At 34.3% G+C, this 144,179-nt stretch overlaps 3 protein-coding genes across 5 annotated transcripts in view; 2 read left to right on the top strand and 1 right to left on the bottom strand.

The window, feature by feature from the left end:
• LOC111046683 (F-box only protein 25-like) overlaps positions 1–35,139 on the bottom strand; it is a 114,651-nt gene extending 79,512 nt beyond the window's left edge. For both annotated transcript variants that reach the window (XM_039428301.1, XM_039428300.1), the window contains exons 1-2: positions 34,718–35,139; positions 118–186 (exon numbers count right to left, since the gene is read on the bottom strand). In XM_039428301.1, coding sequence (XP_039284235.1) covers positions 118–186; positions 34,718–34,851 — 203 coding nt within the window. In that variant the 5' untranslated portion in view covers positions 34,852–35,139. The remainder of the gene's footprint in view (positions 1–117; positions 187–34,717) is intronic.
• A 38,827-nt stretch (positions 35,140–73,966) lies between these two features.
• Positions 73,967–139,502, top strand: LOC111057851 (threonylcarbamoyladenosine tRNA methylthiotransferase). Of its 2 annotated transcripts, none has more exons than XM_022345319.2 (10): positions 73,967–74,165; positions 78,621–78,911; positions 96,941–97,013; positions 97,990–98,147; positions 98,807–98,995; positions 99,220–99,422; positions 121,719–121,864; positions 122,419–122,599; positions 124,271–124,417; positions 139,186–139,502. In XM_022345319.2, the coding sequence occupies exons 2-10, from the start codon at positions 78,623–78,625 to the stop codon at positions 139,414–139,416; spliced, it is 1,617 nt and encodes a 538-aa protein (XP_022201011.1). In that variant the 5' UTR covers positions 73,967–74,165; positions 78,621–78,622; the 3' UTR covers positions 139,417–139,502. The 2 variants fall into 2 exon arrangements, with proteins under 2 accessions (XP_022201011.1, XP_022201012.1); XM_022345320.2 differs by having other exon boundaries at positions 73,974–74,165; positions 78,621–78,863.
• LOC120351353 lies at positions 130,128–131,821 on the top strand. The gene is made up of 2 exons (XM_039428299.1): positions 130,128–130,168; positions 131,445–131,821. Exons 1-2 carry the CDS (start codon positions 130,145–130,147, stop codon positions 131,736–131,738), a joined length of 318 nt encoding a protein of 105 aa, XP_039284233.1. The 5' UTR covers positions 130,128–130,144; the 3' UTR covers positions 131,739–131,821.
• Positions 139,503–144,179: the final 4,677 nt, after the last annotated feature.

Raw genomic sequence — 144,179 nt, 5'->3', positions numbered from 1 at the left:
AAAAAATAAAACAATATTGAAAATACCACATATTCTATCAAGTTGTTCTTGAATTTGAAAATCAAATCTGAATCACAGAAAAAGAATAAACTTCAAAAGTCAAGGATAAAAACTCACCATCTACTATCGTTCATTGTTGATCCAAAATTTGTGTTCATATCTGATGTGAAAGAATCGCCGGTGCATCTGGAAAGTGAATACAATCAACTATTAATGTACACCAATATTAGCTATCATTGGAAATTGATAAAACAATGTGAGGAATCAACTGAAAAATGCTGAGTTTCATAAAAACAAGGAATTGAGTAGAGTGATGTAATTAAAATGTTGAAAAAACAATTTCATAGAAATAAATAATAATAATTATGTAATACTACAAATACTAGCATTTGTAATGCAATATCGACCCAAATTCTTCAAGTGCTTCAGCAATCATAACGCTTCATGTAAAGAATACCCTACTTCAACTTGGCATGATGAGAATTTGAAACCATTTCTTTACATTTTATATTGCTGATTTGATGATAAAATTAATGTAAAACATTATTGAGACGAAACTGATATCAATGTTTTCGATCCATTTCATGAGTTATGAACCTTAAAAGAAACCTTACAGCTTATAAAAGCATTGGCTTTTGTTATCGGTCAAGTTCAATTTAATTATGTTTAATTAATTCCTTAGTATACAATCATTCTGTTTCCCTGTTTATCTCCCGTTCATTTCTTTGTTTTTCGATGAAAAAGCTCATCTGAAAAGCTTATTTAACTTTCAATTGGCCGGCGAGAATTTTATTTTCAAATACTATATAATGTTCTTAACAAGCTTATTCTCAAATAGATAACACCAGTGCCATCAATACTAGCTTTCAGGAATTGAAAATCCGCAGGTTGGAGCTATTCCTGGCCACTCGCCGCCCTTTCACATAATTTGAAAAGGTGATGGCGACTATTTATTCTAGATAAGATTACTAGTTCAGATACGAATATACTCGTTTTAAAAACGTCAGCGATCAATTCCAGAAGTAAACCTTAATTTTGTAATATATATATATATATATATATATATATATATATATATATAATATATATATATATATATATATTGTCACAAAGTGAATTTTTGTGACGGACGTAGAGCCGTCGTCTAGTGAAAAATTAGCGAATTTATTCTGTTTTAGAATAGGAATAGGATCGACTGCCGGATATATTTTGTTAGATTTGCAGTTGTGTATATGCATTATCACCATCGCCGTCAACCCCTTTAAATCATCAGCAGCGGATTCATCTAACCAGATATTTCCAGATCTTGTTTACCACTCGGCTACCGAGTTGAGTCGGTATCGCTCTTCATGAAATTTCTGGAATAGAAATATTGTTTACCGGCCTAATCTACTATATGAATCAGCAGTATTGTCATCATTTGCTGCACCCTTAGCATCAGGAGCAGCTGAGTCAAAACCCCGTCACATGACCAGTGGCGTGATCATCTTTTCAGACTCTCATTGGTCAGGAAGCTCTTTTCCCCCGGCCTCCTAATTTTCAGCGACCCGGTGCAGCTCCAAGAAGACCAGGGAGAGAGCAGTTGTTCGGTGAACGGGTTCATGTACGGCTGCGTTCCGAGCGGCGCTCCTAATAGTGGTGTACTAGAGGGTTAATATTCTATTCTGTATTTTAGTGAATGGAATATTGTATGTCGAATTGCCGACTGTATTTGAAGATAGAACTTCCTGGGGGATTTTCTTTCTTGTTGGTTATTTTTCCTAAATTCGTATCACTGGGGGTGAACGAGTTATCCTGGTTTTGAAACCGGTAAGGGATCTCAAGTTTGTGTTACAAATAGTTGAGTGGGGAAATTTAGCTAGGCCCTTATAGCGGGTTATTTTGAGTACTTAATTTATAAGTCTCGACTCTGTCGCTTCACGACGTTTTTAATTAACTTATAATACGGGAAGTGGGAATCGGTTCGCTATTCTCCGTATCAGTATCCACGTCATTTCAGGTAATTGTATGTCAGGACTGGTAGTCCGTATATTTTTCCTTCTCTGTAGTAAGGTGGCCTTTAGTTTAAAGAGTAATTTTCTCCATTGAATTTTATTCTTGTAGGGAATCCCTGTCCTTTTTAAGAATAGTTTTTCTCAATAAATTTTTATTCTTGTGGGTAAATCCCTGTTCCTTTTGAGAAAAGTTTTCTCGATTAATTTTTATCCTTGTAGAGAGATTATTATCATTTATGGTAAATTTTCCTTGCTTGGTTTTCATACTATAGAGTGGCCCTGTATTTTAAATTCGCTTAGCAGTTTCAGACTTGCTGTAATTCCAAGTAGGGAAATTCCAATCATTTCCTTGAGAACTCAGGTACAGCTTGAGTTCGTCCTTGTCGAAGTTGGTAGACTGCGACGTCCTTTCTCTTTCTTTCTCTTCACTTTCCCTATTCTAAAATCCTTCTAGCTCTCAGGTACAGCTTGAGGACTTCCTCGCCGAAGTTTCTAGACTGCGGCATCCTTTCTCTTTCTTTCTCTTAATTCTTCCTGTGTTAAAATCCTTCCTGATCTCAGTTCCAGATTCGAGATCGTCCTAGTCGCGGGTTTTCAGACCCGCAAATCCTTTCTAAAATTCTTAGAAACCTGTCTTCTTTAATAGCAAATATTATTTGCTGGTTTTCCTGTGGAAAATTCACGAATTTTCCCGTGATCTCAGTTGCAAATTAGAGATCGATCTTGTGGTAGTCCTTAGACTGGCAATTACTTGGAAAAGTCTATTGAAATCTTTTCCTGAATTAGGAGTCTCTGACTCGATATTTTCCTTGTGGAAAATCCTGGAAAAATCCTTTCCTACCCTGACAACGACAGACTGTTGTCTTCCCGATATTATTCTACAGACTGTGTCTGTGAAAAATCTTTTCTATCCTCTCATAATAGTCGACATACTGACTCTTAATATAAAAGCGTTTCGGACGATTGAGAGTGATTCCCATACCCTTAAGGGCAGTCACAGATTGACCCTTAATAACCGGCGCGCAGTCATCAGATTAGCGCGGAAATCCTGTTTAGCAGTTTCAGAATTGCTGAAAATCCCTTCGCAGCTGCAGGCTCGCGATTCAGAAATCCAACACCCGAAACCTTATCCTCTAAACTTTAATTACCACATAATTGAAACTGATATACTGTATTTAGCTAGCAGGTCCAGCTTGCTGAGAGCTAGAGCGCAATTCTCAGATTGCGGATTATTGAGCAGATATTTATTTGCTGTAGAGAATAATAATCTTATTATTGATTCTCTGTTCCCTATACCCTATACCGTATACCTCACACCCTGCACCCTATTCTCTATAGCTTACACCCTATACCTTGCCCTATTTAATTATACCTTGAATACTACTAATAACTCCATAGTTCCGTCATACCTTTACCCCATAGCTCTCACCTCAAACCCCATAGAAAAACCACATCCCGGGCTTGCAGGTACAGCTTGCTCGCCGTCAATTCGCAGTTGGTTCAGATTGCGTACTACCTTATAAATAGAATTATTGGTAGGGATCTGATAGTCAGATCCGTCTCCTTGTATAGGGTTATCTTAATCTCCCTTAACACCCACCCTGTATTCCAAAGGCCGAGGGCCGAATCGGCCAGCAACGGCACGGGCAAACACTCTTCCTCTGAAAGTAAAAATCTCGCGAAAGAAGCAGAGGGTAAAGAATCAGGATAGAGGGAGAAGTGTAGGTCCGGTATCTCCACCAGTCAATACGGTCACCGACCCCGACCCATACCCGACTGTAGCTAGTCTGCGTCGTAGCAATACTTCGCAATTATTAGGAAACCTAGAGGGTGGAATAGGTCATACTAATAATATATATATATATTTACGTTTTTGTGCCTGTTGTGGGTCCAGTAAAATTTCAACTCTTATGTAGTTCCCGGGACCCCCCATTTTAAATTTGATCAGATAGTCACAAAATAAAACTATTATGTTATACCTGAAGAACTTGACTTGCTGAATGGTTATATTCCACTCAATTTATGATATATTCATCCATAATTAATCTAGATCCTTGTGAAGTTATTCACCTCATGATGGTCCTTTCTAACCTCCAAAGTGCTTATATAATTCTGCTATATAAAATCTACTCCTATGTTGGGTCTTGAGTGATTTGGCGCCAACATTGGAGTTGCATCCAAATTTTACTCCTCAAGAAGGTCCTTCAATATTATAATTGCTGCGTGAAATGTGCTCCTATGTTTGGTCCGCTGAGCTGTGTTGCCAATTCTCATATATAGTAAATAAATTCCACTCCTCATGAAGGTCCATCAAACGTTGCCATACTTCGTCTTTGTAATAATGATTCGAGATTTGTTTGAATCAACCAGCAACCGGCTCCATGAACTTGTATTGCACATAACTCAAAACATTCTGTAGAGCATTGTCAATAGACTAAGATTTTCATGTTGTCAGAATATGTAAAGGAAAAAATTGTACAAGCACCGTTTTTTTATGCATTTAAAGTTGATTAATAAAGTTGATTTATTTATTTATTTGAGGTTGCATAATAAGTCAAGCATGCTCAATAAATGTAGAAATCTAGGAGATTACCCTGAAAACCCCAATGAGCTGTATCAGTTGAAAGGGAATTACTGAATTAAGAGCCATTTGCACAGTCAAAGCTTAAACTGAATTTAATCAGCTGGTGGCTTAAACTCAAAATGTAACACATTATAACAAACAAGACTTGATATGGATTTAATCCAGTTTAAGATGGAATTTTCGTTTAAACTGTCACTGTGCAAATGGCCCTTCTATCAATTATTGGAAATTAAAAAAAATGTTTTTGACTTTCTCATCAGAAATTAACCACACTAATCTTAAGGTATGAACATCTGAATAAAATTGGGGAATGGCCATGAAATTCAAACTTATTTGCTGGAATAATATCAAGGTTTCGATTGTTAAAACTGAATGAAGACTTTTGGGCAGCATGCCAGGTCTTTGAATGAATTTTAATCACAATACCATCTTTACCGAACACTGCCTATTGTTATATTGATTTTAGAATTATTTCGTGTATCAATAAATTCAGTTTATTGCAGTGACATACACAAGAAAGTACAATAATGAAGGACTACTGGAATCATTAAAACATCGAATGCTACAAACTGTTACTACATTTACATTATAATGAGCAATGTTCTCCAACATCTTCCAAGTATGACAATTATTCCTTATAGAATATTAGTGAGTCTAACTCCAATCTCTAGAATATTATCAAATTATCTGATATTAATTGATTTGTATACGAAGTATTCATCCATAGAAGTGTAGGTTCATTCCTTAACACAAGGTGGGTCTTTTGTTTAAATCTCTACAATTCGTGTTGGTCTGTTCAATGGTAAGAATATACTCAAGTATGTATTTATATAATGTATATATTCATTAATTTATATATGTAATGTATGTATTTATGTAATAGAAATCTTAATTACTACATCACTGTATATTATATAAATTGTACCTGATTGGATAAAGATATGAAGAAACATTTGAAAAATATGATTCCAAGCTCAGAAATGCTAAAAATGCATTCATTTTTCCATAGAATAAAATGAGAACTCAAAGTTCAGCTGAATGTCTGGTAGGGAATACGGATATTACTCTATTTTTATTCTTAACCAGCATCACATTTGAAAATGCTTATAACTTTGTTAAATTTGGACAGATTGATTTAAAAATTTAGAAGAATCTCAAATATATGAAAAAAACGTTCACGACTTTTTGTAGAATTTTCCCATGACTCCTTCACCTTCCTAAGCCGAAAAAACATAATTATTATGAGAGTTGTGACGCTAGGCAAAAATTTTCAAAAGTCGCGCTTCGTTCAGCTGTCGCCCGCCAAGGAACTGAATTGGATAACTTTTCCCGCGTAACAACGCTACAACGCTATTAGGTAGTTGAACTTGAACCGGCAAGTTCAAACGATATGCATTCATTTTATCTCTATAAAAGTGGAAGCTGTAGATAACACCAAGTTACTTGGAATACAAGGTACTGGCCACGTGCATCTCGATCTTTTAATGATCAGAGTCGGATGATCAGTGTGACATCATTGGTACTCTAAATATCTATTCTTCCTATATTTCCAATGTTAAATTTAGCAGCTTTGTAAGTCTTTTTCTCAAAAAGTAAATAACTTTCAAGTCCCATCGACATCTCCTACGACTCATACAATATTTATCTTTAATTTTTTTTAGAAATTCAATACTTTTGGACGACTGGATCTTTCAGAATGATTGATTTTGTAAGAGCCTACATCGAATACCTGTTGCTCTCTTATTGAAAATTAACATGCTTTTCCTGGCTCTTTTGTAATTCAATTACTTAATGCTAATGAATTCGATAAATCGATCATTGAATAAGGTATTAAGAACATGAAACATTGATTGTACTATTATTTCTTTCACAATCCTTTATCTTGTCTGTGTACTGTATATCATATGTAGAATCAATAGAACTTCTTGCCTAATCCCTTAGGAGGAACTCTTTTTTCAGGAAAATTATGGCTTTCACATACTTGATGAGGAAATAGTTTTCTGGTTGAATCTTTCTAATTGAAAACTATAACAAAAAATATAAGGGCGAATATTATATTAAAGCATGGATTGCGCGTGAGGAATTCTCAATAATTGTATTGAATACTTGATCTCGTATTCTGAAACACATATTTCTAATTTAATTATTTGTAAGAGGAATTCTCAATTGGTACTTATTGTAGAACTCTCATTCTTTATTTATTTGTGAAAGGGAAAATCAACTCTTCATGATTCAATAATAATGAATTTAATGAAAATGAATCATACATTGAAAAGTATGCGTATGAATATGAATTCATACTATAAGTATCCTACAATATATTCATTCTAATAAACTTGATAATTCTATAAGGCAAGTGATCGGTTGAATTCCTGTTTGAAAGATTAGAAAGGATGAAAATCTCTTTAATCAACTCGGAGGGCATTTCAATTCTAGAAATTGAACTCTCATAAACTTAAAACAGGATAATGTGCGTGGTAAATTCCAATTATTTTCAATCTCCACATTATTTTCCTATACCGGAAAGATAATATAGTTGGGCATATTTTAAGATATTTTTTCAAATAGCAAATTATTCAGTTTATAATGCATTTATGAATTTGAGTGTTATACTATCACCCCATACTTTCTTTTGTTCCATATATTGGGGCTTTCTACCACATAGAGTGTGAGTGATGTATATGTGATAAAAATTATGTTACTAGATTGTGCCTTGGTCACTGAGTGTAAATAATTTTGAAACCAATAAAGTTCTTTATCGAAAATAAAATTGGAATTTAATTGTTGATCAATCCAATTGATTGGTAATAACAAACGAAATCATCAAATATCATAATATAATATCATAAGGGAGGAAAGTGGTGCGCTTATCATCTTCATCCGTTGATCATCCACATTCTCATTTCAAATCACTGATGGAATGCCCTGCACTAACAACCTTTATTCTCTGCAACCGCTCTTGATTTTACTTTAATCTAATTAATATTAGCTTTTCCTTTATATGTCTTCTGCATTGAGATTGGTATTAGAATCAATTTTGAAAGGATAGATATTGGTTGAGTTTGCAGAAGAATATCACAATGAACAAAGGAAACAGCTCGAATGTGTACAACGTAATAAATAACGAGAAAGCTCGAAATAACTATAAAGTATTCAAGCCAAGCCTAATTATTATGCTGATAAAAACAGTGATTGAAGAAGTATAGGTCTATATTATCACTCAAAGTATTACTAGGAGAAATAGGCTACATTCAGTACCTTTTTTCAACTTTATAATTGTTGGGGTATTAAAACTTTGAATAGAAAACCTCCAGTAGAAAACCTTTGAAGCCATTCATATTTTCAATAATGTTGACAAATAAAATCTATTCATTCATTCTACGAGTATCCCTTCTCGTAGTAACAAATGAGAGTTCTCTATCTCCAAACCGGTATGCCCTTACATTATCGAGAATTCTGGAAGATCTAGGAGTTCAAAGGTGATGAATTTCTAAAAAAATTGAAGATAAATATTGTATAAATCGTAGGAGATGTCGATGGGACTTGAAAGTTATATACTTTTTAGAAAAAGACTTACAAAGCTGCTCAAGAAAAAAGATAAATATTGTATGTGACCGTAACACACAACTATCACCTGGTTAAAGTATGTGTATATCATTTTTTCCTGAATTAAGAGTGCACTCCTAAAGGATTAAAGATGTTGAACCGGCAAGATGTTCTACTGATTCTATGTAATATACAGACAAGATATGAAGGATGTTGAGAGAAATAATATTATACTAATCCACGCAGAGAATCTGCGTTTTATAACTAATCTCTTAATAAATTTATTACCCACTGTAGGCACAAGAAAAGGTTCAAAATACTGTAACAGAAAAAACAGCAAGTTTGAACTGAATATTTCATTTGTGCATAGAAGACTTGATGATATTTTCAAATATTTGTCAACTCAGGCGTGTTTTCCAATTATGATTAATATTGAATAAAAAAAATGGAAGAAACTGAATCTAATATGGGCAAAGTGGGTCGCAGTAGGGCAAACACCCGCACGATACACACCAAAAGGCTCAGCTGATATCAATGTAGGGGTAAATATGGGTGGTGAAGGAGGGTAGAGCCGGGCCCGATTATCTGCAGTAGATAGCTCCAGGTCCCGTCCTCGTAACCGACTGACTAGAGCCTCTCATTTTTTCCATAATTTTACTTGTCATGAATTTTCACCGTCGTCAACAATTTATCTATTCATTGTGAAAATTCATGACAAATAATAAAAATTATGTAGTTCTATTACACAAGTTTGTACAAATTAGTGCCGTACCTACTTATAACATCAGGCCCCACAACCAAAATAAACATATATGGTAACTAGCAGGGCACCCGTGCTTCGCTACGGTAATTAAAAGATAAGATTATTTCTGTGAAACATTTATAATCTAAATTCTACCAAAATTGTTATAATCGTTTTTGATATTAGGCCACAACTTGGCATGACAATTATTGGGTCAAATAATTTGAATAATTAATTGATGTGTTGGAACTGCTCCGTAGAATAGTAGTCCAATTGCAGAGAATTTTGTAGAATATTGGGCGGGGCATAAGAGTCGACCTCGACTCTATTCATTGGCAATTAATATTTCCCGTTGACAGTTATCAAATTAGCAGTGATAATGTTATTTTTGCTCTTGCTCCATGCAATTGAAGATTAAATTCCAAATTAAGTTGATTCGGAGTTCTATGACTCTGGTATCCACGGATCTCTTGCTTATTCTGAAATTTTTGGCATAGCATGATGCTTAATTTTCATTTCACTTATTCAAAAGTGTGAAAGCAGCCAATCCACTGATTCTTTCTTCCATGGAAGTCCATTCATACAAAAGAGTCTATTCATAATAGTATAACATTTATTGTGGCTGATTCCTCATGTCCTAAACTTTACTATCATAAATATTGAAGTGGGATGAATTTGCATAAATCTGAATAGAGTTAATTCAATCACTTTGATTATTGACTACCATTATATGATTTAGCTTGGAACCAAAAGCTTAGAGATGAAAATTTGGATGTAAACTAACATATTACTCAATTTAATTTCTATCTAAAATATTGGGGCACCGAGCTTCGGTTGTTTATTTATTGATAAAACAGAATACAATTATTTTAAATGATTGGGGAAGGACTAACAGGCACAGCCCAAAACTGTTTCTTCCCCGAATTTTGATTTATACACTATAAATAGTCCAAAAAGTAGGTTATGTTCCATACACTTGAATTCAGATCCAATTTTAATCCAAACATTTGAAAACAGAAAAGTTCTGATTTAGATTGTTTACAGACCAAATTGAATAACAAAAAACACTCACTAATCACTTAAAACTGTAAAATAATGATTAACTTTGAAAATTATGATATACTCTAATTTAGGATGATATACTACCATGTCATGTCAAATCAGATTATTTTGATCAAGTCGATTAAAATTTCTAGATGCAACAGCTGGACATAATTCTATCTCTCTCCTACACAGGCATCTGTTATCGACAGATGACGAAATTATCATCTGTTTTTCCAAGAATGAATAATTATTATCCTTTTCATGTCCTTCAGCAAGTTTCCCAGAGATGAGACCTAGTGCAATCGATTTTTTATATCATGAACCTACTATGTTCCGAATTTCGTGAAAATTGTTAGAGCTGTTTTCGAGATCCGTTGGACATACATAACCATATACAAAAATTGCTCTCTCAATATACGGTAATAGGATTGACAACTTTAGTATTGTGATCTATCAATATCAATAGGTTTGTCTTGTGTCATGTAATGACATCATTAAAGGAAATAGGAGCAGCTGATGGAATATTATGTTTTATTTCGATTCAGTTTTTAGCTGATATTGAAACATGAAAATATCAGGCCCAGTAGCACAAAAGCCTGTTAAATTTCCATCAGGATTGAATTTCATGAGAATTAATCTGAGCAGAGTTTTTTTTAATAGAAGGCTTCTCTTATTGGTTCTCGTGGTATTAAGTCCGGATAATGAATTAACAGACAGTGCAACTAGTTCTCTCAAGGCCATGGCTGCGTACAAACATGAAGCAACAGAGGAACCAATACAACAGAAGCTGAAGATATTAGTCGCATTTCTATCACCTCACAATAAACATTACATTCAACTACCATATGTTTGGAGAGATCGATTTTAAATTTCTTTTGCTATAATCCGGTCACTTTCTGAATCCATGTTTCCAGATGTCCCATGAATACTGTAATGTTTTAAATTAATTAGGTCGCCAAATTTGTTGACTCAACTACAGATATTGAAATATTTTTCATTTGCACACACCCTCTCACGTTTTCAACAGATTATGGAAACTTTTTTCTGATCAGCTGCTACTTGAGGGACCAATAATCCTCCTCAAGGAACTTCAGCGAATTTTCCCAGAGTTGAGACCTGTTCCAAAATAATGTTTTTTGTCGCAAACCCACTATATTCCTTTTTTTTTCTTGATTTTTATAGCACCTAGTTAAAGACTAATAAGCTATTCTATTTTGACATAAATTGATAAGAATATTGTTTCTGAAGGTAAAACCCATTGGTTAAGCCTTCTATATTGGTCAAGGATTAAATAAAGATTATTTTTAGCATAAAAGGATACAGTATTCTGCCTTTGCACTTCCAATTGAACACTTTAGCACTAAACTAATTCGTGTGGCTTTCTGCGTTGCAGTCTTCTTACTCCATGCACATTGAGCAGCTGGATTGCTTCCACGTTCACATGTTGATGAAGTCTTTTCTCATGTTTTTCTGCAAATCTTTGGATTTCACTGATGACTGTCGCCACTCCCAGGTCGCGGTGGAGATCAGAGTTCCTGATGTACCAAGGAGTGTCTACACAACTTCTGAGTACTTTGTTCTGGAAGCGCTGGATGATGTCGATATTGGATGGTCGGGTGCAGCCCCAGAGTTGAATTCCGTAGGTCCACACCGGCTTGAGAATCTGCTTGTAGAGAAGCAATTTGTTATAATTTGACAACTTTGATGTCCTCCCAAGTAGCCAGTACATTTTCTTGAATTTTATGCCAAGTTGTTCTCTTTTCTTCTTCACATGCTCCTTCCATCTAAGCTTGGCATCCAGCGTCATGCCTAGATACTTTGCAGTGTTGGAGTAGGGTACAATATTCCCATTGAGTGTTAAGGGGATATATTGAACTCTTCTGTTTGTAAAGTTGACTTGAACTGATTTTGCTTCATTCAATTTTATAAGCCAGTGTTTTGTCCAAACATTGATTCTGTTGACTGCCACCTGCAATTTCTCTGTAGAAACTTCAACAGTTGCACCAACTGATAAAACTGCTGTGTCATCAGCAAATGTTGCTACTGTTACGTTTTCGGGTTGAGGTATATCAGATGTGTATAGGAGGTACAAGAGGGGACCCAGCACACTTCCTTGAGGAACTCCAGCCCTGATTTCTCTGAGAGATGAAAAAGCATCATCTTGTTTTATCCTGGAATAACGGTCTTGAAGATATGATTTCAGTATTAGACTGTATTCTGTTGGTAAGAACTAGTTCATTTTGTAGCACAATCCTGAATGCCATACTTTGTCGAAAGCCTGTGCTACATCAAGGAAAATTGCAGAGCAAATTTTCTTTTCCTCCAATGTATTTTCAATAATATTTGTTATTCTGTGCACCTGATCTATTGTACTATGTTTATCTCGAAATCCGAATTGATGGGTTGGTATTAATCCATTATCGTCCAGATAAGGCTTTAATCTTTTCAGTAGAAGTTTCTCAAATAATTTTGATATTACTGGCAGTAGTGAAATTGGCCTATACGAGGTTACATCATGTGGTGGCTTTCCAGGTTTTGGTATCATGATGACATCGGCTACCTTCCAGAAACTTGGCACATATTTCAATCGGAATGAAGCGTTGAAGAGATGGCATAGCTTCACAATTGCTTTTCTTGGGAGCTCCTGTAGAATCTCTCCAGTTATTAAGTCGAAACCTGGCGTTTTCTTTCTGCTCAAATTTTTAATCTCATATTCTACCTCCCTTGGCGATGTTGGAGTGATAACTCCTGCTCCAAGATAATGAGGATTCTCATCTATAATTGTTTCCTCATGAGGTGAGAAAACCTTTTCCAGGTGATCAGCGAACAAATCGGCTTTCTCTTTATTGCTCCTTGCCCAGCAATCTTGATTCTTCCTTATCGGTGTAACTTGTTCAAGAGGTCTCTTCAGTTTCCTGGTTGATCTCCATAATGAAAAATTTGTAGTAGACTCATTGGTTAACTCTTCTAAGTATTTATTGATATCATGTTGTTTTACATCCTGTATCATCTTTCTCAGTTCATTAGTAATTCTATTAAGTTCTGTTTTAATTCTTGGATTTCTTGTTGATTGCCATGATCTTCTTGTTCTTCTTCTTTTTTCTATCAACTCTCTTACCGCTACAGGATAGCAATTACCTTTGAAAATCCTGCTTTGAAGTAGTGGTGTATTTTCCCAGGCACATTGTTGGATATTGATTACAAACTCCTGGACTTCAGTTTCTAGTTCATCTATAGTTTGCAGAGATGTGTTCAAGTCTATTCTAGAGTCTATCATATTTTTAAAAGTTTATAAATCTGTGTACCTGTTGATGAGTCTAGGTGGCATTTCTTTTTTAACAGCTGCACTGTGCATTGTCAAAACTATTGGCAAATGGTCAGAGTTGAGATCAAATTTTTCTTCAACTTCAACACAGTTTGGTGAAATATTTTTTGTGATGAAAAAATCTATCAGGTCTGGAATTTTTGTTTTGTCTGTTGGCCAGTAAGTTGGTTTCCTTGTTGAGTGAACATCGCAGTGGTATTCATTAACAGCCAGTAATAGCTCCTTTCCTTTAGTTGTGGTCAGTCGGGACCCCCATTGTGTATTCTTTGAATTGAAGTCTCCTCCGATGATAAATTTCCCTGTGAAGTTGCTTAGGAAATCAATATATTCTATCTTCTTCAAATTAAATCGTGGTGGATAGTAGACGGCTCCAATTGTGATCGTACCAGATGGTCTACCGATAAGTTTGACTTTGATTGAAATCGACTGGAACTCCTGCAATTCTATCTTCTTGAACTCGTGATGGTTTAGCTCTTCTCTTACAATAACCGCACTTCCGCCTCTAGCGCTGTTGTTGGGATGTATGGCATGGTACGTTTTGTACCCTCTAATTTTAAAGTAGGATTCTTTGGTGAAATGAGTTTCGGAAATGAGACAGGCATCTATTTTATGCTCAATTAGAATTGCTAATAGATCATCTTTGTGCTGTAGTAATCCATTAGCATTCCAAGTCATAATTTTGAATCTATTTTCCATGCTTCTTGTGAATGACTTCTGGAACTGAAATATTTTCCAGTTTTTCTAACCTACTTAAAATTGATTTATTGAGGCCTTCTTGCACAACTAGTTTCTCAAGAATCAATTTAAGTTGAGTTGTAATGCTCAGTTCCAAATCTTTACTCAAGTTGTAATCTTGAAGACTTGACTTTTCGTTACTGTTGATAGGTACTTTATTTTTCAGCTTATCAGCATAACTCTGGTTCTCCTTAACTCTACTGTCATTTATTACAGCTCTCTGTGGCACAATAGGATCGTTTCTTTTGTTGACTGACGAAATAGATTTTATTGCTTTTTTCTTATTTCGAAGTGCCTGCAACTCTTGTGCTACAACACATCCTCTATAATTAGCAGGGTGCTCCATCCCACAATTGTAGCATTTAGGCTTAACTTCTTTAGGTACTCTTAGTACAGCTGATAGTGATGTGGGGACCAGCGCATTTCACGCACCTAGGCTCCTTCTGGCAGTATTTTTTAGTGTGTCCCCAGGTTTGACAATTTTTACATTGCGATAGAAATTTCGATTTTTTCAGGGGGACTACTTCAACCTTCATACCCATAATTACACATATTTCATAAATTCTATTTATGCTCTCTGTGTTTTCAAAAGTTAACATGAATATTGGGAGTGGTTCTTTTGTTTTCCATTTAAGAATGTTTACCACGTCCAAAATTTTAAATCCTTTTTCCTGAAGTTCCTCTTTTATTTCCTGTGGATTGCAAGTGCTGTGCAACTTCTTCACTATTACTCTAATGAGTCTCGTTTGCTTGTTTTCAAACGAAGACCAATTCATTTTTTTGTCATTCAGCAATGATGTAGCTAGTCTATAATTATCCTCAGATTCAACGTTGAGTTTTAAGCTACCATTATTCAATAGTGTGATCTTATAAGAGTCTTTTATTTTTTCATTCAAAATCTTATACACTACTTGATAGTCTTGGATGTTGTAGAGTATTATTGGAGGAGGTCTCTTAACTTGTTTGATACTAGGAGTTTTTTTTGGTTCAGCATTCTCTTTTAGTTCAGTTTTTCTACGTGAACTACCTTTCTGCTCATTGGACGAATGTGTTGGAGGTGAGTCAGATTGTTCTCTCTTCCTCTTTCTTTGCTTTTGACGAATCCATTCTGTTTCAGTAGATAATTCTTCTTCATCGGTATGATAATTGTCCGTATTTTTTTCTTCATTCTTAGATTTAGTCTCTAACGCTGATTTTTAAAATTAAAACTGACTAACTTATTTTTTCTGATTGCTGGAATTTCGTATTAGCTTCGTTCCAAGCTTTAAATAAAAATTTTTCGCATTCTGATTGAATTTTATCAGTTCGAACCTTGTAGGAGACAGGTTTATTTTCTTCAGTTATAGTAATAATAGTCGTATTATTGTCACCGTTCATAGTTACGATAGTTCAGTTCTCACAATAGAATTACCGATTCAGCACTCACCGAAGCAGCAATATCCGAACTCGGCTACAGTCATAGTTGCTGCCAACGCGCGCGCGCGCACGCACACACACACTCACTCACAATTCGGCAATGCCGTTTTCACTGACACAACAGTTTGATGGTATACTTTTAGAATAATTACATGAATTTCACAGAACACGTCTACTCGCTTCGGCTTCTGAAAGCTGACTGAAACCACTATATTCCTGATTTAATAAAAATTGTTAGAGCCGTTTCGAGATCCATCCGACATACATACATATCCACAAACACACATAATTATTTAAACAGAAATTGCTTTCTTAGTATAATTGACTTCAATGATTATGATTTCATCAATGAGAGCTTATTTCACATAAGCAAAAATGTCAAACATGATTAAAATTGAAACAGTTCATCAACATTATTATCTTCATCTGATCTAAAGTAACCAAATTATAGTAAGATTCACATCAATGTGTCAGCATTGTTTGAATGGGGAGCATTGATGCTATTAATGAGGGATACTGACAGTCAACGAACTATTATGCATATTCTCTAATATTTTTAGAACAAACAATCATGAGATAATTGATTCATGATTGCGGTTGAAGTTGCCAAGTGACCTGAAACTTTGTTGAAGAGACTGGCCGAACCTACGTTTGTCCTCCTTGTGATTTTGTTCATGATGATTAAAATGGTCTTTGTCAGTTTTCTTACCATCATTTTCATTGGATTCTCCACTTCTGCCTTGATGATTCACAAAATTATCTGGAGCAGTGGGGAATTTTATTCACTAAATTGTATTGTTTGATTTGGAAGATTGTTGCTGGCTGGATTTTTGTTATTTATGGCTTGAATCCTATGAAGACAATTTTCCAGTTCTTTAAAGGTGGTGATAGTACCTGTTACAAGAGATAGTTGGACATGATAAGGCAATTTCTTGAGGACCATGTTGGCAAGATTTGACTCTTGTATAGGTAGAGATTTCTTATATCTGATCTCAGCTGCAAAAGATGAAAATGAATAATAATTTCTGCTATCATACTAGGAGCATATTATTTTCAGAAAGTAGATTTTGTTGTCTATCAACTGACCAGAATTGACCTAAAAAGGCTTCTATTAATTCATTCAAATCAGTGAATTTATTGGCTCTTCCTTTTAGAAACAGTAGTGGCTCATAACGCAGATGAGTTGCCAGTTTCAATTTCCAAACAGCCCGTGGAATCGCCACTAGTTCATCAATAGCTATCAACTGATTTGAAAATTCTCTTGGCAATTAGCACGGCAAAACACATGGCAAAACACGGCAATTAGCCATGTTATCAAAAGTTGAGAGGTTGGAGAACAAATTTGATACACTTACCAGTTCATTGGTGGCACAAGAATTACTGTTGCCATATGGATTAGATAAACGATTTTTTAACTGGACTATTTCATTGTTGGCAGACTTGATCTGTGATTGTAGAGCACTTTTAGTAGTGATCAAGTCTTCTTCAACTTTCTTAAGATCAAATTTATTGGAACTAATAGATTCTTTCAACTTAGTTTGACCTAACACAACATCAGCAAGCTTTGATTGAAGATTAGTTTTTTGCTCATCCAATTTGGAAATGTTGGCTTGAGTTTCAACAACAGCTTGTTCCCATTTTCCATTTAAGGAGGTGCAAACTTCATTGATTTTGATATCCCATTGTTGGCTATGGACTTTTAATCTACCTTCAACATTGGCTTCTTGAGTACCTAGAGACTCATTCATTATTTTGGTGAAAGTGTTTTGTTTTTCATCAAGTCCATTTTAGAGTTGAGTTAAACCAGTCTCAAGTTGGAGTTGGAGATTTACTTTGGTTTGTTTAATCTGTTCTGTTGTACTAACTTCGATTTGATCCACCCTATTATTTACTTGAACTAGTAAGTCATCAAGTTGTTTTTTAATAGAACTGACTTCTCCTTTCATTATGGTTACATTACCATTAATGACCTGTGATGATTGCTGAAGACCTTCGATTTTCAGCTTTAAATCAGTCTGCATTCCAGTGAAGAGGTTTTGAAGTATTTGGAATTGAGACTGTGAAGCATCTTTTACAGGATCAGTTTTTGATAAATCAGAGACAAGTGACATTTCCAGTTCAGTATTAGTAGATTCTATGGTGTATAAATTGGATGAATGCGGGCCTAAATTTTCAGGGTTGAAATTAACAGAACTCATACTACCATTATCACGATTTCGTGGAACACAATCATCATCTGATATTTTGTCAGGAGTACTGGTTATCTTTTCATGTGCTTGTTCCTCCTTTCCTCCATTTTTAAACGTTCAAGATTATTAATAAGACAATAAAATGTTTCAAATAGTTGAGTAATAGTAGAGCTCACCTTAACTACATTGGATCTACAATTATACTCAGAATTATGAGAAAAAATAATTTGAAACCATTGAATAGTTCAAGCATTTCCTTTGCAGTTACACATTAAAACATAGAAATTAATCACATTCAACATATAGTGCTTGGCAGTGACTATAATTTTATAAGAGAATATTATAGTATGCTGTAGGCTAGGAATAATTTGAAGTGCTATAAATTTTATCATGCAATAAATATTGCTATAATTTTGTTTTTAATAATGAAGTACCCAATAGGTTAGCTATAATTTGAAATTCTATAAATTCAATTATTCAATGAAAGCAGAATAAATGCAACAGCTCACTACTATTAACCATTCAATTTACCATCATTCAACAAAATAATAATATTGGCTAGAGTTTTATTTTTAGGTTATGTAATTTCAAGAACAACAAAAAATAATGATAAATTATCTGATTTCTGATAAATTACCGTTTATTTTAAAAGCTTTTAATTTTAATCTCAATATGGGAAGTAATACAGCAGAGCCTAAGCTATGATATTTATTGAAAGAGCATATTGCTAGTTAATTGAGAAACAAATTCACTTTATAAATTATTGTAAAATGATAATAGAATTGGCTGCACTTTAGTATATGGGCCGCGGAATCTAGCATTGAGACCTGCATAGATCGATAGAGGAGGTCAAGACGAGTTCAACCATGTCACATTGTTGTCGATTTCCAAGCATTAGCTGAACAAACATGGTGGAAAGCTGAAATTTTTATTTTTTATAACTTTTGTATGGCTACAATACGTTTCAGAATAGTGCAATTTTATGTTAAATTTGACGAGGAATCCACTGGAACCGGTTTTAGGTTCGTAACTTCAGTAGTTTTTGAGATATTGCAAAAATGTGCAGAAAAGTGCAAATTTTTGCTTTATAAGATGTTAACTTGTTTTCATGATGATTGATAGGTATTTTGAACTATTGGATTTAGTAGAATCATATATTCTAAAGGAAAAATGTTCAGTCACTTGATAGCCTAAACTCAAAACTGTTCGAGATATTTGGGGAAAAAAATGCACACTCAATACTCTACAATTCTCATATTTAATTTTTTTACTACTTTTAGTGACTACTAAATTGGCTGTTTTCATGGTGATTGATAGGTATTTAAAGCTATTGGATTTAGTCGAATGATAAATTCTAAAAAAAAGTGTTCAAACACTTGATAGCCAAAACTCAAAATTGTTCAAGATATTTGGTCAAATAAAAATATTGCTACTCCATTTTTTGCTACCTAGGGATAGCTAATGTTAGGAGAAGCTTAGATTAAGGAAAGCTTAGGTTAGGAAAAGCTTAGATTAGGAAAAAGCTTAGGTTATAGAAATCTTAGGTTAGGAAAAGCTTAAATTAGGAAAAGGTTAGGTTAGGAGAAGCTCAGGTCAGGAAATACTTGTGTTAGGGAAAACTTAGGTTAGGGAAAGTTTTGTTTGGGGAAATGCTTAGGTTAGGAAAGTTTAGGTTGGGAAAAGCTTGGGTTAGGAAAAGCATAGTTCAGGAGAAGCTTAGGTCAGGAAAAAGCTTGGGTTAGGTAAAGGTTAGGTTAGGAAAAAATTATATTAGGAGAATTTATGTTAGAAAAAGCTTAGGTTAGGGAAAAAGTTTTAGTTTGAGGAAAGCTTAGGTTTGGGAAACTTGGGTTAGGAAAAGCTTAGGTAGGGTAAATCTTAGGTTTGGAGAAACTTTGGTTAGGAAACCTTAGGTAGGAAAAGTTCAGGTTAGAGGGAGCTTAGGTTAGGAAATCTTAGGTTATTAGAGTTTGAGTTGGGAAAAACTTAGGTTTGGGTAAGCTCAGGTTAGGAAAAGCTTAGACCAGGAAAAGCTTAGGTTAAGAGAGCTTAGGTTGGAAAAGCTTAGATTAGGAAAAGCTTAGGTTGGGAGAGATAAGGTTAGGAAAAGCTTAGGCTAGAAAAAACCTAGGTAAGGGAAAGCTTAGGTAGGGTTGAGCTTGGGTTGGGAAAGCTTAGGTTAGGAAAAACTTTGGTTAGGAAGAGCTTAGGATAGGTAGAGCTTAGGTTAGGGAAAGCTTAGATTGAGTAAAGCTTAAGTTTGGAAAAAATTTGATTAGGAAAACATAGGTTAGGAAAAGTTCAGGTTAGGGGAAACTTAGGTTAGGAAATCTATGATTATTAGAGTTTAGGTTGGGAAAAACCTAGGTTAGGGAAAGCTCAGGTTAGGAAAAGCTTAGGTTAGGGAAAGCTTGTGTCAGGAAAAGCTTGGGTTAGGGGAGGGTTAGGTTGGGTGAAGGTTAGGTTAAGAAAAGCTTGGATTAGGAGAATTTAGGTTAGAGAAAGCTTCAGTTAGGAAAAAAGTTTTAGTTCGAGGAAAGCTTAGGTTTGGAAAACTTGGGTTAGGAAAACTAATATTCAAAAATCGACTTATCTCAAGCTCATCAACAAGTTGAGTAAGAAGAAGATTCTAAAAATATTGTGACAATTTCTACTCATAAAGGTTTATTCAGATATAACCGTTTACTATACGGTGTTTCCCCTGCTCCAGGATTGTTTCAAAGAGAAATGAAAAAATTAATTCTAGGTATTGATGGTGTTTTATGCTTCCTAGATGATATTTTTGTAACAGGAATGAATGATGAACAACATTTTTCACGGCTTGACAAAGTAATTTCTAGACTAAGTGATGCTGGATTAGCAGTACAAGAGAGATGTGCATTCTTTCAAGATAGTATTAGTTTTTTATTGATAAAATCTCCTTATGGAGTAGGTTGTATTTTATCTAATGTTATGCAGGATAAGCCTCTAGGTTATGCTTCACGAACGCTTTCTAAAGCTGAATCTGGTTATAGACAAGTAGATAAGGAAGCTCTTACGATTATCTTTGGTATAAAAAAATTCTATCAATTTTCATACTGTCGTAAATTCATTTTGGCTACTGATTGCAAACCCTAACTTCTATTTTTGGTTGTAAAAGCGGTCCTGTAATGGTAGTTAGTAGGTTACAGCGTTGGTGTTTATTTTTATCATCTTATGATTATGAAATCCAGTTCATTAATGGATATAAAAATTGTGTAGCTGACGCATTGTCTAGACTACCACTCAAAGTTAATAATGAAAACTATTCTGATGGTTTTACATATCTGAACTTGATAGAAGATACCGTATCTATATTCAATAAAATCGATGTCACTAAGCAAACTCAAAAAGACTATTATGTAAAGACTATATAATTTGATTTCAAATGGATGGATTCAAATACCATCAAACGTGGAATATTTAAAACCCTATATTACTAGAAAAGATTAATTGTATATTGAGAAAAATTGCATTATGTTGGGTTATAGAGTAGTTGTACCACAAAATCTTAGAAACTATGTTTTACATGAGTTACATAGTAGTCATATAGGTGTTGTAAAAATGAAATCTATTGCAAGATCTTATGTTTGGTGGCTGAAAATAGATCATGATATTGAAGAGATCTGTAAAAGTTGTATATTATGTTTGAGTGTGAAAAGTAATCCTCCAAAGGCAGTTTTACATAATTGGGACTGGCCTAGTGGCCCAGGACACCGTATTCATGCAGATTTTTTAGGAACATTTGTTGGTAAAATGTATTTAGTCATTATAGATGCTAATTATAAGTGGCCAGAAATTGTAGAAATGAAGAACATCACTACTGAATTGACTATTCAAGCTTTTAGAGACTATTTTGCTAGATGGGGCATTTGCTATAAACTTGTAACAGATAATGGTCCAACTTTCACTTCGAAAGAGTTTGAAACTTTTATGAATAATAATGGTATTGTTCATATGGAAACTGCACCTTATCAACCTGCAACAAACTGTGTATTTTGTAAAAATTCTGTAAAAACTTTTACAAGAGGTATTGAAGTACTGTTAAAATCAGGTTTACCTATCAAAGAATCTATCAGTGGATATACTCTATTATAGAAATGCACCTCATTGTACTACTGGTAGAACACCTGCTGAATTGCATATTGGCAGAAAATTACATATGCGTTTAGATAGAATTAGACCAAATACTTCTATGGATGTAGATAAACAACTAGAATGTCATTTTTCTAGAGGGAAACTGACATCATTCTTCAAGACATTTTTCTAGAGGGAAACGTAATGTAAAATTTTCAAAAGGGGAAAGTGTTATGATAAAAGATTACAAATCAGGTCAGTGGATTAAAGGAAAAATTTTAAATGTGATAAGTCCAGTTACTTATAAAATTGAAACTGATAGTGGATTTATTTGGAAGAGACATCTTGATCAATTTTACCTTTATTAGAAAGAAATTTAATGGATGAAAATCATTCATCTTTATGTGTATCTGAATTGGAAAAGAGTAAAGATAATATTCCTATTGCTCCTTTGTCAAGTATACCAATCGAACCAACTGTTATGGACTCTGTATCCTCTGCTAGTAACTTGATACCAGATACTAATATTGCAGTTTCTAATAATGATGTTCCTATTGAGAAAAATGATGTTGACATTCCAATGTTGAGACGTTCTGGTCATACTGTAAAACCAAGAACTGTTCTAGACTTATAATTTTCAAACTTGGAATAATTATATCTCCATTGTATTTTTGAAATGTTATTATGAAAATGTACTTACTGGATTTGAATATACTTACCGAATTGTGACTTACTGGCTATGACAAAACTTTTAAGGGGAGGAAAGTGTAATGCATTATTTTATATTATATCATTATGAATTATTATAAGTTGAGATACTTTGTACTTATAAGTTGGTAGCACTGACTACCAGCTGACAGCATTATTTTTGTGCGTAATTACGTCTGTGCTCTGTATGATGTCGATAATAAAATGGTGTATGGGAAATTGTGTTTTAATTACCAAAACCAACAAATATTACAGTTATCTCAGTTATTATTGAAGATATCGACTCAATTTTTTTTAAATGAAAGAGGAAGTCAAAATAAAGCGCGCTATAGTGAGGTTCACGTTATAATGGCAGTGATGAAAGATAGGAGAAAAACGTTGCCAAGTCTCTCCATTTTGCCACTGTTACTAAATTACAGTGACAAAGCTGTTACTCAATTCATCCCATTAAATTTAATCCAATAATAATTATCACTTCCTTGATAAAATAATCAATTTAATGCCAAATTAATCAAGAGAATATATTTTTTTCATAATTCCATTCAAAAATTTGCTTTTATAACTGAGATCAGATTTCTATTTTTATACAAACCTGGAATGGCCGCTATTTTAAAAAGCTGTGATACAACAATCTGAATTTCAAAACAACAGAGATTAAGTTATTTGGTAGGTATTCTATTCCAATTTCTTTTAAAAATAATAGAAAAATAGAAATCCCATTTAAAAATAAGTAATTTAAATGGATTAGTTCTGAAATAACTTATCAATATTATTTATACCGGTATGAGTAGCTCTAACCTATACTTGTAGGCTAACTGAAGTATGGATGAAGTCTATGATGGTTAGTTATCAACTTTTAAAATGTCATTTCAGGTATTTTAATTTGTGTTTCTCATACGGTAATGTTAAAAAATTATTTCATGGTTTCAAAAATACATTTTAAATCAATTATACGACTTGTATACTCAAGTATTTTGATAGAATGAAGGAAAAAAATGGCGGGTGAGAATTGTTTGTTCACTTTTGTACAGTATGTACAGTCACTGTCAAAAGTAACAATAAAATATTCTGGCAAATATACAACATTGCAAAGCAAGAGAGAGATAGTGCTATCTGTTTTGTTGTTTGATAGAAAAGGACAGCAACAGTATTGTCAATCATACACTGCCATTATAACGTGGACCTCACTATAGAATATTTTTATACCATTTGATTCAATTTTAATATTAGAAATAGCTGTTTTAAAACTAACCTTATTTTGAAGGGAGGACAATACTAAATTATAATTTTTTGTATCAACTATTATTGAAGATATTATTGGGCTCAATTTTTTTTCAATGAAAAGAGAAGAAAAAATATGTGTTGGTAGCTAAATAACAATTTTAATTGCTGAAATTTAATATTAATAGCAAATATTGAATTCTGTCTAACCTATAATCCTATCATGTTTTTACTAGCACCATAGAGTTGTAGAGTTATAGAGTTGCTGCTCTATTCTCTAAAGGTCACAAATTTGAAGCATGCTAAATAGAGTTGTCATCAGTTTTTAATATTGCTCGAAAAGAAAGATTCCAATTTCAACTTGTTCGATTATTGATTCAAGAGTTCAATATCCATTTTATTGTTTTTTTATTATTATTGTTTTACAAACTTCAATTTGATATATTTGAATTATAATTCAATCTACATTTTTTCCCATAATTGGAATACTTTTTTGAAAAAAATTGGTAATCCCAATGGGTACTAAATTTGTGAAGTCTCATTTAGGTATTAATAATTGAAGTTCATTTATTTATTCAATCATTCAGAATTATACAACTTACTGAAAAGTACCACAGGCTAACTTACTCTTAAAACGGTTCCAATTATAATTTTCATTATCTTCAATTTTTTCAAAAAAATTCCAATTATGGGAAAAAGCTATTTTGAATTAGAATTCAAATATATCAAATTTGTAAAAAAATTATTCTAATTCCATCAAAGAGCTAACCATTACTGCTGACTACATTTTCTCCTGTAATTAATGCTATTGATGAAGTTGATAGGAAATCTGGAAAATATCAAAAATGTGCCGGTTTTCGCCTGAAAAATGTTGAGAATATTTTTATATGGAGCTAACCATTACTGCTGACCACATTTTCTCATGTATCTAATGCTATTGATGAAACCCTACCTACCAATGTTTGATGTGACTATCAAACCTTGAGTGATGAAGACTGAGCAAGCCTGAGGGTTGCTCTGTCTTTATCTGGTAGGCTTTTTTATATTAGGTTGGGCTATGCTTGGTTTGAGGAAAGTTTAATGGTTGGGCTGAACTGCATTTGTTAGTATGAGTTAGGCCTTGTTGAGTTGGGGATAACGAGAGACTTGGGTTTTAAAGTTTTGGGTTGAAAAAGGTAAGGTTAGGAGAACTTTGGTTAGTGGAGGTTAGGTTGGGAAAATTTTGCATAGAAAGGATTTGGTTAGGAAGACTTAGCTTAGAAACAATAAGGTTAGGAAAATCTTAGGTTAGGAAAAGCTTAGGTTGGGAAAAGCTTTGGATAGGGAAAGCTTAGGTTAGGAAGAGCTTTGGTTAGGGGAAGCTTCAATTAGGGAATGCTTAGGTTAAGAAAAGCACAAGTAAGGGGAAGCTTAGGTTGGGAAAGAATTGGGTTCTGAAAAGCTAAGGTTAGGAGAATCTAAGGTTGGGAAAAGCTTATGTAAGGAGAAGATAAGGTTAGGAAAAGCTTAGGTTGAGAAAAGCTTAGGTTAGGAAAAAGCTTAGGTTGGGGAAAGATTTGGTTAGGAAAAGTTTAGGTTAGGAAAAGCTTCAGTTGGGAGAAGCTAAGGTTAGGAGAAGCTAAGGTTGGGCAAAGCTTAGGTTAGGAAAAGCTTTGGTTAGGGAAAGCTTTGGTTAGTGAAAGCTTAGTTTAGAAAAAGCTTTGAGTTGGGAAAAACTTAGGTTAGGAGAAGCTAAGGTTAGGAAAAGATTTGGTTAAGAAAAGTTAAAGTTAAAGAAAGCTTAGGTTAGGTAAAGCTTTGGTTAGGGAAAGCTTTGGTTAGTTAGAGCTTATGTTAGGAAAAGCTTTGGGTTTGGAAAAACTTAAGTTAGGAGGAGCTAAGGTTAGGAAAAGCTTAGGTTAGAAAAATCTCAGATTAGAAAAAGCTTAGTTTAGGAAAGATTTGGTCTTTGCCCAGGCTCAGTAAGCTTTGGTCGGACTTGTTCAGGTTAGTAATTATTTGACTTGATCAAAGAGTTCATTCAATTAAAATTCATCATTGTCATAGGAAAATGTGATCAAAAGTAAAGGTTTGTACATTGTTCACCACTTCTTCAACTTTTAGTTCTGAACTTTAAAGTTCTTCCTATACTCCAAGTGTTCTTATCTCCTTTTGAAAAATCTCTTCATCTCAACTCTTGAATCCTATCTCAATGTTTAATTATTCTATTCAATCATCTTAATTACTATAAATGTGAATGACTTGAACCTGACATAAATTGGCCTGAACATAATTGTTTTTTAAATGTTTAAATTAGTCTTTTAGGATAAAATTACCAACACCTATATTTTCTTCCTCTTCAATTTTGAATGATAAAAAAATTGAATGATATCTTCAAAAATAGTTGAGATACAATTGTGCAATACAGTATTGTAAGATATAATAGTTAGTCACATATACCAAAAATTACCAATTTCTGTTGTGTTTCAGGGTCAGATTTAGAAACTCTAATGTTAAATTAATGAAAACTCCCCAGAATAATATATAATTTCTATTTGATTCATCGATTAATCAATTATATTGTATTTCAATGTCCATGCTTGCCTGCAGTTACCGGTACTCTTCAATCACTTTCGAAGAAGTTGAATTGATGCCAACATTCATTCGAGCAATTGCTTATTTTGAAATCTTGAATTCGGCCATATCTGAGTCAGCTGTTCTATTGGCTTCATACACATCATTCACAGTTAATTCTTCATTGTTAGCATAACCTCATTCTTCATTGTTGAGTCTTACTTCAGAAATTCAAACCTTTTTTTTAATGTTTTAATTAGTCTTTCAAAATAAAATTCATAGAAGAAACACCTATTTTTCCTTATCTCATCAGAAAAAAATTGAGTTGATACCTTAAAAAATAGTTGAGATACTGATATATTTAGAATTGTCCTTCCTTCAAAATAAGGTTCGTTTTGGAACAGCTATTTCTAATATTAAAATTGAACTAAATTGTATAAAAATAGGCTAGCATGCTTGGGGGCAATTTAGTATATGGACCGCGGAATCTAGCATTACGACCTACATAATATCGATAGAGGAGGTCAAGACAAGATCAACCATGTATAACATTGTTGTCGATTTCCAAGGATTAGCTGAAAAAACATGGCCGAAAGTTCAAAATTTTTATATCAAATTTTATTTTTTATAATTTTTTATGGCTACAATATGTTTTAAAATGGTGCAATCTTATGTAAAATTTGACGAGGAATCCAATGAAATTTCAGAGCTGTAACTGTAGTAGTTTTTGAGATATTGCACAAAATGTGCAGAAAAGTGCAATATTTTTTTTGCTTTAAAACTTGTTTTCATGATGATTAATAGGTATTTTGAACTATTGGATTTAGTAGAATCATATATTCTAAAGGAAAAATGTTCAGTCACTTGATAGCCTAAACTCAAAACTGTTTGAGATATTTGGAAAAAAAATTGCACACTCAATACTCTACAATTCTCATATTTAATTTTTTTTACTACTTTTAGTGACTACTAAATTGGCTAAATCTCATTGGGATTTTTGCAGGGAATTCATTAAAATATATTTGAGGTTAGAAACTTTAATAGATTATTAGAATATTTGGAAAAAAATACAAGAAAATGTAGTATTTTAGCTTTAGAAGAGTACAATATCTTTGCATAGGCATAGTGCAGACCGATATTGAGTATCACATTTTATTCAGCTTCCAATGCAATTCAGAAGCTTTAAAAGATTGTCAAAATTATTGAATCGAATCAAGCTTTTCCTAACCTAAGCTTTTTCCCAATCCAAGCTTTTCCTAACCCAAGCTTTTCCTAAACCTAGTTTTTCCTAAACTAAGCTTACCCTAATCCAAGCTTTACCTAACCTGAGATTTTCCTAACCTAAGCTTTTTCCAAGCTAAACTTTCACTAACCTAAGTTTATCCCAGACCCAGCCTCCTCATACCTAAACTTTTCCTAACCTAAGCTTTACCTAACCCGAGCTTCCCCCAACCTAGGCTTTTCTTAAAACTAGCTTCCCCTAACCTAAGCTTTCCCAATCTTAGCTTTTTCCTAATCTAAGCTTTTCCTAACCTCAGATTTTTCCTAATCAAAGCTTTTCCTAACCTAAGCTTTTTTTCTAACGTGAGCCTTTCCTAACCTAAGCTTTTTCTAATCCAAGTTTTCCTAACCAAAGCTCCGGCAACCTAAGATTTCTCAGACCCAGCTTCCCCAAACCCAAGCTTTTACTAATCTAAGCTTTACTTAATGTTACATTTTCCTAATCTAATCTCTCCCTAACCTAAGCTTTCTCCTAATCTAAACTTTTCCCAATCTAAGAGTTTCCTAACCTAAGCTTTTTCCAATCTAAGCTTTTCCAACCTAAGTTTATCCCAGACCCAGCCTCCTCTAACCTAAGCTTTTCCTAACCTAAACTTTTTCTAATCTAACCTTCTCCTAACCCAAGGTTTCCCTAACCTTAGTTTTCCTCAAACCCAGCTTCCACTAACCTAAGCTTTTCACAACCTCAGATTCCTAACCTTAGTTTTTTCCTAATCTAAGCTTTTTTCCTAACCCAAGCTTTTTTCTAACCTGAGCTTTTCATAACCTAAGCTTTTCCTTATCTATGTTTTTCTAACCCATGCTTTCCCCAACCTAAGCTTTTATCAGACCCAGCTTCCCCTAACCCAAGCTTTTCCAAACCTAAGCTTTTTCTAATCTGAACTTTTCATAACCCAAACTTTCCCCAGACCCAGCTTCCCCTAACATAAGCTTTTCCTAACCTTAGCTCTTTCCTAACCTATGCTTTTCTTAACCTAAGCTTTTTTCCAACCTAAGCTTTTCCTAACCTCAGCTTTTCCTAACCCAATATTTTTCTAATCTAAGTTTTCCTAACCCAAGCTTCCCCTAACCTAAGCTTTTCTCAGACCCAGCTCCCCCTAATCTAAGCTTTTCCCAGCCTTAGCTTTTTTCCAACCTGAGCTTCTTCCTGACCTAAGGTTTTTCTAACCTAAGCTTTTCCTAACCTAAGCTTCTCCTTATCTACATTTTTTCTAACCCAAGCTTTCCCCAACCCACGCTTTTCTCAGACCCAGCTTCCCCCAACCTAAGCTTTTCCAAACCTAAGCTTTTTCTAATCTAAACTTTTCCTAACTCAAGCTTTCCCTAGACCCAGCTTCCCCTAACCTAAGCTTTTCCTAACCTTAGCTTTTTCCTAACCTATGCTTTTCCTAGCCTTAGTTTTTTCCTAATCTAAGCTTTTCTCAACCTAAGCTTTTTTCATAAACCAAGATTTCTCTAATCTAAGCTTTTCCTGACCCTAGCTTCTCCTAACCTAATCTTTCCCTAATCTAAGCTTTTCCTAACCTTAGCATCTCCTAACCTGAGCTTTTCCTAACCTTATCTTCTCCTTGAGAAGATAAAAAAATGGAGTTACAATATTTTTATTTGCCCAAATTTCTCAAACAATTTTAAGTTTAGGCAAACAAAAGACTGGTTCATTTTTTCTTCAGAATTTATCATTCTACTAAATCCAATAGTTTAAAATACCTATCAATCACCATGAAAACAGGTTCACCTCTTTTAAACCAAAAATTTGCACTTTTTCGCACATTTTTTGCAAATATCTCAAAAACTACTGAAGTTACGAACCTGAAATTAGTTACATTGGATTCCTCGTCAAATTTTACATAATATTGCACTAGTTTAAAACATTTATTGTACAGTAACCATAAAAAAAATTATAAAGAATAAAAATTGATATAAAAATTTTTAACTTTCCACCATGTTTTTTTCAGCTAATCCTTGGAAATCGACAACAATGTTATACATGGTTGATCTCGTCTTGATCTCCTCTATCGATCCATGTAGGTCTCAATGCTAGATTCCGCGGCCCATATACTAAAGTGCAGCCACACGCTTTATTTTTTCCTCCTCTTTCATTTAAAAAAAAGAGTCAATATCTTCAATAACAACTGAGATAACAGGGGGAGCTCACCGGCTAGAATTTTGCTCAAAACCCATCACATTCCAAAGCATTATCATTATTTTTAACGATTTTTGAACAACTACCACATGAAGTCTCGCAATCACTGTTCACTGCCATCTTGAATATCTTTTACCGAAGATAGTGCTATCATGTGTGATGTTTTTTGTGATAAGTGGTATCACTCAAAATGTGTGAGCATTTCTTCGAGTGATCTTCATAAAATCGATGAGCTGGGAGATAACTCTAGATGGTTTTGTACAACCTGTAATTCTAGGTTAGGAAAGCTACGTGAGTGTAAAATTGATTTGAGTAGTCTTGTAGACTTTAATTACAAATTTAGTCAAGTTTCAGAGGAACTTAGTGTATTTGAACAGGATAGTATTAAATTGAATGAAAAGTTGGATACTATATTGGCTTTATTATTAAACATAAAAGGTGACAAACTTGTTGACGGTGATTCAAATCCTAACATGACAGTTGGTTCTAATTTGAAACAACATGCTTCTTCTGACATCGACTGATCGAAAAGTCGAAAAAATCGATAGTAACTATCGATCTTGTAGACAACACCACAAAGTAGGAGGAATCCTCTTCTCTGTGACAACACTCAGCCTCCACAAACAAAAAATCGACTTCTCGGTCTGCTTATTGATATGCGAATAATGTGATATCAAGTGACTGTGAGGTTATGATTCATAATACACAAAAACAGAAACAATCAGTGAGTGATTCTGAGAATGTTATGAAAAATTATTCGTCATATTTTCCGTCCTTGATTGTTACTGATAATATGGTTGAAAATAATACTACTGTTGAGAATATTGCTTGTACTCCAAATGACAAAGACTGGACTTCAGTGGTTAGGAAAAAAGGTAAACCCAGGAAAGAAACCCCTGCATTGAATGTTCAATCTTCTGTAACTGCTAAATTACATGGTAAAACCAATTTTAAGAAAAACAAAAACTTCATCACTGGTAGTTTGATTGGTGTAGAGGGTCTGTCAATTAGGGATCACAAAAAAATTATTTTTGTTTCAAGATTCACACCCACTACAACCTGCAAAAACATGTCAGAATTTTTAAAGAATAAAAGAGTTAGTGATCTAACAGTTGAGAAACTTGTTTCAAATTATCCTGACTCTTATGCTTCATTCAAGATTGGTGTTCCTGAAAGTGAGTTTGATGTTGTGTACAAGGCTGACTTTTGGCCAAAAAATACCTACATTGCAAAATATTTTGCAAGGAAACAAAGTGGCAACAACAGTTTAAACTTGAAGACCACCCAAAGAATAGTCAATACTTAGTTGATGGTTCTCTTAGTCAGTCAAATGGTAACTGTGAAGTAAATTTAAATGTGAGTAAAAAATCAAACTTGGTTGTAATTCATTGGAATACTCAAGGTGTTATTAACAAATTAGATGAACTTTATTGTCTTTTGAACAAGTATAATGTTGATATATTTTGTATCTGTGAACATTGGCTGGCGGTGCATGAACTCTCTGAACTCTCAGTGATGGGATACAACTGCACTAGTGCTTATTGCAGACCTTCTGGGCGAAGAGGTGGAACGGCAATTTTTATAAAGAATGGTCTTGTTGGTGCTGAGATCTCCTACCTCATAGATCTGTCTGTTCAGCGGGTGTGTGAGATTTCTGCAGTCTTAATCAATGATCTAAATATTATCTGCATTGAAGTTTACAGAGATCCAGAGGAGAGTAATTTTAAAAACTTTATTGATATTCTTTGTAGAATGCTGGAGTTGCTCAATTGCAGGAATAAATCCAATGCTTCAGTCATCCTCTGTGGTGACTTCAATGTAAACATATTGTCTCAATCTAGTCATACTGTGATATTGAATAATTTATTACATAGCTTTAATCTTAATTTGACAGTCAATGAAGTAACGAGACCTGCCTATGTTGGACATGAATTAGGTTCATGCATAGATAATATAGCTTCATCTATTCATCGGGATAGGATTATTTCTGTAAAAGTTGAACCGATGGTAGTCTCGGATCATTTTGCCATCATTTTCCATACTATGTTGGATCTGGATTCTAAAGTAACTTATGATTCTAATTACAAGTTTCAGAGTTCTAGGAAAATTATTAGGCCATTGACATATTCAAATATTCCTTTATTCGAATCGCTGATTAGTATGATTAATTGGATAGAGATCTATTCTATTGATTCTTTGGAGGATAAATTTATGTTTTTCAATAGAAAATTTTCAACTGCTGTTGAGCTATGCTTTCCTGTTAAGAATGTCATGTGCAAGAAAAAAGCTGCTCCTTCCTGTAAATGGTATAATGATGATATTAGACAATTAAAGGATGACTGTTTGCTTATTTATGAGTTATTCAGACAATCGGGTTTGGTTCATTACAAGGATAAGTATAATTTATTAAGAAACATATTCAAGAAGACTGTGAGGGAAGCCAAATTCAATTACAATTGTAATCGTGTGCTGACAGCTAAAAATAAACCCAAAGAATTGTGGTCTATTGTAAAAGAGAATCTGAACAAGAACGATTTAAAAGACAGTAAACAAAATGATTGCCTGACGGCAGGTGGTTTTAATGATTTCTTTGTTGAAAGTGTTAGTAATATTGTTCAAAGAGTACCTACCTCTGTAAATGATATTTCTTATTATCTTGACATTCACAAACAAGATAATCCTGTATTAAATTCTTTCTCTTTTTCATGTATTACTGTTGAGCAGGTGTATAATTCTATATTATCTCTCAGTAATAGTGCTTGTCTTGATGTTTACTATTTAAAGTCATGTTTTATGAAATTGGCTGCACCATTTGTATGTGAAGTGTTGTGTTACCTTTTTAATATTTGTATTAAGGATGGTTAATTTCCTAAATGTCTGAAATTTATTAAAGTTATTCCTTTGTTGAAAAAGGGTTCATCTCTGGATTACAACAATTATAGGCCTGTTTCCATTATTCCTATAATTTCAAAGATATTTGAGATGGTACTCTATAAGCAAATCATAAGCTATTTTGAAAGTAATTCACTGTTCACAAATAGTCGATTTGGATATAGATCTAAAAGAGGTACTCATGGTGCTATATCTGAATTCATGAAAAACTGTATTAACTGGCTGGATGGTAAGAACAAGGTTTCTAGTAGTTTTTATGACATGTCAAAGGCTTTTGACACCATATCTCATGAGATTTTGATAAAAGAACTCCAGTTTTATGGGTTTGATGATGTGTCTATTAAGCTTATGATTCCCTATTTAAGTGATAGATTTCAGGCTTCTTTTTATAAGGGTTCTCTTTCTCATCTTTTGAAGGTTCAGACAGGTGTACCCCAGGGTTCCACACTTGGACCTATACTCTTCATTATTTATACCAATGACTTGCCAGCTGCTATAAGTAATGGAGATATTAAGGCTTTTATGTTTGCTGATGATCTGGCAGTCCAGATTAAGTGTGAAAAGATTTTTACCAATTTGAATGTATTGGGGCAGATTAATGCAACTATTGAGGACTGGACAGCTGCTAACTTTCTTTGCCTCAATAAAGATAAGACCCAGTTGTTAGATTTTGACTTTGGTTGTAAGACAGATATTAGTTATGTCAAATTTCTTGGCATCACATTGAAGAGTGATAAGAAATGGGAAAATCATATTTTTTCATTGAGTAAGAAAATATCTAGAGGCATTTTTATGTTATGTAGATTAAGAAATATTGTTAGCATTGATGTGTTGGTAGCTGTATATTATGCTTACATTCAGTCACACCTGTTGTATGGTATTTTGGCATGGGGGAGATATACCAATATGAAGAAACTTTTTGTTGTACAAAAAAGGACCATAAGGATCATTTGAAAAGTAGATAGTAGAGCACATTGTCGACCTCTGTTTAAAAAACTTAATATTATGACTGTTTATGCTTTGTATGTGTTTGAATGTCTGATGTATACCAGAAAAAATCTTTCCATCTTACCCATAAATAGTAATATTCACAATCATTTTACAAGTCAAGCAAAAGCACTTAGATTATCACAGTGCAATAACCATTTAACTTTGAAAAGTTTTGTTGAATTTGGAAAGAGGTTATTTAATAAACTGCCTGCTAATATTAAAAAATGTGATATTAATAGTTTTAAGTTTTCCGTTAAAAAGATTCTAATTGACTGCTGTCCATATGGTTTGAGGATTTGTGGTGATGTCTGTGTATTTTCTTAACTGTGATATAACTGTTTTAAAAATGTTTATTATATTATATAGAATTTGCTTATCTTTGTCTTCTTTTGTATATATTACGATGTGACTGTGATGACTATTAATGTTTATTGTTATATTTTAGAATTTTTTTATTCAATTGTTGACTTTGACTTGCATTTTTGTTAAAGTTCTCTGACAATAAATGAATCTTGAATCTTTTCAATCACTATATCAGTGTAGTATGCGACAGATTTGGTGTTCAGTTTTCACAGCGAACTCATAGTTTTGGCTGGTACCTTTCGCATTTGGGAAAACTTCATATTTTCGATGAAAACTCGATACAGTAACCCAGGTCACCATTTGAATTTGGTCGGAATCCAACTATGGATACAGGCTTATTTCCGGGAGCTGAACAAAAAAGCTTCTATCGAATTTTCTGTGCGAGGATGATTTAAATGTGTTAAAAAAATACGGGGGGCTCTAGTGATGCGAGGGGGTTAATTTGTGTGATTTGGAGGTTTTTCCATAGCCTCCAGTATGTTGTCCAACAGGTCCAACTGATTTTTAGGTGGGTTCTCAGAGACAATCAGCCGTATTGACTGTGCATTTTTGACATTTGCAGCTTCAATATAATAAGATTTAAACCTGAGAAAACTATGAGAATAAATTACGTAGATTTTCTGATTGGTGAACAAGAAGTAGACTAACAAAAGTTAAATTTTCATTGAATGACTTTGATTTTGTTGAGAATGATTCCAAGTGGTTTAATCATCTATCAAATAGATAAATTCGTCTTCAATGGTAGGACTAATGTGTGATTTAGTCTCAAAAAAACACAAAAGTCATATCAAATCTTAAGTTTCAAGCAAAGTCAAGAGCAGAAAGAGAAAAGTGAAACTGTCGCATTTATCGATCGCCTCGACATCAGCTGAGTAAATAAACAAAGCAAGTCCTACCTCGTATCCAGATTTTCTTGTTGAAATGAGGCAAACCGACGTCCACATTCCAGTATTTTCTTCTTTTCCCATCCTTCTTCTGTTTTAACCCATTCTTCACCGGGAGATCTCCAATCTTTTGATATGAAAGGCATCTCACAATGTTCAATTTACAAAAACACTGCCACAATCACAAAGAACAAAATCTGTTCTCACTGGTATCTTGTTTCTAATGCTACTGTACTCAAACTGGCTGTCTCTGTACTCTGTAGTGTCTGTGTGTTGATATGGACAGGGCGCATGGCTTTGTTGACGTTACTCCAATCAGCTGACGACTTTCAGACAAAGACCATTCCATGCCAGAGACCAGATATAGAATAGACGAACGAGCTATTACAGTAAACTAAAGAGCGGCTGAGTGGCCACTATTCCTGTTACGAATTGAATGAATGGCAGCCATGACAGAGAGAGGCAAGAAGCAGCGGGAAATTTGAATGGCCCTATTGATATAATGGGAACTTGCATAAAATACAAGGCGCAAATCAGTTATATTTAATAATAACTACATTAAATTTTTATTGAGCATTTAAAATGTATGTATTACAGTTGTTATGCATCCATAAAATAAACTGTTTAATTGCTTTACTTGAAGTTCTTGAAGCCTTAGTTACATTGTTGATACTGCTTAGCCGTATAAGTGCTCTACAAGTTAAAAAGCCATACCGTAACTGCAATATTATGATTTTAGAGATTGGATTTTTATGTTATTTTGAACAAAGAATTCGAAAAACCAGTATATGTTGAAGTTTATTTGATACCAGCTTACGGTACTTATTTACTTAGTATCTACAATATCTCCAAGTTCAAAACAAGAAGGCAAAGTATGATAGGTAGTCAAAAAAATAACAAACTAACTTGAGGACGCTATTGGACGGTAATATTTCTGTCATATTCAGATCATATGAAATAAGCAAAGAACTCAAAGATTATCTCTTTAAGGTCTTTGGAAATAAGTTGTACGAAATCATTTTTTCATGTCATAGAACTATTACCGCCTAATACCGGCCTAACATCACACATAACAGGCATAACATGATCATACATTATAAGCTAATGTCTATGTTCATTCCAGTCAAGTTTGTATACCATAATCATCATTATATATATCACTAGCAGTAACCCGTACTTCGCAAGGGTCTATTTTAAGCTTGACGTAATGAAATCCAGAAGAATTGAGAATAGGCCTATAAAAATCCTCGGTTGATTAAGAATTTATAAGCAACATTTAAAGTAAATCAGTCCAGTAGTTCAGACGTGATGATGCGTTAAACATAATTTTCCTATACTACTTTACACCTGTTCTTGTATAATCCAGTTCTTTAATATAATAAAAAAATTTTATTCCGACCATATGATTTGGTGATTTTTTTATGAAATCGTAGTCATTGAACTGGCTCTAGAGTGGCCTCGGATTTACTCATATAGTACCTCTTTTGTTGGAGATTAGAGTTGTGATATAGAGATGATGTTGTTTTCTGAGTATGAAATGTATGTATTACAGTAATCCTTAGGCCAAGAGTGCGATGGAAGCAGGATGTAGAGAGGGACCTGAGAGCGTTGGGTGTCAGGGGCTGGAGAAGGAAGGCGGAAGACAGAGATAGTTGGAGAATGATTGTGGAGGAGGCCAAAGCCCACATCGGGCTGTAGCGCCAGGATAAGTAAGTAAGTATGGTAATTGAAATATCCAATCTTTCTTGCAAGTAGTTGCGCTTTCTCTCTGACAACATGAGAGTAAACTAATTTTGAACATTAATTTTGAAAAATCTAGAAGGAAAATAATTGAAATTTGGGCTTCATATGTAAAAAATCTGGTGTGGCGCACTCACACAACTTTCCTTGCCGTTATGAGAATTGATCACCTGACGCTAGTGTTCTCGCGCATCTCAAGTCTGCTTATAAGCAAAGATCTGAGCCAGCTGGTGACAGGACAATAACGCTGGAGACATACGAGGTCTGCTATCTCTCCATAGTGAATAATTCAATAGAATCAACAGTTGCCAACAGTTTGTAATTGGCTAATCACATTTTCTCGAATTTCGAGCTTATTTTCAATTTTAGGTGAAAATGTTCCAGGACATTAATTGTAGAGATTTTCATGCTCAATCTTTTTCACCCAAAATTTTTTGTTTGAATTGTATCTGAAGCCTGATAATTGAGAATCTAAAATCAAACTTTGCATAGATGGGGCAAAGATCCTGAAATTTTTACAGATATAGGACTTGTTGCAGTTGATATAGAGCTTATAAATGACTATTTCAGGTATGAATTTGATCAAAATTGTTGGAGCCGTTTCGAGAAAATCGCGAAAAGCCCTGTTTTTGACAACATTTTCGCCATTTTAGCCGCCATCTTGAATTGCATTTGATCGAAATTGTTCGTGTCGGATCCTTATATTGTAAGGACCTTGAGTTCCAAATTTAAAGTCATTCCGTTGAAGGGGAGATGAGATATCGTGTACACAGACGCACATACACTCATACACACACACACACACACACACACACACACACACACACACACACACACACACACACACACACACACACACACACATACAGACCAATACCCAAAAACCACCTTTTTAGACTCAGGGGACCTTGAAACGTATAGAAATTAAGAAATTGGGGTACCTTAATTTTTTTCGGAAAGCAATACTTTCCTTACCTAAGGTAATAGGGCAAGGAAAGTAAAAAATAGACGTATACACTATTCTGGTAGAATGTAAGCTGTATGTCCAGTCTTCATTTTCAACAAAATAGCATGCATTTATTCCACATACCATTATAATAATATTCAAAATAATATATTCTCTATTATTTAATATAGTTGTTTACTTTGTGAAATTTAATGTACACATTTCATATATATCTAGTTGGACTACAAATGGGTATAAAAGAACCAACGAGAGAAGAACAATCTAATAATGATTTGTTATATTTATAGTTAATTGAATTAAGTAACATTCTTTAGCACCAAACAATATAAATTTTGCACAATAGAATTTTATAGTTATCAGTAAGTACATGAATTTAGTAGCTAGTAAAAGGCTATAGTAGACTACTAGTTAAAAATTATTCATTTTTATGAGTTTTAGTTAAATAGTAAGCTACTCAGTTCAACAAAACATGTTTATAATCTATTAAACTGGGTTTACACCAAAGTTATTAACAAAATGTTGATAACTTAATCTCTATATATATTCTATTAGATTGAACATAGCTTATCATACATATGATGCACATAATATGTGTTTGTCAAGTTCTGTTCAATGTAATAGTATCTAAGGATTAAGCTATTAATATTTTGTTAATAACTTTGGTGTAAACCCAGCTTTAGGCTATAAATCAAATCAAAATCCATTTATTTTCAAAGACAAATTACAATTGTATAGGCCACTTCATGAGAAAATTACATAAATTATTACATAAAAAACATATAATCATACCACATAGAAACAAGAAATCATCACATTAACGTCTTACAAATTCTCCATATTGAAGGCAAAATATTCATCATTAGTATAAAAACAGGTTTCTTATTAGAAAATCCTTAATTTTTAGTATTTTTTAGTATTTAGTATTTATTTAAATAAGTCCATAAAAGGGATCACTAAAGTGAAGCCCACTGGGACACGTCAAAAATGTAAAAAAAACAACTGCCCAGAGGCAGAAATCAAATACGAAAATAGGCACTCACCACACTGCTCTCCAACATACAGAACTCACGGAGTGAGTACAGAGGGTGATCCGTCAGCAGGCTCCTCAGAGCCCCTCGAAACCGCACCGCAGGCAGATCCCTGGCCAACAGAGGCAGCCTATTATAGAGGCTGATAGACATATGAGCCAGACCAGTCCGAGTTCTGCTCAGCCTCTGGTAGGGTAAATCCAGCCTGAGTCTACCCCTAGTCTCATATGGGTGGAAGCTCTGTCGGGTCACGAGCAACCCCACGTTCGCATGTGTTCTACAAAGGGTATGGAGAACATAGAGGGAGAAGACGGTGAGGATCCTCTCTTTGATAAAGAGTGGGCGACAGTGGGCTAATCTACCAGCCCCACAAATAATCCTCAGGGCCCTCTTCTGGAGAAGAAGGACTCGGGCGACATCTGTGGCTCCACCCCAGAGGGGGAGGCCATATAAAATCATGCTCTGAAAAAAGCCAAAATAGCACATTTTAAGATAATGAGGTGGCACACTGTGTTTGAAACCCCTCAGCAGGAAAACCACTCTGCTCAACCTGGTGCAAACTGTCTCAATGTGCTCGCCCCATGAGAGCTTCCTGTCAAGGGTAAACCCTAACAGTTTGACAGGCGCAAAATTGTATTCATTCCCATTTCTGAGACTGAACACAATAGACTGAGTTTTGTCTTCATTGAGGAGGAAGCGATTGGCAGAGAACCAGTCCGATGCAAATGCTCCAGTCTCCACCATAGCTGCCCTCAGTCCTCCCATCTCACGACCAGCATTGAAGAAGGTGGTGTCGTCCGCATAACAGACAACACACCTGCCATCCACCTGAGCTATATCGTTAACTGAGATAAGAAACAACAGAGGCCCCAGGACAGAGCCCTGAGGCACTCCACAGTCAACACAATCCCTGATCTCAGAGAGAACTCCATTAGCCAGCACCGCCTGTCTGCGACCCCCCAGGTAGGCCTGAATCAGTTTGAGAGGAGATGGTCCCACACCATAATGCCTAAGCTTGTCCACGAGAATAGCATGATCCATTGTATCAAAGGCCTTGCTGAGATCACACAAGGTGAGCCCAGCAAGTCCACGTGCCTCAAAGCAATCAAATATCTTGGAAAGCAGGATATCTACTGCATCAGTGGTGGATCTATTTTTCCTGAAACCAAACTGGGTGGTCGCAAACAGGCCGCACTGGTCACAATAAGCAAGGAGTTGCTCAGCAATAAGAATTTCAAAAATCTTCGATATAATAGGCAGGATGGAGATAGGCCTATAGTTAGTAGGATCATGCCTATCACCCTTCTTAAAGACAGGCACTGTCTTAGAAATTTTAAGTTGAGAAGGAAATACAGACTGCTGGAAACACAGATTAATACAAACAGTCAGGGGAGAGACAATAAGAGCTAGTACATCCTTAATAGTAGCACTGGTCATACCATAAATGTCTTTACTAACCGAGTTGCTCAAACAGTTCACAACTCGAGTGACATCATCACAAGTAATACGGCGCCAGGTCAACAGCCGAAGAGCGGGGGGCCGAACCGAAGCCGAGAGCAGATCCGCCGCCAACACAGGGGAAGCTCGGATCCCCTCGCAGATACCGCGAATAGAGCTGGTCCACGCGTCGTGAAGATCATCCGCAGATACCAGAACAGCACCAGGAGCTGGCACACCCGCAGCGGCCCTGATGATACCCCAGGCAGCTTTACACCTATTGGGTACCCGGTCAATCAGCTCAGAGTTGTAGCGCATCCTGGCCGCACGAGCAGCCCGCTGGTATGATCTCCTCAGTCCCATGTAGGTCCGTTTAGAGGACAGGAGTCGATCAGCCCAAAACTGATCATACGCCATGAGAACCAGGTCTCTCAAGTCAAGAAGGTCGTCCGTAATCCACAGTGCACCACGTTTACCAGGCCTTCCAGAGAGGAAACGTTTTAGTGGAAAGCAGTTGTTGAAGCCAGTCAGGAGTCTATCAAAAAACGCCGTGAAATTGGGCTGTGCATCAGGATGATCCTTCAGAAAGCTCCAGTCAATCAGAGTCAGATAATGCAGAAAACGCTCGCGTCCACCCTGTGTGATGGGTCACACCCAAGTGAGTCGATCACGCCCTGCAGGTATAGAGGCAGGGTAGGTGGAAGTTGGCAATTCCACATTGCAGCCGAGTGCCAGGTGGTCACTGAGGAGAGGATTTACAATTGAACAACTAATGTTATTGCCAATGTTCAGATTTGTAATCACATTATCGAGGCAAGCATCAAATCTAGTGGGCTGCCAGTTAGCCACATAGAGGTCCAGAGATCTCAATAGGTTAATAAACTCCCTTGTCCTGTGGTCAGCCTTCAACACGTCAATGTTGAAGTCACCGCCAACAATTATGTTAAAACCTGGATTTAAGTTAACTAGCTGAACAACAAGTCCCTCAAGTGAGTTGAAAAAATTTTGAAGGCAACCAGCTGGTGACCGATAGACTGTAATAATGTATAACTTCGCATGCAACAGGGATACACATGCGAATTCATGCTCTTTTTCAACACAGTGCATAGAAATGTCAATGCATGCAAAGTGGGCAATCACAGATGTGTCTATATAAATAGCAACCCCACCACACTGGAACTCACTTCGACAGAAGTAGGCTACCAACTCATATCCAGCAATTTTAAAAAGTTTCAGATCATCCAAGCACATCCAATGCTCAGACAGACACAGCAATTTAAATCTCATGTTTGTGCTAAGAAACAATTCAAGTTCATTCACTTTATTTTTAATGCATTGCACATTATAAAAAAGCATGTCAAAAAGCAGTTTATCACAAGGAAAATCATGCATGGATTTTAAGTTTATATTCACTCACTAGTAAGCCTCTTTATATGTAACGGTAACTGATTATAAAACCCAATTGCACAAGCCCTAAAACTGATATGACTAGATTTATACCGACAATATTCGTTTCTAGGTTCAACCTACTATTTCTTGTGTTGTGCGGATAAACATCAAAATGACTAGAGAATGAGAGCAAGTTAATCTTTATAAATAAATAATCAACATTGGAAAATAAAAATACACGGCAAACACATAGTTCTCAATCTAACAAATAGCGTTTTGCAGTGCTTAAGGGGAGGAACATTACCGTATACATGGTTCTTATTGCTCTTTTTTGTAACACAAAACGTGAATGGAAATCACTACAATTGGCCCATAATATTGCTCCATACAAAAGATGTGAATGAACGTAACTATAGTAGACATTTACTGAAAAATTTTGACACACTATTTCCTTTTATCTTCTCATCATAAAAACACCTCTTGTTACCTTGCGTTGGGGATAGTGCAGTCAATAAAATAATGGCAATATATACAAATACAACATACCAAAAAAATTGTGACTGTGGGAACTTTTTGTATGATGAATGACTTCATTGACATTCTCTACACAATACAAAAAATAATATATTAACAGTGTACAGTTGAAATGTTTAATAAGTCTAAATCTATCCAACTCGACTGTAGTTTCATATGCAATTCAATTTGTAAGTAATATCACAAACAAAATTATGAAAAGTCGGCATGATCTAGTCTAGCCTACTCCTATAGACCTACATTTATATTTTGTATCCTCAGTCGATTCTGAACATTCTAGAGGTTATTTCAATAAGAAAAATATTCTCACACATACCTCATTCAATTTTCGTAAAAGTACCAATTGGAATGATGATTTTATATTGATAGAAATCAATTTGAATAAAAAAAAACTCATCTATTCCTGCAGTGGCAGACTGGCTCTTCTTGAAATCTTGCCTCTCTCTGTCATGGCTGCTCTTAGTTGGCCGTGTAACACATTGAGAGCGCTGTAAGCACACCAACAGCCACTCTATAGTTTACTATAATAACTCGTTGGAATAGACACGCTGAGAAGGCCAACCTCTGAAGCCAAAATACGTGACGTCATACTGGGGCATTAGAAGTTATTCTTCTTTCTTCTCTGTGGGGCCTAGGGCACTGTAAAAACGTCTTTATAGTGCCTTAGTGGGGAAACGCTGACACAGTATACATACAGTATGGAATCTTGGCTATAGTGAGGTCCACGTTATAATGACAGTGGATAAAGATAGAAGAATAGCGATGCCAATTCTCTGCATTAATTAATCATATTTCTACACTGTCAAAAACATAATTGGCACCTTTGTGGACCTAGAAAACGATAGTACCACCAGCTTTGTCGAATGATAGACACTGTGATGAATCTTTTGAGTAAATCTCATGAAAGGAGAATTAACTAGAAAAATTGTAATTACCCTTATAGAATGAAAGATCTGCCAAACGAACAGTTAGCACCCGAGTGATAAGGCTTCCTTATCAAGAGCTGAGTCTAAGATAGGAGTACCGTTTTGTACTACACATTTTTTCCAAAGAATTATTTAACAGAATTATAATTATTTTGCAAATTAAGTACAAATCATTTATGAATTGCTCATTGAATTTTTGGAGGTTACACTTTTGTTTACAATTGATCAGATGTTTTTGTAGCAGCTCAGACACAGCTGACTGACTCAATATATTATAAATGTCATGCCAGGTTTTCATGCAAGCTATAATATTATTTCTAAAATTAAGAACCATTGATAAAGGATGAATAATTTCAAATAGAAGAATAAAATGTATATATTATTGTTAAAATTATGTATTATTCACAAAATTACATTATAATGTCGAATGTTTATAATGAACTAGGTCATAGCATGAATATTGTATTACTGATAAGAGCAGCAAAAATTAATCATAACAGTCTCAGTTTCAAATATTTCAGAATTTCATAGTAAATAATAGAATTTATCTGATCATGTTGACTCAGAAGATTTCTGAGCTCCAGCATACTGTTTATAAATTCATGTTTGGGTGGTTTTTCAGGTAAGTATCCCGTTGGACATGCTTTCTCATTGTTTTTCTCTTCTGGAATATTTAAAAATGTAAGACTATTTATACCCTTGTAGTAAAACACATATTTAATATGTTTTGTTGCCAAGACAGTACTTGAGAGATCAATACAAGATACATCAGCCATGGTTCCAATAAAATCAATTCCAACTGTCAGAGCTTGTTTATCTGAAGCCCATTCATCGATCATTGGTCCAGCCAGAGCATTCGATCTGTAGCGCCAAAATGCTAGACTGGTTCTGTGAATAGCAGGCTTGTGTTTGCGCACGCGCAAACCGTCCTGCCTGCTTGGCATTCTGGATGTTTTTAGTGAGTCATTCTTGTTCAGTCGTTCAGTCGTTCTTGTTTCGTCCATTCGCTTGTTTTGTTACCCCGTTGTCTTGTAGCTAGACCGAATTTGTATTTTGTAATGTAATTTCAATCGGAAATTTCTTGTAGATAATTGTTTGAGTATAGTGTGTGTGAATTGAGTATAACAGCGTAAATAGTGTTAAATTGAATTAATTTGAATCGGATTTGAATTTATAAAGACTCCAGTTTGAGCTTTGTTCAAACCACAGTATATGACCTGCAAGTGGAACACAGAATCAACACGAAAAGGCAGCCCGGAAGCAAACCTTTCTTTTCCCAGATTTCTTCCCACCCATGAATCTGACCAAAACACCTAATAAAGGCTTCGAAGGGCAAGTAGACAAAATTGGATTAAATCTGGTGAGTTTTTGCTCTTTTTTATTGTTCATTAATGCAGAGTTTAGCTGTACCAATAACCTGGCTCAAATTGAAGATTAAATTTTGCTCCTTGTTTGTATTTGATTATTTGAATAGTAAATTACAGTCCTCTAGTAGCTCTAGCCTGAGCTTTGTTCAGAACATTTTTGATCCTCCGAACCGTGATGAATTTAAATTTGTAATTTGTTGATTAATTCACACACATTGGATTTAAGCAGTTTCGTATTTGTCCAATGTTGGCATGTTGAGAATGGTCTGATCTATGCTCAACTTGAGTTTGTTGTAGCCTTGTTCTAGAGCAAGGTTTCTTGTCAATTTGTATTTGTCTGAAATTAAATTTATTTCAGTTAAAATTGTAATTTTCCTGAAACTAGGCTCATTGTACTCTTTTTCGGGAATTTGCTTGTTTGTTGGATTTTGTATTGTCCATTTTGTTATACATGTTAGTGAAGGTTAATCACCAGCATGAATTTGTTTGTTCAATTCAAGAACTTATCGTTTGTTTGTGAGTTGTTGGAAGAACATTATCTAATCATATAGTTTTGTCTTCAGCAGTAACTTATCTTGTGAATTGATAATCAAAGTTTAACTTTGATAACTTGCTAGTCATGATTCTTCCTTCCATTTAGTTTTGAACTCATTCTTGTTTTTTTGTTGTTTGTATTGTTGGGGCTGAATTGTTTTGTGTATGAGTTCAAGATGGAGGAAAAGTTACAGAAACAAATCAGGGTGCATCGCGCTAAACTGGAACAATTGTATGCCAGATTGCAAAGGATTTATGAACTGTCTAAAAATGTCTCTGATCCAAAGGTTGCTGAGTAATTTTTAATCTTGTATCCTCAGGTGTCTCAGACCATTTCGGATTATGAAAAGACAGAATTAGTGGTTAATGAGTTGGAACTTGAGTTGAATAAAGACCATGTTGTAGCATTCAATGACTCACATCTAGATCTGTTTCAGTATATTGAAGTAGCGGCTAACACTCTCAAACAGAGAGAGGCGACTGATGCTATTGCTCAATCTTTGGCAGCTTCAGCAGCTAGTGCACAACCGGTCGTGTCCGAGTCGGTACTGCCTAAAATCGACCTTCCGAAATTTGATGGGAACCAGACTCAATGGTCGGTGTTTTATGAACTATTTAAGGCATTGGTACATGACAACAAGAGTTTGAACGATCAGCAGAAGGTCCAATATCTTGTAAGTAGACTTACTGGACAAGCAGCAAATATTTGTCGTCATTTGCCACCATTGGCTAATAATTATCAAATAATTTGGCAGGCATTATTGACCCGCTATAACAATCCACGGGCGCAAGTCGATGCCTATTTCAAACAAATTTTTGAATTTCGTCCAAAAAAATCAGAATCAAAGGCAGGTTGTATTGCGATTTTGGATGGGTTTTGCAGTTCAATCAATGCATTGAAGAGATTGCAACTCACTGATTTGTCAGACTCGATATTCCTCTATCATGGCTTGAGATTGCTAGATCCAAGTTCTCGTAGAAATTTTGAATCGGCCATCCATGACAAGGCTATGCCAACTTATGCCGATTATGTCAAATTCATTGAAAAGCAAATTAAGATGCTTCCTTCTGATGAGAAACAGACTGAATCGTTTAATATGAGGCACAAAAAGGATAATAAATCAAAGGTGTTTGTGGTTCAATCTAATGATTCATCTAACGATGCATCTAGTGAAAAGCCCGATTGTCTGAAGTGCTCAAAACCGGGTCATCGGTTAGTAGATTGTGCAAGTTTCTTGAAAATGACTCCTTGGGATCGTTATTGTTTGATTAAAGGAAAATTTTGTTGTTTTCATTGTCTTGATGTGGATCATTTGAGTAGAGATTGTAGTAGTAAAACTCAGTGTGCTCAATGTCGAGAATCTCATCATTCTTTATTGCACTTTTCCAGATCAAGTTCCAATGAAGGTGTTGCGTCCTCGTCGAACTCCAAGGCAGGTGGCACATCACCTATTAGTTGTTGTTCTACATCCAACGATGTAGAAAATTCGACCATTGTGTTGTCGACCGTCACTGCACATGTTCGAGATTGTAATGATCAGCTTTGTGATGTTCGTTTCTTGATTGACACCGGGAGTCAGTGTCATTTTGTTACAGCCAAATTGTGTCGGCGTTTGAGACTACCATTCCAGCCCATGAAAACCGTTGTTCGTGGATTCGGTGGTGGTACTAGTGGAGTTCGAGGTCGTACTTGTGTGTCGATTCAGTCGAAGTTGGATCCTACCGTCAAGTTTTCGATGGATGCCACAGTGGTAGATAGAATCATCAACAAGTTGCCGTCTTGTGAAATCGACAGATCCAAACTTCATCATCTTGAAAATCTCACACTGGCTGACGACAAATTCTACATTCCTAGTAGAATAGATGGCATCATTGGTGCGGAGTTAGTTCCTCACTTGCTACGTGGGAGTCCAAGTATAGGTGAATCACACGAATTGATGACTGTTAATAGTGTCTTTGGTCACATTCTGATGGGGAGAGCGCCGATTCTCACTTCAACAACGAATGTGTCGAATTGTTTTACAGCCATCTGTAGTCCATTCGTTAATAGTCCATCGTTGGATAGTTTTGTGGAACGTTTTTGGGAGTTGGAATCGTGCCCTGCACCAAGCTGTCAACTGAAACTGGAAGAGTTGGAGTGTGAGGTAAATTTTCGGAAGTCTGTACATCGTGTGAATTCTGGTCGTTTTGTTGTTGCCTTGTCATTTGCGGAGCCGCCCAGCAGCTTGGGAGATTTGTATGCTGTCGCCGAACGCAGACTGCTGACTTTGGAGAGACGACTAGAGCTTGACAGCAATACTCGTATTTCATATCATGAAATATTGATCGATTACCTACGTCAGGGTCACATGTCGTTTGTAGCAGATCAGACAGACCGAGGTGGTTACTACATACCGCATCACGCCATCGTGAAAGCAAGCAGCACTACCACGCCCATCCGAATTGTATTTGATGCTGGTTCCAGAACATCATCGGGTTTGTCATTGAACCAGGTTCTTCATGCTGGTCCCAAATTGCAAAATTGCAGACTGACATTTTTGTTTTGTTAGTTAATTTTCGTTTGTTCCCAATCGCACTAACTGCCGACATTAAACAAATGTATTGACAGATATTAGTGGAGGATTCCTGCCGTCGTTATCAGCATGTATTGTGGAGATTTTCGCCGGAGGATCTGATCGAAAATTATCAGCTCAATTGTGTTGTTTTTGGTGTTTCAAGCTCTCCATATTTGGCGCTTCGCACCGTCCACCAGCTTGTAGAGGAGGATGGAGATCGTTTTCCAGCAGCCAAGGCGAGAATACCAAGAGTCATGTTCATGGACGACTTAGTCACATCTGTCGCCACAGAGTCAGAGGCCGCGGAGCTGTATCGTCAGTCCAAGCAGCTGTTTGAGGGAGGAGGTTTCTTGCTCACAAAGTGGACTTCAAATTCACCATCAATGTTGGAGAAATTCTCGGAGGAAGAGAAATCGTTTTCGTACAAGGATTTTGAAGCAGACAACTCCTTGGCTATCTTGGGATTGAATTGGCAACCTAGTACTGATCTGTTTCAGTTTTCAGTCAAGAGTGGTGAGGTCGTCGCTACTAAGCGTTCTATTCTGTCAGTGATGGTTTGTATCTATGATCCACTTGGTCTCTTGTCACCGTTTACATTGTTTCTAAAATGTCTTGTCCAGAAACTGTGGAAATTAGGAGTGGATTGGGACGAGAAGCCGCCTGAGTCTATCTGCACTCTTTGGGAGAATTGTCAAAAAGAGTTGCCTCTATTGTTGAAATTTGCTGTTCCACGTCACGTTGGTTTGTTTCAGGATTCTCACATCAGTTTGATTGGTTTTTGTGACGCATCATTGTCTGGTTATGGTGCAGTTATCTATGTGAAGTCGCAGAAGGAGAGCAAGGAGTCAAGAGTTGTATTATTGTGTTCAAAGTCCAAGGTAGCACCATCTAAAGTTGTTTCAATACCTCGTTTGGAGTTGTGTGTGGCACTCTTGTTGGCAGAACTTATGAATTCAGTAGTCACTATTATTAGTGAACGTTGTCATGTGTCTCATATTGTCACACTCTCTGATTCGACAGTCACCTTGTGTTGGATTAATGCTCCATCCGCGAAATGGCAAACTTTTGTTGGTAATCGCGTCGCAAAAATACAGGATTCTTGTATACAGGAGTGGATGCATGTTGCCGGAATTGAAAATCCCGCTGATTGTTTGTCTAGAGGTTTATCACCAGTTGAGCTTGTGAATTTTCCGTTGTGGCTCTCAGGTCCATCATGGATAGCAGAGGACGAATGCGATTGGCCCGTCCGAACTCAAATGGAAGAGATCGTGGATCCACCGGAGGCGAAAAAACCGTCAGTGTTGACAGTCACAAAATCTCCTGATTGTAACAGCAATGCAATATATTCATTGATTGGTCATTGTTCGGATTATGGTCGTCTTTTGAGAATTGTAATTCTTGTTCTCAAATTCTTTCGAATCTTACCCCAATCAGAAGAATCAGATTTCGATGTTGCTGAGAGGTATCTATGTAAAGTGGTACAGAAGATACATTTTTCATCTGAATTTGTGCAATTGGAAAAGGGAGAAGATTGTTCTATGCGCCTACGTCGCCTGTCTCCATTCATTGATAAAGGTGTGATTCACGTCGGCGGTCGTTTGTCTCATGCTGGACTGGAATTTGAGACTTGTCATCAGATGATCTTACCAAAATCCGACGCTTTTGTATTGATGTTGATTGATTATCATCACAAGAAGAACTGTCATGCTGGACCTTCGTTATTGTTGTCCTTGATCAGACAGAAATTCTGGATACTGTCTGCTCACTCTATTATTCGTATTTGTGTCTTTAAGTGTAATTGTTTTTTCCGTGTTAAACCTAGTAATAATGAAATTGTATCCACTCCCCAACTCAATAGTTGTTGTGCTTGTTGCATTTTTTCTTTGTGTTGTTTTTTGGTGTTGGTGTTTTTGTTTTTTTTGGCATGTCTGGATTTTTCCTTTCCTTGGTTTTTTCAGTTTTGTAACTTGGCTGGAAAATAGTTTTTCAGAGGCGGGGGTATGGTCCGGCCAGAGCATTCGAACTGTAGCGCCAAAATGCCAGACTGGTTCTGTGAATAGCAGGCTTGTGTTTGCGCACGCGCAAACCGTCCTGCCTGCTTGGCATTCTGGATGTTTTTAGTGAGTCATTCTTGTTCAGTCGTTCAGTCGTTCTTGTTTCGTCCATTCGCTTGTTTTGTTACCCCGTTGTCTTGTAGAAAGACCGAATTTGTATTTTGTAATGTAATTTCAATCGGAAATTTCTTGTAGATAATTGTTTGAGTATAGTGTGTGTGAATTGAGTATAACAGCATAAATAGTGTTAAATTGAATTAATTTGAATCGGATTTGAATTTATAAAGACTCCAGTTTGAGCTTTGTTCAAACCACAGTATATGACCTGCAAGTGGAACACAGAATCAACACGAAAAGGCAGCCCGGAAGCAAACCTTTCTTTTCCCAGATTTCTTCCCACCCATGAATCTGACCAAAACACCTAATAAAGGCTTCGAAGGGCAAGTAGACAAAATTGGATTAAATCTTGTGAGTTTTTGCTCTTTTTTATTGTTCATTAATGCAGAGTTTAGCTGTACCAATAACCTGGCTCAAATTGAAGATTAAATTTTGCTCCTGGTTTGTATTTGATTATTTGAATAGTAAATTACAGTCCTCTAGTAGCTCTAGCCTGAGCTTTGTTCAGAACAATCATAGATATTAATATTTTTAGATTGGAAAGCAAGTTACTATTATCTGTCAATAAAAACAAATTGAGTATTTTCAATGTCTCGTCGAATTTGACTGATGCATCAATTTGCTTTGTTTGTGAAAATATAGTAGCTAGACTATTGAAGTAATCAATGCTGATACATTTCCTATTTACTACGGTAGCAATGCCCTTGGAAATATTTACTTTTTCGTTTTTTACGCTGGCGAAGGAAATATTTAGGTCAGTGTAACCTCCAAAATTAAATACGAGTGATGTCGATCCTACTTTTTGATCTTTGTTGAACTCTATTTGTATCATTCAAATTACCTAAAATTTCATTAATATCCAACACAATATTTCCAGCCTGATTTATTATTTTTTGAGAACAATATCTATTTTTAAACAATCCCATAATTAGTCTTTTCAATCAATTGCTGCAATGATTTCTGGTGGCTAGGACATTGTGGATCGTGAACTTTATGATTTGATGGCTTTTTGTTCTTCTTACAATTGCTACATATTGCTTCCTTGGCGGTATTTGGACAATCTTTAGTGCTATGATCTTCAGCACAGTGACCGCAGACTTCACTTTCTTTTTTGCAATACTTTGGAATGTGACCAAAGCACTGGCACTTGAAGCACCTTGAACCGAAATAAAGTCATTTAACCTGCAAGAAGTCATGTTGACAAAGACTCGTTTCCTATTTATTAGAATTCTTCTTATCTCGGGCTCACATTCAATGATCCAATGAACTACTTCCTTGTTCTTTGATCCAACCTTGTAGAGAGGCTTACATCCGCTTAAAAATGCTTCTTTTCCTAGTTCAGAGCTAGCAAAGTTTTTGTTGAAAATGCTCTCGGCTAGTTCCTCTTTGCTTAAATCACTAGGGACATCGTAAATTATTAAACGTGGCTTCCTATTCTGTGGTTCAACTATTTTCAGATTTTTCATATTTCCAGTCTTCAACGCCTCATTTTCAATTATTTTCTTCTTGTCCTCTTCCGAATTCAGAAAAATCATGAGGCCACCTCCTCTAACATTCACGGTCTTTTTAAGTCTAATATCATCTTTGTTTTTGATATTCTCCCGCAATACATTTTTAATAATTCTACTGTTTTCAACTTCGTTCAGGACTGGTTTGACTGGCTGCAACATAACTATATGCTCCTGTGGTTGTAGTTTCCTAACATTGTTCCCTGCAACTTTATTTTCCTTCGATTTTCCTGGCAACTGCACCATATCAGCATAGCTTAACATAGGCCTACTTTCACTTTGTTTTATATTGTCTACTGCCTTATTTATATTTTTAAGGGACTCCTGAATACCCTTATTGGTGTTTCCGAGCCCTGCCGCTAGCTGTGAAATTGTTACTGACCTTGTTTCTAATTTGACTATTGTTTCCGACAGTTTATTAGTTATTGAAATAAATCTGTCGAAATCAGTTCTCAGAACTTTTCTTTTTTCATATTCTGCTTCTGCCCATAGATTAAGTTCATGGTTTATCTGCTTTAAAAGTTCATAATCCTTTGAAAATTCATTGCTGATTACCTTTGATGTAGATTGCTCTGCTGGTTGCTCCATTGTAGGGGACTCCTGGACCTGTCCTGAAGATTGCTCCTGCCCTTCTCCCACTTCCTCGAATTCCGGAATTAATCCATATGGCGCCCTGACCGGTGATCTCATACGTAATGTAACGGATGGATTCACTAGTCTATCAGCTATAACTCACTTTTGCAATACCGGTAATCACAACACAATTGTTATTATGTTCTGCAGCTCTAAACAACGATGTTTACTACTCAGCGTCTCAATTAAGAATGAATTGATTATTGGTATGTCACAACATGCTGCTTTCGTCACTAGTATTCAAACTGTTTATTCTCAATCTAAATGCATTCACTGCTCAGTGTGAGAACTCAAATCAATTTCATATTACTGACTATGAAAATCAAGTTTCCAGAACATTCAACATATTCAGCATCAAGTTTATGATTGTGAACTGAACATTCATTTACAGTAGCGGTAGACATTTTGGCAGGGCTTGAAGCCCATTTCATATTCATCATTTCATGGAAGTAATTCTGGTCTTGCGGGACATTATTACTAGTGGGTTGCTTGCATTTCAAGATCACACTCTTATCATTCACGGTGCAGTCAGACGTTCTGTTCTGTATCCGTCTTGCTAGGTTAGTCAGCTTGCTACCTAAGCGTTCATTGCTAGATCACAGTATTAGCAATTTTCATGTCTACTTCGTAGATGGTGTATCAGTTTCAATCATTTAATAGTGATCTACGAACATTTGTTACATCATGCCATGCCAATTGGATGGTTTTCCATTCAGACATTCACTCATAGCTTCAGTGCAGTGAATTTTTGGCTGTCACCAACTCAATTAACTTTATATGTCATTCACCGTGCCTAGCCTTTGGACGGTTCATTCAGTTCAGTAAATTATCAGCTACGTTACATTCAAGTTATGTGTTACATATCTCAACTGCGTCACAAGGTCATTGTGTCCGTCTTATGCCCGTATCATACTGACAAAGATAACCTGACATCACCCACTCATTGCTGTGTCGCCGCCGTTCCTGTGTCATCACCAATGAGCCATCACTGTTGGCTATCCAGATCGCCATCATTCCAGTCTGGAGTCTGTTGCTCGGTCTGATCTTTTCCTGCTTGCGGGTCATCCAAGTCGCCGCTCTTCGTGTCTCACCATCCAGTCCAGAGCTGGCAACTCGCTGTGATTCGCTCCAACTTGTGGGTCCATCCAAATTGTCACCATCGCCCAGTATTGTCGAGGGGTTCTCGATTTACTGTCCATCCAATTTGAGATTGGATCTCATGCTCTACATGTATTAGATAAGTATTTTGTATCAATTCAAATCATTATTAACCTTTATCATTACTTGCTCATTTTTGTCTTGTTTATTAATCATTACTTGACCTTTTCAATGGGTTATTTTGGATTATTCATTATTTAATCTAAGGTCACGATCCCCATTTGTAGACACAGTTATTACCAAAATTATTGTTAACACATTGTTAACAAAATTATTATATACATTTGAATATAAATATTTTCATTATCAATTCGTAATTATTAATTTATCTAATAAAATCTATCAAGAATTACAAAAAGGGTTTAGCATATAATGAAATCTGTTTTTGCTGCATCATTTATTTATTAATAATTAATATCTCATTCAAAATATTCTGTATGATAGACTACATTACTTTTTTTATTTTTGAGGTCGCCCATTGACCTGATTTTATCTCATTCACTTATTGCCATTTAAAATTTGGGTTCCCATTGAATTGAATCATTATCTCATTACTGAGCATTACGCATTGAAATTCGATTTTATCTCAATGTTTTTGACCAATAATACACTTAGATATTTTGGGTACCGTATTTGTCTTTTATTAATTGCTAATATAATTATCAATTGGCAATCTCAATTCATTAATAGGTATTTTTTCTCTGTTTTGTATTCATGACTATTGAGTCAAAATATCAAATCTCATTCCACTGGCCTGTGTGGAGTTTCATGTTTCTGAAAAAATACAATAAATCTATTGAACTGTTTCACTTAAACCTATGTTTTGATTTGGCATCTTTCCCAGGGACTAGTTTTATTATCAATTATCATTCATATTTTGGCATATGTAGGATCTGTGCAGTAGAAAATTTAATATACATTTGTATTTCTCAAACATTCTTTATTTATAAAAGCATTTATTACAGTCCACTGCAATTTCAATTAGTTGCACAGATCATACACGTCTTAATGTTAGGAATAATAGCAGCTGCGGATATGGTTTCATTAAAATTACCTTTCAAAAACTTATAAATAGTATCTTTATCTAAGGCTGGAATTAGATTCTTAGCAATATTGAAACGAGAAATATAATACTCAGTAAGATTCTTAGATAAGTTTGGCTCATATTTTCCAAGTCTCAAATCATTTCTAGCAGATGACTGAATGTCGTCTGACCACATTCTAGCAATGAATTTCACTTTAAATTCTTTAAAATTATTTACATCAAAACGGATGAAAATCCACCAATCACGATGAGCAAAATTTGAATTGAACTTGTTTTCCAAAATACCTTCAATTTTGATCCAGTTTGTAATTTCATTCCTTTCAAGATACTCAGTCAAGTTTACTAAGAAATGCATTGGATTTTTTTGTCAATTTGCATTTGAAACTGAAACCCATTGAAGTTACTAGTATGATTACAAATCGTTTTTGTGGACATGTTCATTTTATTCATGTTTTTCCTAACCTCTGTTATAGCAGCTGTATTTTCTTGACAATCTATTTTCAAAGAGGACAATACCTTGATTTCCCTGTCTACTTTTTCGTTTAAATCTACAACCTCTTTTTCAACATGTTTAATACTTTCATTATTTTTTACATTAATAGCATCTTGAGGGTTAAGTGTAAGAGAGGGCCGGCTGCGCCCTAACTTCGCCCTCCTAGGTTTTTAATAAAGGCAGCTAATCAATCAATCAATCAATCAATCATCTTGTGTCATATTTTGTTGCTCAATTATTATGATCTTATTTTTATTTACGCTTTCATCAACCTCAGAAACGACCTTATCAGAAACTTGAATGATTTTGTTTTGCATTGATTTCCCTACATCTAACATTGACATTTCAAGATCATTAGTTTTCTGCTGTAGATAACCTATTTCTTTGTGATTTTTACTGAATGTATCAAGTATCTCTTTCATTTCCTTCTTTGTACTAGCCTGCTCTAGTCTAATGCTAGCAAATTCTTGCTTCATATCATTAAACCTAGTATTTTGATCTTGTTCCAGATTGTCAATTTTAGCGTTTTGTTCATCAAACCTAGCACTTTGATCTTGACTCATTTGATTTTGCTCTTGCCTCATTTGATTTTGTTCTTCTCTCATTTGTTTTAAAAACTCTATAAGATTAAAATCATTCTTAGTTCCTACCATGCTTGTTTCATTTGATATTTTTACTACTTCCTCTTGAATTGTTACAATTGGAACATTTTCACTTACAGCTACACTATCGTTTGAGTCATTGTTTAAGGTTAGGTCTAAATCTTGAGATTCTTCATCTACGTTGTTATATAATAGAATAATTATAATGTTAAAATTATTATATATCATTGTATGGGCCAAGCCATTTGAATCGACCGCGCTCACCCACGGCCATCTAGCGTGCCACTGCCATGGATAGCACTGTTCTCCCTGTTTTCCCCCGCCTTTTTGCTTACCAGCTCTCTTCCGTTTTGTAACTACTTGAGGAAGCTTGGTGCCCTGACGCTTCTCGGTTGTTTCTCCTTTTAAAAAAGTCATAAATGTATTACCGCTTCGCTTGTTTGAATTTAAATTACTACCGCGACTAGTTAGGAAAAGTTATTGTTAGAGTACTCCGCTAAATATCTAGAGTTGGATCTTCTTTGTGTAATCTCTTCGCCACGACATGGGCCCATGTATTCATCATCGCCATTGCAAGTGAATCCTGATTATCTGTACGTGTTGCCGCCTACCAGAACAAGGAGACTGCTCTTACAGTCCACTGTGAACCCGCCATACCCAAACGAGACGCCTTTAAAGGTAACAATTTTATTTTCTGAGCTACTAAGTAACGTGTTTAGAAGTCCACCTCATTGGCTCTAACAATCATGTTGATTCTTATAGTTGTAATAGTAAGTTGGCTACACTGCAGGACAGGCTGATATAGAAAAGACGCTAGGCAGTCTAGACTCTAGAAAACTAATATGATTCTCTTGAACTTTATAATGTAGGTATTCAAATAAACAGATTCATTATTACTGATGTTTTATTTATTCAGTGAACACACAACATGGTGCAGTCGGTATTTAGTTTTGAGTTTCTAGTGAATTAATTGTGTTGAGCTGTGAATACATAAACTGGATCTACAACTACAATCTACAATGGCAGCATCTTGTAATGTCCCAGCTAAGTTGTGCCTTGATGGCAACCTGAGTGCAAAACTGGAAAAAATTTAACAGTCCTTTCAAATTTATCTCTTAGCCTCCAGACTTGACAGATCAAGTGAAGAACGTAAAGTTGCCTTACTTTTAATCTTGATAGGTGAAGATGTTTTAGTCATCTACAATACGATTCGTGATGAAAAGGACAAAAAACTACAAGATGTGCTTGATCGATTCAAGGATTATTGTAACCCAAAATAACATTCTACACGCTAGATTCCTATTCAGTGAAAGGAAACAACAAGAAGGTGAGGATTTTGACTTGTGCCAAGTGCCAAGGCAAAAATCATTTTGCCAAAATGTGTACCATAAAACATCCAAGCCTAATGATTGACAACGCAAAGTACACTCTATTGACACACAAGAAAATGATAACAACATTGAGTACCGTACTTCTGTGGCTCTCTGAGTATTTCATCAATTCAATCTAAGGCATGGTTGATGGTTCCAATCTGTAAGAGTTGAGGATACATTGGACATCAACTTCAAACTCGACCCCAGCGCTGATGTCAACATTCTATTAAATCCAATCTACAAGGAATTGAAGAAAAAACTTGGTCACTCTCTAACAACTTCACCTTGTGGATCCCGCCTTGAAAGCTGGAATGGCATGCACACCGAAGTGGACTTTATAGTTTGTTTAAAAATTTCAGTCAATGGACAAATAGGAGAAGAAAAACTTTATGTTGCTGGTAATGAACTCCCAGTTCCAATTTTAAGTCGAGAATGCTGTACTAAGTAAAACTTGGTCAAAAGGATTGCAGAATCAACAGTAAGTTACTCAAAGTCAACCATTATTGGTAAATTTAATGACGTTTTTGAAGCTATTGGAAAAATAGACAAACCTTACAAAATTTCTCTTAAAGCAGGCAGTGAACCCTCATCTATTATTCCACCTCACAGGGTTCCAATTAAGATTCAAGAAAAATTCACTACTTGGGTCATATATTTTCTAATGGGACTATGAGGCCTGATGAAGATACAATAAAAGGTATTATCGATTATGACATTCCAAGTACTAAGGTTGAACTACAAAGGTTTCTAGGCCTCATCAACTATTTGCGATCTTTCATTCCAGATTTATCTCAAATTACTGCTCCTTTGAGGCAGCTTCTGAGAAAGGATACAGTTTTTGTCTGGTTGGATGTTCACACACGAACGGTAGACAAACTTAAGAAAATAATAACACAGGCTCCTGTTTTACAAGTCTTTGATCAAAGATGACATTGGTTGTGTTTTGCTACAAGAAAATAAACCTATCTACTACGCTTCTAAAGCTCTTTCTCAGACTGAAATCAATTATGGCCAAATTGAAAAAGAATTTTTGAGTATTCTATTTGCTTGTAAACAGTTCCATAACTTTATCTATGGTAGGAAAACTGTTGTTTTTACAGATCACATGCCTCTAGTATCAGTCATGGAAAAAGATACCTATTATTAAAATTCCATCCACTAGATTGCAAAGAATTCGATTTGAGCTAACAATTTATGACATTGATGTCCAGTATTTACGTGGCTCTAAAATGCATATTGCAGATGCTATCAGCCAAGCTTGTTCAAGAGCTGACAGAAGTGTAACTGATCCATCCTTAAATGAAGTAATTCATTCTATCAACATTTCAGATGACCTCAAATCAAGACTTCAATCAGAGACCAGCAAGGACCCTCTTTTGAGAAGTTTGATCCAATATTTTCAAAATGGTTGGCCCAATTCTAAGAACAAAGTAACACCTGATGCAAGGTATTATTATGATTTCAAAAACATTATTAGTGTAGAAGATTCAATTGTATATCTGGACAACAGATTGATAGTCCCTCTATCTTTGAAAAGCTGCATTTTGAGCAAGCTTCATGAGTCACACCAAGGTATGACAAAAACAAAATCTCGAGCTAAAAGTATTTTTTAATTGGCATAATATGAACTTAGACCTAGAAAATTTTATTGGAAATTGTACAGTTTGTAAAAAATTCTCAAGGAACAATGTTAAAGAGCCTATGTATGATGTATCTTAGGGAGCAACCAAAATTATCTTTTGAAACGGTATCTTGTGACATTTTGCATTATGCTAATTCTGACTATATTTAGTTTTAATAGACATGTTTTCTAAATGGATTGAGTTAGTTAAACTTTCAACAAGAACAGCAGATTAAATTATCAAAGTGTTGAAAGCTATATTTTCTGTTCATAGTATTCCATCCACACTGTATGCTGACAATATGCCATTCAATTCCTCTAAGTACAATGAATTTGCTGTAGAGTGGAACTTCAAAGTCATATTTTCAAGTCCACATTACCATCAAAGCAATGGCCTTGCTGAAAAAGCAGTTGGTATCTGCAAGTTGATGTTAAAAAAATGTGCTGATAGTTCATCAGACATAAATCTAATGCTCATGGATTATCGAAATATTCCAGTTGTAGGGACTAACTTTTCGCCTTCACAGTTACTTATTAGTAGGATCTGTAAGACAAAACTTCCAATTCGTCATGAGCTCTTATAGTTCCTCAACTGGTACATGATTTCCATTCCACATTGGTAAAGAATGCTCTCAAATCAAAGATGTATTATGATAGGACATCTAAAGTTCGTAAAGATGTCATCAGAAGTGGCCAACACATTGTTTATAAAACCGATAGGGAGAGTAAAGAGTGGTATACAGCTCAAATTGTACGTGCTGGTAATACCCCTAGAACTTTTATTATTAAATATAAAAATGGTCAGGAGAAAGTAAGAAATACAATGTTTCTTAAGGATGCTAATGGTTTTAATGATTGTGTGATGGATAATGTTAATCATAGTGCAATGGATAATATTAATGATAGTAGTAATGTCAATGTTTGTAGACAAAAATTCTGGTCTGGAGAGCAAAGGTCTGTCACATTAACTGGACCCAAAGTTCCTGTAAGTGAGAACAGGCCAGTTAGAGTAATTGCACGTCCTTCGTATTTGAATGATTATATTTAAACTTGAAGAAGGGAGTTGTTATATAATAGAATAATTATAATGTTAAAATTATTATATATCATATTGATTCTTATAGTTGTAATAGTAAGTTGGCTACACTGCAGGACAGGCTGAGATAGAAAAGACTCTAGGCAGTCTAGACTCTAGAAAACTAATATGATTCTCTTGAACTTTATAATGTATTCAAATAAACAGATTAATTATTACTGATGTTTTATTATTCATTCAGTGAACACACAACATATGTACGTTTTGAATGTTTTCACTGTATGCCGTAAAACTTCATTATTTTTATTGTTCTCCATCTTGCTACTGCGTAAAAAATATTTACTCATTAGAACCTGACTGCTCCCAAATTGACTCCCCACTCAGCAGTATTCCTCCATTCACAATCCATCAAGATATTCTAGCCTACTAATATTTTTTTTTATAATTGGGGATTTTATGTTTGGTAATGTGCCACCAGATTGTACCATTTGGCATGCTACCAATTTTATCCTGATAGGTTGGATAGCTTTCACCTATCACCTAAGGAAAGTCATTGGCTCCTAATATGCTAAAATCTTGATAAATCATGAATGGATCTAATGCCTATGAATAAGAAATCCAGTTCAGAGCAAATCAAATTATAATTTTTAAAAATGATTCAAAAATTTCAGTTTACACAAGAACAAATAATCATACATGGACTGAATATAGATTGAACATGATTGAGGTTACAAATATGTTTGATCTGTTCATCAAAATAGATTCAAAAGCTTTTACAAAAACTCAGAAATATTATTGTTTCAAATCAAGATCAAAATATATAACTTATAAATTAAGAATACTTATCTATCATTTACAGGTTTCAAAACAGGCTTATGGCTTTCAACATTAAATGAGAAATTCAACACAAAATGAAAAGACAAATTGAAATCTACATTTCACGTACTATGTTCAATAACATCAATAAACTTTAAAAAAAACATTTAGATCACAAATAAAACATCTTATCTTTCAATTATTTAGGAAAATTTCAACAGCAGCCAAACACTCCTAGCATAAGCCAGCCATTAGAAAATTTGAGAGAAACGCCTGGCAGAAATACCTGAGACAAGTGCCTAGAGCTTGAAAGTGGGGAACCACCATAGCATTGATTGCCAAGTAATAAAAAATACAAATTTACAAGTTTCACTTATTATACTCAATAAAACTTTATTTTAAAACTGTTTTGAAATTTTATTCACCCTTTATGTTGTTTAAAATTATTTGTTAATTCAGAAATAGAACTTTGTTACAGTAGTCAACACAAATATATCTGATAAATTCCCCGTTAAAAGTTAAGTCGGCATATTGATTACACCGATATTTGCTATCGAGTTTTTAATATTTTGAAATATCGAATTGAACATTCGATTTAAATCAAGAAAATGTAATATTACAAAATGTATTTCCTGTTCTTGAGCTTCCATCATAAATTTTATAGAGAGTGATAATGAATTTAAATATAATTAAAAACCTTCATGTGTTTTATCTTCATTATTATACAGACATATTATATGATCAACATATCTGAGCCAATAAATAATATTATTCTTCAGAGGATTATTATCATTCATTATTTTAGATTTTTCCAAATTGTTCATGTATATGTTAGCAAGATAACCTGATAAAGGAGAGCCCATTGCCAAACCTTCCTTTTGTTTTTTCTCATTGAATTTGATATAATTTTGATCTACACATACTGTTGTCAATGCTATTAGATCTTCTATTTCATCATTATTCATATTATAATCTATCAAATTTTGTTTCAGAATTCCTAATTATTTCATCTGTTGGAATACTAGTGTACATGTTGGTTAATGATAGGAAAATAGCATCAGTTGGAATTCTTATATCTTTAATTTTTTGAACTAAATGATATGTTTCTTTTTATGCTATGGTTTTCTCCCATTATTGTCTTTTGAGGTAGTATTTTATTCAAATATTTGCAAACTTTATATGCAGGAGCATGTCACGTTATTTTTTATATTTAAATAACGATTAGCCTCCTGCTTGGCATCAGTCGGTAGAGCATGAAATATTTTAATAATTATAAAAATTATGTCGTGGTTTTTCATAGGATACAGTCTCATAGAGATCTTTATAGGCCCAGATATGAGCTTCCACAATAATTCTGATAATTCATTAAAAAATAAATATATATATATATATATATATATATATATATATATATATATATATATATATATATATATATATATATATATATATATGGTACTTATCCTATAGTATTGAGGAATTAGAATAAATTGCACACCATAAACAATTTGATACATATATTGACAAATATTGCAAAAAATAAATCAGAGCAAAAAATATATAGAGCGATAAAAAATATATAATATAAAAATAGAACAATAATCGAAACCAATAAAATATCACAGGCTAAATACTATTCTCTAAATTTTATAGCACGAAACGTTACCATGTGCTTTTATTTTATAATCATATGCATCCTTTTGCATGTAGCTGCGATATTAGCTTGCTAATACTTGTCGACTTGGACAATTCCATTAAAAATCAGCTTGATAAATTGACAACCAATAATCCAAATATATATATTAAATTCTATAGTATCTAATAGATTTCTTTGCAATGAATATATATTTTATCTCAGGGTGCAAGATTCGGCACCTGACGGAATAAATAGAGCAATTCATCTAGTGAATCAGAGCTACAACAAACTATCACAAATTATATTGCAGAAATTAAAGATCATATGAATATGTATTACTAGTCTAGATTTTATACTTCTTTGATTTATAGAACTTCTGATATGTATTGACTCGTTACTCTTCTAATAAAATACCTTTAATACTATATTTACTTTTTATTTTTTACTAAATTCTTAATTTATGAGAAAACCCTTTCGACGAGCTAGCTTTGATTCTCATGCAATTTCGAAGCACTGAGGGCGCCCTATCACTATTTCAATATTTCTCACTCACGTGTCGAAATTTTCTCATGAGCTGCTGATGTCGATCCAACTCCTGGTGGTCCTGGACTATTGTAGCCGGAGTCGTCTCTTCCAAGGGGTTACAAAATTATTTAAAAAAATGAAAATGACTTTTGCTTTATAAGAGCATCACAAAGTCTTATAAGAAATTTAGTAATTCAATTTAACTTTAAATTTTTACAAGTTATAGCAAGGTATTACGCTCTATAATATTTAGGGACCTCTCATGGTGGCATTTGGCAGGCGAGTGTTGGTTCTCCTTTCTCAATTTTACAATTCTCATTTCTGATTTCTAAATTTACATAAAATTTGAATATCCTAGTCCTCCGCCATTCAAGGTTCAAATAGACCGTACTAAAATATTAAATTATTACTTATGTTGTATGTTTAATAATTTCTTTGCCTTCGGGCCATATCCAAAACATAGACTATACAACAATTTTATACAAATTCTATTTATTTGTAGAAATATATACAAATATTTTTGAATTGGCATACTATTGCCGCCTATCAATTGCCATTATGTGATTGGTGCATGCAAATTATTTCAGTATTCATGCGCCTGGTAACCTCCTATTTCCTGGATACATTTAATTATTTTTATTGGTTTTTTTAAATATGCTCTCTACATGCTAGTTAATTTTTTATATGTTATTATTTGTTTCATGCATCATAATAATTAGCCACGTGAGACCTTTTGTTCCTCAAATTGCATACCGTTTTGCCACAATAAATATCTGCCAAGGTGTTTGGTCAGATTCTACGTTGCATGGCTCGGACGATCGTTAGGTCGCCGATCACTAAATGTTTATGCCTAACCTCAACCTTCAATATTTTATAATATATTATATATTAGCAAAAAATTATTTCAATTCCTCTTAGGCTGTTGTACAGTTTAGCCAGGACAATCTGATATTATCTAATCTTTATGTTATCTCTTTGGCGATATTAGCCAGTTACTTTACTTAGACCTATAAATATTTTAGCTAGGGATTCTTATTAATCAATCCAAATTAAATATGTTACAAGCATTACGATAATTTACTACTGGCCTTATTGGTATTCCAACCTTATGTAATTTTGGTTGGCCCCTAAACATTGGAGATGAAAGATTTATCATCTTCATTCTGAATTGTTCTGCTCTGGAGATTGATTTACATTTAGATATGATATTATTAATACTTTTTCTATATTCAAGAGTTGGATCTTTTGTTAAATTTTCAAATGTCTTATATCTAATGAATTTCTCTACTTTATCATTATAATCTGTTTGTTTCATGATAACTGTAGTAATTCCTTTGTATGCTTTTGTGATAATGGCATCCTCATTCTTCAATTTGTTTGAAATGGATTCCACTAGTTGCATATCTTCTTTGGATCTTTCAAAAATTTTATTTTTACACTCGTATTATTTCCTTTTTCCTATGATTTAACTGATGCTATTTTCCTATCATTTGATGTAACCAACATGTACACTAGTATTCCAACAGATGAAACAATTAAAATTCTGAAACAAAACTTGATAGATTATAATATAAATAATGATGAAATAGATGATCTAATATCATTGATAACAGTATGTGTACATCAAAATTATTTCAAATTCAATGAGAAAAATTACAAAAAAAGAAGGTTTGGCAATGGGCTCTGCTTTATCAGGTTATCTTGCTAACATATACATGAACAAATTGGAAAAATCTAAAATAATGAATGATAATAATCCTCTAAAGAATAATACTATTTATTGGCACAGATATGTTAATGATATAATATGTATGTATAATAATGAAGATAAAACACATGAAGATTTTGAATTATATTTAAACTCATTATTTATTTATTTATTTATAATTTTTACAAGGTATGGGAGATTACACTGATTGGGAGAGAAAAACTAAGGGTAATCCTTGTACCATTTTTCTCCCAAATTTAGATAACATTTTTAAAGTCCGAGATAGGGTTACGGTTTCACTTTTCTAAAATTTAGTCAATTTTCACTGAAAAAAACTAAGAATTCTAAACTTTGATGGTTAAAAACAGAATAAAAAACCAAAAATATAACATTCAAATCACCATTAATAGGAACATTTTTGCGTAATTTGACAAAATTTAGAGCCAGAAAAAAGACAACTCACCTATAAAATTTACGATGGATGCTCAAGAGCATGAAATAAATTTTCTTGATTCAACAATTAGTATGAAAGATAACAAACATGATTTTAGCATTTATAGAAAACCTACACATACAGATTGTATAATTCCTAGAGATTCAAATCATCCTTGGCAACAAAAAATTTCAATTCATATACAGGATAATAAATATTCCCATGTCAAAAGATAATTACAGAAAAGAGAAGAAAATAATAAAGTATATGGCAATAACAAATGGATATAATACCAAAACTATTGATAGAATGATTTACAAACAATAAGAAAAAGTATCACAAAATAGAACTCAAAATAATCAAGGAAATGTAGGAAATAAAGAATATATTTGTGTTCCATATAACACAATATTTGATAAAGCTATAAGAAAAACCTTTACAAAAAATAAATTCATTTCAGGTTATAGGACAACAAATAATGCATTCAAACTGATAAAAAAGAAATCAAATTTAAATTTACAGCAAGATAAGTTTAAAAAATCTGGAATCTATGAACTTAAATGTAGTGATTGCGACAAATTCTATATCAGACAAATGGGTAGAAATTTCCTTATCAGGTTAAGAGAACATATCCAAGCACTAAAATATAAAAATTATACCGTACACAAAAGTCGGGATTTGCTGAACACTTGATAGATTCAGGCCATGATTTTACAGATATAAGTTCCAATATGAAAATACTAAATTATGGTAATAAAAGTAGAAAACTGAATGTTTAAGAAGAATTTCATATTTATAAAGTGGCAAAATTAAACAGAGATAAAATAATAAACTTAATCCAATTAGACACCAATAACCCCATTTTTTGATAGAATCATGGGAATTTAAATTCAAAATTTATAGTTTTAGTTCATAAAATCATATGAATACACTAAAATATGATCAAAATAAGAATCTTCAAGCAGTATTTATTTATTATTTCATATTACTTGAAAATGGCAACAATGTCCGAAACATGTTGTGATTAAATATTCCAAAAAGGGTACTGAGATTTTTATTTCTATTTAAGTAGCCCTATGCAGAAAAGAGATGAATACACTAACATTATGGTCAAAATAAGAAACTTCCAGCAGTATTTATTTATTTACTTCATATCACTTGAAAATGGCATCAATGTTGAAATATGTTGTGATAATATATTTCAAAAAAAGGGTACTGAGATTTTTATTTTTCTTTCTATTCTTATTACTAGTAGTTCTGTGAACAGTAGACCTCATGCAGTATTCTCATCCACAAGTACCTGATTGAAACTATAGATCTTATGGAAATACAGCAATAGACTGGCTTCTCCACACATCTGTGTAACCACTTGTCAGCTGATTTATGATGAATAATTCTATAGTCTGATTTTTACTCTAATATTGGCGTAAGAAGGAGGCTCCTTTTTCCTTTTATATTATCCTTGAAATGCAAAATTTCCAAAAACCTTGTATATACATTGACGCGCAATTTAAAAAGGAACATACCTGTCAAATTTCATGAAATTCCATCACCGCGTTTCGCCGTATGCGCAACATATAGGGCCGGTTCCTGAGCTCGGGATCTATAAGTTCTGGACTTACAGAGTCCAGGACTAAAATAAGCTCTTGGGTCTAAATTGACTTTCTGAGTCATGATTTTATCTTCTAAACTCCGGGGTCTATTAAGTTCTCGACTTATTTGAGTCCAGGACTTCAACACAGTAAACATGAGGGAAATTCACAATATTTTGCAGTTGTATTGTTGGCATTATAGGAAAACGGATACAGCTGATTGCAGCAGGATAATTCAAATGAGCATGCTCTCCAAACTATTTTGTAAAAATACGTTTCAATTTCTTTGTAGGCCTATTCAAAGCAATACCTTTGAAGGGTGAATGAATGAACATTCCATTTTACGTTATTCTATTATTGATCATTGATCCTAACCAGTGATTTTGGAATAAAAATTTCATTAGGCTATTGAAAACATATTTGTTTTGAAATAAACTGGAATAATAATTTTTTATTGTTGTATTATTATTAATATGTTGAATATGACATTGATTAATAACATTAAGGGTCGGTTTCCAAGATCGGGATCTATAAGTTCTGGACTTAGAGAGTCCAGGACTGAAATAAGCTTTTGGGTTTAAATCAACTTTCTGAGTCACAGGTTTATGTTCTAAACTCACGGGTCTATTGAGTTCTCGACTTATTTGAGTCCAGGGGCCCGTTTCACAAAGGTACAAGTAGGTTACAAGTCTTGTTGCCAACCATGGTTTTGGAGAACAGCTTATTACTAGCGTTTCACAAAAGCAGAATTGTAAACTTGTAGTTAAAATGAATTCCTACAAGTTTACAAGTGATTTGCTTGTAAGATTTTCATTGTAGCCAACAATTTTTGTCAGAATTACTTGTTCATAACTGTGAAATTTCTACCGAGGTGGAAAGCTATTAGCCCAGTCAATGAAGGTCCAAAAAAGCAGTTTCGATCCGAAAATTAAATAAAAGCTGAATTTCCCACCATCGATAGAACCCTCCCAGAGGGTCATTCTCCCAAAAGTCCCAAAAAATCCCCTTGGAGCTTTCCGCCCCAACCCCCTAAAACATGAAAAATGAGGGTAAACACGGGAAATCAATTATCTCTGTAACCATTGATTGGAAACAGTTCTATTATATGCCATTCGATTTGTTACATTATGAACTACAGTATTAGTTATATTCATTTTTTCAATAAAATCAACAGTTTTCTTGATAAAATAATATATATATATATACAAATTTAGGGGGTTTGTGATTTGACTTTTTTGTTTTCTCCGATTAACCTCGAAACAAGTAGTTCTAAAGAAAAATGAGCCAAATAATTAATGTAGCCACTCTCATTGCAAATCCATTGATGTATATTGTTATGTATTTGCGATTCAATTTGACGCTGTGGAAGGGGAAACAGTCGACGCGGAACGGCGCGGCTGACACTCTTAGCCAAAGTAAACAGCAAACTGGAAATCAATTATCTCTGTAACCATTAATCGGAAAAAAATCTATAATATGTCATTCGATTCGTTACATTATGGACTAAAATATTAGTCGTATTCATTTCCTCAATAAAACAATTTCCTTGATAAAATAATATATACGTAAAAAGTATAAGAATGTCTAACTTGCATCTTATTCACACTATGGCGCTCGAAACAATAAATTTTTTCTATTGTTTTGATATGCGATGAAACTAATTTTTCACATTTCAATTCTCTAAAATCATTTTGTTGTTATAGATCTGCTAAATCATGAATTCTATGACAGACAAAGATATTGTTTGCAACCGATAAAATATTCATACTAATATAATACATATTTAAAATATGTGTGTATGATCATAATTCTATGCTAAAATTTATCATAAGTTATGTCAAAAACTGAGATAAATCATAAATTACAATAGTGTTAACAGTGGCAATTTCCTTAAAAATCATAGCGAGCAGTGTTTGCTGTTTTCTACAGTTACTATTCTTCAGGCCAGGTTGATAATATACCGTCAGTTGAGCCAAATATATATGACGGCTGAGGCATAAAAAAATTATACATTGGGCTTGTTAAGTCGAAACTTTCTATGATTCTCTCTGTAAAGTAGCTTATCTTCCGTTCTTACTAGTTGAATTTAGATTATTTAGACAGTCCAATATGAAAATTCAGTAGATTCTAAAGATGAAAGCCATGCAAACATACAAATTAAGGAAGAGTAAACATGCATAAAAGGTAGGAAAATCATGAAAGTGTTTCACATTTAACCACAAAATACCCTACCGTATAAGATTAATTGAAAGACGATTCATCATCTTCTATTATTTTTGTTAACATATCGATGTTTCACCTCCACTCGCATCTTGTCATTCACTATACAAGGTTGGCAGAAGCTTTTCTTTATGTCGATTAATGTTGATTGAAATTGATTTTGATTAGGGCACCAAAAGAATAGATCATTTTCTATTTGAAGCATTCAAATTGAATCTACCGAACATGATTTCTTATGACTTAGCATTCACAGATTTAGTTGGGTGAAGCTATTTGAAAAATGTACCTGATTATCAATTCCATGGTTTTTATACCATTCTAGTTCATTGTGATCATTGAAGGGTTGAAGTGATGAGTTAGTTCAAGTGAATTCTAGTACACAAGTATATTGTGCTTATGATTGGCTCTTCTTTATTTTCTATCGATGTTTTACTCCAGCAGAGAAAATTTAAAATATTGGTTTTACATTTCATAAGCTTTATAAATAGAATAAATTTGATAAGTCCAATATTAAATTAATCGATGTTGACTTTCATTGTATCGCTTTGTATCAATGTTACTTGCACTGTTTGCAATTCATCACTATTCTCTCAAGAATTAGTTTTCTATGAATTTCATGATCTAAAAATTGAAATTCAAATGCTATTTCGATGACTTTCACATTCCACTGGTTTTTTTTCAATAATTGTTACGTTGAAGAGTGAGGCAATTCAATCCATTTGGAAGTAAAAGGGAATCACAGTGCGATTTGAACAGTGGATAGTAACTTTGAAATTCAGTTGTTCAATTCATTACGGCTTGATACTATCATTATTTATAATTATAGTTGATCAGAAATATGGATTGTCTATAATGTTTATATTTCAGTTTGATCAATCTTCTATCACAGTCTCGCTTTCATTCATGAACATGATAATCCTAAATAAGTTGGTGACCTTAAAGATTTAGCTTATCTTACGTCGAACAATGTACAATATAAACAGTTTTCATTAAATTACTATTATGATAATCATTGGAATTTCTGCCTGTGATTGAGAAAAAGTCATTTTATGAGCCTTGAAATTCATACCTAGAAAATGTTGCATTATTACTAGAAATTTTGTTATTTTTACTATTTATTATAGGTACTGTACATTGATTTTTGTGATTATAGAGATCAACCACTTTATTCTGAATCAGGATAAGGATAAATAGGGAAATTGTGAGTTGGGGATAACATCCATAGTTACATAGCATCAATTTGAAAGCTCTGATAATAATGATTTGAATGGAACTGCGATTCTGGCTTGGTATTGCCTCTTCATGTTCAGTGAGAATAGTAAGCTTCAGAATAATTCGTTCTCACTATATGTGATAATATTTGGTAACATTTGTTAATATTTGAACCGAATGTGCAACAAATTAATCTACTTTCAGCTTGAAAATTTTTTTGTTCACGTGATCTGATGATATTCATTCCATTATCAAGTGTTTAAATTATAAAGAGTGATGAAACAAGTTAAAACACGAGAAAAGCTACGAAAATAAATTTTGAATCTTCATTTTTCACAAAATAAGGATGAGAAGAAGGAGTCGGACACATAATATATCATGAAACTTCGTTGAAAAACATCAATATCTGAAACTAGAGTTATCAAATTGTGTTACCTCTGACTCGTATGGAGAAGGCACACTTCAAATTAATATAATAAATTCTGTGAGAAAACAACGAAATCCTGATTTTTATCATGAGCATGTTTAAATCATGAAAATTGTAATATTTTTTAAGAGTATTGAAAAGTGAAAATCTATATACAGCGCATGTCAAAACAATAGACAAAATTGATTGTTTCTAGCAACATACGGTACTGTTAATGAGATGCAATGTAGACAGCAGTATTATTCTGTTTACTATGGTAAAGGGAGTCAGCCGCATCGGCTGTTTCCCCTTCCACAGCGTCAACTTGAATCGCAAATACATAACAATATACATCAATGGATTCGCAATGAATGTGGCTACTATAATTATTCGTCACATTGTTCTTTAAAACTACTTGCTTCAAAGTTAATCGGAGAAAACAAAAAATCAAATCGAAAAACCCCTAAATTTTTACATTATATTATTTTATTAAGGAAACTGTTCGATTTATTGAGGAAATGAATTTGACTAATATTGTAGTCCTTAATTTAACGAAATGAATGGCACATGATAGATTTTTTTCCGATCAATGGTTACAGAGATAATTGATTTACAGTTTGCTGTTTACTATGGCTAAGAGAGTCAGCCGCGCCGTTCCGCGTCGACTGTTTCCCCTTCCACGGCGTCAAATCGAATCGCAAATACATAACAATATGCATCAATGGATTTGCAATAAGAATGGCTACATCAATTATTCGGCTCATTTTCCTTTAAAACTACTTGCTTCGAAGTTAATCGAAGAAAACAAAAAAATCAAATCGCAAACCCCCTAAATTTTTACATATATATTATTTTATCAAGAAAACTATTAATTTTATTGAAAAAATGAATATAACTAATATTGTAGTCCATAATGTAACAAATCGAATGGCATATAATAGAGCTGTTTCCGATCAATGGGTACAGAGATAATTGATTCTCCGTGATTACCTGCATTTTTCAACTTTGAGGGGGGCTAGGGGGGAAAGCTCCAAGGGGATTTCTTGGGACTTTTGGGAGAATGACCCTCTGGGAGGGTTCTATCGATGGTAGAAGATTCAGCTTTTATTTAATTTTCGGATCGAAAAAACCTTTATTGACTGGGCTATATGTAAAGGATTTACAAGTGATCATTAAAATGATTTTAAATATTCAATAAATATTTCTAATAATCAAAAATGCCCTATATCCCTCTAAAATTGATTATTTTGGAAATATATGCATCTGGAAATCAAATTTAATAATTTCCAAAATAGTTATTAATGTGTTACCTCATAGATTATGTGTACTATAGTATATATACACAGTATATAGTATACATTATATATAGTACATCTACTATATATATAAATACAGAGTACATATAGTGTGTAGGTTACAAATTCAGCAATAAATGAAGTAAACTGTACAAAAAACATATATTATATTGCTTTCAAATATTTTCAAAGTAATTATTGAAAAGTACAAGTAACCTTTATAAAGGATGAAAAAAGGAAATCATCATGAAAATAGGTTATGTTTACTATTGAAGTACTTGTAGACTTGTAAAATTGTAAACTTGTAGATCATAAATTTTTGTGAAACGTGAGTACTTGTAAACTTGTAACTACAAGTACTTGTTCGTAACCATGGTTGGTAACAATACTTGTACCTTTGTGAAATAGGCCCCAGGACTTTAAAACGGTGTATACACGTACGTTTGCCTCGGGTGAGCATTCGTGTATGGGCTTGCATTCGCACGTGTGGACACTGTTCGCTGAGGCATGTGGGCGAACCGGAACCCTGTCGGTATTTTGGCGTGCTCAAAGGCGCCTCGGGCGAGCATTGAATGTACGTGTGGACGCGATTTTGCCATACGGGTGAGGCAAAACGTAAACATTGAAGGCGTCATAACCTAATTCCAATGAATTAGGTTAATGAATGACAAATCAAATTGTGATCCAATAACTAATTGTAAATTGTAGGATTTTTGTAATTTTGTAGGATATGTGGATTGTCAAATATTTAAATAGAAACATGCATGGAGTATATAATTTGTATCATGATTAACAAATTTAGAACTGCATAATTTAAGTGAAAAAAGCTTCTCTACAGGGTTCCTACAAGAAAGTATAGCTCAAATATTATTTTACTGTGGCTATCAAATCATCTTGTGTTTGTTTCATGTTATCAATCAGAGTTGTTAATTAAAATTGTAATCTTCAATATGATATTATTCGTTTTAGATAGCTAGGCTATCTATAGAGAGATTTATTCAAACTTTGAACTAGTGTAGCCTATTCCCTTAAAGGTAAATCTTGAAGCTAATCTTTTGGAGAATCTTGTTTTGTCATGTGTATGAGCAGAGTTAGTTCAAAATGGGCAGCAATTCAGTATTTGATTTAATTTATTGCTAATTTCCTCAAAGAAGACTGTCAATTTTTTGAGACAGTGTTAAGTGCTTTGATTAGGTCATCAAAACTTCTGGAATTATTGTAGAAATTTTCTTTTTTTGAGATTCAGAATAGATATTGGGAACCAAAAAATGAATCCCCTAATGCCAAGAATCTCAAAGTTAGAGCCAATCGTTCTTGTGGAGTTATTGCTTCCCTCATGATGATATCATTATTGTTTAGATAACTAGTTGAATTAGATTCAGTATATTAACAAAATGATGTTTTGACAACCTAATAAAGTTTGAATTGTCAATCTTATGTCATGTAGCAATTTATTTCCTTACTTCAACCTACAATCGTTCAACCCACCAACATCGTTTGTCAAGTTTTATTTTTGATTTTATTATATAAGTCATTGAAATAAAATGATACTGCTGCAATTTGTGATAACTATCTTCAATGATGGAATGACGCCATTGTAGTCATGTTGTGGAAAATCTACATCTACCATGTCTTCGTGTCGTCTGCAAATCAGATTTTTGAATGCCGAGGCATACGTGGATCGCGTCCACAAGGACGTACAGTGAATGTTGAGGCATATGTGCATACGATTGTTCGCGCGAATCTGTACGGACGTGTGTACAAGGCTTAAGGCAGTAAATTCTCAATATTTTGCTGTTGTATTGTTGGCATTAGGCCTATAGCAAAACAGCTGATTGCAGCGGGATAATTCAAATGCTCTCCAAACTGTTTTGTGAAAATAGGTTTCGATTTCTTGTATTGTGTAGATCTACAAATTCAAACCAGAACCTAACGGTTTGAAATATGAATAAAAAATAAGCATTTCATTTTATGTTATGCTATTATTTAGCATTGATCCTTGCCATTGATTTTGGAATAAAAATTTTAGTATGTTTTGAAAAAAAAAACTGGAATAATAATTTATTATTGTTATATTATTATTATTATATTGAATATGCCATTGATTAATAATATTCACATTGGGAGATGTGATGATGGCCATTCCAAGGCAATCCTTGTATTATTTTCCTTGATCATTTCCAGGTTATGTCATAGTCGTAAAATAAGGTTAGTTTTTTACGCATAATATTATGAAGAACTTTATACTAAAATAAACTTGCAAACTATAAATTATGAATTTAGATGGATTAATTCAAATAATTAACTTGTATCCCATGACATTTATTTGTCCATTCATCTACTCCAAAACAATAACTGAATTGTGTTTGCTCAGTTGAGTCTAGAACTTAAATTTAAACCCTACCCAAGTCGAGGGTTTAAAATCACACTGTTTTAAGTTCTGGACTTAACGATTTTTGATAAATCCTCGACTCGGAAAGAGGCAAGAATCTAATTCAAGTCCTGGACTTATAAGCCCTTCACTCAGAAAGCGAAATTATAAACTCCAGGGTCTATTATTTGAGTCCTATAGTGAGGTCCACGTTATAATGACAGTATTTGATCAACTTTAGTTTTGCTATCCTTGTCTATCATTCAACAAAGCCGGTGGTACTATCCTTTTCTAGGTCCACAATGATGACTATTATGTTTTTGACGGTATAGAAATGTAATTAATCAATGTAGAGAATCAGTATCGCTATTCTTCTATCTTCATCTACTGCCATTATAACGTGGACCACACTATAGACTACGTTAACGCTTTGACTCGGAAAGCCAATTTTCTGACTCCAGATTTTAAAGCCGGTTAAAGTCTAAAACTTAGCTAAATCCCAAACCTTCGACTTGAATCTCACTTCGCTCGGTCAACAAGTAGCCCTATACAGAAAAGAGATAAATTATTCATTAATCCTAATTCATGGATTAGTCCTTATAATAGATAGTAATATATTCCAAGTTTTTGTCAAAAATTATTGTTCAATAATTAATTATCAGCCAACATCTACTGCCATATCGCCCCATCGTGACGTCAGTATCGGATAGAAAACTTCTGTAGAGTTTGTTTATATTGTTTTCTTTCTCTATTTCAGCGGGAATTTACCATTTTCATCAATAATAATTCACTTCCATCTGAAATAGACACAATCAGCTATGGAAAACAATGTAAACAAACTCTGCAAGGTTTTCTATCCGAAGCTGACGTCACGATATGGCGATATGGCAGTTGATTTTGGCTTCAGAGTCTAGACTTCCCAGCGTGTCTATTCTATAACTGGTCTAAGATCTCTACACTAACTATTACGGAAAGGGTTGTGATTGTGAAAGTGAAATGTGAATATAATAGCAGGTTATCTAAAATAGTGCTGTAATTCAATAGTGTTATATATATTTTTACTTACAATCATTCTTAAAAGTATCTATTCCTTTCATCTCATTTTTATCTTTTACATAATAATATATAGGTAAGGAATTTGTAACCAACATTCCTACCGTAGGCTACTCATATCTGCAGGTTAATTTTGTAATGTGCTAAGCAACTATAATTTATTTTATTTTGTAGTGGAAGTCTTGCATTCAATAAATTAGTATGCTTGTTTGAATTTGAAAGTCTTTTGGTTGAATGTTGTACAGTATTCCCTGCTTGCCTTGAAGTACCTATTTAAACCTTTTTACTCTTTATAAAAGTGACCCTAATATGGCAGGTAGTTTTACAGACTTGTCTCTATAGTAAAACTACCCATTGCGGCCGATACGTGAAACAATAATGATGAAGCAGTTGACAAAATATCTGGAGTCCAATAAGTTGATGAGTAATGTACCGGTACAACATGGTTTTTTAAAAAGAAAAAATCACAACCTCTGCTATTTTATTTCTGTTTGATTCCATACATTTGGCTTTTGTAAGTCGAGAGTCAGTGGACCTGATACTGTATGACGTATCTAAAGCGTTTTGAATGAAAAATAATAAGAAATTGTCAAAAACCACAGATTTATTGATACTTAGAAAGACCGGTTTCGGTTATTACACCATTGTCAATCTCTGATAAACTAAAACTTAATACAAGAACAGCAGAATTTATACTATAGTGAAGTCCACGTTATAATGGCAGTTTAGGAAGATAGGAGAAAAGGGTTGCCAGATCTCAGCCTTGTAACCCAAACAGCTGATACTGGTATATCTGATGAATTTAACTGTTTATTATTGTTGAAAATAGTTAATAATATTTTATTTGTCAAGAAAATATATATTTTTTAAAGATGTAATAATAAATTTTCATATCTGAGATAAAATATTCTGTCAATTAGTTGAAATTCTACATTGTATACTCAGTATAAATTCACTGTAGGCCTAGAGGTAGAACAGGATTATGTGTTGAATTTTCTAGATTTAAGAATAGATCATAGCACTGGTTTTCACAAGTTTTCTATTTTCAGAAAACCAACCCATACTGATGTTATCATTCCTCTTCATTCTTGTCATCCTATTTCTCAAAAACTTGCTACTTCAAATAGCAGGGTCTATAGAGCACTAACAATACCTATGAGCCATCATGATTTGTGAGCTGTCACAAATGGGTATGAAGAAAGTATGGTGGACAGATTATTGAGTAAAATTAATAGACAAATTTGAATCAATTCTAGCTTTGTAGGCTCAAACTGTGAGAAGACTTTGATAACAATCCCATATTTAGGCCTTGTTTCTGATAAGATAGGTAGGGAATTGAAGAGGAATGGATTTCATGTTGCTTTCAAGACCAAACCGATTTTAAATAGTCTATTTAGCTGGAGTAAAGACAAAATTGATATTTGGGATAAAAGTGGGGTGTACAAACTTAAATGTGGTGATTGTAATGCTTGTTATGTGGGTCAAACTGGTAGAAGTTTCAAAAGTAAAATAATTAAAGAACACATCAGAGATTGGAATAAACAAAATGGGGAATCTAACTTTGCAGAACATTTGATAACAAATAATCACAAGTTTGCAGTTGAGGAGAATGTTGAGTTCCTGCATGTTAATAACAAAGGCAGATCTTTGAATATTCTAGAGGCTTTAGAAATAACAAAAGTAATTAAGGAAAATTCCCAGTATAGTTTAAATGAGCAAATTCATTTCAACCAATACAAAACTACGAATTTAGTTTCATCATAAAATTGTAAGCATACATTAGTCAATAGTTTTTCCATTTACATATTTGTTTTATTATCTTTCACACTTGTTTTCTTGGTTCTAATTTTGTACTGAAAGTAAATTTTGTTATCATGGCGATTCTGTTGCTTAAGCCGCCATTTTGTTACACTGTTGAGTGGGAGGAGACTGTCTAGCTGGGCCAATGGCAGGCGTTCATGCCCTTGACCAATAGCAGTACTCGCCTACTATTATAAATTCTGCTGCTCTTGTATTTAGTTTTAGTTTATCAGATATTGACAATGGTGTTGTAACCGACCCAGAATAGGGGTAGAATTAAGAGATCTCTGAATTCTAAAGGGCGAGTCATGGGACTTTATTAAACAACAAACTTTAGCATTCTATTAAACTTGTAAAATTCTATTAAATGAATTAAACTAATTTAAATTTGGACAATAGCAAAAATAATCTATATCGGTTCATTGCACATTCTAAAAATTCAAGATGACTGCATGTAAGATTTTGCTAACTGCTTATTTGGATTCTAACTGTTCACAAAGGTAGCGTGGACTTTACTCATTTCTCAATTACAAATTTATGATACTAGGGACTCGGTCATTCAAGGGTTTTTAGCATTAGCTAGAAAATATAATGGCACTAGCAATCGGTCAATTTATTCATTCATTACTATTTAGAAATTTTCACTACACTGATTACTCCCAGATAACTTAATAATTTAAACAAACATTGACATATTCACTTCAAATAATTATTAATAAACCACTTCAACTTAACTCACGGCGAAAAATAATACATATTAACAAAATTAAACAGCAAACAAATTCAACACACACGTTAATTTTGAGGCCCGAGGCTACCTCTGGATTTTAAATATGAATTCGGCCGCGGCTTGATTGGAACTGCACTATTCCATGCAAATTATGTTCCCCTTCCAGCAACGAGACAATGGTCCACGTGGAGACGAGCATAATTCTGTGGGAAAGGAAAATAATGCAAGTTTGAAATATTCCCAAATACTCGTGTATTTTCCATCGCTAACAGAAATACAGTTCTATGAGAATACCTCAACCCTGCATATAATTGGAGTCTTCCCGGACGCAAGTTAGCAAAATCTTAATGTGAAATCTTATTTTTTTAATAGAAAAATAAATTTCTCACAATAAAAATCGACACACAAAATTCAGCTACAACATCACTAAAGTCTCATTGTTGAAGTCCTAATTCTACACTTTTCGAATGAACCCATACTGAATTTATCTCTATGAAAACACAAACCCATAATTAATTAATTTATTCCAATATCATCACCATCACACTGTAATAACCGAAACCGGTCTTTCTAAGTATCAATAAATCTGTGGTTTTTGACAATTTCGTAGTCTTTTTCATTCAATATGAATAATTACCACAATATCAACTTCTCAACTACACAAAAAGTCAAAAGCGTTTGATTGTTTGCCGCATGATGTCCTTCAAAGGATGCTAACAAGGAACGGAGTACACACATATGCTTGCTGAATGATTGAAAGTTATTTAATAGATTGCCGGCAGGTTGTCAGCATGATGGGTGCTAGATCTGTGGAGAAAGCCATAAAATATGATGTTCCTCAGGGCTCTGTGTTAGTCCCTGCTGTTTATCATCATGATAGAAAATTACCTTAAGCTCAATGGTTCAAGTTTGATGTTCGCATATGTTACAAGTTACTGTACTCTTCTGGGAGTCAGTAATGATAATCAACTTAGCTGAGAACAGCACATATGCAGATTATCCAAGAAGCTTTCAAGAGTATTATATATCATCAGAAAAATAAGAAATCGGCTTGGCATTCGACAACCTATGATGTTGTATTATTCAGTATTCTACAAGCACAACAAATAAGACATCCGGCTCTGGGGACCTTCATCTCACGCAAAGGACATACTACTGATGCAGAAGAAATTTCTGAGATAGTGATTTCAACGCTCACTGTAACCCCATTTTCCCTCGTTTTGGCCTACATACCGTTTATGGGCATTATATTCTGCCATCTCTCCCATACTTGAAAACTCACCACCAATCCACAGTATGAGTACAAATGGAAGTACTCATGCACACAATACCAGTGGAAGTGTATTTAGTGTCAATTAGTCAAAGTATATGACTATATAGGCTAGTGATTGTGCTTACGACGCGATCTATCCAGGAGTGCTTGGTAATTGATCAAGACGTTGGAAATTAAATTATGTGTTCAAAACTATTTATTTTTTTTCATTTAGGAAGCTGTTAAATACCTGAAAGTAAAGTGCTGGCAAAGTTTTGGCAATTTCATTAATCTAGGAGAATACTTAGAGGAGTATCTGACATCTTACAAAATGCAATATTCTGTACTATATGACAATTTTAATTTTCTTTTATTGGATTGTAATAAATTAAATGACATTCACTGTAAATTTTATACTGGACAAAATCATGTTAGTTTTAACCAAAATAAAAGCCCCAGGTTTGGCTTTATTTTCAATTTGTGAAAAAAATGTATTGAAGTATTTAAATAAAAATTAAAAGAGTAGAAAGAAAAAGCAAGTATCACTTATCACTATGGGATCACCTAGTTACCTTATATCGGTTTCGTTCATTATAACATTTAAATGCTCATTATCTAACCTTGGATTCTAAAGATATTTAAAGATCTCATAAATCTATTACACAAGTGCCCGGTCTAATCATTTTGCTCCAATATAAATTATATGACAAGCTTATAATGAATGTTTTCTATTTGTTTATCATTTATAGGTATGCCATCAGTTTGCAGTGAAATAATTGATGACATTGAAGATTTGATATCTTGCCAAGACATTGGGCCAAAGGAGCGTTACAGTAGTAGGAAGTCGGTAACTGTTCGAGTGAAAAAGAAACAGTGTGAAAAGACTGATACGCATAAGAACGACGTGGTAAATGTGTCACTGAGCAGCATTATCCCAGGCACTCATACGATTTATGTGAAAACGTGGGGTTGTACCCACAACAGTTCAGACAGTGAGTACATGGCTGGGCAGTTGGCTGCATATGGTTACAAATTAACAGGTTAGTCGTACTAATATCACGTTATCTGTTCATCAGCACAGGATAATAGCAAGTGAACAAAACTCAGTATGGCCGCATGACCAGACCTCTTTCTATAAATCTTGGATGAAGCCACTGAATCAGGCACTGTAGCTAGAATTTTTTTAAGGAAGTTACTCTCATAAATTCTCAATGTAAATAATTACAAATGTATATTTACAGAATAGGCCTATCCAACTCAACGTCTATAAAATATTGTTGCAAGTATAATATTCAGAGACTAGGATCAGACTCACAGAATACCTGAATATATATATATATATATATATATATATATATATATATATATATATATATAACTGTTAATATATTATTGTATATGATACATAACAAAAAACATTCATTTTACATCAAAATAAGTCATAAAAATAGTTGAATGATATTATTACAGTAAAAGCAAGAAAATTGAAAAAAAATTGTTTTTGTACTGAAAAAATACTTGAATATTAATATTATTTATAAACTAATAATATAAGAATAGAAAATTCTATTAATAGTAAAATAGAAAATAATAGAATAGACAATTATAATAATAATATTATTATTTTTAATATTTTAAAATTGGAACATTGTCTAGTCTTTTTTCATCAATGTAATGTGAATATTGCCTAGTCTGAGTCAGATCCATCCTCAGTACAATTTTTCTTACACTGCATGCACAATGTTACAGTGTGTTCCCCACACTCTGGCGTCTCACAGTTAGCACACCTAGCTTTTGTCAGTCTATTTTTCTTCTTAGGACGAAATCCACATTTTACACGATCAGTATCAATTAGAAAAACTCGGTAGTAGCCTACTCTCTAGTAAACAATGAACTTGAAAAATGAGCCAATAAGAGTAAGTTTGTAAAAAAAAACAGGAACGTCAATGGTGGAAGAGTGAGCGCTGTGCTCACTCGAGTGTAGATGTGTAAAAATCAACGGTCTAGGCACAGCTTAGTCAAAAATGGAGGAATGGCCAAACGCCTATCCCCTGTACCCATCCTAGAAGGCAGCTAGTCGAAGATTCAACAGCCAACCTCTGTAAAACTTGAACCGCTCTCCTGGTGACAAATGATTTTGTGGGAGAAGGCTTGGTTGTTGAAATTGTTCTAGGCCCTGAGGTCTGCCGATTTGAATCTGGTCAATAATGTGATCCTAATTCTAGTGGTTTGAGGGTCTTGGAAATAAGAACATAGATATGCGGTTGACTAATAAATATAGAAAGTATTACAAAACACATCTTTACATGAATAATCAGATAATAAATCTGTCTTTTAGAGACCAACACATGTCTTTAAGAGACCAAATTTACAGGGGCACATCTGATATTGTAGTGGGGGTTTATCAAGTACTTATCTAAGATCTGTCATCATCGAGTCCGATGTCCAAAGGGTGACGGATGAGGGTGAAAGATGATGACCTCCAGGCATCAGGCTAGTGGTGTCAGATCGAAGATCATCTTTTGAACTCTGCACGGCAAGGTTAGATGTCCGATATCACCGGCCATCTCAGTTGGCAAATTCGTCAGCCCTCGTTCGACAGCAAGGCATATTTACAGCTCAATTTTCTTGAATGAGTATTCAAGAATACTCAAGCATACCAAAAGAAAAAAACCTGCAACACAAGTCACAACTAATTTATTCAGTGAGTTCAAGGTTTTAACAGTTCGACAATTTTTCATAAAAAATTTGGTACTATATATTATAAAAAATGAAAATTTATTTAAACCTCGAGAATCTCTTTTGGGCTTGCACCCCGCGCGAGACATTTTCCAATTTGTCAGAATGGACTTGAATGTGTGTAGGAGACAGTTTTCTTATATTTCCAATAAATTAATAAACCACATTCCCTTAAATATTCTTGAAAAAACAAACATAAACCAAAGGCTTAGATCAGACATAGATAAATGGATAATAGCAAATAAAATCAAGGAAAAATTGTTTTAAATAAATTAATTTTCGTCTACTCCATGGTTGCAGTTGACTTACCTACCTCTTACCTTTCTCTTCTTCTTCATTCTCCTTCTTCTTCGTCTTATTTTTTCTTCTTGGCCTTTTCTGTCTCTCCTCCTTCCGTTCCTTTATTTTTAGTATCCTCTTTATTATTAAGTACTAGTTTTTATTCTGTATTTTTTTTCAAGAAATTTGTTTTGGATCATTTTTGTTAAATATTTTTGAAAAACATTTATATTGCAACTCACACCTGCGCACAGGGTTTCTTTGCAGGTGTAGATTCTATATATATATATATATATATATATATATATATATATATATATATATATATTGTCTTGAAAGTGTTGTATATTTTTTTGAGAATCAATCATTTTGAATTTGAATCATGACGATACAATATAAAATAATTGATTAATCCATTAAACAATAAAAGAAAACGAAAAACTATAGAATGAGAGGTTGTTTAATGATATATAAAATAAATATTAACAAGAAAAAACAATACAACAATGCTATAAAATATTCATTACTCACCCTTGAATGGCTTTTCGACTATTACTAATCCATATCGCCTAAAATAAATAAATTGCAGCAGTCAACCGCTCAGAATGAGGTTAAGTAAAGTATGTCATTAATAAGTTAATGAAGAATAAGTGATTACAAAACTGATGGAATACATGATTTCCAATTATTATAAATAACTCAAGTCTCCAGGAGAAAATGAAAAACTGTCTGAATAAGACATGATTCAATCAGGCAAATAAATAATTTAGTTCAGAAAAGTAATGTCTGTACTCTACAGAATCTAAAGGCGGTCTCTCATTCAAGTCTCCAAGTCGACCGAATCAGGCTCAAAAATTAGGTATCAGGTTTGGTAATGAAGCCAATAGAATTTTGCCTAACTACAAAGTATGTGGGAGAGACGACAATAATTTCCCTCAATAGAATGAGAAAGGAATACAACTTACAAAGACAGAATACATTAAATTTCCCTCAAGCAAAGTAGAAGACTCAGCAATAGAATGTACGTTCAACTGATGTTTTTATGATGATTTTGCATCTGCAACAATTCTAAGTACTCGAGGAAAACGTTGAACAACAATAGTAGTCCAGTCACTATATACATTGGTGCATGCAATTTATATTGTAGTTCTGATATTTTAATATATTATTTGGGTACATAAGCGAAGTCCAGAACCAATTTCTTCATGCAAAATTGCCTTGTGCTAGATACAGGGTGGCCCAAAAACCTTGTATTTTCAGCTCATTTTCCAGTTTTCAGCTATTTCTGCCAAATCTCGTAATCGGACAGAAAAATTTGCTCTCTCCTTTCTTCTAGAATATGAAATTCTCAATAAAATGAGATCATTCGGAACTCTCTATCTCCAATGAGTACTGAGTTATGATTTTTCAAAAATGAGTGAAATTTGAAGAAAAAAGTCAATTTTGATGAGTTTCAGATTTTGATCAACAATTTCTCCGATTGTTACACCTGACAACAATGCTCCTTGTATTGTGAAAAACACCTAATATTCAGCTTCAACCATCATCACCAACTACATAGTCTCCACATTGATATTTCGCACAATGACGTAAGTTCATAAGATTATGTTCTATGAGAATCACCCATTAGATGCACTTCATTTCAGTATTTCCTAGTGGAGAGGCGCGCTTAAGGACACCTCAAGGATCAACATTTCAAACACTTATAACTTCTGACACAATGCTCAGATTTCATCGTACTAAACTTCATTCTTCTCGGCCCGTCAAGGCAGTCCAAAATCATGCCTCATAAGTCAAATTCGGTCGAAAAGTGGAAAATTTATTGTTGAGTGTACTAAAGCCCATATTCCAATACACAAAAATGGCCAATTTCTATATTCAAAGCTGCATGACTTTTGAAATACTCCTGATAAAATTTCCAAATCTAGTGAGAATGTGAAAATTGTTCCCCTCCACCCACTCCAATAAATAATACTTTCAATTCCAATACAATTAGAAATTTACAGAAGATTTCAAAAATGACGATTTCAGTTTTTACATTTTTCCCATGATTTACTGTTGATCTAAAACGAGTTTTAAAGTTTTTAAGTTTCTAAAACGAGTCTGATACATCATAGAAACTCTTGATTGATTCCAAATTGTAGATAAATTCATCCCCTACGAGCTCAGTTGTCTAAAATCCATCTTGAATCACTTTTCCCTATCATAGTACTGCCAAAACCGTTAATATGATAAAAATATCTACAATTACCGGAATTTTTTCAACAATCAAATCTCACTCTGAGAAAATATTTTTCCATAAATCGTTTACAGCAGGTGAAAGAGGAAATTATATTGTACATTTCAAGATCAAGTAATGATTTTTATAATCAGGGATTACTGAGATAAATAGCTTTGAATATAGAAATTGACCATTTTTTGTGTATTGGAATATGGGCTTCAGTATAATCAACAATAAATTTTCCACTTTTCGACCGAATTTGACTTACGATGCATGATTTTGGACCGCCTTGACGAGCCGAGAAGAATGAAGTGTAGCACGGTGAAATCTAAGCATTGTGTCAGAAGTTATAAGTGTTTGAAATTTTGATCCTTGAGGTGTCCTGAAGCGCGCCTCTCCACTAGGAAATACTAAGATGAAGTGCATCTAACGGCTGATTCTCATAGAAAATAATCTTATGAACTTATGTCATTGTGCGAAATATCAATGTGAAGACTATGTAGTTGGTGATGATGGTTGAAGCTGAAAATGAGGTGTTTTTCACAATACAAGGAGCATTGTTGTCAGGTGTACCTGGAAATCTATATGAGATAGAGCGCTCTACCTGATCTCGGATTGTAGAGCACAAAAATACGCCCAGAGAGATTTTGAATTATACATCTAAATGGTAACAATCGGAGAAATTGTTGATCAAAAACTGAAATTCATCAAAATTGATTTTCTCTTCAAATTTCACTCATTTTTGAAAAATCATAACTCAGTACACATTGGAGGTAGAGAGTTCCAAATGATCTCATATTTTCAGAATTTCATATTCTAGAAAATCTGGTGTGGTACACTCACACAATTTTCCTTGCTCATTGAACTGTAAGCACCATTCTTAAACGAGAATAATTTAGGGGAATAACATAATGACGATTGCCGGCAACATATTTGAAAACTACGATCAGACTTCTGTATATGTGTATATATAATTGTTTTCAGAGTACTTTTTACTTTGTAGAAATTGTGAAATTCGATGATTTTTTTAAAAGTCGTCAAAACAGCTGTTCTACAGATTAAAGATCTCGACTATGTGTTCTTTTTATGAACTACTCTACCTACCTACCTCTTGCACGAGAAGGAGGTTACAAAGTCCATTTCTCAAGGATGGGGTGGACCCCCCATTAGTTTCCCAGGAAGGAGACTCATTCCAGATGATAGAGCTGATAAATAACTATACAGGTTATGAATTTGAAAAAATCGGTCAAGTCATTTTTGAGAAAATCGTGAAAAACATGTTTTTTTTTTAGTGATTATCCACGTGCATGTCGCTGGCCCGACCACATTCGAATTTCACAAAACAAACTATGCCAAGATTTACTACCTATTTTCTACCTCCAATAACCGATTTTCTACCTCAAAGATAACAGAGATATTGAATAAACTAAAGTGCCGGGCCAGGGACATGTTAGCCTGGCCATCTCTGAATTTCACCAAACAAACTAAGCCAAGATTTACTACCTATTTTCCACTATTTTCTACCTCCAATAACAGATTTTCTACCTCAAGGATAACAGAGATATGAGCAAAAATATAGAAAGGTCAATCACCTCTCAGCCCGGCCATATTTGAATTTGACCAAACCAAATATGCCAAGATTTACTACCTATTTTCTACCTCAAACCAAACTGAAATCTAACCACGCATAACGGAGATATTGGCGAAAATATGTATAGGTCACGTGCATGTCGCTGGCCCGGTCACATTCGAATTTCACCAAACAAACTATGCCAAGATTTACTACCTATTTTCTACTATTTTCTACCTCAAACCAAACTAAAATCGAATCACGCATAATGGAGATATTGGCGAAAATATGTAAAGGTCACGTGCATGTCACTGGCCCGGCCACATTTGAATTTCACCAAACAAACTATGCCAAGATTTACTACCTATTTTCTACTATTTTCTACCTCCGATAACCGATTTTCTACCTCAACCCAAACAGAGTTATAGGGGATTGTAAGTTTTCACCCACCCCCCTCGCCTATCACCTAACACGAAAACTCGTTTCTAGCCTTGCCATGATTGAATTTCTGAAAAACTAAATGAGCCAATATGTAGTACACAAGCACTGCTATTAAATTCCACGAAGAACAAAATCGATAGCTCATCACTAGACAAAGTTATTGAGTGTTTAAAGATTACCCCACCCATCATAACAGCATGTCTCTGGCCCGGCCACATTTGAATTTAAACAAACTAACTATGCCAAGATTCTCTACCTATTTTCTACCTCCAATAAAAGATTTTCTACCTCAACCGAAACGGAATTATAGGGGATTGTAAGTTTTCACCCACCCCCCTCGCCAATCACCACACACGAAAACACTTTTCCAGCCTTGCCATAATTGAATTCCTGGAAAACTAAATGAGCCAATATGTAGTACATAAGCCCTGCTATTATATTCCATGAAGAACAAAATCGATAGCTCATCACTAGACAAAGTTATTGAGTATTTAAAGATTCCCCCCCTCCCAATACAGCATGTCGCTGGCCCGGCCACATTTGAATTTAAACAAACCAACTATGCCAAGATTTTCTTCAAAATTTTTATCAAGTGTAAATTTTCATAAAGGTTTTGAAAGATGAATAGATAATCATGTTTATCATACCTTCTGCAGATGAAGATGCTTGTGAATTCTCCTCACACTGTCTTTCCAACTGCTGATTTCCTCCTCTAAGAACATCTTGTAGACCCCACTTATCACACATTAATCTAGCACGTTTATTTTCGCGAATGAAAATATATATTGCTTTTGGAGTCATTCGCCCTCCTAAACACTTGGATAATTCCAAAAAAAAACTGGGTCACACGGAGATACAACATTCCCGTTTTTGAAAACACTTTCTTTGAAAAGAAAAATCGTTTCACATACCTCCTCTTCACTCACATTTCCAGGTCTACCGCGCTTCATGATTGCAAGCAATTTTTGACTTCACTAGAATCACCAACAAACCCCATCGACAGACATTCAACGGAGACTGAAGTTCAGCAATCTATACCAAACTATATAAGTTTCGTTCGCAAGCAAAAAACGCTGTAGAAAGACTAGACCCGAGTAGCACCTACCTCTTTTAAGAAATGAAAGTAAAGAATAGGATTAGAGTTTCCAGGAATATGGTTTGAATATGGTTCGGCTAGGTATAGAAGAGATTGTTTGCGAGGGTGCATTTAATTTATTGTCTGCGAAGTTTTTCAACGTCAGTGATTCATTGTTGAAGTTTTGAGAAAATATCCTCTGTTTATAAACCTTTTTAAATAGAAGAAGGTATGTTTCGACAAACGTCTGCAGAGCTTTGTCTGTGCATGGAGAGACAATAATCATCACCTATAGACGGCGACATCATCTTTGTCAGCCCCAACACCCTATTTGAATAGAAAGAATATCATCGACCCTTCTACAATTCATGCCTGAATAGGGCCACGCAGTTCCAAGCTGACAGCTCATTCGTGATTTGTCGTTTTATTGTTCTTATGCACTTTCAATGTTATTCTATCATTTGTTACAAAACATCAGAGGAGTGAGTCAACTTTGTTGGCAAAACTCAATCTATATATTTTATGAACAGTTCAACCCTGAGAGCTCAGTAACCACTGAACCAATCTTTATAAGTTTACTACGTCAAATTAAAGGGGATGATGAGTAAGTTTGCAGAAACTCATGGGAGGTTTCTCAGGAATGAGACCTAGTGCAATCGAATTTTTATATCATGAATCTACAATGTTCCAAATTTCGTGAAAATCGTTGGAGCTGTTTTCGAGATCCGTTGGACATAAAAAACCAAATATAAAAATACTGTATATACAGAAATTGCTTGCTTAAAATAATAGGATAGGATAGCGATTCAGGCTAGTTTCAGACACATACGGTTCTGTTCGATTAGTTTTACTTTCTTGTAGTTTTTGGTTGATAGGGCAGGACAGAACCTACTCTGATGTAGAACCACTACCGTCGTCGACCACGACAGGGTGAGGAATTCAGGTTGGGTGAATTTCAATTTGTCTAAATAACCTTGAAGATTAAGTTCAATTATGTTTTGATAGGAAAGACTGAGTTTATTCTCTTAAATGTCAATGATTGTATTGATACTATTCAAAATGCTTCGATTCTAAGATAACAAACACGAATAACAACAAGTTATTGGATTAGCTGTTTTAGAACACTTGAAATTTGTACAGCATGAATGTCTTTAGATAACAATGCCTTTCGTCGTCTACTGCGGAACTTTACGCACAAACGAAAATGCACCTTCAACTGAGATAATCTCGCATAATAATTTTCAAAAATCTGGTGTGGCGCACTCACACAACTTTCCTTGCCGTTTTGAAAATTGATCACCTGACGCTAGTGTTCACGCGCATCTCAAGTCTACTTATAAACAAAGATCTGAGCCAGCTGGTGACAGGATAATAACGCTGGAGACATACGAGGTCTGCCATCTCTTCATAGTGAATCATTTAATAGAATCAACAGTTGCCAACAGTTTGCAATTGAATATTCACATTTTCTCAAATTTCCAGCTTAATTTTAATTTTAGGTGAAAATGTAACTTGACATTAATTGAACAGATTTTCATGCTCAATCCTTTCCACTTGAAATTTTTTGTTTAAATTGTATCGGAAGCCTGATAAATGGGAATCTAAAATCAAACTTTGCATAGATAGGGCATAGCTTCTAAATTTTTCACATATATGGGACTTGTGGCAGTTGATAGAGCTTACCAATGACTATTTTAGATATAAATTTAATCGAAATCGTTGGAGCCGTTTTCGAGAAAATCGCGAAAAACCCAGTTTTTGACAACATTTCCTCCATTTTAGCCGCCATCTTGAATTTGCATTTGATCGAAATTTTTCGTGTCGGATCCTTATAGTACCTTAAGATCTGAATTTCAAGTTATTCCGTTAATTGGGAGATGAGATATCGTGTACACAGACGCACATACACTCATACACACACACACACACACACACACACACACACACACACACACACACACACACACACACACACACACTATGGACATTTTTTGTTCAATCTTTTATAAATATATTTTCTTGACTAATGATATATAATTGATTAAGTGAAAAAAGAATGAACTGTTAATATTACATTAGATATAGCCTACCGGTATTCAGATCTTCCCTAAAGAAGGCAGTGGCAAGGCAATCGGCAAAGCTGTTCTCCTATCTCCCTGCACTGCCATTATAACGTTGTCCTCAATATAGTTCGTGGAATGGAACGACTTTATTGTTGTATGTGAACAAACACATATTTTCCATTAACTCTGACTATGATGAACAATTCAATAGAGAATCCAGTGGTCTATACTCTTGGCTGCAGTGTTAGTAACACGTTTTTTCAAAGTCTTTCGACATTGTTGAAAAGGCGGTCTTGTAGTTCTAGAAAGAATTTAACTATATTGTTCTAAATTTTCAAAAGACTTCTGAAAACGAAAATGCCTCAGGCACATTGGACAGTGGTCATGTGATACACAAAAGTTATAGTCACGTATTCTTTTCTCAACAATTCTTTTCTGTGAATCATTCTGCTGCGTTCTTTTGAGCACATTCCATACCTGTGATAACATAGGGCTGATGACTTATCGACGCCAGGAAACCAAACAAATATTCACGTGAAAAATGACAAAGGTTTGTATGCTATAGCCTATGCCTATGAATAATGATAATAATTATTCTATGAGACTATAGGCTATGATTCACTCAGTGGAACATAAGTGGTGAAACCAAATTAAATGAAATTCATCAACTTTTTCAAAATCAATAAAAATGTACTTATAATATGTTATCATCGTTAGTTGAACTACCGTAACTTATGGTATGACGTCTTAATACTCTCAATAACTTCGTTCAGTAATAAGGTGTAAATTATATTATTGGAGATATAAAATTTCAGAAAATAAGTATCAAATATTGGCTGATTTTTTCAAAACTTGAATGTAACCGGCCCAGCTATATCTTGGCGAGGGATGAAAAATAAATCTTCATATACCCTCAATAGCTTCGCCTATTGATGAGGTTTGAATAATTCTGTTCTTCGAGGTTGAAATCTCTTATTCTTTTTCTCACAAACAAGGAAGGCTATAACCTGTTCCAACTCACACCTAGCCAATTATTCAAATAAACATTGAAAAAATCCTATTATTGCCACCGCCTGTGTGGTCTGCCAACATCTCCTTACCCACTGGCAGATAATTTTATAGACTTTTGATGATATTCTCTCAGCTGATATTCTTTGAACATGCTCCCTCCATTGATGCCGATTCTCTGTAACTCTTTCATTCATGCTGCAGGTATTCAATTCTTAAATCTTCAATACGTTACTCTCACATACATTGATTCATTGACTTGAATCAAATTTATAATTATACTAGCCGTCAGGCTCGCTTCGCTCGCCATATCCGTCTAGCAGGGGGGGCTCTGCCCCCTGGACCCCCGACTGGATCGTCCAAGAATGAGATCAGCAGGCTCGCTTCGCTCGCCTGCATTTTTCATTTGGGCATTTTTATCATATGTTAGGACGATCCAGTCGGGAGTCCAGACTAAACGTCTGGCTAAACGGATATGGCGAGCGAAGCGAGCCTGACGGCTAGTAATATAATATTCCCAGTAATAGCTCTGATTGAAGTAGCAGTGCCCAATCAATTTTTACTTTCCTAGCCCTATTACCATAGTTAAGGAAAGTATTGCTTTCCGAGAAAAAGTGTATGTGCGTCTGTGTACACGATATCTCATCTCCCAATTAACGGAATGATTTGAAATTTGGAACTTAAGGTCCTTCCCCTATAAGGATCCGACACGAACAATTTCGATCAAATTCAATTCAAGATGGCGGCTAAAATGGCGAAAATGTTGTCAAAAACAGGGTTTTTAGCAATTTTCTCGAAAACTGCTCCAACGATTTTGATCAAATTCATACCTAAAAAAGTCATTGATAAGCTCTATCAACTGTCACTAGTCCCATTTCTGTAAAAATTTCAGGAGCTCCGCCCCATCTATGCAAAGTTTTATTTTAGATTCCCAATTATCAGGCTTCAGATACAATTTAAACAAAAAATTCCAAGTGGAAAAGATTGGGCATGAAAATCTCTACAATTAATGTTCAGTAACATTTTTATCTAAAATTGGAAATAAGCTCGAAGTTCGAGAAAATAAGATTATTCAATTTGCAAACTGTTGGCAAGTGTTGATTCTATTAAATCATTCACTATGGACAGATAGCAGACTTCATGTGTCTGCAGCGTTATTGTTCTGTCACCAACTGGCTTAGATCTTCGAATAGTAGACTAATTTAGATTCGCGGGAACATTAGCGTCAGTTGATCAATTTTCATAACGGCAAGGAAAGTTGTGTGAGTGAGCCACACCAAATTTTTCCTAGATAAATGCATTTCAATCTTCAACTTGGTGCCAACCTAACAAAGTCAACTCAACTTAATGCCAACCTGACAAAATTATTTATTTATTTACCAGTTAACAGCTGTTTCGAAGAGGTTGATCTCTCTCTAGATTATAGTTCTATATTAACATATGGTATGACCTTTTTTCAATTATAATTAAGAGAATAAGAAGAATATACATGCTAAAAGACGAACTTTAAACCCTTAAAAACCACCCTTAGAGTTAGAATATTGCCAAAAGATTTCTTAGTGCGCCCCTAAAGGGTCAACTGAACATACCTACCAAATTTGAACGTTTTTGGTCCGGTAGATTTTTAGTTCTGCGAGTTAGTGAGTCAGACAATCAGTCGGTGAGTGAGTGCCATTTCGCTTTTATATATATAGATCTAAGACTAAGAACAAACTGAGGTATATTGTTACACTGAAAAATTAAACTAATTGATTTTACAATCTAAACTTAAAAAATTATTATACCGATCTGATAAGCATGAAGATAATTATTATTAATAAGCTTCATATTATTTCACAATTGAATCTACTACAGCTTTTCTTTCATTATAAAACTTCAATCATGTTTATTTATGAACAATCATAACTGTCAACTGATTACAGTACTTTGTATTGATAACATTATTTGAATCAAAGAATTAAGAATCTATTCTCTATCAATCATTCTATTACATCCTTCAAAGTATACTGATAGTAAGATGTATTTAATTGAATAGAAAAATCTATACCAGGCTATCTACCGATGTACTGATATGAATTACATCTATACTATATGCAAGTATTATTTACTATCGAATCATCATAAATAATTATACATCCAGTACAAAATAACAAACCATACAATAATCTTACAATATCAATTTTCGAATGGCCTGGATTAATTGATTTGTACAATGAGCAATGCATTGATATGAGAGAGCTTTGTTAATTTACTCTATTAGGCCACTACCTAGTTCATTCATACTCTCAACTATTGGTTAATATTTTCAAACAGCTAACATCTATATTCCACCGGTTTATAACTACGGTAGGCCTGCATTATAATTATTATGTATGTTTAGGTTAAAAGTTTAGCACGTGATCGCTAATTGTCCCAATCAGTCACACACATCCACCCATTCACTCACGTTGGTTACAAAAGCCTTTCGTTGGTTTTGAAAGCCAACTCACTTTCCATAGAATAGAGGTTTCTGTAATTCAAACATAGTAAAAACAATAACAAGCTACAACAAAAACCCCTTCACTATCACAAAGGCTATTCAACAGCTTATATTTCAAAATACATTCAGTTGATGAAATTTATAGAAAATGTTTGTTTTAAAAATAACAACCTTCCGAATGTTCAACATTATGGTTCTATTTGGGAAGCTATAACAATTTCGTGGCTCAATGTATACAAAAGATCCGTGCTACTCAGCTATCAAATATTGGCTCATTTAGTTTTTTAGTTTTTTTCCTGGCTTGACTGGACACGTGTTTTCGTGTGTGGTGATAGGCGAGGGGGGTGGGTGAAAACTTACAATCCCCTATAACTCCGTTGGGGTTGAGGAAGAAAATCCGTTAATAAAGGTAGAAAATAGTAGAAAATAGGTAGAAAATCATGGCATAGTTGGTTTGTGTAAATTCAAATGTGGCCGGGCCAGCGACATGCTGTATTGGGGGGGGGGTAATCTTTAAAATACTCAATAACTTTGTCTAGTAATTAGCTACCGATTCCGTTCTTCGTGGAATATAATAGCAGGGCTTGTGTACTACATATTGACTCATTTAGTTTTTCAGAAATTCAATCATGGCAAGGCTGGAAACGTTTTTTCGTGTGTGATGATTGGCGAGGTGGGTTGGTGAAAACTTACAATCTCCTATAATTTCGTTTGGGTTGAGGTAAAAAATCTTTTATTGGAGGTAGAAAATAGTAGAAAATAGGTAGAAAATCTTGGCATAGTTGTTTGTTCAAATTCAAATGTGGCCGGGCCAGAGACATGCTGTTATTTGGGGGGGGAGGGGTAATCTTTAAACACTCAATAACTTTGTATAGTGATGTGCTATCGATTCCGTTCTCCATGGAATGGAATATAATAGCAGGGCTTGTGTACTACATATTGGCTCATTTAGTTTTCCAGAAATTCAATCATGGCAAGGCTAGAATAGTTATTTGTGCAACTAGTGCGCAAAGTGACAGTTTGCTGCACCGAAAGAAACGTTTACGCCCGTGCCTTGAGTGCAGCTTGAGCATTGGTTTCTTGAGTGCAGCAGAGGAACTTTGCGCACGTATTTCACATTAAGAAAATCAATCATGGCAAGGCTAGAAACGAGTTTTCTTGTGTGGTGATAGGCGAGGGGGGTGGGTGAAAACTTATAATCCCCTATATCTCCGTTAGGGTTGGGGTAGAAAATCCGTTAATGGAGGTAGAAAATAGGTAGAAAATCTTAGCATATTTGGTTTGTTTAAATTCAAATGTGGCCGGGGATGGGCCAGAGACATGCTGTTATTTGGGGGGGGGGTAATCTTTAAACACTCAATAACTTTGTCTAGTGATGAGCTATCAATTCCGTTCTTCATGGAATATAATAGCAGGGCTTGTGTACTACATATTGTCTCATTTAGTTTTCCAGAAATTCAATCATGGTAAGGCTAGAAACGTTTTTTCGTGTTTGGTTATTGGTGAGGGGGGTGGGTGAAAACTTACAATCCCCTATAATTCCGTTTGGGTTGAGGTAGAAAATCTTTTATTGGAGGTAGAAAATAGTAGAAAATGGGTAGAAAATCTTGGCATAGTGTGTTTGTTTAAATTCAAATGTGGCCGGGCCAGAGACATGCTGTTGTGAGGGGGGGTTAATCTTTAAACACTCAATAACATTGTCTACTGATGAGCTATCGATTCCTTTCTTCATGGAATATAATAGCTGGGCTTGTGTACTACATATTGGCTCATTTAGTTTTTCAGAAATTCAATCATGGCAAGGCTAAAAACGTTTCTTTGTGTGTGGTGATTGTCGAGGGGGGTGGGTGAAAACTTACAATCCCCTATAATTCCGTTTGGGTTGAGGTAGAAAATCTTCTATTGGAGGTGGAAAATCTTGGAATAGTTGGTTTGTTTAAATTGAAATGTGGCCGGGCCAGAGACATGCTGTTATGATGGGGGGGGGGTAATCTTTAAACACACAATAACTTTGTCTAGTGATGAGCTATCGATTTTGTTCTTCGTGGAATATAATAGCAGGGCTTTTGTACTACATATTGGCTCATTTAGTTTTTCAGAAATTCAATCATGGCAAGGCTAGAAACGAGTTTTCGTGTGAGGTGATAGGCGAGGGGGGTGGGTTAAACTTACAATCCCTTATAACTCTGTTTGGGTTGAGGTAGAAAATCGGTTATTGGAGGTAGAATATAGTAGGAAATAGGTAGTAAATCTTGGCATAGTTTGTTTGGTGAAATTCGAATGTGACCGGGCCAGCGACATGCACGTGACCTATACATATTTTCGCCAATATCTCCATTTTGCGTGGTTAGATTTCAGTTTGGTTAGAGGTAGAAAATAGTAGAAAATAGGTAGTAAATCTTGGCATATTTGGTTTGGTCAAAGATGGCCGGGCTGAGAGGTCATTGACCTTTCTATATTTTTGCTCATACCTCTGTTATCCTTGAGGTAGAAAATCGGTTATTGGAGGTAGAAAATAGTAGAAAATAGGTAGTAAATCTTGGCATAGGTTGTTTGGTGAAATTCGAATGTGGCCGGGCCAGCGACATGCACGTTGATTATCCGCCTTTTATCTCAAGAATATTACGGAGCTCCTGCAATTTTCCCAGAAATGAAACTCATGTCAGTTGATAGGGCTTATGAATAGCTGTCCATGGTATAAATTTGAAGAAAATCGTTAGACTCGTTTTCGAAAAAACCGTGAAAAACATGGTTTTTTAGTAAATATCCGCCATTTTGAATTCAATTTTATTGGATTTCTTATTGTCGGATCCTCACGGTATAAGGACCTTAAGTTTAAAATTTCAAGTCAATCGGTTGATTAGGAATGGAGTTAACGTGTTCACAGACACACACACACACACACACACACACACACACACACACACACACACACACACACACACACACACACACACACACAAAATCAAGTTTTTGGACTCAGGGGACCTTGAAACGTAAAGAAAACTTGAAATTAGGGTACCTTAATTTTTTTTTGGAAAGCAATACTTTCCTTAATAGGGCAAGGAAAGTAAAAAAAGGAGAGAGCAAATTTTTCTGTCCGATTACGAGATTTGGCAGAAATAGTTGATAACTGGAAAATGAGCCGAAAATGACGAGGTTTTTGGGCCATCCTGTATCTAGCACAAGGAAACTTTGCTTGAAGAAATTGGTTCTGGACTTCTCTTATGTACCCAAATAATATATTAAAAAATCAGAACTACAATATAAATTGCAAGCACACCCCCTTTTTTATGTCTATATTGACTGGACTATAGAGGAAATATTAGAATTTAATTACGTAATGTGCTGAATTATATCATGAATCTACTCCAATACCGTGAGAATCACAAGTTAATCCAGCACTCTAATAAAAATTATCTTGGAGAAGTTATAATTTTGAAAAAATGATTTTAAATTTCGGCACAAACTAGGCCGAAAATGATATGAAAGTGAGCGCTGCGCTCACCCGTCGACCAATAGAAAAGAATAACGTTTTTATTTTTCAACCAATGGAGGGTTAACTGCTTTTGTATCTGACTTGTATGCTCATACATGTTTCTGTTTTGTCTGATTAGACTATTACTCCACTAATCGCAGTTATTATAAGATTTTTTGAGATTCTTGAACCCTCTTGCTTTTGTATATTTTTCAAAGTTCAGAAATCTCTATTAAAAAAAGGACTAAGTCATTTCTTGAAAATGAATACTTACATTATCACATTACAGTCCTCGTCTCGTGAAAAGAAGCTTTTTTCCTCCTAGAGACTCAACGTTTTGAAACAAGTTACTCGTCAATGACAGATACCAGTCGGTTGTGAGAGTCACCGAGCGTAGTGGGGTCTACGTTTTATCTTGACCGGATTTGCTTTTGTCTGTATGTATGTATGTGACGCATTTTGGGACAAAAATTTGTATGGGATTTGCCAAGGATGTACCTTATTGAATGCGTTGATGTATGTGTAAATTGTTTTTCTCAATTTTGTATTTTACGGAAAGTATAAAGGAGAATGAATTTCTTCTATGCTCTAATATCACTAGAAATAAAATGGAATAAGTATCACATTACAGTCCTCGTCTCGTGAAAAGAAGCTTTTTTCCTCCTAGAGACTCAACGTTTTGAAACAAGTTACTCGTCAATGACAGATACCAGTCGGTTGTGAGAGTCACCGAGCGTAGTGGGGTCTACGTTTTATCTTGACCGGATTTGCTTTTGTCTGTATGTATGTATGTGACGCATTTTGGGACAAAAATTTGTATGGGATTTGCCAAGGATGTACCTTATTGAATGCGTTGATGTATGTGTAAATTGTTTTTCTCAATTTTGTATTTTACGGAAAGTATAAAGGAGAATGAATTTCTTCTATGCTCTAATATCACTAGAAATAAAATGGAATAAGTATCCATCCTTAGAAATCACCTTTAACTTCTTTTTAGAAAACAATAAACTTTTAAAATGATTAGAACATTGAAAATTTACTTACAAATACTTACTTTTTATAATTCATAATGATCTAACATTACTATTACATCATCTACTTTTGGGCATAGGAAAAATCAGACTATAGAATCAATGAAATTAATCAGCGCTCAAGTGGATGAAGTTTAAAACTCAATGCAACTTGGACCCGGTTGCACAAAAGCTTGTTAAATTTTAATCATGATTAAATGCCACGAGAACCAATCAGAGAAGACTTTTTTGAAAAGAATGATTGGTTCTTGTGACATTCAATCATGATTAAAATGACTATTTGACATGACTACTTTTCTCTTGATTTTTTACTGCCTTCAACTCGGGCTGTCCAGTTAACAGACTACTCAGCAACGTTGCCATTCTCCGTAGGGCATGGCATTCTATAACTTCGCGAGGTGTACTGTTCACAGAACAACTAGTTATATCTCACACAATTCGCTCTTTTACATGAATTAAAGTGTTAAATCTCTATACTTTTTTCAAGTTTAAAAAATACGTAAGTTGAAAGGTGAAAAATTTATTGTAAAATTGACGATAGTGCCAGCCTTGAATAATGTTACTATTATGATAAAAGTTGCTACTCGACTAAAGCTGTTTGAAAAATAATTATAAGTCAGTATTCAATGTAAAATTACAAGCTTATATTAATTCTATGCTTGAATATCTATTTGTTTAATTTCAGAATCCAAAATGGATGCTGACCTATGGATTCTGAATAGTTGCACTGTAAAGAACCCAGCTGAAGATCACTTCAGGTGAGAGGGTGATGAATTTGCTAACTTCTTACAACTAGCCTCAGCCGGCTCGACAATAGTCTTTCAACCCAAAAGCATAATTTGAACTCAGTAACTGAGTAAAGTATACCATGATAAGCAATTAACAAATCAGCAATTATAATTCAGTTGTATAAAATCTCTTCCTTCTCAATAGAATTCTCAGAGACTAGGATAGAATGCTCGTCTATAATGATAGGAAAGAATTTGCTTATACACGTACGGGATAGGAAATAATGACGCATCATCACGTCTTAACTACTGGACTGATTAACTTAGAATTTTGCTGATTGATTCTTAATTTACCGAGGATGGTTATAGACCTACTGTATTTTAAATTCTTCAAGATTCCAGTAGATCAAGTTTTAATTTCAGCGTCAATCCCGGGATTTCCGGGATTAGAAAACCTGAAATTGTGAATAGAATTTTTCCAAAAATAATTCAATGCAAAATAATTCAAGTGTTTGACTAATTTATTCTACAGACACAGCCTACAGTTGCATATTATACATAATATACTGTACTCTGTACTGGCTAAATAGACGGGTTATCTGTTAGTATTAGATAAGATGAGATCATGTAGATAAACTAAAAAATTATCAAGAAATGAAATGAATATACATAAATATTATTTTGATAGCAGGTTTCTGGTAGCCTTAATTTATTGCATGCTTAGAAACATGATAAGGTGATATAAATCCAGAACACATAAGGTAAAAGCAAAATAGCAATATTTCTCCGGCTATGATAATAGCTGTGAATTATCATTATTAATTAATTTTTTTCCTTTTCAAGACCCACACACTACTGTATATTTTTGGTGAATTATGTATCCACTAGTCTAGTTTTCCCAAGTGCTAGTTTTCATTATCCATGATACTGATGTCTCTTCTGCTCTTTGTCATTTCTCTACCATTTATTAAAAGTCATCCATTAAAATGAAGCTCTCTATGCGCAGAAATGAAATCGAAAACGGAAGGAAAATTGGGAAGAAAATGGTAGTGGCGGGGTGTGTGCCGCAAGGTGCTCCAAAATCGAATTTCCTCAAAGGTCTTAGCATGATTGGCGTGCAGCAAATTGACAGAGTGGTCGAAGTCGTCGAGGAGACACTTAAAGGTTTGTTCATTTGAATGGTTCAACTACACCGTCTATTTACTGACCGTCTTAGTACGGTCAATAATATTCATTGTCCTTGTAGTTTGTCTCGGAAGTCTAATCTAAACTACTAAATTTAGCTTTTTACCTGGTTTGTTAATTTGAATTGCAGTGTAGAGTAATTTTCTTATATAATAGATTCAATTGATTTCAGTGATTTTTGATATTTTTAGTAATAAATTTTCAATACTCCTATTAGTGGAAAACAGGCCAACATAAACGTGCTGTTAATGTTCCAAATTAACTAAAAAATATATGCAGACTTACGTCTTTCAGTTTTCAAAGCAAATAATATTTTAGATCGTAATTTCAATGTTATGTTCTGGAGACCTATATTACTAGTTAGAATAATCTACTGGGAATAAATGTTCTGTTGTTGAAAACTTTTAACTACATTCTCATTGTTTTGTATAGTTGATCGACTAACTCTTAGACTTAATCTTATATTTCAAATCATAAAAAACAAAGATTATTCCTCTTAACTGATGATTTTACTGTTTATATTTACCTAAGTTGGATAATTCTAAATTAAGTCAATATAAATAATGTACCTACTTAATTTTGTCTTATAATATTCCGGAATGATTTGGATTTAGATTGACATTGTTTTTAATTTTCAGGTCACAGTGTTCAGTTGTTGGGACAGAAAAAATCGGATGGACGTAAGATTGGAGGCGCTCCTCTAGGATTGCCAAAAATCAGGAAAAACCCGCTAATCGAAATAATACCTATAAATACTGGATGCCTCAACCAATGTACTTACTGTAAGACAAAACATGCCAGAGGAGATCTGGGAAGTTATAAACCTGGTTTGTAATCATTCATTCATAAAAAATGATAGTTGAATAAAGTGTCAGTAGTGACAGAATGTGGGATAATCTCCCAAATACCATTGCCATTCTAATTCTTATTTTTACCTTAATTCCGATCATGAGTCTTCATTACTGGTTCAAGATTGGAGGTTTTTGTTCATTTTGTTAAGAATAAAACAATTCGTCTGCACTTCTGAACGTTTTTTCATATTTAATTTCAGAGGAGATTGTTGAACGAGCTCGCCAATCGTTCTCAGAAGGCGTCTGTGAACTATGGCTGACGTCCGAAGATACAGGGACGTACGGCAGAGACATAGGCTCTAGTCTGCCTGAGCTATTATGGAAAGTAATCGAAGTGATTCCACCAAACTGTATGATGAGGGTTGGAATGACCAATCCGCCCTATATTCTTGAGCATTTGGAGGTGAGTCTTCCATCTTTTCTTTCATTGTTTTGAAATAGTCATCTTCAATTCAACAATTTTGTGAGAGATTTTGAACTGAAGATTTTATTTATTTATTTATTCTCAATGGAGACAACGGGTTTCCCCAAATATGTCTCCTTCACTATAAGAATCTCACTAATTCAAATGAGAAAAATAAATGATGAAAAATAATAGAAATGAAAAAATATAATACTTAGGCAAAAAGAAATAATAACTCAAAAAATGCAAAGATTTCAAATACTCATGGAAAAAATAAAAAATATGAAGAATTCAAAAATATCAAAACTTATTTTGCTAAAATAAAAATTGAAGAATATATTAACAAATAATAAACAAAAATTCAAAGAATACACTATCAATAGAATAAATTACTTTCATATCTGAACGACGTCCCAAACCATATGCATATCCACACTAATACACCTGAAATTTAGTTGATCAGTTCAATGTTTACACAAAATTATGATATAATGCTTTCCGGAATTTAACGCGAGAAAACCAGAAGACATCCAGGTGCCCAGACAAATTGTTACAACTTCTTTGCATTCTATTAAGAGGGGAGTTGTAATTTCTAAGCGTTCTTGATCGAGTAACCGAAAAAGAAAACTCAGAGCGCCGAGTCACTGGTGAGATATATATTCATTCTGGAGAGCAAATACGATGAATAAATTTCACTATTTAAGACTCCAAAGAGGAACATAAGCGTTCTAATGTCACGCCTTACTTTTAAGGAAGTCATATGAAATAAACTTCTCAATGACTCTGTTGGGAAGTCAAATGGACAAAAACTATTGAATTTTTTGAAGTACATGAATTGTAAACATTTATTCTGCAACCGTTCAAGAGTACTTATTCTATCCACATGGTATGGATTCCATATCTCGGATGCATACTCAATCAGACTTCTCACCAGTGACTTATATATCAAAATCAGGGGGGTCACATCTCTAAACGGGGAACAGGTTCTCAGGATGAAACTCATTTGTTGATTAGCCCTAGAAGCCATAGAATCAATGTGCAAATTGAAAGATAGGTCTGAAGAAAACTCAACTCCAAGGTCTTTGAAGTGCATCACCTGTTCCAATGGCCTATCATTTATGTAATAGGCCTATGAATTTATCTGATGATTTATTTGCCGATTGAAACTTCGGAATTTGCATTTTGTAACATGTATCTTTAGTCCATTAACTTCACACCAATGGGAAAAATTGTCAATATCACCTTGTAATGCAAGTCTTTCATCCACGTTCCTGATTCCTTAAATAATTTAAGATCATCTGCATACATTAGGCAAGAAAAATTCTTGATAATGGAAGGAACATCATTTATGTACAAAATGAACAAAAGGGGCCCAAGATTGGAACCCTGAAGCACCCCTGATGCTTCAAACAATCTAGATTTAAAATTTTTAATTTTAACATATTGCATTCTTGATTGCAAATAACTCTGCACTAAATTATTACTGAACCCCATCTGCCCAAGCTTACTCAACAATAGCTTATGACTAATAATATCAAAAGCCTTGGATAAGTCGGTATAGATTACATCAACACCAACGTTAGCAGACAGAAGGTTGATCACTCACAGGCTATACATCAGCTTGTGAATTTTGGGATAAGATATTTTGATTCTCGTAGAACATGTGCTCGATACCAGCATGTGTTCAGTGCATTTATTTATGAATGCAATGCATCGGATTTTTCGGGATCGGTTTATCGGTTTACTGCAATGCATTGGATTATCAAGATTGTTTTATGGGTTAATCTGAAATAATAATAGTATAACGTTGTCTACTAACGCTTTTCCAGTGTATCAACTTTTTCATGTCACGTTTCTAGATTCTTTACAATTTTCAAATAGCTCATTGTAAACTTCATTTTATTCATACAAGTTGAATGAACTTGAAATATTTAACAACATCGTTAGAATAATTTATTCATTCGCTATAAGTACGGAGAATTTTAAAGTTCTAGGTCAATCTAGAACTAGTCCGTAGTACGTACGTAGTTCTAGTAGTTCTAGTCCGTAAAATATTAGACATTAAATTACTTAGGGTCCTTTACTTTGCCTATGTTCAATCGGTGCTGCAATATGGGTTAGTGGTATGGGGAGGAGCGTATGATGAATAAAATTTTTACATTTCAAAAAATGATAATAAAAGCAATTCTTAATAAGCCAAGGGCTTTTTCTAGTAGTGAAACATTTGCCGAATTTAAAGTGATGACAGTACGTCAAATTTATATAAAGAAACTTCTCTACTATGCATGGATGAGGAAGGATGAATTTACAGTGAATAATAACGTTTCTATTTATAACCTGAGAGTTACATCTCATAACATTTATAATATTAACTATTCAGATTTGACAATAGTGCGAAGACAATTGGGGTATCTTAGCTCAAAAATAATAAATATCATGCCAAATGCATTGTCAGAATCTCTTTCTAATAGGGGTAGACAGAGGATGGAACAGATAAATAAGTGGGTGATACAAAAAATTTTCTTCGACATCAGTCAAATAAAATTATTATAGTTACTAGTAATTTATTGTTAACTTCGATTTTTTGTAGCTTTGATTATTAGTAAATAAATTTTTATATTGTCTAAACAGCTGATACTCTCACTCAGCGGTCAGGGTTTTGCCCTTGCTGGGTGGTGCCATGTAATTTTAATTTATTTGTAAAATAGCATAATATTATAATCTAGAATATTTCTTTTGTAAGTTTTTATTTTGTATTTTGTTTTTATGGGCAATAAAGATGTTTAAAAAAAAATCTTGAGGAGATTGAACGACGATGTATTTGAATATACAGTGAATAAACGGTATGCTCAGTGTGGTTACTCTATCACTTTTTTACTACACGTGACGTCACGCTGGCGTTCCCCCACCACTTCGAATCTTACACCTGTGAAGTATAGCCAAACTACAAAATACAAACACGACCTAGAAGATGAAGAAACCTTAAGGGTCTGAAAGGGTATGTGAGGAGGTGGGGTTTTTGCTTTTAAATGGCAAAATTCTTGTATTATTCAAATGTTTTGATAATTACTGTAAAGCAGAAAGAGAAAGCTTGCATGTCAGAACATGTCTATGTTATTATTCGACTATACGTCACCGTATGATTTTCAAGAATGCGATATTCTGCCAACTTTGTACTACAGCCTACGTCACGGCTGCAGTTCCCCCACTCCAATTGCATTTCAACTTAAATTCAATAGATGAGTGAACAACCTTCTGTCTACTAACTTTGCATCAACACGGCTTCCTCCATCCAAAACCTGTGATATTTCATTACTGAAAGTCATTAGGTTGGTCACCATTGAGCGACCTGGCAAGAATCCATGTTGCTCATCCGAGATAGTACTCTTGACCAGCCTAAATATAATTGAGTGCAAAATTTTTTCGAATATTTTTGAAAAACAATTTAAGATAGAAATGGGTCTGTAATTTACAATATCAGTTCTTTTACCAGATTTAAAAACAGGTGTTATTCTAGCAGTTTTCCACTTTTGAGGAAATCTGCCAGATTTTACAGGTAGATTTAAATATAATGAAGAGGTTTCACAAGAACAGGAGCACAGCCTTTTACAATGAAAGTGTGTATTGCATCAGGGCCCTCAGAGCAGCCAGACCTAAAGTCACCTATCGCGGTCATAATCTCATTAACAGATATTGAACCTACACTAACATTCAAACCTGGGCTCCCAGACGCCTCTGGCTCCCACTCGCGCCTCTCAGAAGCGATTGGCATATCAGCCTCATATACAGACTGAAAATATGTCGCGAAACCCTCGACAATATTTGACCCACTGAGGAACTCCCCATTCAGCGTCATGGATGACTCAACAAATGAGGTTTTTCATTCAGAATTAACGTAATTCCAAAATAAATTAACATTTTTCCCTATGCCCGCCTGAACACTCTGGATATAATTATCATATGCGACGGAGATTCGAGCTTTGAGAGATCTCGCAGTGTTCTAAAAAGCTAATCATGGTAAGGTGAGGTTTTTCTTTTCCGTGAACTCCTATTTTTAATTTTCAAGTCACATATTATAATATATCACGTTTGAACCACGGAGGATATTTACTATTTTGATTTTTAATTCTTACCTTTGGAATGCATTCATCCAAACAACTATAAATAATTTTATAGAGTTCATCCACATCACTATCAACATCAGCACAGTCGAATAGGAAGTCCCAACAATAGTCTCTTAACAGACAATACAATCTTAAAAAATCTCCCCTTGCAAAGTCATAACGGAATTCTTGTGAGTCATCCAGAGTAACTTCGAAAGAGGATACAATATATGAGGCCTCTACACACAATGCAGGATGATGATCATCCTCAGGGAGGAGGGAATCGTCATTCTTATCTACGCTCACAGGAAAGTTACTTGAAACAAGATCCAAAGTCCTACCGAGTTCATTTACAACAGAGTTGATAGTATTGAGGTCATAAAAAGACATCAAGTTATTCAAAATTCTTACTTTAGCTGATCCCTTAGAAAAATCATATTCACAGGAGGTAATCTCTGGCAAGTTGAAATCTCCAACAATCATAAAATTACCGTTGAGTAGATTATTAAGAGACTCAACATATTCAGTGTATTGGAGAAAAATATTTGAATTAATATTTGCGTTAATATGACATTCAGTAGCACCCAACTTTACCCTGATTGCAACAGAGTCATAATCAACAAAATTTCTAGAGAGATCATCGAATAAGACTGCCTGTAATGACGTCTTAACCGCTATCAGCACCCCTCCTCCTCTTAGGGGAGGGCCATCACCCCCACCCCTGTCACTACGGAAAACGGAATAGTGATCATCGAAAAGTTCAGAGCTCTTTATACCGCTGTGCAACCAAATTTCAGTTTACACAATAATATCATAATTGTTACTCAGTGATCATGTCTAAAAATGCAATGATTTGGTACGAAGTCCTCCAACATTCTGATAGTAAATAGATGGATGCGAAAAAATTGTCATACAGGAAAGAGAAAAAAAAGATTTAGTTAAGAGAAAGAAAAAAATAAATTTAATTAGGAAAGAGAAAGAAAAATAATTTTAAAACAATAATTTGACTGATATCAAGTAAATGATATGCTTACCTGAATATAGAAATCAGAATATACCACGCTATCTATCTAACAATATTTCCAGATAAGCGAGATACAATCCCCACAATAACATTGTATTATCACGAAAAACGCTCACTCACTCTACTAGAAGAACAGAAAAAAATAATAAATCAGCCTACTACAGACTCCAATTCACCAGCAGCAGCCCAGTGATTGCCAACTCAAAATATAAATTAAAACAGGAGACACGATATAAATAGATTGAAAACACTTAAAAACTTACATTAGAAATGGGGGAAATTTTCGGAGACTGTGTCTCCTTTCTCAACCGAGAAGACTGCAGTTTTGAATCCAACGGTTGTGTGACCACAGAGTACGCACGGAGCCTCAATTGTAGCAGCAGAAACCAGATTTTATAGTCATATTATCAGAGTATGGAGGAATTCCTTTTCCTTTCATATCATCCTTAAAATGCAAAGTTTCAAAAAACCTTGTGTATACATCGACACGCAGTTGAAAAAGTAATATTTTTGTCAAATATCATAGAATTCTATCACCGCGTTTGGCTGTAATTGCATTACATACAGACAGACAAAAGAAAATCTGAGTTAAAACATAGACCTATGTTCGGTCAATCAAATGACCTACATGATAATTTTCTGAAAATTTATACTAATACAGTTTTCCATTATTTTTTATGAATATGACAAGAAAACACAAAAATTTGTCGTTTTTTAATCAAATATCATTCAAGTATATAAACTCATGTCACAATAGAACGTTATTTATGTATGAAACTAGTGACTATTAACTTTCAATCAGATTAAGGAAATATTTTTTTCAAAATGCCATGCTGGATGCACGACACCAGGTAAAAGGCCTCTCAACTAGGCGCATTGGTTTCCAAGGTGAGGAACGCCAGATTCATGTTAATCTATCATTGACTATGCTACAAAGGAAGCCGTTCAATGAGGCTAGAAAGCTTCAAAAAGAGTTAAATTTGAAATATGTCTGTGTAGACAAAGGCGGAAATGTGAAAATAAGGATTGTTCCGGGGGGCCGCGTCCATACTATTCGCACTGAAAAGGATTTTGATTATGTTGCTTCGGCAGTTGAAAAATCTGCTAAGTAGATTCTATCAAAGTTGTTATCCTCATGATAAGCCGTTTTCATTTCTTTTTTTATGCTTATGGGAGTTATTTTTGTGTGCTCGAAGAATGTTGAGGTGAGGTGGCTTACTCCACCTTGTAAAAAAGTGATAGCTTACTTATTTATTAGCTTACTTACAGTTCCAAATTTTTTAAATAACTCAATATTATTCGTTAAAAGTGGTAATTGAGTGGAATATTTCTTATTAATTTATCAATTTAAGTCATCTAAATTCAAAATTTATAGTTTTAATGTTTATTTTGGACCAAAATTTTATAAAAATTGTACACGTGAAATTCTAACCTTATCTTGGACTTTGTCACCTATAAATTTGGAAGAAAAATAGCACAAGGACTACCTTATTATTTTATCTTTCAATGGGTCCGTATCACAGAGACAAGTTCTCACAGAGACAAGTAGTGTTTTTGAACGATATTAGTGTCACAGAGACAAGTTTCATAGGAACAAGTTGTTTTATAAATGGCAGTCTCACAGGAACAAGTTCCCACAGAGACAAGTTGAGTCTCACAGAGACAAGGTGAGTCTCACAGAGACAAGGTGAGTCTCACAGAGACAAGGTCTGTTTCACTGGAACAAGTAGTGTCAGTGGAACAAGAAGAGGGGTAGAGTCCCATTCGAACAAGTGTAGTGTCACAGAGACAAGGTCAGTCTCACAGGAGCAAGGTTGGTGTGGTGTGTTGCCTACACATGAAGATGAAGGCATTCCATTTGCTCTAATAAATTGGATGTCATCTGTTTTTATATATATATATATATATTATGGTGACATGAATAGAATAGAATGACTGCCTTTATTTTTCTTAGAAAGCGAAGTTAGGGCGCAGTCGACCCTCTCTTACACTCAACTCTCTATCAAGTATTATAACAATACGAAAAAAATAAATACAAATAATATGATTAAAAACAAACAATAGTTAAGTTATCTACTTATTTAAAATAATAACAAATTTTAAATTATTGAAAAGAAAGAGAAAAAATGACATTGAAAATAATACATAACAATGCTGAATGATAGTATTTTCTGATACTTCATCACTTTAGTAAAAAATAAGACACTACAGAATACAATACAGTAGGCCTACATAGCAACTGAAGTGTTTGCTATACATTTCATTTCCTACTTATTATCACTATGTAAATCTCGAAGTGGATAAGTAAATTACATTATGATTTATTTAAATAGTAAAATAGAATCTTCCTTCAATCAACAAACAACGTCACAAACAACGCTCCTTCAATCCACGTGACATACATATATAAATATATAATTTACATATGTTAATAATGTGGTGACATCATTTGAAGCCAGCTTTAAACGTTTCTCCTGTGGAGAGAAAATGATGAATTTAGTAGACTGTTTAGTGGATCCTAGACATTCAGATTCAAATCTATACATAACAATTGATTCCCCTTTTCATCCAGGATATTTGTGGTTTCTTAAAATTTCGATTTATTGACCGAGCAAAATGAGTTCTAAGATTCAAGTCGACGGCTTTGCATTTCTCTTTATGTTTATATGTTCCGCAATTACGGCGAAACGCAGCAATAGATTACCATGAAATTTGACAGGTATATTTCTTTTTAAATTGTGCCTCGACGTATATACAAGGTTTTTTGAAAATTTTGCATTTTAAGGTTAATACAATAGGTAAAGTCTCCTTCGAACGCCAATATTACAGTAAAAATCAGAATAGAATCTTCTTCTTTAGCACTACAGCCCAATATGAGCTTTGGCCGCCTCCACTACAGCTCTCCACGCTTCTCGGTCCTCTGTTAATTGTCTCCATCCTCTATATCCCATTTTTTGGAGATCGTCTCTCACTTCATCTTCCCATCTTATTCTCGGCCTTCCTATCTTTCTTCTTGAATGTAGCCTCTCCTTGAATATTATTTTAGGCATTCTGTTTTCGTTCATTCTACAGATATGTCCAAACCATCTAAGCCGCTGTGCCTTTATAAATTTTAAAATATTTCGGCCTTTCATCAATGCCTCGAGCTCTGAATTAGTTCTTCTCCTCCACTCCTCTCCTTCTTTAACTGGACCATAAATCTTTCTTAGGATTTTCCTTTCAAAAACGCCTAAATGGTTTTTGTCTTCTTTTGTTAACGTCCAAGATTCACAGCCGTACGTTACAACAGGTCGAATTAGGCTCTCATATATTTTAAGTTTCGTGTTTCTACATATGAGCCTGTTCTTCAAAAGTTTCATGTTACTGAAGTATGCTCTATTTCCAGCCAATACTCTTTGCTTTATGCTGTAACCCATCTTGTTCTCGTTATTTAGTTCAACTCCCAAGTAGCTGAAGTTCCTTACACCTTGAAAGATTTTATTTCCAATTCGGAGGTTTTGTGGAACTCTTCTTGCTTGACTACTTGATATTTTCATGTACCTCGTTTTTCTTTCATTCACTATCAAGCCAATCTTATTCGCCTCTCTTTCTAGCAACAAATACGTTTCCTGTAGGACATCTTTCCTTCTTGCAATTATTGCTACATCGTCCGCATATGCACATACCTGATACATTCGGTGGAAAATATTTCCCCTGTCTAATCCTTCAATAGCTCTATGTAATGCAATATTGAATAGGATTGCAGATAGTCCATCGCCTTGTTTGACACCTGTGTTAAATTCAAAAGTGCTGCTCCTTCTATTACCAATTTTGACCATTGCTGCAGTCCTACTCATTGTCATTTTTGCTAGATTAATGAGCTTTTTTGGTAAGGCGTATTGCTCCAATGTTTTCCATAGCTCACTTCTCACTATGCTATCGAAGGCTTGCTTGAAGTCAATAAATAAAATATGTAAATCCAGGTCATGCTCATAAAATTTTTCTGCGATTTGCCGGATTGTAAAGATTTGATCTGCTGTTGCCCTTTCTGGCCGGAATCCGCATTGATATTCTCCAAGCACTTGTTCTGTGTAGGCCTTAATTCTATTGTTAAGAATACTTGATAAGACTTTATAAGCTACACTGAGAAGAGTTATTCCACGATAGTTATTACAGTCCAGTTTATCGCCTTTTTTATAAATTGGACATATTATACCTATGTTCCAATCTTGAGGCATAGTTTCATCTCTCCATATCATACTTATCAGCTCATGTATTCTCTTGACTGTGTCATCACCACCATACTTTATCATTTCTGCCGATATATTATCTTGGCCACCTGCCTTTCCATTCTTTAGGTGCTTTACAGCCATTTCTGTTTCCTCTAATGTTGGCCCTGCAACAAACTCCGCTTCAATACTAAGTGGCTCCCCTGTTCCTTCATGTACATTCTCCTCATTGATATCTGTTACTGTTAACAGTTCTCTGAAATGCTCTGCCCATCTCTCCATGATATTATCCTCTCCATTCAAAACTCTCCCTCTTTTGTCCTTGCATGAAATAATTCTTGGTCTATATTCTTTATTTATTCTTTCCATCGCTCTATAGAACTTTTTCGTCTCATTCTGTTTATATAAGCTTTCAATTTCTTCTAACTGTTTGTTCAAAGCTTCTCTTTTCTTTGTCCTGCATGTTCTATTGGCAATTCTTCGTTTTTCCTTGTAATCTTCATAATTTCTTCTTGTTTCTCGTTGTATCATTCGAGATCTGGCTTCATTCTTCTCTCTAATTGCTTCCCTGCACTCATTATCGTACCATCCCTCATTCCTTTTCCATCTTTTCTGACCAATTGCTTCATTTGCTGCTTCCTTCAGGCCATTGGCTAGCTTTGTCCATACTTCTTCAACACCATCTGCTTCTGAAGAGCTCAAAGTTTTTGCCTGTATTAGTCTGAGGTATTCACTACGGACTCTTTCACTCTTCAGCTTTTCAACATCCCATCTTATAGGCACAACCTTTTGTTTACCCGCCAGCATTGACAGCCTCTGTCTCACTACTACCTTCACAATGAAATGGTCAGAGTCACAATTAGGTCCCCTACAGCTTCTTACATCAATGATTGATGATGCATTACGGGAGTCAACTATCACGTGATCAATCTGATTGATTGTTGTTGCATCTGGTGATTTCCAAGTTCCAAGATGAATACTCTTATGTGGGAATTGAGTGCTCCTAATTTGCATGTCATTTCTGATGGTAAACTGACCAAGAAGAAACCCATTCTCATTTGTTTTTTCATGAAGAGTATACTTCCCTGCCACTTGTTGTAAGTAACTTTCCTTTCCAATCTGGGCATTGAAATCTCCCATAACGATTAATTGATCATATTTAGATATTTCAGCACATACTTCTTCCAATTGTTCATAGAATACTTCTTTTTCAGCAATATTTTTCTCGTTCGTGGGAGCATGGACTGACAGAACAGAAACATTTCTGAATTTTCCCTTAAGGCGTACTCGACACATTCTCTCATTTAATGCTTCGAACTCCATCAGGGCTCCTCTCAATTTCTTAGCCACAATGAACCCTGTTCCGAACATCCCAGTTCGTTGCTCTGGACCACTATACAGGAGAGAGTAGTTGCTTTTATCAATTCTTCCTTGGCCTTTCCATCTCACCTCTTGCAATGCAACCAAATCAAACTTATATTTCAATATTTCTTCAGCAATTTCATTCATTTTTCCTGCTCTCAACATTGTCCTCACATTCCATGTTCCAAATACCAAATCATTACTTTTTTTTGCTTGCCGTTTTGTTTTTCCTGAAATCCGATCCGTCCGAGGCTGCTGTGTAGGTTTTCGTAACAATGAGTTTTTATGGTGAAGAGCAGTTAACACTTCGCCCAACCCCCAACCTGGAGGACCAGGGGATTTGTTTAGAGTTACCTTCTCCTAGACAGCTTGCCTTCACCACGGCTTACGAGCGCTGTCTTCCCTTGATTGTTTCGTTTCGGTTGACTTACTCCGTACCCTTCATGGGAGTAAGTGTTATCCAGCCGCACCAACGTGGAGGCGCACATCTTCGGGTTGCTATAGATGGTAACGATGTTCTTAAAGGGTTTCTCTCCAAGATGTCGAAACAGAGCGGCCCAGAATAGAATCATCCATAATAATTCAGCTGTTGAGTGGATTTTTAATTGCATGCAATAACGCATGCAATTAATATATCAATGTAACTTAGTAAAAAATCAGCTGTCGTGTTGACTATTCATTGCATGCAATGACGCATGCAATTAATAACGGAAAGAAAACATAGTATTTTCTCTCGACCTTTATCTGCTTTCAACTCGGTCTGACCTGTTGCCAGTAAGTTGAAGGAGATTAGATTTTGATGTTAGCATATTTTTGATACACTAACCCCAACAGCCATTAGCCGTTTTCACATCGACATCTTGCCGACACAACATACAAACAGGATTTACTTTTATGGACAGTATGAGACGAGGCTGTGTTTTATAACTGCGCGAGGTCTACTGTTCATAGAACTACTAGTCCAGGATTAAAATGTTGTTTTACCAAAATCATCAAATATTTAATAATTCGATACAATGATACATGTACAAATGTGAAGCTGACTTGCACCGAGGTGGAATCAATTTAATCTTAAATAATTTGAAATATATTTCAAGTTGTTAGGCTTCATTAATTCATTGACACACCTATTTTATCATTATGTGTTACCAGAACCTATTCGAATTATGTAGATTGCCTTTAATGAATAAATTGAGTTCCATGTAAATGTATTATTTCCACCAAACTCCAAAATAACTATTTCAATGTGACTTTTAATTGTTCAGTCAATATAAAATAATTTTGATTCTGCAGTAACTTATAGATAAGTGATATCAATGTAAGAAAGAACAGATTATATACTTCTAGATGAATGTAACAATATTGGAAAGATGTTATCCAACGGTATTTGAATACACCCCTGACTGTTACTGTATGGGAGTACCACCAGTAATTTATAAGTTTTCAATTCGTCAAAAGAGTGGTTATAGATAAAATAGTGTACTCAACGGTTATAATCTTCTCCTATCTCTATTTTTTCTCCTTATTATTGTTCATCTTCTTCCTGCCGCCAAAAGTGCAGTACTTTTATACCTGGCAATAGAATTTTTAGAAATAGAAGCATTTGGTTAACTTTGGTTTTACGCTTCAGTGAACATAGTCTATGAGCAGGGTAGTTGAAATAAGTAAACTCTTCATTTGTAGAGCTTTAATCAAATAAAATTGAACATGACTTTCTACTAGTAACGGATCAACAACATTTGATATTTATGAATGAATCAATGACAACGAAAACATGTGGTTTATCATATCATTCTACCCGGCTAGATTTTCGTGTTATCTTAGGGGCAAGATGACGGAGCGACACAGTGGACTCTTGTCCATCAGGGCGACGAATGTGAGCATACTCTGGGTTTGCCTCAATCAATTCAACTTCTTCTACTGATGAATCTTGCTTTGAATTTCGGTTCATTTTCTTCAGCCAAACTGGTCCTGGGCTCATTAGCCAAGATGGTAGTGACTGTCCATTTGTTGAGGATCTCATGTGTAGGAACATTCGTTCATGAGGGGTGCAATTTGTTGTAGTACACAAAAGAGATCGAATAGAGTGAAGTGCATCAGGCAACACTTCCTCCCATCGATTTGAATCAAGTCCTCGTGATCTTAGAGCTAGTGTTATTGCTTTCCATATAATTCCATTATATCGCTCTACTTGACCATTCCCTCTCGGATTGTAAGGCGTTGATCTACTAGTTGCTATCCCTTTTGAGCCAAGAAAGCTCTTCAACTCAGTTGACATGAAGGATGTTCCTCTGTCTGTGTGAATATAGCTTGGAAGGCCAAACATTGATATTAATGAGACCAGGCAATTTATGACTGTTCTCGCAGTCATGTCTGGACAAGGAAATACAAAAGGGAATCTTGAGTACTCATCAACCATCACCAGTAGGTATTTATTTCTTGTTTTTGATTGTACGGGTCCTTTGAAGTCCATATTAATTCGTTCAAAAGGTTTTGTTGCCTTTATGAGATTTCCTTTTGTCTTCATATACTGTGGTTTTATTTCAGAGCAAATTGCACAATTGGAGCAAATTTTCCTTACATCATCTACAGTATAGGGGAGATTTTTCATTCTGAGCCAGTGGTAGAAACGAGTTACACCAGGGTGACAAAGTTCATCATGGTATTTTGCCAAAGCTGAGTTCAATGTTGAACAACCAGCTGTAATACATATACGAGAGAGTGCATCAGCTGGTGCATTTTCTTTTCCAGGTCTGTAGACTATGTTGAATTTGTATTCAGATAATTCTAGGCGCCACCTTTGTATCTTTTCATTTTTTATTTTTCTATTGTGTTGAGTGCCAAACATGAATGTGACTGATTTTTGGTCAGTGATCAAAGTGAATTGTTTTCGTAGTAAATAGTGTCTCCATTTTCTTATAGACTCCACAATGGCATAGGCTTCTTTCTCAACAGCTGAATGCCTGGTTTCACTTTGGGACAAAGTTCGTGAGAAAAAGGCTACTGGTCGAGAATTTTGTGTTAATGTTGCACCAATTGCAAAATCTGATGCATCTGTCTCAATTATGAATGGTACATTTTCATCAACAAAGAGCAGTACCGCGGAAGCAATTTCATTTTTCAACAATTCCAAAGTTTCCATCAGATCTTGAGATAGAGGGAATTTCTGTATGTGGACAAGGGGGTGAATCTTTTGAGAAAAGTTTTTAATCCATCGGGAGTAATGAGCCAGTAATCCCATGAGTCGTTTCATTTCTTTAGCATTTCTTGGGGGTGGAAAGTTCATGAGTGGTGCAAGGCGTTCTGGGTCAGGTTTAATTTCTCCATGTTTTATCTCATACCCAAGGAACTTCAATGATTTTTTTGAAAATTTACATTTTTCTTCATTTATAGTCAAGCCATACAATTCAATTACTTGTTGAAATTTCTTAAGATTTCTGTCATGTTCTTCTTGATCTGAACCGCAAATGACAACATCATCCAAATAGGCAAAGCAGTCGTTCAAATTCTCTCTTTCTATAAGTCCGTTTATTGTACGTTGGAAGGCAGCTACTCCATTGGTTACTCCGAATGGTATTCGTTTGAACTGATAAAGTTTTCGGCCTACTTCAAAGGCAGTGTAATGTCGTTCATTCTCAAGAATCGGTATTTGATGGTAAGCTGACTTGAAATCTACAGTACTAAAAAGTTGTACTTGGCAATTGTGTTTACAAGATCTTCGATCAATGGGAGAGGGTATGCGTCTAAATTTGTGAATTTATTAATAGTCTGTGAATAGTCTATGACCATTCGTTTCTTCTGTCCATTGGTTACAATGAAAGGCTGGGCACGCCAACTGGACTGGCTTTCCTCAATTATTCCTTCTGTAAGGAGGCGATTGACCTCATTCTTCATGAATTCATAGTCATCTTGTGGGTGTCTTCTGGATCGGGTAGTTATTGGGTGGCAATCGGGAGTCAAGTCATTGAAAAGGGAACATGGTTTTATCATGGCCTCCACCAAGAGGCAATCTTTCAAGGGTGGTGTGGTTGTAGAATTATTATCTATTACAAGAGGCTGTTTATTACCATTGAATGCTAAACTTATTGTAGAGTGATTCATCAAAAAATCGTGACCAAGTATCACATTGCAACAGCATTCTTTTAATACCAAGAGTTTAATATTGTTGTATTCATTTCCTTTGTACACAATATTGCTATAAACACATGCTTTTGTAGCGGTGTTATGTTGAACAGATGCAAATCTTATAAAACAAGAATCTGATGCAGTTTTAAATTTATTTGTTTTTGCAAATTTTTCATCAATAAAACTGGCAACACTTCCGGTATCAATAAGAGCTGGTGTATTTATTCCATTCACCGAAACAATAATTGTAGCTTTAGAAAGATTACTGGCTATACCAGCTGCAGTAATAGTTGACGTAGTTAGTTTTTCTTTGAGCGTTTTACTTTTACACACATGGAAAAGTGTCCAATTCGGGAACATTTATGACAAGTCTTTCCTATTGCAGGACATTCTTGAGAATTTGAGTGTTTTTTATATCCGCAACGTTGGCATTGAACGGATTTCTCTACAATTGCCTGTCGATTTTGGGTTACAGCATTAACATCTGAGAAAGATTCACTCAAGCTTATGTTTTTATTTTCTTCAACAGAGTTTGTATAACAAGTACTTTTAAAGGAGTCGGCATATGTTTTTGCGGATTCAAGAACACGTGCTTGGGAAACGGTTTCTTGTAGACTCAAATCTCCTTGTTGAAAAAGTTTCTCTTTAATTTCAATAGAACATAACCCTGAAACAAGAGCATCTCTAATATGCTCGTTTTTGTTTTCTTCGGCTGACACTCTAGTGAAGTTACATGATAAGCTTAATCTTTTTAGTTCAGAATAGTAGTGATCAATGGACTCACCTATTTGTTGTTTTGCATTAGCAAGGCAGTATCGTGCATAAATTTCGTTCTTCGGTTTAACGAACATATCTTCCAACATGGATATAGTTTCTTCATATGAAGTATAGCTTTCCACAATTTCGTATAAAGCAGGTGATAAGAAGTTTACCAATATTTTCATTTTGTCTTTGGTTGTCGTTCCTTCTAAGAAATTTTCGAACGTCTTTTTCCAATGTTTCCACTCTCTCTCTCTCTCTCTCTCTCTCTCACATGATAATGAATTAAAACGCAGATTTCTGTCTTTGACACTAATATCAAGCTTTAGTTAGATCAATAATGTTTCAATTGCCATCTAAATCTAGGTGAACTATTTGTAACACATAAACTAATAATTAAAACCACCCTAAATAAACCTTGATTAGTCCCAACTGATATGGTTTACAGTAACTTTAAGGACATGACAATAAGACAATAATTGTGGGTTGGAAACGTAATTTTGAATATTTATTATAATAAAATATAATCCCATTTTTCTGGTGCTCCAAACTCGTTATTTAATAATAAACCTACAGTTTAAGAGCCATCACTGATAAATATGTCACTTAGTATAAATACAGAAGAACAAAAATCATAAACCTTATTCCGGGACACTTTCTCATTAATTCTTAATTCTCGTATAGCCTATGTGTGTGATAAACGAAATTTGAATTTGAAATCACAACATTTTTTGAAAAACATACAGTTTTGAATTACGTGCTTATTCTACGAAAATTGAAACCCCTTTCTTAGCTGGCGTCTAGGAATAAGAAATGTATTGACCGATAAATACAAACAATTTGGATGTAGATTAGGCGAATAGGCCTTGTCTAAAGGATTCAGCTTATAGTCTGTTATACAATAAATGAGCAATTCAATTCATAACATCTTAGTAGTCATCTTATGAATAGTGTTATCATTCATCAAATCAGTCTTATCAAGTCATAATTATCATCACCCAGTACAATTGAATAAATTAAGTCATACATTGAAAAAAGACATAAACTATTTATAAACTCACAGCACTGAATATCATATTTTCAACAATTTGAAAATTAATTTACGGAACAATAAGCATTTTCATTCAGAATTACATTTAGTGCGTTTTTTAATTTATTCAGAGGCAAGTTTCTTCTAATATAAGATAAAGGCAGATTATTGAACATGGAGTACACTAGATAGGAATAAATTTCAAGCTCTTACTCAATCTGACATTAGGAGTTACAATACTCTAGTAGTCCAGATAACAGTAGACCTCACTGAACATCCTTTGCAATGTGGTAACGAGAATATTCAGCCATCTACTAGAAATGCTATCTACTAGGAATAAAGTCATTGTAATAATATCAGGGCTTTTATAAAATGTTTGCCAATGGCCCCACTAAGAAATCTGATCAGGCTGGTTGGAGACTTCCAATCAACCATACATTACATTACATTACATTACATTACATTACCAGGGCTACCAGACATTGTTTTGCAGTAGTCGTACTATATCATAATGGAAAAAGTAGAACTTTGATATGAAAGTAATGAACTCACTCCGCTACAAATAAAATCTATTGGTGTGCTAATCTAAATGTTGCACTACTTCAATCCTGTAAAAATGAATACCGGTATAATACTTATTCTGAATTGATGGAATCCCAAGTCCCATTGCGCTTATGATAATTTTAAATGTTACTTTATTAACTCAGTAAGTTCAGAAAGTTATTGCTCAGTTGAATCAGAGCTACGATTAAAAAGATGATTTGGGAATTATCAAGTGGCACTTTTTGTTTTTCACTGGGATTTTCATTTTGTAACATGTAGAGACGCTTGTAGAACAACAATCTGTTAAATTTTCTATGGGAAAGATTTTATGAGGAAAATGAAGTTTTTCATTGACATTATCATCCGTAACTCGGAACGCCATGATAAATCTTGGCATCTAAAGCTGCGTTTACACCAAAGTTATTAACGAAATGTTAATAACTTAATCCTCACAATTATTATAGATTGAACGGCACATGAAAAACACATATGTTCATCATGTGTATGATAAGTTATGTTCAATCTAATAGAATCTATTGGTGTTGACGCAGCTTTACTCTGTGACTGTCTGGAGTTAATATTATATCAATTTGAATTTACAATTCGAGACCGCAGCTCGGAAAAAGAAGAGATGATTAGCTCATAATATTGGGGACCGAGCTTCGCTCAGGAGTACAAAAGCATAAATAATTTATTACGAAAGAAGGAATTATAATGAAAAACCATTTTGGCCATGTGGTTTTTAAGAAGCGGTGATGAATAGGTCAGTGGTAGGCTATTTGGCTTTTATATATTCCATTTCATATTCATATTGATTACTCTTTCGGGTTGAAGGTTATATGTATACGCATTAGATATATTGGAATAGTTATCTTGGAGTTTGTTAGAAATATATTACATTTGCATAGAACTCAATTTATTTATTTATTTAAGTTATCTTCTATCTAATTCTAATAGGTTACCAACCCATCCCTATCTTATATGATAAACCTTCAATCATAATCATATACCTGCATGATTAAAAAACAGCAGACATTCAATTTACTAGAACAAATAATGGAGTGCCTTCAAGTTCAGATGTAGGCAACACGCCTAACTTCTTCCTACATTCGCTACCTTGTCTCTATGACACTGACCTTGCTTCTGTGAAACACCTTGTTCCAGTGGGAACTTGCTTCTGTGAGACTGCCATTTATAGCGCTACTACTTTGGACGGAGACCTTGTCTCTATGAAACTGCTTGTCTCTGTGGGAACTTGTTCCTGTGAGACTGCCATTTATAGAAATACTTGCTCCTGTGAAACTTGTCTCTGTGACACTAATATCGTTCAAAACCACTACTTGTCTCTGTGAGAACTTGTCTCTGTGAAACATCCCCCTTTCAATGTTATCACATTAGTGTTATTTGCATTGTAAATAAATAAATAAATAAATTTATAGAGAGTATTTCTATCTCTAATCACGTCAATTCAAATTCATTGTAGCAGTTGAAAATAACTGATAGCTTTTATTATTGTAAATCGATTCATAGAAAATATCATCTTACATCTGATACCATTGGTAATAGACTCCATCATTCTCGGCAGATAAGGAAGTAGGAATTATTTTCCATCGTGTGAACTGCTCTGATTAGTCACTCATTATTGTAATATATGGTGGTAATGATATTAATGATTAAAAACCATAATGATGGTTTATACCATCTAAACTACCTTTCAAATTAAGTCGAGCTAATCTTATATATATATATATTATATATATATATATATATATATATATATATATAATATATATATATATATATATATATATATTAAATGTTGAATAAAATGAAAAATAAATTCAATTCAAGTTCAATTCTACAATTCCTTTCTCCAATTTTAGTCTAATTCTTTTTCTATTTCTAATTTTAAATCTCCTCTTTTCTGTCAATTCATAAGCCTATACCTTTCCTTATTCATAACTCACTCAAATCTTAAATATCCCGTTTGTAACCGCCACCTAATACCCTATAATGTCTCCTGAATCTGTACCCTTTTTCTCTCCATCCGTCTGCACCGCGTAATCTGTGGTTTCTGCTGCTACAATTGAGGCTCCGTGCGTACTCTGTGGTCACACAACCGTTGGATTCAAAACTGCAGTCTTCTCGGTTGAGAAAGGAGACACAGTCTCCGAAAATTTCCCCCATTTCTAATGTAAGTTTTTAGGTGTTTTCAATTACTATTTTAGGTATAAATTTGATCAAAATCGTTGGAGCCATTTTCGAGAAAATCGCAAAAAATCCTGTTTTTGACAACATTTTTGCCATTTTAGCCGCCATCTTGAATTGCATTTGATCGAAATTGTTCATGTCGGATCCTTAAGTCTTTCTTTGCAAAGGCTAAAAATAAACTTTCTACTGGTGATATTTTTCAAAGTTTTTCGATTTTTATATCATCAAGCTATCAAATTGAAAAAGTTTTCTCAGGAAAACATTTTTTTCCGATCATTACTTTTTGAGATATGAGCACCTGAAGTTTGAATTTTTGGGACAGAACATTTCAAATTTGGTAAGATATAAATCAATGAGATTTAGAGGATGGATTCTTCATGGTATAGTCGTTGATCTATTAAAACAAAAATTTTCTGAAAATATCAATTTTTGAAAAAGTTATTCAATTTACCAAAAATAACTCAACTAAAAGTTATTTTTGGTTATTTTTAGTAAATTGAATAACTATCTTAAAAATTGATGTTTTCAGATTTTTTTGTTTTAATAAATACAATAAAACAATAAATACCATGAAGAATCTATCCTATAAATCTCATGGATTTATCTCTTACCGAAATTGAAATGTTCTGTCCCAAAAATTTAAACGCTTATATATCAAAAAGTAATGATCAGAAAAAAAAATGTTTTCCTGAGAAAGCTTTTTCAATTTGATAGCTTGATGATATAAAAATCAAAAAACTTTGAAAAATCACCAGTAGAAAGTTTATTTTTAGCCTTTGCACAGCCTTAAGGTCCTTACACTATAAGGATCCAACATGAACAATTTCGATCAAATGCATTTCAAGATGGGACCTTAAATGGCGAAAATGTTGTCAAAAACAGGTTTTTTGTGATTTTCTTGAAAACACACACACACACACCGACCAATACCCAAAAACAACTTTTTTGGACTCAGGGGACCTTGAAACATATAGAAATTTAGAAATTGGGGTACCTTAATTTTTTTTGAAATCAATACTTTCCTTACCTATGGTAATAGGGCAAGGAAAGTAATAAATCATCTACTCTGAAGATAGGATAATCAGACTATAGAATTATTCATAATCAATCAGCTGACAAGTGATTACACAGATGTATGGATAAGCCAGTCTATTTCTGTATTTCTATAAGGTCTATAGATTCGATCAAAGACCTCAAAGAGGTATGCATCTTTGATTTTGTCTGAACTGGCAAGCCAAATTCGGCATGTTTTCAGAGGATTATTTGAATAATTGTAGGATTTTAAAAGCACATAAGATAATGTATCATGCATCATTTTTCTCAATAAATCCCAAAGAATAATTATATGTGGAAATAAAACTCACAAAAAAAAAATTTATGTCATATGATCCAATATTCGAAATTTGAAATCCATTTGAATTTTTTTCAATTTTCTATCACTCATAAGTTTTTTTCACTGAACACTACACAGATTTTAGAATACCTAAAATACTCCTTAGGGCCATCTACATTTATATGTAAATTCATAGCCTGTAAAATTGCATAATAAAGGACTTACATCCAAAAATATTTAATACGGGTAACTAAAATTTCATATAATCATCGTTTAAAACATAAACATAAACATCGTTTGGGTCTAGAGCATTCAATACCTAAGTAATGTCCAAACTATCACTTGAATAAATTACTGAAATACTCCTTAGAGTAATCTACATTTATAATATGTAAATAGCCTGTAAAATTGCATAATAAAAGATTTATATCCCAAAAAGTTATAACCACAGCCTAACTAGTACCCAACCTCTATTGTTTGGGTATAAGCTTTCAATACTATTAACCTCAATATTGTCGGAACTATCACTTGAAAAAAATCACTATAATCATCATCATTATCTAAATCTAATAAAACACACAAAAGTAAGTTATATAAATTACTGTTTATAATTCACTTGATTTTATGCAATCACTAGCCAGTGGCAGTAACAGCTGGGAGCATTTAACAAAAACAGAACTGCATCAAGTTAGAAGAATATTATAGTGGTATTGTTTTCAACACTGTGTTGTGAAAAGCCTTCTGAGTCGAATGGTATAGTTTCCAAAGAAATCCGACAGATGGCAGCCAAGATATAAACAGTTGTTGAAGGCATCTGACTTGAGATGAATGCCTAGTCTGTGACACATAACTGAGTCTCAAATCAGAGGGCTGCCAGCGGTAGAGTTAAGATCTTTGGTTTCAATATTTTCTTTTGAAGTCATGGTATTATTATGCGTGCCCATCAGTATTGATATTCTCACATTAAAAAAACTAATTTAATAGGTGATTAAAAATAAACTAAATATTGCTGTATAAATTATAATATTTTTGATTGTAAAAAAAATAATTTACATCAGATGAAAAGATTATCACGGAACTGAATGAATTATCATATGGAATACAAATTGAAATGTGAACTGAGTTTGTTAACATTTAAAACAGATGACATTAATTACTTGTGGATGAGAATACTGCATGAGGTCTACTGTTCACAGAACTACTAGTTGAATAATTTTATTGATAGTGGATTACTTGCTATTTCTATGTTGTAAGTACATCCTGGTTGTTAACTGTTGATGCATAATTATTACTCATCAGTTCAGTATTGGAAGTGAAATAGAATATCCCTAACAGAATTAATTTACAAGTTGAGTCAAATATGATGCTCGAATAAAAAACTATTTTGTTTTTTAGATGTCAATGTTATTTGTGAATGGTTATTATTATTGTTATTCTTCATTTAGACTATTTTAGTATCAAAATAGAGAGAGAAACCGTTTTGGGTTAGGCTATCCTGTTGATTCTCTCTCAATAATCTATTTAATGTTGTGATTGTGTACCTAAATGAAATAAGTATGCTTCAATTGAAATAACTTTTATGAATGTTTTTGTTGCAGGAAATGGCTAAAATACTGTCACACCCGAGAGTCTACAGTTTCCTGCATGTTCCCGTGCAATCCGGAAGCGATGCTGTGCTCACTGATATGAAGCGAGAATATAATCGAGCTGACTTTGAAAACGTGGTCGATTACCTCCAAAAAAAGTAATTATTCAACTACTAGTACCTCATTCTGTCATTATTCGCAATGCCAGCCAGTTGAAGGCATCATTTTTAGGATGTTGCTCAATCCTCTATCATAATACTCTTAAAGTTTTTACATTTTTGAAGCTGCTCCTCCTCATTTGTTTCAATTGAAGTTCGAAAAATTTTTCGTAATAGTTTATTGTTTCTTTATTGATTTATAGACCTACTGGAAAGTATAAAGCTGGATTCGCACACAACAGTGACAGTGAAAATATGTGCCTTAAGTTTGAATGATATCATGCATACTCACTCGGCCGGGCTGAGTGGCAATATTCCAATTGCCACAACTGGTGGAAATTATATTTTCACTGTTCACTATCACTGTTGTGTGTGAATCCAGTGTGAATCTAACTTATTATGTTCCTACAGATTGGGTAGCGACTGTATGTATTAAGTAAGTTACGGTTCTCTAGTCAATATAAATGAATTCATTCATTAACATCATCAATTTGTATCATTATCTAGTTATTATTTATAACCCTGAAGGATAATCACTATTTTTTCAACTGCAGAGTCCCTGGTGTAACCATAGCCACAGACCTGATTTGTGGCTTTCCAACGGAAACAGAAGAGGATTTCAATGAAACATTGAGCCTTTGTCAGAAATACAAATTCGTTTCTCTTTTCATCAATCAGTTTTATCCAAGGCCTGGAACGCCCGCCGCTCGCTTGCCTCGACTCCCTGCTGCTGAGGTATCAATATTATTCACTTGAAAGCAATATACTGTCCACTGTCCACCGCTCGTAAGTTGGCCTCTCAAGTCTGAGGCGGAGTAGGGAAATTAGTGAGTGGCGCCATGTTATTGACGACTCGGTAGTGTGACTACAAACCCTTCTCAATGATAAAGCATTAATGTAACGACTAAAAATGTTAGGATGTAATTTTAAATATAGATCGATGGTTAAATTACAAATTTGGTGGGATGGAAATTACTCCATTAAATTTGGCGAAGGCAAATAGACCATAGTGTTTGTGTTCTAGCTGTCTGGCTCTCCAGTGCCATACGTTACGTCTAAAAATAAATCGACTGGATTCCTTCCAGAAGCCAACTTACGAGCGGTGGATAGGTTCCACCGCCCTACTTTTTTTTAGTACACTTGCAATCATTAGAAAAAATTGTTTGTATTAAAATTTATCTTTGATATTTCCATAAATAATATGTTTTTATAAGCTAATGCAAAAGTTGATCTGTTTGGTTATTGACCGAACGAAGTGAGGTCTAAGATTCAAGTCGACGGTTTGGCATTTCTCTTAATGTTTAAGTGTTTATGTTTTTATGTTGCGCATTTACGGCGAAACGCGGTAATAGATTTTCATGAAATTTGACAGGTATGTTCCTTTTTTAATTGCGCGTCGACGTATATACAAGGTTTTTGGAAATTTTGCATTTCAAGGATAATATAAAAGGAAAGAGTAGCCTCCTTCATACGCCAATATCAGAGTAAAAATCAGACTATAGAATTATTCATCAGCTGACAAGTGATTGATTACACAGATGTGTGGAGAAGCCAGTGTATTGCTATATTTCCATAAGGTCTATAGTTTCAATCAGGTACTTGTGGATGAGAATACTGCGTGAGGTCTACTGTTCACAGAACTACTAGTTATAGATCAATGACTCCATTCTCACACTCATCATAGAATTAGTCTATGCAATTGAAATCATATTCAGACATTTATTAGAAGAACTACGATTTCCTTTTATGAAAGGAATATAAACAATGTCTCTCAAATCAACAAGTTGTGTATGTACTACCATAGAGAAACAATAACATGAGTAGATATCCCATGGTATAGGGCGTTTATGTCGCAATTTTCAATGTTAACTCTAGCTGACAGTCCACGTAGTTCTTTCCCGTGAAGCTGTGTGACGCTGATAGTCTCTCATATTTTGCCGTTAATACACTCACGCCCGGCCAAAACAGTAAAAATCGACAAAAATTGGCTTGAGTTAACAGTAAAAGTTGCGACATAAACGCTCTTTACCATGGGATATCTACGTACGCTTTTGTTTCTCTATGGTACTTCTGAAATCGTTTGAGATATGCAATTTCTTTCTGGACTTATATTAACGAATCAATAAATCCAGAGATCATTCAATGTGTTTTTGCTTTTTCGACCTATTTAGGATACTGAATTTTAATAGTTGTGTACGATGCTTAATAAATTAGCATTGTATTAACATTGGACGTTTGAACCTACGGTATATTTTCAATTAGAAAATAATACCAGTTTTGAATTTGAATAAAAAAGTCCATAGTTTGATATTTATTGTAATAAGATTAATTAATTTTTAATATTGATTGAATTAAGTGTCTCGTTCTTTCTTATTATTGGATTGTAATAAATCGTTTGTTCGATAGCTTAAAAGGCGTACGAAAGTGATGACAGAATTTTTCAAAAGTTACGAGCTTTTTCAGCCCCAAGTTGGCACCAAACAAAATGTTCTGGTAACAGAGGAAGCTCATGATGGACAGCATTATGTCGCTCACAACAAGTTCTATCATCAGGTAAGACAAAATATTGTTACGTTTCATAAATGTTGGTCAATTAATAGGTCCAATATCAGCACTATTTTCTCCATTTGTCATAATACCGTACAATTTTCAAAACAAAATTTTAATCAGTTAATGATCAGTACGGTAACTAGTACTAATTCCCACGAATCTTCAACATTGAAACTACATTAGTAAAACTCCATTGAAACTGGATAGCAGTTATTATTACAGTATCATAAACTAAGATGTAAAAATGTTTTCAAATTATCTTTTTTTCATTAGGGCTACTCTAAAATTGTTAATAAACAATTTTAAAAAACGGTACTTAGATTTTTTTATTTCTGTTCAAGTGTTTTCAAATATATTTTGTAACCGCACGGGACATGCATAGAACCTTATATCACTTTTAATTATCATTGGGATTGTATGAGTGATTCCACTTGACTCAAGTTCTCAAGGATGGGAACATGTCACCTAGAGTGCGCCATCTCCTATATAGGAGGTCCTGATTAAATCAGCAGCCTCAAGCTTTAGGGTAACCGTCCACTGGAACCGTATTCAACAGATCCGTTCGGCCGTTGGATCGGACGAATCTGCTGGCCGTTAATTTGGCCGAATATGGTCGTTCATTGTTCAGTCATATGGTCAGTCTAGTTCAGTAGTTGGCTGGTTGCCAATTATTGAATTAACTACTATCATAGCTACCAAAATTTTCCATAAACAATGATTATATTCAGGTTTTGAAAATTGAATAAACAAATATCCACTAAATTAGTTATTCATTACAATAATCTTTCCTTCAGATCCTATTTGTTCAGCAATCTTTGTCCACAGATTCCTTTGAACATCAGGACGATGATATATCTTTTGTCTCGCATATTCCACAATGGAACATGCTCTTGAACCAAACTTATCAACTTTTCATTGTCCATAGTTACAACTTTATAAAACAGATCAACTTCAAAAAACAAAAACAAACAAGACTGTGAAACAATTTTAGGTTAGAAACACTTTGTTGTCTCAGCTCGACTAGTTAGGATAAAGCCGGAAAATCCCATTCAATTCGGATCGAAAAATTGATCGTATGAACCTGTTGCAATGGACGAGCATCTATTCCTTTCTTTGTTGGGGGATCGTTCGGCAGTTTTCGGCCGATGCTAGTTCAGACGAAAACGGTTCTAGTGGTCGGCCCACCTTAAGCTAGGCCTACCTTCTCCGCTCCACCATGTTGCGACCCTTATCAATCAATCAGCTCCATTTCAGTATTTAATTGCTAGGGTCATGCTACATTGGTGGTCCCGGTATTATAATAATAATGTTGGACAACACATCCAGAGGAGTTTATTCATGAATTCAGGACCTTTACATAATATTTTTATAATATCGGGGCATCGAGCTTCGCTCGTTATTTTTAGTTATTGATAAACAGAACACAATTCTCTAAAATGATCGTGTTTATATTTCACAGCTGGCTATACGAAATCTTATGAATTTCGGGGATGCGATATTTTGATTTTTCACATACTAACTCGCTCATTCACTTTTTTACTATCCACAGCTGTTTCAGCCAAGGATGAATTATCTTTTTAATGTCGTTCAGGGAGTTTTCCCCAAGAATGAGACCTAGTGAAATCGAATTTTCATATCATAAACCTACTATGTTCCAAATTTCGTGAAAATCGTTACAACAGCTTTCGAGATCCGTTGAACATAAATATATACCCATATAACCACATAAATATATACAGAAATTGCTCGCTTAATATAATAGGATAACATTAGTAATCCTTTCCGTACTTATTAATGACACGGTTAATTTACTTATGTAAATATAAGTCGAGGCCCAATGACGTAATACATAATTATATATCAGGCTTGGTGGGACCCTCCCGCTGAAAATATACACTATAATATATATAGTCCAGGCGCTGGCTTACATTGAGCATACATGAGAGAGGCAGAGAATTTGACTTCGAATTATTGTTAGGGGATCTTTAGTGTATATGAAACTCGATGTCGTCACGTCCCAGGGTGGTCGTCAGATTGGTGGGAGGGGGGTAAGTTGTAAAAAACGCGCGCTTATAAAATCGCCTGTCCTGCAGTTACTATTCATAGTACAGCTTTGAATTTTTTCTCAATATTATGCACACATAACGATAAACCGCATAATTTTTCCGTAAAAAATGAAATATCTCGAAAAATGTATTTTTTTATTATGGATTTTTTGTTATTTCTCGAATATTTAAGTCGTTAGCCGACTTACAGGAAAAGGCTCCCAATAAACGTTGCAGGCCGTTTCATCCTGAATCCAATGATATAAATAGTTTGGAGGTTACGATCATAGATGCGGTGGTGGGAGGGGGATGAGTAGCACTGTTACGCTGCGGCGCGGTCCTCCCCCATGATTAATGCGCGTAGTGGCCTGTCTATAGCATCGCTCCTACTAGTCTTTGCATTCAAATTATGTATTTCAGGAACGCTATCTTATGTATTTTCGGTCGCTGAACACGATTTTTCAACTCTCAAGCCTCAATAATTAATAATTCTCATCATAATATACAAATTATGGTCAAAATTACAAACTTCATATCATTCTGCAAGGAAACTAAGAAATGACTGTTTGAAATAAACGAAACTTGGGTTTCAAGAAATATATTAAGATAGAATAATGGTAATATTTATATGTGTCTATGTTTTATTGTTTTTATTTCAAATTAATTTATTGTGATGCGCTGCAGGCTAAATTATTAATTACACACTGGCCACGTTTACTTGATATAGTAGTCAGTTAATTTCCAAGAAATGTTTGTGGAATTCCTTAGTTCTTTATGGTGGAAATTGAATTCATCATTTATTCATTATCATAATAATTATGTTTAGTATGAAAATGTTAATCTTTCGTGAATCTCCAGTTTGTCTTGAACTTTCGAGAAATTATATCCAATATAATAATAGATATTAGATAGATGTGTCAAATCAAAATGAAATGGAAATTTAAATATTTATTCAAATTATTTCTAAAATATTATTATAATGGTATTTCACTAACTTTTGATTGATTCATCAATAAAATTATGGTATTACCGTTCAGACTGTTTTGAAATGGTAACAAGCTATTCAGTATCAGAATTTGGGAATAGAATAGTTTTGGGCCATGCCTGTCATTCTTTCCCAAACATATTTATATGATTTGTAATTTTATCCACAAATGAATGAATGAATGTATTCCTGCACGTATCTAACGTATGGATTATTCCTTTATAGATTCTTGCATGTCACATTAATAAATCTCTGACACAGATTTAGAAATCAAGTCTCGATGGTTTGGAGAGCATATTATTGGAGTGATTCTTTTACTCTGCTGCTTCTAGTATGCTCACTACCTTTGTTTGAATTTAGACCATAGACATGAAAAGCTATGTCCACCTGTATCACTCCATCTTCATTGAGAATTTTCATAACTCTTCTCATCACAAAGTTTCCATAATCTTGCAGCGTATTGAAAGTTTTGAAGAGTGAAGTAGGAGTTGAATTCAGGAGAGCCATGTCATCATTATGCGAATTTATCAACGATATTTAGGGATTTAGTCAAATCCACAACTAGTTTCACTTACAATTTCATGGGCCAAGTGAGATTAAGCGTTTTTTTCAAATTTCCATCAGATGTTGACAGAGATTGCGGTTATTGTAGAAATACATGCTGCATCAAAACTTCGATGCTGAATTATATTTGAACAGCTACCTAGTAAAAATACAGAGATTAGATCTTTTTGTTCTAGAATGAACTAAGACTAGGATTTTTTGTTTGATTGCATCGTGGAGAATGACAGAACTCTGTTTCTTTTTATAGGTGAGAATACACTTCTACAATACAATTTGCCACAACTATGTTCAGATAAAAATCGTTGGAGACCGAATAACTATTTCTTTTTACATTTAAAAGAGAATCACACACTTCTTCACTTGCTTCCAGACCATTGATAACATTATGCAGATTTTGTTGTCCATCAGAGTCTTGAAGAAAAATGTAATGTTCTCGTGAGAAGGTTATGCTTCTTAAAATCATTCTCATCTCTTATTATTCTTGTTTTACTTCCTTCGATGACTTTTCTTCACAATCTCCAGTGATATCCATAATGATGTCAACATACTTGAACAGAATATCTTTGACGGAAGATTTATTTATATAGTAGCAGCCATTTTAGGAAAGCTTTTTAAGTACTAGCTATTACAATCACTCACTTATGAGTTTTAGATGATCGAATGAGGGTTTGTTCCAAAGCATTATCGGTTGTCACATTATTAAACTTTAAGGGTTTCCTTTTGACAGAGAGTCAATGTATTGACTGTATAGAGTTAATGTTTCCTTATTGGAAATGATTTTCTACTTCTGTGGGTATTTTTTCACATTTTCTAGATATAACACAGACTCCATAATATAGTTTGTGTGATTGAATGAAAAAAGTATGGGATCTTTTCTTGTACAGTTTCTATGTGCAATACCAGAGTCCTTTCTTATGAGCATGAATACAATTTAAGATAATTTAAACTATGATAATCAGTCATAAATTTCAAGTAGTCATTGATTTTGCATTGTGATTCTAAAAAAACTCCACAAATAGCTCCTGACTTCTTTCAAATATACTGTGACAATCTTTCATATTTGAACCGTTCATGAGTCCTTCTTTTAATTGTTTCATTGAATTGATTGCTTGCTCTCACACCTTAATTATACTGATCTCCCCTCAATAGATTTCCAACAGTATTCTCTCCAAATATTTCAGATTCAACAAAGATATCTTCTATCCCACATTCTCTGGCTATGGCGAGTAAGTAAATGTGTGTTAGTTCGGCTCCGTCTTCAAATAGATATTTCGTAGAGTTCAACAGTTCAATTCACTACAAATTACACATCAAATTATTCAGTTTCTCGAGCTAAATTCAATAGTGAAATTATATTTTTGATTAACTCACACTCTTTTTATTTATCTTGAAAAAACATTTCCAATTCTTCAGTCTACCTTCTCGCCTGTAAAAGTGTAAATCCACCTAACGGTACAATATGGTCCGACCGAACAGAGGCACACCAAAGAATGAGGTCAACGCTCTGAAGCCAGGGCCTTCTCCAGCTATTTCTGGATCATTGTCTGAAGAGACCCTCCGCATTATTCGACAGAAAATCGAAGAATCTGTACAAAATGCTGTCTCAATGGCTGTAAAGTCTATCTTCAGACAATGAAGGAGGAGAACAAGCAGCTGCACGATAGAATTCGTGAGCTGGAGGTGTCTTGTCACCTAAAGGTTGACGAACTCGAGCAATACGGGCGCCGACATTCAATACGTATTTTTGGGATCCCTGAGAGCAACAAAGAAGACACGGACCTGCTGGCGCATGATGTCTTCAACAAGAAGCTGAACGTGCCCGTGACTCTGGCGGATGTCAACCACTCGCATCGCGTTGGAAGGCGTCAACCACCTCAACAAGGGCAAGCGAAACTCAAGGACTGACCCATCATAGTTGGACTCTGCAGCTACCGGACCAGGAAGATGATCATCGACGCTAAGAGGAAGCTGAAGGGTTCCGGCGTCACCATTCGCGAGGATCTGACTGCGGAGCGTCTCAAGATCCTCAACGCTGCGGTCGACCGTCATGGGCACAGGAATGTCTGGTCATCTGACGGGAGGATCAAGATCTCTATCGGCGAGGGAGGATCCAAGAAGGTCCACACAGTCGAGAGGATGACCGACCTTCTAAAAATAAAGGTAAATTGAATCATTTCAGGAATTGATGACTAAGGTGCCCTTTACTACAATAATAGGAAATTCGTATTAATAGATTTCACAGTAGATATACCTTGGCATTTTTCATGAGCTGGCTTTCTGTTCTATAAATGAATCTTTCCACTGCTATTTATGATTTTATATACGGTAATTATTCAAATTATTCACATTTGTTAATAATTTATCTTGATATTAATTCTCAAAGTTACGTTCTATGAATCAACTTTTATACTCCAGAGGGGACTAAGAAAATTATTATCTCTATTCTTACAAATTACATCTCTTACCAAAATTGGTTTCATAATTAATAATTTTCGAAATGCTGAATTTCAAATAAATTGGATGATTAACATACGTTATAGATATAGATATAATCTATAGGTATAGATAGTAATCTCTTCTATATTAGGTGTACATAATGATATCATCTACTATTGCCACAGCTCGAACAATAGAAGCTAATTAAACTAAAGTGAAGAGTTATTGATAGAACAGAGAGGTAGGTTCATATGCTTATGTAGGGGCTGTGTTTCATTTAACATTATCTCAGACATTCATCACTAAAATATTACAGTACTCAATTTGCTGCTTTTATCATTATTGCAACTCCCAATAATTGTTTGCCCTTGTTCTCATACTTTACCGTTCAATCCTATTTAAAACTCATCTAAAATAATCTCTAGCACTTTCTCAATAGTCTCCTCTACTTCTCATTTTTCTTTCTCTCTTCATCTTATAGTTATTATAATTACTAGGATATTGTGGTGGTTATTACATTTATTATAACTGTTAGGATTGTTGTGATTGTTGCAAAGATGATTATTATTATTTTCCATTCTTCTTCTTTTTCTTCTTCTTCTCTTTCTTTCTCTTCTCTTCTTCTTTCCTTGATTAATTCCATCACAATATGTTGGATTTCTTACTTTATAGTTTAGTTTCAAAAGTTCTTCTCAATTGTGCACATTTCTTCTATCTCTTCTATCCTTCCCCATTATTATCATTTTTTCCCTGTGATTTTTCCACTAGCTATCCAGCATGTTCAAATGTTTATTTGCTTTGTCACAGTAGATTACCTTTTCTCTTTCTATCTGAATACTTTCTACTAATATTCATATTTGATATTCGATTCTTTCTCACAGTAAATCATACATTTATGAAAATATTATTCATTATCAGTTGTATTATGTATCATTTCTCAAGTGATAACTTTCTTCAAAGATTTTTCGTTTTTCTGCTGGCTTTTTCTTCTCTTTTGCAGTTTTTACTGGATTCCATTTCACTCTTTCTCCACCTTGTGCACGATCTTCCACTACTGGATTCCATCTCTCTCTATCTCCACTTGGACTCGATTTTGCACCAATGGATTCCATCTCTCTCTGTATCTACTTGGACTCGATCTTCCACTACTGGATTCCCTCTCGCTTTACCTCCACTTGGACTAGATCTTCCACTACCTAGATCAGTTCTTCCACAATCTTCATCTTATTCACCATTCGGATCATTCACCACTGGAACTCCACAGATCACAACATCTACATCTTATTGTGTTTAGTGAATTTTTGAACTAGTGTTTTTAAATAGTAAAGGGAGCCGAACTGTCAAGGCATACAGAATGCACTCGAATCAAGAGGCTTTTTCATTTAGGTTACGTTTTATCAGTTTCATCCCCATTTTCCCCGTCATGTGTCGTTCTGAGGTCAGTTCAAGGTTGGTCTGCTGCTTCCATGATGCCTCTCACTGACACGTCAGCTCACTCGCCCTCAAGTAGGGTATGATTATTTCAATAATATTAATAATGACACAGGTTTGTTTCTATCAAATAAGCTCCACTCTTTCAAAAAACTTTTCAAGGCTGCTCACCTTAACATCCAATCCCTCAGCTGTCACATTGATGAAATCAGAGCAATCTTCCGTTTTCAGGACTTCAATATAATTGGAATTTCCGAATATTTTTTGAAGCCTAGTATTCTTATCAAATCTTGTTGCATTACCTGGATATAATATCCTCCGAAATGATAGATTAAATGAAGTTTGTGGGGGTGTAGCAGTTTATGTGAAAGATGGTATCAAAACAAAAGTTTTAATCACATCTAAACGTGGAGATGTTTGGAGTATTGTTCTAGACCAGAGTTCATGCTACTTGAATTATCCTTATCTAGTTCTGATAAATTACTCGTTGGTATCTGTTATCACCCACCAGAAATAGGTCATTTTAGAGATTTCGAAAATGCCTTGTTATAACCGTATACTAGTTATGGGGGATATGAACACCGACTTGAACATGACAAATCGTAACTTTGACTACTTTTTCAATGCCTAAACATGACTATTTTACCTCTCGATCCAACTCATCATACTAGTAAATCAGACACACTTATTGACCTTCTCATTGTCAGTGATCCCAACGAGCTTGTTCAAACAGGTCAAATCCCAGACCCAGTTGTTTCTGGACATGATTTGATCTACTGTATACTTTCCCATAAGATACCTAAGCCAGAACAGAAAATTATCACTTATAGAGACTTCAAAAACTTTGATGAAGCCGCCTTCCTTACTGATGTGGCTCAGACTCCATGGCATCAAATTGAAGCGTTACCCTCAGTTGATGACATGGTCAAGACTTTCGAGAATTGGACTTTGACTTTGTGTGACAAACATGCACCTTATGTGACAAGGAGGATTTATTTATTTATTTACTCTTATGGCTTTTATCGGCAGAGAGATCCTTTCGGATGTTCTGCCTTGCCGTATTACCCAATGTCATTTCCTATCAACACTCAAAGTTTATAGGTTATGTCTTGGGTTCTTCATTTTTCTCAATAAAAATTTGCACTTTCACTTCCTGAGTTACTATTTTGTAAATTTTAAAATCAAGAAAACTATTTTCAAACACAAAATCACATTTAAAAAGCAAAAACTATAAAAATGTTGATAATAATATTAAACTGAAAATTTCACATTACAATTTTCTCCATGGCAACCACAAGGAGGATTAATAGAATACGACGAGTACCGTGGATGACTGAAGACATACTTAAGATGATGGGACGTAGAGACAAAGCACATAGAAATTTTAAAAAGACATTCGACTTGGACAGTTTGATAGTGTATAGGAGCCTTAGAAATAGAGTCAAACAGGAATTATGGAACTCAAAAGATTAGGTACTTGAATTCCTTTATTACAAACAATAGACAAGACTCTAAATCACTTTGGCAGGGAATAAAAGAATTCGGGCTTGGCAAACAGAAATCAAATCCCCAAATTGATTTACCATTAAATTTGTAAGGGGGGAAAAAGAACTATGATAACTTTTGTAAGGGGAAAAACTATTATAACAAAAAAAGAACAGAATAACTAGAACTTTAATTAATGAATCTTTAATATATATATATATAACAAAACAAGATTAATTTCATTATAAATAAGATTGATATGAATTAATGGAGAAAACACTCGCTTGCTGCTAATGATGATTCAATCTTTGTGGTTATGAAAATTTAAGAACAATGATTCAGTAGTCACCTACCTTTTTGAAATGGCTTCCCCCTTTGGCATCCACTGTTTTAAATCGCGACTTTAGTATTTTAAAAGAACAAATATTAACTGAACCAATGAATAGGTTCAGAACCCGTCTCCCTTAACAATACAATTATTTTTATACTGCCCGATCTGTGACAGAGTAACTGTATTATTAAACGAACCGAAATCTAGCCTTTTTCACTGGATCAGCCGAACGAGCTCACTCACTGACCAAAAGTAAAATTTTGGGTATTAAATATAAACTCAGTCAATGCCAAACATGAAAGCCATTTCAAGTACATATTTTTATCTGTCGCACAAGCGGCACGTTTGTTATTAAAAACAAAAGAGAAGGTACATTAATTTTGACAACAAATGAAATAAACAATCTTTCTGTCGATGACAAAGATTGTTCAAAGACAAAAACACTGTTTATTAAACTTTTTAAATTTAAAACTCTAAAATCCTGATCAATATGAGATAAATATATGATTCATATATATGTCCCATATGACCAGGTGACACATTGGACAATATAAATGACCATTTCGTTTCACATTCCAACCAACGCGACGAAGTTGTCATTGGTAATCATATCAATGATCTTGAAGAGCAGGTTACAAAATTAGATGTACCACTTATTGATCAATTTCATTTCCACCCAATCTCAGAATACACTTTCAAAGCAAATCAACGTATTCATAGTAATGCTATGGGTGTAGACCAAATTCCTATTAAATTTATCAAGAACATGTTATTTGCTGTTTTACCAACCATTACTTACATTTTCAACAAGTCACTTGAAGAAGGCAATTTCCCTGGAAACTGGAAGTTTGCTCTGGTTCGCCCTCTAAATTAAGTTGCATCACCCAATTAAGTTGAGGATTTCAGACAATCAGTATTCTACCTGCATTGTCCAAAGTGCTACAAAGACTTATTCATGCTCAAGTTGTAAAATTTCTAGACAACAATAGAAAGCTTCATAACTTTCAATCAGGCTTTAGGAAATTCCATTCAACTGAGACAGCTCTCCTTCGTGTCACAGATGATGTAAGGTCAGCTATGGACCATCCTCACCCTATTTGAATTCTCTAAATCATTTGATACTGTTGATCATAAAGTTATTTTAAACAAGTTAGCTATTCTTGGTTTTAGTCGCAACTCCCTAGATTGGTTCAAATCCTATCTCTTAGGTAGGATACAATGTGTTTCTGTTGGTGACAACAAGTCAAATTGGAAAAATGTTATGCATGGAGTACCACAAGGTTCAATTTTAGGTCCTCTCCTATTCACTTTGTATGCTAATGACCTTTCTTCCATTATCAAGTTCTCCAGCTTCCATACTTATGCTGATGACCTTCAAATTTTATTCAAGCTGTACCATAACAAAAATAGATGAAACAGTTGGAATTATGAATCAAGATATCAATTCGATATTTGAATGGACAAAGAAAAATGGCCTTAAGCTCAATCCCATCAAACATTATAATTGGATATTCTCGTCTTATAAACAATATTGACCTTGAATCGATTCACAAAATTAGTGTTGATGGTAATGACATTCCTTACTGAAGCTCAGTGAAAAATTTAGGAATTATTATGAATAATACTCTTGACTGGTCAGAACAAGTGAACAAAACATGTAAAAAGGTATTTTCAGCGATGCATTCATTGAAGAAAATGCACGACATCCTCCCTAGAAACATTAAATTGTTATTGGTTCAATCTCATATGTTCCCACATTTAACGTATTGTAATTCTGTTCTCAACGATATGCAAGTCACTCTGAATGATAAACTACAGCGTTGCCAGAATTATTGTCTATGTATCGTCTACTCTCTTCAACGTCATGAACATATCACCCCTGCCCACATTGCCAGTTCAACATTGAAGCTTCCCGATCAAAGACGTTTTCGAATAGTCAAGCTTGTTAGAGATATCTTGAAATACGGAAATCCGAACTATTTAAAAGATTATTTCAATTTTTTTCTGAAGGTAGGAGGATAGATGCTTCACTTACTAGAACCGGAGAAAGTACTTTAAGGATACCCAACCATCAAACCACTATTTTCACAAAATCCCTTTTTAGTCAGTGCCTGTCGTGCATGGAATGCACTTCCTGTTTCTATCAGGTCCATCGAGAGCCGAGCGAACTTCATCCTGACTTAAAAAAAAACATCTTTTGGAACAAATGATTGAAACTGTCCAGCCCTAGAACGATCACATGACAACCATCCCTCACCCATCCCACCAATACAAACCTATAAACCTGTTATAGAATAAATTGTATATATATATATATATATTATATATATATATATATAATATATATATATATATGTATATATATATATATATATATATATATATATATATATATATATGTATGTATATATATTATATAAACTCATGTTTTTTTTAATTATTCACTGCATACTGTTGTATATTACTAAAAGTTGATTACCCTGATCTACTTTCAGCCTACTCCATTCTATTAATCAATGATTTGATCTTATCTACCTATATAATTATTTTACTTTGTTAATTTTCTGTTTTTCTTTCTCTTGAATATTCATATTAATTAAAACTTTTACAATATTTCCATTTATAAATAAATCCTAAGTTGAATTGATGAAATTAACGTTTTGGTAGAGAGTTAGTGGGAAGGATATTTTCAATATTCTTTCTGAAGAATGGACATTGATATGTCCAAAGCTCCGCCAATTTATGTAGATGCATAACAATATTATCTTTAGTTATTACAAATAGTTTTTCGTATCATATACAGTTCAATAATTATTTTCTTAGTCTATATTATGTACATTCATCTATAATTTTGCTGTATTGTAAGCTATTTTATAAAGTCTATAAGCCAGTACTTTATTTATGTAGATTACAAAGTACTCAATCAATTCCACTTCCATTCAAGTACCATCCCAAGCCAATCAGTCAAACTCAGCAAGATGAAAAGTATCTATTCGTAGATACAGAAATGAATTGATAGAACTGCGTTTACACCTAAGTTATTAACAAAATGTTAATAACTTAATCTTTATAGATTCTATTAGATTGAACGGAACTTGACAAACACATATGTTCATCAAGTGTATGATAAGTTATGTTTAATCTAATAGAATCTATTAAATATTAAGTTATTAACATCTCGTTAATAACTTTGATGTAAAGAGTTTTATTTCCTTTGTAATGAAATATTTAGTCATATCACATGGGAGTAATTGGCATTATTTGTGCTTCAACTTTAAATTTGTATTAAGAAAATATTTTATTCCTGTTACACGGTACTCTTTATGGGGTAACCTCTATTATTTGCTTAACACTTAATCCATTACTTGACTTTCGCAATTCCAAAGCTATCATTGAAGTAAATCGAATAAGTATTCTCTCTTCATGAAATATTAGTTTTTTATCGACTGAGAAACACATTACAATGTAATCATAAATAATGATAATGAGGATGAAGTTTGTAATTTTGACCATAATTTGTATATTATGATTAGAATTATCAATTATTAAGGCTTGAGAGTTGAAAAATCGTGTTCAGCGACCGAAAATACTGTTCGCCGCTCGTAACTTGGCCTCTAGAAGGAATGCAGTCGATCTAGTTGACATATGGCACTGGAGAGCCAGGTAGCGAGTACACAAACGCTGTGGTCTATTTGCCTTCGCCAATATTAAGATGTACATCCCACCAAATTTGTAATTTAACCAGCGATCTATAAGTAAAATTACATCCTAATGTTTTTAGTCGTTACATAAAATAATAGAGTTTAAGATTCAAGTTCAACTTTCAACTCAGAATTCAACTTTTTCGATGAAACTAAAAAAATCATTGTTTTTTTCTGAATATCACTTCGTTAAGACTTATTATAAGATGTACTAAAAAGGGTGGATTTTATGACAATATAACGGGGATAATGGTTAAGTTACTCTCTATTGGTTTTCAATATTGTTCATCCAACATATATTTTACTAAAAATAAATCAAAATGTACATACATATCGTGACAATTAGAAGTTACCCCAGTCTGTGACATTGTAAAAATGCTAGTTCTACTGAGGTTATTCCACAAAATCACTATAACAATTTTAAAACTAATTTAATAAATCGCTATAAATATTTCAATAATTATTTTAAAACGGCTACTAACTTAATGAAAAAATAACACAACATTTCAACGTTTACTCCGGTCAACTGCTGTTTAGGGTTTGTAGTCACACTACCGAGTCGTCAACAACATGGCGCCACTCGTTAATTCCCCCCCCCCCTACGCCTCAGACCTCAGAAGCCAAGTTATGAGCGGTGAACAGTACATAAGATAGCGTTCCTGAAATACATAATTTGAATGCAAAGACTATTCGAGAAATAAAAAAAAGTCCATAATAAAAAATACATTTTTCTAGATATATGTGTAGGACCACATTGAAAGCCAGTTATGTGTACATAATGTTGAGAAAAAATACAAAGCAGTACTATGAATAGTAACTGCAGGACAAGCGATTTTATAAGCGCGCGTTTTTTACAACTTACCCCACTCTCCCCCAATCTGTCGGCCACCCTGGGACGTGACGACATCGAGTTTCATATACACTAAAGACCCCCTAACAATAATCCGAAGTTAAATTCTCTGCCTCTCTCATGTATGCTCAATGTAAGCCAGCGCCTGGACTAATAGATTTATGTATATATCAGGCAAACACCAACAGATAGCCATACGAGTTTTTCTAGTAGAATCGTTTTGATTGGTTCCTCCTACTGGATTTGTAGGCAACCAAAGCGGGATTCACATTCATCCAAAGCGGATGTCGTTCTTTTAAATCGTTTATAATAACATTGTAATCACTTTATACCACCATAGAGAAAATATAGCATAAGAGATATCCCATGGTATAGGTCTTTCATGTTCCGAATTTCAAGCCGATTACCGTCGACTACTGTCTATTATTAGGGCCAGACCATATTAAGCGTTTTTTCAGGCGTTTCCAGAGAGCGTTTTTAGATTCGGCAGGCCAGGAAGCTCTCCGATTGGCTAATTGGGTTGACAGGTGAGTGAAAGAACGGCACAGTTTGAGAGACAACCAGCGTCTCATAGCTTCACTAAAAATAAATACTTGGATTATCGACTTGAGTTGACAGTGAAATTTGGAACATAAACGCCTTATATCATGGGATATATTCTTATGCTATCCCTCTTCTATGGTACCACGTTAGTATGTCATTATGTGATATTATAAACAGGTAATTGTAAAAGGAAGTAGAGCTGGGACAAGTTGAGTTGCATCGGAGTTGAAATCTCATGCTGGTTCAATTCGTGTTACCGTTTCTACATTTCTATAGTGATTGAACGGTCGTTTATTATCACAATCTCCATGACATTTTCTATTCAATAGAGATTTCAAATTAAGCCGCTTTATTGCAAACTGAGTCATGAACATTAACATTTTTATTTCATGTATTTCAGGTATTAGTTGAGAAGAATCCGAAATGGCTTGGCAAGATGCTGGAGGTGAAAATCACTACGGCCAGCAAGCACTCCATGGTCGGAGAGGTTCTCTGTGTTGTCGGGGAAACCCCTGCCACTCTTCTAAAATCAGATGCTTTCGATATCAATTCTGCTAAATCGCTGCCTTACACTTTCTTTGTTATCATTGTTTTGGTTATTGCTAGATTGTTTTGGGTGTTCTTTCTATAGTAGTATTGTTTTAGTTGAAATCAAAGAACACTGCAATATCATTGTGATAATTATTATTCAGTATACATTAAAAAATGAAAATCCTACTTGTAACATTTTATTTTTTGTCACTTATACTTATCCAATGTCACCAAGTGAATATGTACCGGGTAACGGAGAAGAGGAGAATGTTTGACGCTTGATTTCTATTTTATGATCTTATCACTCTTTTCTGTAAAACGATGAAGTGTTTTTGACTAGTGAGTGGTTTCCTTACATTCAAATAAAGAAAAATGTTTATGGAATAATGGGTTCTAAAATGCCAAGATAATAATGGTGAAAAATTACAAAATTTCCTTGAAATTTTAATCTTATAAATGTGTGGCAGCATCATGAGGGTACTAAATAACAAATCTATTTATCTATACCAATCTACACTATACAGAGTGTTATCGAATTACCAGCCAATTCTAGGACATTGTTCTTCGGTAAGAAACATACCTAAATATAATTATCAAACTGTCTGAAATCCTTAGTTACTCACACATTTTTTTGGGTAGTATCACAGAGACAAGTTCTCACAGAGACAAGTAGTGTTTTTGAACGATATTAGTGTCACAGAGACAAGTTTCATAGGAACAAGTAGTTTTATAAATGGCAGTCTCACAGGAACAAGTTCCCACAAAGACAAGGTGAGTCTCACAGAGACAAGGTCTGTCTCACTGGAACAAGTAGTGTCAGTGGAACAAGAAGAGGGGTAGAGTCCCATTCGAACAAGTGTAGTGTCACAGAGACAAGGTCAGTCTCACAGGAACAAGGTTGGTGTGGTGTGTTGCCTACACATGAAGATGAAGGCATTCCATTCGCTCCAATAAATTGGATGTCATCTGTTTTTTAATATATATACATATATATTATGGTGACATGAATAGAATAGAATGACTGCCTTTATTTATCTTAGAAAGCGTCTGTTGTTTAATACATATATATATTATGGTGACATGAATAGAATGACTGCCTTTATTTTTCTTAGAAAGCGAAGTTAGGGCGCAGTTGACCCTCTCTTACACTCAACTCTCTATCAAGTATTATAACAATACGAAAAAATAAATACAAATAATATGATTAAAAACAAACAATAGTTAAGTTATCTACTTATTTAAAATAATAACAAATTTTAAATTATTGAAAAGAAAGAGAAAAAAAATGACATTGAAAATAATACATAACAATGCTGAATGATAGTATTTTCTGATACTTCATCACTTTAGTAAAATATAAGACACTACATAATACAATACAGTAGGCCTACATAGCAACTGAAGTGTTTGCTATACATTTCATTTCCTACTTATTATCACTATGTAAATCTCGAAGTGGATAAGTAAATTACATTATGATTTATTTGAATAGTAAAATAGAATCTTCCTTCAATCAACAAACAACGTCACAAACAACGCTCCTTCAATCCACGTGACATACATATATAAATATATAATTTACATATGTTAATAATGTGGTGACATCATTTGATGCCAGCTTTAAACGTTTCTCCTGTGGAGAAAAAATTATGAATTTAGTAGACTGTTTAGTGGATCCTAGACATTCAGATTCAAATCTATACATAACAATTGATTCCCCTTTTCATCCAGGATATTTGTGGTTTCTTAAAATTTCGATTTATTGACCGAGCGAAATGAGTTCTAAGATTCAAGTCGACGGCTTTGCATTTCTCTTTATGTTTATATGTTCCTCAATTACGGCGAAACGCAGCAATAGATTACCATGAAATTTGACAGGTATATTTCTTTTTAAATTGTGCCTCGACGTATGTACAAGGTTTTTTGAAAATTTTGCATTTTAAGGTTAATACAATAGGTAAAGTCTACTTCGAACGCCAATATTACAGTTAAAATCAGAATAGAATCATCCATAATTCAGCTGTTGAGTGGATTTTTATTGCATGCAATAACGCATGCAATTAATATATCAATGTAACTTAGTAAAAATAAGCTGTCGTGTTGACTATTCATTGCATGCAATGACGCATGCAATTAATAACGGAAAGAAAACATAGTATTTTCTCTCGACCTTTATCTGCTTTCAACTCGGTCTGACCTGTTGCCAGTAAGTTGAAGGAGATTAGATTTTGATGTTAGCATATTTTTGATACACTAACCCCAACAGCCATTAGCCGTTTTCACACCGACATCTTGCCGACACAACATACAAACAGGATTTACTCTTATGGACAGTATGAGACGAGGCTGTGTTTTATAACTGCGCGAGGTCTACTGTTCATAGAACTACTAGTCCAGGATTAAAATGTCGTTTTACCAAAATCATCAAATATTTAATAATTCAATACAATGATACATGTACAAATGTAAAGCTGACTTGCACCGAGGTAGAATCAATTTAATCTTAAATAATTTGAAATATATTTCAAGTTGTTAGGCTTCATTAATTCATTGAACACCTATTTTATCATTATGTGTTATCAGAACCTATTAGAATTATGTAGATTGCCTTTAATGAATAAATTGAGTTCCATAAAGGTATTATTTCTACCAAACTCCAAAATAACTATTTCAATGTGACTTTTAATTGTTCAGTCAATATAAAATAATTTTGATTCTGCAGTAACTTATATACATAAGTGATATCAATGTAAGAAAGAACAGATTATATACTTCTAGATGAATGGAACAATATTGGAAAGATGTTATCCAACGGTATTTGAATACACCCCTGACTGTTACTGTATGGGAGTACCACCAGTAATTTATAAGTTTTCAATTCGTCAAAAGAGTGGTTATAGATAAAATAGTGTACTCAACGGTTATAATCATCTCCTATCTATATTTTTTCTTCTTATTATTGTTCATCTTCTTCCTCTTCTTCCTTATTCTTCTGTCTCCTTTTTCTATTATCTTCTTCTTCTTCTCGCTTGTTCTTCTTCTCCTCCTGTCATCTTCTTCTTCTTCTTCTTTTTCTTCTTCCTCTAGCTTTGTCCGGCAAGGACTGATTTGTTTTTGTATTATGGAGTCCCTTTTGTATAAGGTACCAAGAACAATAACAGAGATATTTCCAGGGCACTAGAGAATAATGATACTAATTCCCTCTGTCCTTTTGCTAAGTTGAAACGTGTAGCAACGTGAGTTGAAATGTATAAGTTGACCTAAATTTTTGAAGGCTGATCTTCGAATTGATAAAATGATGAATCATGTTTCCTCATCATTATCACCATCCTCAAATTATACGAGTCGATCCAACCGGCGTATTCACGCATGATGTGTGCAGAAAATCTCACTCACACTGACTGTACAACTGTGAGATTAACTATTCTAAGTCAAGGACTCTAAGACTCTCTGTTGTGAGGCCGGGTGATATAATTATTCTCGAGTGACGTTTTCATGTGAAAATTTAGATTTTTCTCCCCTCACAGGTTTTTACCTTGAGCATTATTGTTCTAAAAAAATTGTGTATCATTTTGTTTTTATATGTATGTAAATAATGTGTGTGTATGTTGAACAATAAAAAATTTGACGTTTCCACCCAGTCACTCTGCGCTGTTATGTTAACTATATCTACCCATTTAAATTAGAACTTCATAAACTGTGATTAATTAGACTCGATTCATTTTAACAATTACAAATTATTTCTCAAAAGCTTACATCACATCGAAAGAATTACATCAAATCAAGCACTAGATTTTTATTAATATGATTCCTTGTGATATTCATCGAAGAATAGATATGAAGGGAATAGAAACTTTAAGGGAACGTATTTCACTGGGACAATAAGAATTACTTAACTTCTGATGGAGATTATTATAAATGTTAATAATAAGTGTATATTACATGCGGTTAGATTTTATATAATACTCCATATACGTACTTGAACTTGAAAATAATGATGATGTGGGTACTTACTTGGCACACTCTTCATCAAAGATGTGTCGTGGCTCTGTTGTTTCCCTGGAACAACGTTGCAATATGCACTCCCTCAACACGATAACACCAACAAACGTTGGGTTGGGAAGATGATTATGATTAATAGTGATAAGAAAACTATCAAAAGTTCTATTTGCCATACGAAGTGGCATTGAGGCGCGACTTGCACACTCGCGTACATTACATTTTAAATAGATACGCGTTTGGTCGCTGGAGGTCACCCGATAGAAAAATCCATCGTCAATATGATATAATGTAGTATTGCGGAGCGTTACGATTTCCTTGACCAATTCCATGTCGACTGAATGTGTTTTGTCAACTATTGAACTCGCAACGCAAACGCACAGGTAGCATCCTCGTAGAGGGGAGGCAAACAATACTGAACAAAAATCTATTTTTTCCAGGAAGGGTACAATATGGAAAACACATGTTAAATATTTCCTGCCGCCAAAGTGCAGGAACTGTGCAGTAAAAGTGCATACTTTATACCTGGCACTAGAATTTTTAGAAATAGAAGCATTTGGTTAACTTTGGTTTTACGCTTCAGTGAACATAGTCTATGAGCAGGGTAGTTCTACCTGGACATCACCGATGACAAATTGACCGGGCTTTCCAGAATTACCTAACGGGAAACATTTGCTTTGTTTCATGGAAGCAAGGCATTGTAATACTGAATGAGTATTTATAGTTCTATAAAGCAAGGCCTTTTGGTTCTAATACCCGAGACGTCAGTCTGCAGATTGTTGTTATGGAATGCAGAAAACTTCTTTCACCACCCTTAGACAATAAATGCTGTTTCAAAAGATTGAAAAGATAGCATGCCGCTTC

The sequence above is a fragment of the Nilaparvata lugens genome, chromosome 5 (assembly GCF_014356525.2).
Source record: "Nilaparvata lugens isolate BPH chromosome 5, ASM1435652v1, whole genome shotgun sequence".
In the NCBI taxonomy this organism is placed as follows: domain Eukaryota; kingdom Metazoa; phylum Arthropoda; class Insecta; order Hemiptera; family Delphacidae; genus Nilaparvata; species Nilaparvata lugens.
This window is presented reverse-complemented; position numbering and strand designations above follow the sequence as displayed.

Coding starts and splice junctions, on each gene's coding strand:
- LOC120351353 (XM_039428299.1), top strand. CDS start 130,145: ATGACCGACCTTCTAAAAATAAAG. Junction 130,169..131,444: donor CCGACCTTCTAAAAATAAAG/GTAAATTGAATC, acceptor TCTCTTTTGCAG/TTTTTACTGGATTCCATTTC.
- LOC111057851 (XM_022345319.2), top strand. CDS start 78,623: ATGCCATCAGTTTGCAGTGAAATAATTGATGACATTGAAGATTTGATA. Junction 122,600..124,270: donor CTCGACTCCCTGCTGCTGAG/GTATCAATATTA, acceptor TTTGTTCGATAG/CTTAAAAGGCGTACGAAAGT. Junction 124,418..139,185: donor ACAACAAGTTCTATCATCAG/GTAAGACAAAAT, acceptor CATGTATTTCAG/GTATTAGTTGAGAAGAATCC.